General features: G+C 30.7%; 14 protein-coding genes across 32 annotated transcripts; 4 read left to right on the top strand and 10 right to left on the bottom strand.

Annotated features, from left to right (window-relative positions):
* The first annotated feature begins 17,895 nt into the window (after positions 1–17,895).
* On the top strand, positions 17,896–26,502 carry WAVE2 (SCAR family protein). Its single transcript, XM_068614047.2, has 9 exons — positions 17,896–18,637; positions 20,022–20,185; positions 21,395–21,518; positions 22,163–22,286; positions 22,412–22,476; positions 22,565–25,640; positions 25,728–25,841; positions 26,097–26,204; positions 26,295–26,502. The coding sequence occupies exons 1-9, from the start codon at positions 18,483–18,485 to the stop codon at positions 26,343–26,345; spliced, it is 3,981 nt and encodes a 1,326-aa protein (XP_068470148.1). The 5' UTR covers positions 17,896–18,482; the 3' UTR covers positions 26,346–26,502.
* Positions 26,503–32,086: 5,584 nt separating this feature from the next.
* On the bottom strand, positions 32,087–33,130 carry LOC137809495 (uncharacterized). The gene has a single exon (XM_068610603.2). It carries the CDS (start codon positions 33,128–33,130, stop codon positions 32,087–32,089), a length of 1,044 nt encoding a protein of 347 aa, XP_068466704.2.
* A 4,377-nt stretch (positions 33,131–37,507) lies between these two features.
* LOC137812124 (cyclic dof factor 4) lies at positions 37,508–39,474 on the top strand. The gene is made up of 2 exons (XM_068614028.1): positions 37,508–38,205; positions 39,072–39,474. Exons 1-2 carry the CDS (start codon positions 37,767–37,769, stop codon positions 39,182–39,184), a joined length of 552 nt encoding a protein of 183 aa, XP_068470129.1. The 5' UTR covers positions 37,508–37,766; the 3' UTR covers positions 39,185–39,474.
* Positions 39,475–42,444: 2,970 nt separating this feature from the next.
* LOC137809494 (uncharacterized) lies at positions 42,445–43,912 on the bottom strand. The gene is made up of 4 exons (XM_068610602.1): positions 43,631–43,912; positions 42,887–43,189; positions 42,585–42,812; positions 42,445–42,531 (listed from the first exon to the last, which is right to left on the bottom strand). Exons 1-4 carry the CDS (start codon positions 43,910–43,912, stop codon positions 42,445–42,447), a joined length of 900 nt encoding a protein of 299 aa, XP_068466703.1.
* Positions 43,913–49,026: 5,114 nt separating this feature from the next.
* LOC137812135 (14-3-3-like protein C) lies at positions 49,027–52,701 on the bottom strand. 3 transcript variants are annotated; one of them, XM_068614044.2, is made up of 7 exons: positions 52,289–52,701; positions 51,784–52,090; positions 51,615–51,702; positions 50,798–50,907; positions 50,528–50,676; positions 49,397–49,446; positions 49,027–49,320 (listed from the first exon to the last, which is right to left on the bottom strand). In XM_068614044.2, the coding sequence occupies exons 1-6, from the start codon at positions 52,359–52,361 to the stop codon at positions 49,397–49,399; spliced, it is 777 nt and encodes a 258-aa protein (XP_068470145.1). In that variant the 5' UTR covers positions 52,362–52,701; the 3' UTR covers positions 49,027–49,320. The 3 variants fall into 3 exon arrangements, with proteins under 3 accessions (XP_068470145.1, XP_068470147.1, XP_068470146.1); XM_068614046.2 differs by having other exon boundaries at positions 49,027–49,315; positions 52,289–52,683; XM_068614045.2 differs by having other exon boundaries at positions 49,027–49,312; positions 52,289–52,683.
* Positions 52,702–59,906: 7,205 nt separating this feature from the next.
* On the bottom strand, positions 59,907–72,239 carry LOC137812134 (Hydrolase-like protein family). 13 transcript variants are annotated; one of them, XR_016518762.1, is made up of 13 exons: positions 71,756–72,239; positions 68,344–68,485; positions 66,419–66,486; positions 65,638–65,708; positions 65,258–65,524; positions 63,175–63,338; positions 63,025–63,091; positions 62,817–62,934; positions 61,576–61,744; positions 61,391–61,488; positions 61,198–61,309; positions 60,410–60,447; positions 59,907–60,158 (listed from the first exon to the last, which is right to left on the bottom strand). XR_016518762.1 is itself a non-coding variant. In XM_068614041.1 (13 exons), the coding sequence occupies exons 1-11, from the start codon at positions 71,916–71,918 to the stop codon at positions 61,205–61,207; spliced, it is 1,356 nt and encodes a 451-aa protein (XP_068470142.1). In that variant the 5' UTR covers positions 71,919–72,239; the 3' UTR covers positions 59,907–60,158; positions 60,410–60,447; positions 61,198–61,204. The 13 variants fall into 13 exon arrangements, 5 of the variants coding, with proteins under 5 accessions (XP_068470142.1, XP_068470144.1, XP_090154980.1 ...); XR_016518763.1 differs by having other exon boundaries at positions 60,336–60,447; positions 62,882–62,934; XR_016518761.1 differs by having other exon boundaries at positions 62,882–62,934.
* Positions 72,240–73,707: 1,468 nt separating this feature from the next.
* On the bottom strand, positions 73,708–77,862 carry LOC137812133 (Mitochondrial substrate carrier family protein). Its single transcript, XM_068614040.1, has 6 exons — positions 77,478–77,862; positions 77,230–77,313; positions 76,901–76,962; positions 76,342–76,703; positions 74,241–74,455; positions 73,708–74,101 (listed from the first exon to the last, which is right to left on the bottom strand). The coding sequence occupies exons 1-6, from the start codon at positions 77,601–77,603 to the stop codon at positions 74,045–74,047; spliced, it is 906 nt and encodes a 301-aa protein (XP_068470141.1). The 5' UTR covers positions 77,604–77,862; the 3' UTR covers positions 73,708–74,044.
* A 4,458-nt stretch (positions 77,863–82,320) lies between these two features.
* On the bottom strand, positions 82,321–85,339 carry MRL7 (polyadenylate-binding protein 2-binding protein). The gene is made up of 5 exons (XM_068614039.1): positions 85,047–85,339; positions 84,013–84,880; positions 82,989–83,073; positions 82,659–82,770; positions 82,321–82,548 (listed from the first exon to the last, which is right to left on the bottom strand). The coding sequence occupies exons 2-5, from the start codon at positions 84,822–84,824 to the stop codon at positions 82,445–82,447; spliced, it is 1,113 nt and encodes a 370-aa protein (XP_068470140.1). The 5' UTR covers positions 84,825–84,880; positions 85,047–85,339; the 3' UTR covers positions 82,321–82,444.
* A 716-nt stretch (positions 85,340–86,055) lies between these two features.
* Positions 86,056–95,204, bottom strand: LOC137812130 (putative CoA ligase CCL12). The gene is made up of 14 exons (XM_068614038.1): positions 94,594–95,204; positions 94,395–94,524; positions 94,063–94,322; positions 93,559–93,760; positions 92,552–92,592; positions 90,439–90,573; positions 90,200–90,273; positions 89,897–90,117; positions 88,794–88,888; positions 88,502–88,718; positions 88,093–88,218; positions 87,544–87,642; positions 86,613–86,819; positions 86,056–86,486 (listed from the first exon to the last, which is right to left on the bottom strand). The coding sequence occupies exons 1-14, from the start codon at positions 94,884–94,886 to the stop codon at positions 86,373–86,375; spliced, it is 2,214 nt and encodes a 737-aa protein (XP_068470139.1). The 5' UTR covers positions 94,887–95,204; the 3' UTR covers positions 86,056–86,372.
* An 891-nt stretch (positions 95,205–96,095) lies between these two features.
* LOC137812123 (Pentatricopeptide repeat (PPR) superfamily protein) lies at positions 96,096–98,516 on the top strand. The gene has a single exon (XM_068614027.2). It carries the CDS (start codon positions 96,306–96,308, stop codon positions 98,157–98,159), a length of 1,854 nt encoding a protein of 617 aa, XP_068470128.1. The 5' UTR covers positions 96,096–96,305; the 3' UTR covers positions 98,160–98,516.
* An 8,559-nt stretch (positions 98,517–107,075) lies between these two features.
* Positions 107,076–108,417, bottom strand: LOC137812129 (bZIP transcription factor 44). Its single transcript, XM_068614037.2, has one exon. The coding sequence runs from the start codon at positions 107,785–107,787 to the stop codon at positions 107,308–107,310; it is 480 nt and encodes a 159-aa protein (XP_068470138.1). The 5' UTR covers positions 107,788–108,417; the 3' UTR covers positions 107,076–107,307.
* A 6,418-nt stretch (positions 108,418–114,835) lies between these two features.
* On the bottom strand, positions 114,836–118,326 carry MPK7 (MAP kinase 7). 5 transcript variants are annotated; one of them, XM_068614032.2, is made up of 4 exons: positions 118,043–118,326; positions 117,594–117,711; positions 116,676–117,101; positions 114,836–115,820 (listed from the first exon to the last, which is right to left on the bottom strand). In XM_068614032.2, the coding sequence occupies exons 3-4, from the start codon at positions 117,096–117,098 to the stop codon at positions 115,137–115,139; spliced, it is 1,107 nt and encodes a 368-aa protein (XP_068470133.1). In that variant the 5' UTR covers positions 117,099–117,101; positions 117,594–117,711; positions 118,043–118,326; the 3' UTR covers positions 114,836–115,136. The 5 variants fall into 5 exon arrangements, with proteins under 5 accessions (XP_068470133.1, XP_068470135.1, XP_068470134.1 ...); XM_068614034.2 differs by having other exon boundaries at positions 118,015–118,258; XM_068614033.2 differs by having other exon boundaries at positions 117,944–118,079.
* A 15,392-nt stretch (positions 118,327–133,718) lies between these two features.
* On the top strand, positions 133,719–136,246 carry LOC137812127 (tubulin alpha-5 chain). The gene is made up of 4 exons (XM_068614031.2): positions 133,719–134,114; positions 134,194–134,408; positions 134,491–135,199; positions 135,696–136,246. Exons 1-4 carry the CDS (start codon positions 134,002–134,004, stop codon positions 136,006–136,008), a joined length of 1,350 nt encoding a protein of 449 aa, XP_068470132.1. The 5' UTR covers positions 133,719–134,001; the 3' UTR covers positions 136,009–136,246.
* A 6,540-nt stretch (positions 136,247–142,786) lies between these two features.
* Positions 142,787–143,880, bottom strand: LOC137809773 (ethylene-responsive transcription factor ERN3). Its single transcript, XM_068610857.2, has one exon. It carries the CDS (start codon positions 143,875–143,877, stop codon positions 143,119–143,121), a length of 759 nt encoding a protein of 252 aa, XP_068466958.2. The 5' UTR covers positions 143,878–143,880; the 3' UTR covers positions 142,787–143,118.
* Positions 143,881–144,179: the final 299 nt, after the last annotated feature.

Genomic DNA, 144,179 nt, shown 5'->3' with positions numbered 1-144,179 from the left:
GAGTGAGTGAGTGAGGTAATGGATGATTCTTTTGTTAACTTCATGTTGCCTTCCAAACGTGGTCATATTCGTATGTTGGTTAGATTTCAGGTTCTTGTTGGAACTAGTTTCTCTTTGAATTTTATTGTTGCTATTGTTGAATCAGGAATAAAAATGTTCTATTTGGAGAATGTTCTCCAGACATAACATTTTTGTTCTTGATTCAACAATAGTAACAACAAAATTCATAGAGAAACTAGTTCCAACAACAACCTGAAATCTAACCAACATACTAATATGGCTACGTTTGGAGGGAAACATGAAATTAACAAAAGAATCACCTGTTACCATACTCACTCATTCCTTCATCATTGTACAAGCACAAGCCAACCACAACCCATACCTCTATCACCATCCTCGTCTTCCTCTTCGTGCCCCTTCTGCACCATCACGATGAGCTCGTCGTCGATGAACATCGTGCTCACGAGCTTCAGTTGCGTCGATTTTGGTAAACAGAACCTCCACATATCCAGTTTGAGCTGGTCGAGTGAGAGCTCCACCGAACTGCACTCCCTCAACACGATCTTCAACAATTTATTAAAATGAGAGTTATGATAGTTCAAAATAACACGTTTTGAAGGATAATTGTGATAGTTATTAAAATATTGTACTATACAAATACTTATGACAATTATTAATAATCGTCATATTAAAACCGTCACTTCATATCATACACAATTTTTTTTATTCAATATTCTCGAGTTAAAAACATCAACAATTTATTAAGACTCAACTACCAATTCATATTGAGCTTGTATAAAACTAAATTTCTTTCTTGTAAAACACATATTTAAAAGAGAGACAAAATTAACATTGTCCAAGTTTCAAATAGATATTTAGTTTTATAATGACTTTAATAATATTATATATATATATATATATATATAATAGTTAAATTCATAATGAATTTAAAGCAAATTTTAAGATTAACTATCAAATTTCTATTTAGTTTTAAGATATTAGATTTATTAACTTTGGAAATTCTTTACAAAATGAGTTAAAAATAAAAAATAATCAGGAATTAGTAATATATATGTGTACATTCAATAAGTTTAAAACAAGATAATTTTAAGAATACCTAGATTACAACAGGTAATGCAAACAATGAGAATCATAGAAATTTCAAGATTACAAAAATTATACATAGAGATACCAACATAGTAAAGTTTTTATTGGTTCATTCCATATAATAAGAAATACATACAGTTGTTTAGTCACATTATTCAAGTTCAATATTATTTTCAAATTTTACAAACATACAACTAAGTACCGAAAGAAAATTATACATAAAATCAAATCTTAAATCCTACCAGAATTGATTTCTCATCTTATTTTGTTTTAAAATGATAGGTGTATATCAAAACTAATGAGAGTTTAATGGCTTAAAAGTCATTTAATGAATTAAAGGAGAGTCTTAAAAATGAACTCAGAATTTTAATATATTAGAACTTCATTTAAATAGATTAAAAGTTTTAATCTATTAATATCACTAGTAAGTAGTATCAGTAGATTAATTCATCATTTTAATATATTAAAACGGAAAGATTCACACAAAATACTGACTAAGCTTTAATTATTTTAAAAAAAATTAAAGGAACGATTTATTTTATTAAAGAAAAATACCAAAATTATTTATGATTTTAATCCATAAGTTGTTAATATAATCTATTAAAATGTTTGTTGCAGTCTTTTTATACCATACCAGCCAAGAACATTTTAATATATTAAAAATATTGTTTAATCAATTAAAAAAACTGTTTATAAAAAAAATTGCAATGTGAGATCAAAATTAAGAGAAAACATATAATATGTAAAAATCTGTAAAATAATAAACAATAATGTATATTGTAAGGATTTTATAAATTATGATTCTCACATTTCATACATCATATCATATTATAATAGAGATAGGCAGTGTACCTTGATCCATGAAAGTTTCCATGTGTGTAGTTTTTTTAATCTGTTTTTCTCAATTTATTTCTTACCATTCTTGTTTTTGTCACACTCTTTCTTGATGACAATTTATCTCTTACAATTCTTGTTCTTGTCCCACTCTTTCTTGATGATCAACAAGTGAAAAACCTCATTTGCAAAAACAAAACCTGTTTCTATTCTTTTCCAATCTCATATAATATATAAAAATCAAAGTGTACAATAATAAATAATATTGTATATCATTATCGTGAGGATTTTATAAATTATGATTCTCACACATTTCATACATAAGATTATAATAGAGATAGACAACTTACCTTGATCCATGAAAATCATTATGTGACCAGATTCTTTAATCTTCTTTTCTCAATTTATTTATTATCATTCTTGTTCTTGTCACACTCTTTCTTGATGGTCAACAGTGAAAAACCTCATTTGCAAAGACAATACATGTTTCTATTCTTTCCCAATCTCTTATAATATGTAAAAATCAAAGTGTACAATAATAAACAATAATGTATATCATTATCGTAAGAATTTTATAAACTATGATTCTCACATTTCATGTATCAGATTATAATAGAGATAAATAGTTTACCTTGATCTATGAAAGTCGCTATGTGAACAGTTTCTTTAATCTCATTTTCTCAATTTATCTCTTACCATTATTGTTCTTGTCACCCTCTTTCTTGGTGTCCAACAAGTGAAAAACGTCATTTGCAAGGAACAGCATGAACATCAACAGAAAAAAAAAAAAAAGAGCATGTGTCAATACTATCATAAGTTCTTTGATTGAACTAACTAAAATAGTAAGAAATGACGAAATCAAATAGAAAACTGATTAGTAAATCAAATAGAAAATTTCTCATTATATCAAATGAAAAACTAAACCGTATATCAAATAGAAGATTGCTCCTTATATCAAATGGAAAATTGTTCCCTCGCTTATTCAAACTCTGGAAAATTGTGGTATGTCAAATGGAAATATGAAAAAAAAAAGGTTTGATGAATTTATAAAGCCTTCAGTTTAGTTTTAAATTTAAAAATTTAAAATTTTGAAAATTTAAAAATTTAAAAATTCAAAATTTCGAAATTTGAAGTGTTTAGAAAAGACTTTACGGTTTGAAATTTCGAAATTTTAAAATTTTTAAAATTAAAAAAACTTAAAATTTTTAAAATTTGATAATTTAAAGAAAAAGCTTTGCAGTTAGAAAATTTAAAATTTAAAATATTTGAAAATTTAAATTTTTTAAAAAAAAAATAAAAATATTAAAAAAATAGAAAATGACGCCATGTCCATAATAATGAAATAAAATCAAATATTAATATAAGAATAAGATAAGAAAAAAAAATGAAATTTAAAATTTTAAAATTTCGAATTTGAAAATTTCAAAATTTAAAATTTTGAAATTTGAAGTGTTTCGAAAAGACTTTAGGTTTAAAATTTTGATAATTTAAAAATCTTGAAAATTTAAAAATTTAAAAAATTTAGAAACTTTAAAAATATGAAAATTTACAAATTTAAAAATATTGAAGTGTTTCCGAAAGGTTTAGGTTTGAAAATTTGAAAAATTTAAAATTTAAAATTTAAAAATTTTGAATTTTTTTCTTTTAGAAAATTTAACAGTTATAAATTTTAAATAATAAAATATTTATTTCATTTAAGTTAAATTTGTCCTCTCTTCCTTCCTGCGACCTCTTATTTGTAAAAAGGCACTGTGGTTACCGGAAATCAGGATCTGGGAGTGTGCTACGGATTCATCAATCCAGAATTTAATCATTTTTTTCGGATAAGGGGTTATTGTGAAAACAAATTTTGCATAAATTATTGATTTTCGGATTGCTGAATTCGGAAGCCTAATTTTTTTAGGATTGATGGATCAGGAATTTTTTTTTTTTAATTATGGATTTCTGAATCTGGAATGCATATTTCTATTATAGATTGGTGGATCTAGAATGTTTTTTTTTTTAATGATGAATTTTTGAATGTGAAATGCATATTTTGAATTACGAATTGGTGGATACGAAATTTTACCGGAAGTGTCAATCCAAAAAAATTTCAGATTCCATAATCCAAATTGCAAAAAAAAAAAAATACAGTTCAAGTGTATTTTAAGATTTTTAAAAAATAATAGGGAAAATTTGATCTTTGCATAATATTATGGGGTGCGGGAAGAAACTGCCTAATTTTTTTCATTTTATTTCTTTGGTCCAACTCACAAGGCTATAAAAAGCCCACGTAAGAAAATTTCTACAGGGACAAAATGCTAACAAGAGCCTTATGGACCACGGGTAATCCATAAACAATTTTTTTTAAAGTAAAAAAAAAATTACACGAAAATGAAGAAAAACACATTTCCTTAAAAAGTATTTATATACATGACAAACATTTACTTAATCTAAAATCAAAAGTCATGTTAGTATGGACAGGGTTACGGGTCAGAATCATGTCAAGTCAATCAAGTTAGGTCCAAGTCAAATTGAATCGAGTTGAGTATAAATTAAGCTGATACAAGCCAAATTTAAGTTGGATCGAACCCAAGTCAGGTTAGATTCGTATTGGGCTGAGTTAGGTTAGTTCAATTTAGGTCGAGTCCGATTTGAGGCAATTCAGATCATGCTGAGACAGCCTCAACCCAAGTCGGGTCAAGTTGGGTGGACTCGTGTTAGACCAAGTCAAGTTGAGCTCAACTTAGATCAAGCTAAGTTGGATCAAGTTCAGGTCAAGTCGAGTCCAAATTAAGTTAGGTCAGGTTGGAACCATGTCAAGCTAGTTGGGTTGGACATAGGTCAAACTAAGTCTGGCTAAATCTAATTCAGGTTTACGTTAGGTTCCATTGGGTTAGACTCACCGTGTACTTAATTGAGATAGGTTTGAGTAAGACATCCCAAGTTAAACTCATGTTGGGTAATGTTAGGTCGAGCTTAGGTTAAGTCGACCCAATGCTTTATTTTTATCCTAGTTGATCCCGATTCGACATTAAGAGTATATTAATTTTTTTCCAATAAGCTCGGGTAAATAAATTTTTTTTAAGATAAGTAATTAAAAAATATTAAGAGAATAAATTAAATAAATTCAATTTACTTCAATTAATTTATTTTAATATTACTATTATTATTAAATTTAATAATAATTTTTTAAATTCTAATTTACATTTTTTTAAATGATTTTTTACATCAAATTATTTTATCAACTATTTTCTAAATATTTTTCAATCAAATCAATTATAATTATTTTTCAATCAAATTAATTATAATTTTTACACTCTTCTTTTAGACCTTTTTTCTTCTCGATTCTTCAAACAACCTCACTTTTTTATTATATATTTTTTTTTTCTTTTTCACTCATCCCCTTATCCAAAGAAAGTGATAAGCTTCCTATGTTTTGTTTGATAAAAATAAATAATACATTTTTTCCATGGTAATAAATGATAGTTAATTAAAAACTATAAAAAAAATAGTTTATTAACTTATAGCAGCTTTTAATAAATTGAATATTCAATTAAATGTAATACATATAAAAAATCATATAAATAGTGATATATTTAAAGTTATTTTATTTTATTGATAACAGCCTGTTTTAAATCATTATAACTTTTACTTAATTTTAATTCCTTTTGTTAAAGATAAAATGTTTTATTTAATAGTATAATATTAAATGATAAACAATAAAAAAAATATAATAATGAGAATAATAATTTATAATGCTTTGATGTGAAGATGAGAATGAGCATTTTAGAAGGAACTTTTTTACGCTATCGAAAATAAAAGTAAAAAAACTATAGTTAACTAGTAAAATTAGATTTTATCGAAAAACTTTATATGGTTAAAATAAATTTATATAAATTAATAAAATAAATTATTAGCTAACAAAAGTCTTCATTTTGATGTAGAAGAAACGAGCACTGAATCATTTCAGCATCAAATTCTCAAGTTACGAAGAAAACTTCCCTTTCTGCAGTCAATTTATTTTTTTAATGCATAATTTGCTCACGTGAACTCTAATGTCTGAGCAAAAAACTTGAGAAAATATTATGTATTCAATCATCCTATTAAAATTCCACGTAAAGAAGTCATGAAAATGATCATTAAAAAAAAGTGTGAAAAAGACATTGAAAATAATGTAAAATCATTTCACTATAAAGACAGAAGGGATAGAATTAAGAAGATGCTCTTGTGATCACACCCTCACACTGCCACTCATATATGAAAGTAAAAACCATCTTCACCAGATATTCATTTCTAAGACAATCTTACTATCTGAACTAAATTAACTTAATAAAAAACGTATTAATTTGGTTTGAATATATATATATATAGTATTTTTTAGAAAAAATTATGACTAAAAAATATACCAAATGTTGTAGCTGAAAAGAGTAAAAAAACATGTTTTATTATAAGTAGTTTATATATATATATATATATATATATATATATATTGCATAAAAGTGCATACATAATAATTAGTAGTATAAAAATTCAAGTCATTAACTTGTTTAAGTTTATTATATTTATAAGTTATATCTGAACCAATCATCCTTGATTTTGATTAGTTTAATTTTGCTTGAATTCAAAATCAAGTTAAGAAAATCTAACCAATTATATGTTAGCTGAAGTGAAATCTATTTAGAAATGCATATCAGTATATAAGCATCTTATTTCTTAGAAACAGACAACATCACTACATGGTATTAAAAATTAATTAGAGGTTTTGAATAAGCAACAAAAGATTTAAATACTGTCATAAGTTACCATATCTTCAATCATTAATAAATCCAACCAAGTTTTTCTTCTACGATATTGAACAATAATATCAATATTAATAAATAATTTTTAAAATTTAAAGATCTTAACATTCACCCATCCCTACAAAATACTCTTATCTTCAAGCCTGCAACAGCTTTATCTTAAATTTAAGTAAACATTCTCCTTTTTTTTCAAAAGTTCTCCAAAGAATTAATAAAAAGAATTATTTTTTGAAAATGAGTTGAGAGGTAGTGTTATTTCCTCATAGGCTAATACCATCTCTTGATTCCGCATTTGGGCTAGTCCAATACAACTATACAAGGCCCATTAAGCTATAAATCACATAACATCCCCATAGGACAGAACACCAAATCTCCAAAATTGATTTATGCTAACATATCATGCTAAACACTAAATGTTGGTGTTCCCACAGCTTTGTCAGATCATGTTCAAATATGTTGTCACCGCCAAGCAATAAAGCGAAAGTGAAGCAAAGCAATGGCTGAAAATAATGATGATGAAATTTTGATACAGTTTCATGTTGTAAAGCTCTAAAGAAGACAACCATTCCCTGCTACTACTACAGCTTATGTGGGTCGACTTAAGGATCTCAAAGTTCATCACAATTATGGAGCTTCTGACCAATCCATATATAAGCTAACATAATTGGATTCTGTGGGCTTGGTGATGTGGGAGCACCACTTTAGCCAAAGTAGTGTGACCAAAATAAATTACAGAAATTGAACAAAAAGTTATTGGAGATAGTGTTTGTCAACTTCTCAAGAGAATCAGGTCCAGACAAAATTCAAAAGCATATTATCACAATTCTGAGTGTGAGGTTGAGGTATGATAAGAGAGTGTGCTTATTAATTAGGGTTATGTTATATATGATTATGTTTTGGGGGTGTTGGTGGCTATGTTGCCCCCAATCTACTGCAATTAAGAAGAAAAACGTTTTACTGATGGAAGATCAAACACAATCATTTGTGGTATTCCAAAGATTCCAACCCTTGTCCTCATACCTACCACTTAGCAGGGACAGAGAGGTATCTGAAAAAGTTTGAATGTGACCTCTGAATCTAAGCTTCTCCAATTAATCAACATGGTATTAACACACTGTCACACACAATTGTTATTAGGTTGCTAATATTTTTATTTTAGCAGAAGCATGGAGTGGTTTGGTTTTAGGTACATTTTCCATGATTTGATGAATCCTAAATTATTGTAGGTTGTACTAGAAAACAGTAGCCTTTGGGTGAGGTAGAATTAGAATGATCTGATCCCAACCAAGGGATGAACATGTATAAGGGCTTTTGGGAATTAATGCAAGATGGCTCTTGGACCACTGCTGTCAGTTACTCTGCCATTTGCTAATCATTTTGGTTGGAGAAGAAATTGGGCCTACAAATACATGTCAGATATTGTAATATAAAGTCCCTTTCATTTTAAAATTCACTATAGAAAAATGTTACTTTTGAAAACCCACAATAAAATAAAATAAATGCCACTTTATAATTTTGATACAGTAGAATATAATTTCAAAATTGTTTGACCTTTTCGCATACGACTCAAGTTTCAACAAACAAACAAAAATTCTAGTTATAATCTTAGTGTATTTTTATGTATAATAACATTGAACTAATCAATTATATTTTAATAAATACTTAAATAAGTAGTTATTAAATAATTGTATAAATAAAGTTGATTATTAATATATCACTATCTAAAAGTGGAGTTTTAGTTAAATCCATTTAAATATAATATCAAATTTCATTTAGTGAAGGAAACTAGTTTCTTTATTCATAATAATATTAATATAATTTTTTTTTTCGTTTTACTTGACTGTATATATTCCATATATGTGTGAAACTTATTTGTGTGTTGCATAAAACTTTTACTTTCTAAAATAAATAATTGACACAACAAATATAGTATACTAAAGTAGATTAAAAAAGAACTGCATAGAAAAGGAGATATTATATTGAGTGTGACTTATCAATTTTATTTGATCAAGTTAAATTTTTTATAACATTTACTAACTCGTAATTTATAAATTGTATGCTAGTTCAACTATTAGTAAATTGTAGTTTTCTTTCTTTTCATTTTCCTCTTTAATATTTTAATGCTCTTCCATTTTTTTATTTTTTAATCATTTTCTCTTTTTTCTAACTAAATAAAAAGGTTCACCTAAAATAAACTTACGACTATGTAAGCTAAGTAAATTCATAGACCTTACATTTTATAAATTTGAACCTTAGCTCAATCAATAAACTACTTAACTCACTTTAATTGTTTAAATAATTAAATAATATTAAAAATATCAAGAACTTGATAAGAATCCTATTTGAACAAGACGTAAGATGATATCATAAACAAGTAAAAAAATATAATTATAATACTTTAACTAAAATAACAAAGAACAAAAAATTAACTACTTATATAAAAAGTTTAAAAGTAAAAACATCTTATACTTTTACCCATGGAATAATGTAATATCATCTTTATTTATCTGTTAACATATTAATATAATCAAATTATTAATATATTTATATTTTGAGAGGTAATTATTTTTTATGGAAGCATGACAAAAGAGATATATAAATAAAAATTTATATATATATATATATATTAATTTTCATATTATGCTTTCTTATTTTATTTTATATGATTATTTGTTTATTTATCTATAAATATTTTTTTTCTTAACACTACTAATTTATTTTAGTAGTGGTTGGAGAAAAATATTAATTAGGGATTAATATGAAGGGTGAGAGGAATGTAAAAAGTCACCACAATGAGTTCCTCTAGAATAATTCAATCTTTATGTGCAAAATGAATGTCAAGGTTGAGAGGTTGAGTGTTATTTATAAAAAAAAAACTAAATTATTAACTATATTTATGTTCCAAATGATCTCTGAAAAGATTATGGTAATAAGGGCGAAGAGTGGATTGAGGTAATTTAGTGATATTTTAAAAAAAAAATCATACACAAAAGTAAAATTAAAAAGTGAGATTAAATATAATGTAAATAATATCATATCAAAACAATATATAAATTATATTTTACAATTTCATCAATATAATTAATTTTATTTCATATTAAAAATATTTGAATTAATTTTATAGTAATCAATCGAAATAAATGAATTTTATCATAGTTAACAAAATAACATAAAAAATCTAAAATAATATTCACTTTTTAATCCCTATCAAGCATCCATCTATAATGGTTTTAAATTTTTATTTATAAATGACTTTATTATATTTATTTAATTTAAAAAAAATATTTCTATCATATTTATTTATTGAATAAAACAAATAATTAATATTATAATAAAAAATATATTTAAAAAATATAGATAAACTTAAACGTTATAACTAAAGATAAATTTAATATATAAATAAATAAAATAAATCAGTGTGTAATTAGAAATAAATTAAATAATATTAATTAATGAATTCTTAAATAAAAATAAATTAAATAATATAAATGAGTGTAATTAAAGATAAATTAAATAGACAGATAAATTAAATAATATAAATAAATAAAATGAACTTATATATAATTAAATTAAATAATTTAAATAAATAAAATAAATTATAAGATCTATTTTTCTTTCTCTTCCTTATCTCTCTTTCTTCTCCCTCTCTCTTTTCCATCTTCGGGTACAATTTCATCTTCCCCCATCTCACTAGTTCGTGTCTATATATATGAATTAATTAATGTCTATAATAATTACAAGTAAGATATTTGTAAACAGGTTTATCTCTTCCCAATGGATAATTATTCCATATAAATTTTGTTTGAGATGTGCGGTCTTGGTTTGGAAGAATGCACATGTAGTATAAGTCTCCGTATGGTTTATCGAGCCAATAATTTTTCTCGTAGTTAAGTCTTGCAAAACTCAACCATGTGAAAAAGGAACGATTCAACCATTTAGTGAACTTAATTATCTTACTAACGAATATGAGATTTTAATTATAAAAGTAACGCAAAGAGCATTTTTAAGAGTGATATTGTTATTGAATTTAATCGTACCCGTAGATGAGATGGTCGCAGTTGAGTCTATGGGCAGATTAACATTTGGAATAAATGATGACGATGAAGTGGGTGAAAAATTGTGAATCAGATGCAATGTTGGTTGCTCTGCTATTCCAAATCCATGGTTTCGTAGAAGTAGAATCAATAGACGAGTTATGACAAACAAATTTGCAGCATTTATAAATGCGCCACTTTTACCATTATCGTTGAGCGAGTAAACAACCTTTGTCAATTACTAAATTTGTTCGACAGTGAAACCTTGTAACAGGTTTTCATTGGACTCGTTACTTACTAGTGCCTTCTTTGCAAGATAAGATCTCTTATTTAGCGAATAAGAATACATAGAATGTCAGAGCACATCTTATATCATATAAGAATAATATATAAGAAAATGATATGTAAAAAATGGTAAAAAAAATGATAATGACAATCTACAAATTATTTATAGATAAAAGAATATTTAGATTATATCAACTAGAAATATAGTAAACTTATAATATATAATTAATGCTTATAAATCTCATTTTATTGTAAAATTTTATTTAAAAAAACACAAGTTTGATTGATATCATCCACCAATAATTGTTTCTGTCATTTAAAGAATAAAAAACAAACATTTAAGATAATGATAAATTGGTAATGATTCATATTTATCTACTTTTAAAAAAAGAGATTAGAAAAAGATAAAAAAATCACAATGAGAAAATATAGATTCATGTAACTATCATACCGATAAAACTTTCATATGTAGTGGGTTCTCTGCATGAGGAAATCATTCTTCTTGATCCAATAAGTATAAATATAAGATCCTTCCTACATACATTACCACAAGCATAAAGTTAACTACAAATTTAACATAGAAGAATAACAAACTCCTTAAAAAAAATGTTTCTAACTTCTACTAGTAATTATATATGTCTCGATAGTAGACAATCAGATCTCATGTCTTGGATGTATCATTGCTTTGCCACTAGTTATTCATAACATTTTTTTATTCATAGAAATTATTTCTGAATATCTCATACACATTAAATGCATGCCTATAAAATATCTTAAACAACTATTTTGTCTTTGAGTGTAATATGGTTGCTAATTACCTAATTAGACTTTGTGTTAGCATCACTTAGTGAGTTTATGCACTTTATTGTTGTTCAACTACTTAATTACCCAGAATGCATCAATTTGTGTATACTCTGGCTGAGTAGTTTTAATCATTTTTTATATTTAATTAATTTCAGATGGTGATGTGTCTCAAGGTGAAATTTGAAAGGACTAAATTCTATTTATTGTATATGATTATATTATCACTTAGCTAAGACCTGCACATAATGAAATATCACAGTTAAAAGTTGGATATTAATCACAGGTCACAATTGCCGATGAAATATAAGTGTGAATTTTTATTTTTTATATTAAATAAAAAAACTAAACTCTTTGTTTTAAAATTTTAAATTTAACATAATATGAAGTTTAAATTTAGCAGAAAATCTTGTTTCCTTTTTCGTTTAAATCTACCATATATTGGAAGCTAACCAAACTCTTATATAACTTTTGGTGGCTTATTAATTTTATCAGAGCATAATTATAAAATAAAAAAAATCTCTTTGGAAACTTCCACATTAATTTATTTAATAGATATCAAGGTGTAATTATTTTTTATTGGTGCGTGGGTATGTGGCTCACGTGGATATCATGTGAATCTGATATCTCTGTCTGCAATTTATTTAATCTATCTATCGTTTATTAGTTTATTTAATTTTAAAAAATATTTAACTTTTGACCTATTTGACTTCGAATCTTATTTGAAGACAGAAACTTACAAACAAAATAAAAAAATATGGAAATGTCGCCTTTATTTTAATAATGATTTATCATTTTCCTTTCGGAAGCCTTATAATTTTCAATTTTGATAAAATTCGATATTCCAAGAATTTGTGAGCTCGGGGTGTTCAAAATAGCAAAACTCATTAGGTTGAAGATAATCTAAAATCACTGTTTACAAATTATGCTGTGTCAAATTTGTTGAATTTAAAACACCAATCACTCGTGATTTTAGAATCAAAATAATATTATATTTTATAAACCCTTACTTTTCACATGGGTTATTAATTATTAATTCAAATAATACATGTCTTATTTTCTTTTTCTTTTAAAAGTAATATCTCATTTTGAATTCTTACGTTAAAAATGAAATTTCTATAAGTAGGAGTTCAATTTTAATTTAGTGTTGTTGAAATAGTTATACCTAATATTGCATGACAACTATCACACTTCATACATCAATAATCAATAGACTGATAACTCGAGTGTTTACGACCATTTATCCATAACAATTAATAGTAATTAGTTTTTTAAAACTATTTTACTTCTATATACTTTTTTATCTTCGTATTATTATTTCCATTAATCAAATTTTATTTTATTTTTCATGATATATAAGAAAAAAGAATCATAATAAAAAAATAATTTTATTATATAATTATAATAATTAATAAAAATGTAAAGGATTAAAATAACTATTTTTACATATTTTACTATATTGATAACTTTTAGTACAATATTTCTGATAGTTTCAATAAATTATTTACACTATATACAATTTACTTGATCTTCCCGTTTATTTTTCAGCATTTTATTTGTTATTTATTTTTTATAAAAAAAAATAAAAATAGTAAATGAAATAGGACCGGTTAAATATGTTTTTCATAACTGGACTGGACTATAACGTGAGATTGATAGTTTTTTTTCCTATTTCACACTTTAGACCTTTTAAATAATTGTAGTAAGAAAATGATTGAAATAACTAGTGTTTTTTGTACGTAACAAACAAATTTTCAATATTGTAATATTATAACATTCACATCAGCAACGAGTCAATATAAAATATTTTAACATAAAGAAAATTTGTTTGCCATTAAAAAAATTGACAATAACCAATTCCAATAATTTTTTTACTACAAATATCTAAGAGGTCTCAAATTTAAACTAGAGACGGAGAATAAAATAATTTAATGTGAAATTACAATACCAAAAACATCATTATTTTTAGATTGATTTTTCATCTCCCTTTTACTCTTTAATTCATTTTTTATCTTATTTTCAACTTTTTTTTATTCCTTTTCTGGTTCGATTAACAAAACTACCTTTCAAACAAACTTTACAAGCCTTTTGGACTTAAATTTTTTAATCATTTACATTATATTTGAATTTTGATTTATACTTTTTACATTTTGAAATCTTCTTACATTTTTGCATTTTACTATAATTGGTATTTTCTCTATCTTCTTTTCCAACTTTTTTAATGTTCATTGTGCATTTTTAAGAGTTCATTTAAACGTTTCCGTATTTTATAAATTACTTACCTTAACTAATGTACAGGTTTTTCTTTACATTTAATTATTTCACTTAAATTTTTGTCTTTAATTTTAAAATTGAATAATTCTCAAAGCATATTTTCAATTTCTAGAATTAGAAACGTTTATTTGTACTTTTGTTATCTATGTTTTTTATTATAATTTGTCACCTTATTTTTAACATGTTTTCCATTGTCAAACATTTGTACTGAAAATATTTTTTCTTTCTCATGTATAAATATTTAAAACAATGATACAAATTTTAAAAAAATAATGTGACAATTTTATATATATTTAAGTAAAATAAATAATATCTCTTTACTTTTTAAAAAAACTTTGCAAAATGATTACATATCACAATACATATCAATTTCAATTTGAGTTTCATATCCAATAGATGTACACTAAGATTAATTAATCAAATTAATGCTTGGAGAATAGGTATTTATACTTATTTTTATTTTTTTTTAAAAATTATAATAAATCGATTTTAAAATGTTAAGTAAAACTTAAAATTCACTTATTAATATGATATAAAAATAATTTATAACCTATCATAACTATATTTTATTATTTTTATTAAATTATTCACTATTGAATTTTTATTAAGTCACTTACAAATATATAGTTTATTTTAGATGGTATGGGAAGGTACTATTATTTTATTTTATTTTATTTAAGAATAATTATTTATTAGTTTTAGGAAGATTCATTTTATGATATTTTTAGGAAAAAAAATATGTTTAAAAATGATTTAGAAAATAAAAACAAACTTTTTCTTGATTTTCTTTGTTGTATAAGATTTTAAACATACTTAAACCAAGATAATATGTTATACTAATGAAAATATAACTAAATTGGGTAGAATGGGTTTTCTTTTAAATTTGTTCTAGACCTAATTATATTTACTATTTACAAGTTGACTAGTTTTAAAATGGACATATAAAAAAGGAAAGTAAGGCATTGAAGTTGCTATATGAATTGGTAAATATCATTCTGGTTTGGGATGCGCGAACTTTAAAGAAATGAGACAGCAGAATCATATTTCTTTCTATGTACTATATTCGAACAAAAATAAACAAGAAAGCAATGACACATTAATTAAAGAACAGAAAGAAAAGATAAAAGAAACCAAAAAAGGAAAAGAAATGAAAAATGGAAGTTCTCCAACTATGTACTCACTTAAATTATGACCATAATTAAATGGAGTAATTAGATAATTAATTGCATTGAGCAGTGAAGGACCCTTTAATTATGGCGAAAGATGCCTAAAGACAAGTTAACAACTTGGCTTTACTTCTCTAGCCTGCCCCACATTATTATATTTGCCTTCACTTACTTTTTTGGCACTCCAATAACTTGAACATCGATCTAATTTATGATAAATTAAGAAACTAATTAAAATATAAGTTATATCCTTTTGAATATTGTGAAACCTAACAGATTGAACGAGTAATTGTGTTATGGCACTCCATGTTCTGTGTTCATTGATTAGTGTGACGCAACACCCTCAACTTTCCACTATGCTAGAGTGCCGTTGTGGCACTTTTATTCAATAATGTTATTACAATATATTAAATTTTGAGTTTCCTGTCACATGTCGTAGAAAAAAAATATATGATATATGCTATATTATTTTTTTACTATTTTATTTCTTGTGGTTTTATACTTAGATTAAAAATCATATATTACAAGTATATGTTCAAATGATCTCATATATTCTTGATTTATTTTATGTAGTTTCTAAAAATATATCTTTTACTAATTAAATAATAGTTAATATTATTTTTTTCTCTAAGATGAAGATAAGTTCAAACAAAATACTATTTAATACCATCTTAAAATTTTGAAATATCAACTGATTGAAGTAATTTTCTTAAACGTACTGGACAAAAATTGCATTCAATTATGTGTTAAAATAGGTATTCCCTACTAGAATAGTCACTGTTCAATTTATTAAAGGATTACTTTTGTTATGTACTTATGAACGAACTATAAAAAGCTTAAAAATTGATAAAAAATGTTAAATTAAAAATTGAAAAGTTATTTAAGTTTTAGAGAAAATAATGTGTATATTATGAGTATTGCTATCTGATGCAATAATAGATGCATTATGAGGAGTTTCAACTGACCCCGTAAGTTGGTCTGCCTATATTGGTAGAACCTATATAGACAGAATCAGGAACACACAAACCAATAATACATAGTTTTCTCAAATTTTTAAGATTTTAATATTATTTTTTAGTTAAAATAACTAAATATTTTTTAAATTTATAAGAAATGTAAATTAGTAATTAAATTAATTATTTTATTTTATTTAAATAAAAAACAAATATTTTTTTAAAAAAATCAACAAAACTGAATTCGTACATAAATGGTACAACTTAAGTATTGTTATTTTTACATATACATTCCTTTACTCAAGGTATAAATTCAAAATTAATCATACACAATTAATGTATGTGTAATAAGAATTCAATTAAAATTATTTTTATTATGATAGAGTTTCCAGTAAATTGAATCTGAACCGAAATTATATTCATCTCATACTACTTATTCACATAAAATGGTTCTACTTGCACTCAACCTTTTCAATTTCATTATAACCTTTTGTTACTGATGTTCGTAATATATGCAACAAGTATGATATCCATGAAAAAAAAATCTAATTTTGGTATTAATCATAAGTTAGAATGAAATGGCATTTGGTGTTGGGTGAAGTGAAAGGCAATAAAGATTCTAGGTAACTGTTCCAAGTCAAACCTTTCACCAAACTCTTCTCCAAATTTCTTTGTCAACTCTTACGGACTCAGCGACAGAGACTGCTGGTCATATTTTACGCTTCAAGAATTTGGTGAAAATTTCCCTGTTTTTCTTGTTACTGTTAACTGCTTCACCAATCTTTCATTTTTGGAATGCATATTTTGACCACAATGTCCAATTAAAGCCACAAAAACTAACTCACACTATCACATACCAAAATATCTAGTGGATGACACTTTGGCTTAACAACTCCAGAAAGAAAGCAAAATCTCCCCTTATTATCTGCATTTATGATGTAATGCGAAGGACATAAGAATTTATTTGCTCCTTACTGTTATTAATGACAAATCACTTTCTTTCTGTCGCTTTCTTTTCCCTTCTATTACCCTCTCACTCTGTTTCTCCTTATTAGTATCAAATTAATTAGCAGACAAAGAAAAGATTAGGGAGGGTGCCATTACTTAGCAGCTGAAGTAAATGACTTCACCTGTTTTCGATTATTCATTGATGAATGGGGTATCTATGCTCTGTTCTACTTACTATTCTTAAAATCCATCAATTTCCCAATATAATTAAATTCAAACAAAATTATTAATACCATCTTTTGCTGACTAATCAAGTTTTAGCATTCTAGCTATACACATCCCACTACATAAAACAAACTTAGATCTTAGCATTAAATCTTGAACTAATTAAGGCTCTAGCATTCTAGCTATGCACACACATCGCACCACATAAAACAAATTTTAGATCTTAGCATTAAATCCTTGAAATTGAAACATCGGAAACCATTCCATCTAAATGGTCACCCCAAGCACCGTATTTTCACGTTCATAAACATCACTATCTTGCATTATCCACATACGTAGAGTTCTAGTAATTCTTACTATTATAAAAAAAAAAAAAATTGGTTTATTTTTTAATTTCACAAGCTTGTTTTTTTACGATAATTTTCAAAAGTTGACCCTGATAAAATTTCGAAAAACAAAATTGAACATGTTCGGATTCATGTCCAGCGTTAGGGTCCCTCTGTGTTTTACCATTTTGACCAACCAAGGAAAAGATTGTGGTACCCACGTCGAAGGTTCGGAGCCACACAAAGGCACAATTTTGTGACACTTCGCAGCCCCAAACCGGTCATTTCAACACACAACACTTTCCGGACACGTAAGGCATTTAAAGAAAGAGAGAGGGTGTTTTGGTAGTTTTGTTGTTCTCATATGTTTTCTCAGACAATGATTTCCGTTCAAGAATGGCTTGCAGAGTTGGCAATGTCCTTCTTCTCCCTTACCTCACCGATCCGTACACTTAGCCTGATTTTTCACTCTTTGTTTCTTCTCTTTGGCAGTTAAGCTGCTCCAATCCACACACCCACCTAATTTCTTTCTCTAAATTCTAATACCTCCTAAAAATTAAACAAATACTACTTCGACAATCTCTATTATTTTCTGGTTACTGGCTTCTCTCATAATTCGTTCATTTAATGCTTTCCGGCCCACGCGCACATTCATTGGTTTCAGCGGGAGAGTTATCAGGCAGAAGGGGGTAAATAAAAGAGGACAAAAAGTAACTTGTTTTGGGTTTTCACTGTTCCAGTGAGGAAGATGCCTCTGGTGAGGTTGCAGGTGAGGAATGAGTTCAGTTTGGGGCAGCCTGAGTTGTACAGAGAGACCAACAGAGAGGAACCTAAAGCTGTGTTGGATGGTGTGGCTGTGGCTGGTCTTGTTGGGATCTTGAGGCAACTTGGTGATCTTGCTGAGTATGTTTTCTTTCAATATCATCTTTTTTTTTTCTTTCTATCTGGGTTTGTTTAAATAAGTGAAATTTGCAATTTTTATGCTTATGCGAGTTGTTTGCGAAATGGGGTTGCTTAATTTCTGTAGTTCCGAACCTTCAATGGGGTAGAGGGTTGGGGGTTACTGAGAATGTTGGTTTTAGATGTAACAGAATAAGGTTGGATTTCGTTTAGGGAGAAAAGTACTTAGCCGTTGGAATTGAGGCCGGGATTTTTCGGTATTTGGGCCAAATTTCAACTGGTAAGGAGATAGAATACTATTTGAATTTTGTTTTCGGTTGAGCTTTGTGTAGAATCTTACAGGTTGTGTAGTGTGATACAGCTCGACCTTGGTTGCTTTCTGGATAATCGCTCAAACTCATTTCGCCTTTTAGAGTTTGGTGGTTCACGAGTTGCAATGGTTTCGTGGAATGAATTTGTCAAAAAATGCTTTCTTGCTTTTTCTTGTGAACTAACTCTTGATTCTTTCTTCCATTTCTTCTTGAGGTTTTCTCTTTTAACTAAACTTATAAACAGCTGTAGGTATAGTCCACAGTAGAAGGAATTCGAATGCCATTGTGAAAATTTTAGTTTTTTGGACCTTCATTACTGATATATACCACCTTCCTCCCCTGTCTTACTCCTTACTTATTTTGATCCGAGTTACAATCCAAAAAGCTTGTAGTTTGATTTAGGTTTCAATGAAATTGGACTATGGTTGTTCTAAAAGAGTTAGATTTTAAGTTGCCATATTTGTCTTAAGCTTGATGGCAAAGTTGGACAACAAAGCAATTTGATTATATTTTTATTTTATTGAAAGAGCCGAACAAATGTGGGATCTTGCGTGTTATTTCTCAAATCTTGTCCTTGCCGAACCCCAATTGGAGAAGTTTTTCATCTCTGGGATCTTGTGTGTTGTTTCTTCAAAAATTATCTTTGCTGAACCCCAGTTGGAGAAGTATTTTATCCGTTATAAGTAGCGCTGAAATAGCTTATTGTTAGTTTTGCTTGATGTAAAGCCTTACATATGATCTGCATTTGTTGTTTCGGAAAATATCCCTTATAATGTTGCATAATAAATCCTGAAAAGTTTTAATGTAAAAAAAAATGTTTATTTTGTTGGATTCAATTTAATCTCTCCAATGTCCACTGGGTACTTTCATCCCATTCTGCTATCGGATTGTGTTTTGTATGTGCTCCATTGTCTAGGGTAAATATAATTAAACAGTCACTGATAACTGTGACATTTACTCTATGCTTGTCAAAACCTTGTTCAATTCCTGTGTGATTTTAATTGAAGTAGTTCTAGTTTCCTTTTTTTTATTTGTATGATGTTCATATAAGTCATGAAACTTTTTGAAAAATGTAGTTTTGCAGCAGAGGTTTTTCATGGTCTGCAGGAGCAAGTAATGACAACAGCTTCCAGGAGTCATAGATTGATGGTTCGTGTTCAAAATATTGAAGCTTCATTACCTGCCTTGGAGAAGGCTGTATTGGCACAAACAAGTCACATACATTTAGCTTACACAGCTGGTATGGTTATTTTGGCTATGATCCCAAACTATGTGGTTACTGGAAATTCTGTTTTTTTTTATTCTGAATACGTTAATTTCATTTCTGAAAGTTATTGCTTTAGAAAATAGAGTTTTTGTATTTTGCCTAATGGGGTTTACCTTTACCAAATATATTTGAAAGATCTCTGAAAACCACAAAATATACTTTTTTTCCAAATTTTATAGAGGGCAGCATAATGGGAGTCAGGAGGCTATTCTATGATTTGAACCCGTGCCTTTCTAAAACATATCATAAAATAAATTTGGACAAAGAAAATGTGTTATGTTTTAAATTAATACAACCTAACTAATGTTGAAGAATGCAAATTACTACTGTTTTACAAGTTCTGATATAAGCATATCTATTGCCCGAGTTAATAAAAAATAGTAGCATTTGAGATGGTTATTCCCCATCTTAAATATTTGAGTATATAACAAGCTTCTTAGACTTGTTTCCTTGAATAGAATCTTTTGATACATCAAACATCACTAAAATTTAACTGACAGTCTGATATACTATAATTTGTATCAATGAAGTAATGTGAAGGGTTTTCATGGGTTTGTCTAGTATTGTACTGATCAGGCAGCTGAATCATATTGAAGTTAGGTTGCCTCATATGAATTTTCTTTCTATTTCTTTACATGGTTTGTGATATCCACTTTAATTGGGCTTTTGATCTTTCTTTAATAGTGAGCCACAGTTAAAATATAGATCTTTGTTAGTATGCAAACCCTTAATTTGATAGAAATCCTCTAAAACATTAAGAAAGCGGAAAATACCATGGTTGGTTGAGTATTCATGCCTTCAACATGTTCAACGAGTCATGTTATTGTGATTAAATGGAGGCTGATGATTTTGAATATGGTCATGATTTACTGTACATATAATGTAGATTATGTATGGTATATATTAATTTTGTGTGTGAATTTGATTTGGTTGGCGTGGAAGCTGATCTGCAAAAGATGCTAAAACTCAAACTTGCAACGAATATAATTTTTAAAGTAATGTTTATTTTAGATTATTTTTAACCTGATTGCAGTCAAGTGGCACTAAGCTAGATTTATGTACTTTTTTAGATAGCATATATCCATATATTTTATTTTAAATTGTGGAATACTACATTATTTATGACCATGGTTTCAATGTTCAAAGATTATGGTAGTCCTTAATGCAGAAGTTTCCTTTCAGGTTGTGAATGGCATCAACGCATAAAACCTGCCCAAAATCATTTCATTTACAATGACTTGCCTCATTTTATTATGGATTCATATGAAGAATGTCGTGAACCTCCGCGTGTACACTTGCTTGATAAGTATGCTAAATTTCCATCCCCCATTGTCTTTTTGTTTAGAGAATAGCAATATTAGTTAGGTACTGAAATAAAAATTTACAATCTTGCTCAAATTTGGACTTCAAATTCTAAATAGTGGTGCGTAGTGGCCAGCCCTAAAATTGCTGTAGTGGAATAACAGCTATTTTGAATTTTTTACATTGTTTATATAATATATATATATTATACATATAAAGGCTAAAATATGATAAAAATTACTCAATTAATGACATTCATAATTAACTATTAAACTTCATATCGTAGGTGTCTTAAAACATACAAGTAAATACCAACCACAGTCAAATAGAAATTTCCTAGATAAGAATCATAATCAACATCATCTAAATCCAAGTCTTTACAATTTTCACTACTATTACAGTTGTAGATTTCATTTTTGGAATTACACTCCCAAAACTATGAGCAAGATTAGTTGATAATTCATCTTAGACTAATTTCCGAGGTCTAGATGATAAAAAAAAATACAGTCTTGTTCAAATTTGGACAGGTACCGTGCCTGTCCTATTTCCCATCTCTGTCCGGTTTTGAAAGAGTTTAGTTATGCCAACTAATCTTGCTTAAATCAAGTGTCCTGTACTGGCTAACGAAACATTCCATGTGTCAATCAGATTTGATACTGGTGGCCCTGGATCTTGTTTCAGGAGATATTCAGATCCAACCTTCTTTAAAAGAATATCTGCTGATTCAGATGAATCTTACACTGAGAAAGCAAGGAAATCTCATAAAAGCAAGGTACTATAATGATCCTAGCCTTTCAGTGAGAAGATTATTGTTAACCCAGCTTCTTTCCTGTCATATGCATTCATTGATTTCTTTGCAAACAATTTCTTGGTACTTATTCAAAAAATGTTGGACAGAAGAAAAGGTCACGAAGGAATGGAGAAATTTTGAGGGGTGAACAGAGGCATAGCAGTAGTGGCAGGTATTATATATTTACATCTACATGTCTATTGCATAGTTAATGGTTATTCATTCAAAATCAACACTTACATATTGTATTGACTACCTAGAATGCAATCTGTTTCTTCTGCTATCAATGGGCGCACTTCTTCCTCACAAACAGCCTCCACCATAGATATGAGAACAAAGTCAGATCTGGAACATTATTCAAATTCTTTTGATTCAAAGTCTGGTGCTGGCTACATTGAATGTGTTTTCCATCCAAGTAATTCTGTGCGATCTGATGAGCCAGATTATAAAGAACCTTCCTCTAGTAGGTTGACCCAGAAAACTGATACTCTGCCATCAGTATCTTCTCATATAAATGAGAGTATTTCACATGATTTGTTGGAAAAACGAGTTGCCTCAGTTTCATCTGGTGTTACTTGGGATGAAAAGGAAGAGTTAGTGGAATCTAAAAGTCAAGCCTGTGATAGAGATAAAACTCCAGAGAGGCTTGTGGAAAAGCATGACTCAGATATGAATGTGGATGAGGATGTTACCATGACAAACATTGACGACAATCATATCCTATTTAATGAAGAAAACAACCCGAAACTAGTCTCCAACAGGGTTCAAACTGATGATATTGATAGTGAACCTGATAATTACGAGGATGCTCTCAACACCATTGAATCAGAATCTGAAAATGATATTGATTATATAACAAAACGAGAGGTTCAACAATTCACTTCACATGTCACTCATGGAAATACCGAAGCTCCTAATTTACTGGACAATAATCTATCTGATGTCATTTCCCCGACTGAATGTACTGTTCCAATAAATGAAGAAACAGCCAAGGATCTAGCGGAATCACTGAAAAAAAATAATGTTCTCGATTTGGTATCTGTAAGTCCATTAGATTTCCTTGATAGTGAAAACTTAACAAGAGATGCTGCTTCTGTAAACAAGGAAGCTTTCAGGGATTTGCCCGAGTCACCGCAAGATACTCCTCCTACATCAGAGCCACATGCGTCTAATTTAGGACTTGTTAGTCAATCAGATGTTTCCTATAGTGAAGAAATGACGAGAGATCCAGTTTGCTTCAACAAAGAAACGTTTGGGAACTTGCCTGATTCATTGCAAGAAATCCTTCCTCTCACATCAAATTCACATGCATCTGATTTGGAACTTTGGAGTCCATCAGATGATCTTTATAGTGACGAAATTACTAGAGACACTGTTTGCTTCAACAAAGAAACGTTCAGAAATTTCCCCGACTCATTGCAAGAAATTACTCCTCTCACATCTGAGCCACATGAATCTAATTTGGGATCTGGGAGTCCATCAGATTTTCCTTCCAGTGAAGAAACGACCAGAGACACAGTTTCCCTATACAAAGAAATGTCCAGTAATTTACCTGACTCTATGGAAGAAGTTCCTCCTTGCACATCAGGCCCACATGCATCTGATTTGTCATCTGTTAGTCCATCAGATGTTTCTGTTAGCGAAGAAATAGCCAACACTATAGCTGATTCACATCCTTCTAAGACTACTGCATGTGAACAGGTTCCTCACACACATGCAAATTCTGTTTTGGATCACTCAGAATGCGCTAATACCTATATTGGTTCTACTACTGTTAATGATGCTGTGTCAGCACCAATTGAAACCAATGTATCATTTTTTGGTTCTAATAGCACTACTTTACCAGATGAGGAAGCAGGTAAGATCAGCACCAATATCTACAAATATGAAGAGACACGTAAAGAGTCTTTGGCTGATAACTCAGTTAGGTTCTGGACCAATGGTGGATTATTAGGACTTGAGCCATCAAAACCTCCTGATTTCAACAAGTCAAATTCTACAAGTCAAGGGCCATTGAGCACAAAAGGTGAAACAGATGGAGCTTCAGGTCATAATGCAATGCAAAAGAGGGATGGTTATAAAGAGGAACAGGTACGGGAATCAACGTCAGAAGAGGTTGCAGAACAGATTCTAAAGGGGCCAACTTCTAGATTCATAACATCAGGCCATGATGATGACCAAGCTTGTACCTCTGAAAAAACCAATGGCAATTCTCTGCTGAGTAACGGGGTTGGTCAGACAGAAAGGAACAGTTTAGGGGAAATCAGAGTAATTACTCCTGGAAGTGGTCTTCCAACGGCCCCTGACACAAAGAACAGCACTGAACCCGACCAGGGAAATGGTGAAAACTCATCACGAGTGTTTGGACTTAGTCGTAGATTATTAATAAATAGTTTTCAACGGAAAGTTTCATTTGATGAAAAATCTGAGCATTATAATTCTCTGAAACAAGTTCTATTGGAACAGAGTGAACAAAATGGCATTGTAGGACAGTCATTTCCGGAGACAACCACTTTCAAAGAGAAAGTTGGTTCTGGATATCCTATAAAGTCACTTCCTCCTTCGCCTCCACTTGAACATATGAAAATATCTTTCCATCCTATCATTGGACTAGAGACCTCCAAACTAAAACTTAAATTTCCTGATGGCAGTAATCGTCATGAAAGCGTGAAGGATATATTTCCTTCTTTCCAGTTAGTCCCTGAATCTTCCATTCCTCTGCTGGATGGTTCAGTTTCTCATTCTGATGACGATGACACTTTCTGTAGATCATCTCCGTACATATCCGATGATTGTCGAAGCCCTCGCTCTGACTATAACTCTGATCAGTGGGAATCTGATGAAACTCCTGGAAGCAGTGACCATGGGGTACATGATTCTCCTAGCAGAAAGTCATCAACTGAATCTGTGTCCAATGTTGATACCAATGTTAAAAGTGGAAATGGTACATGTACTACTATTGGTGTGGAACGTTCTTTATCCAGGCCTTTACTTGATTTTCCAAGTTATGATAATGTAAATCCTACACTTGAGAAAGAAAGTAAAAAGCATTCCAAATTCAATAATGTTGTTATGCCACATGGGCATGCAGAGCCTACACCACCTCCACCACCACCTCCACTTCCTCCAATGCAATGGTGGGTCTCAAAACCAGAGTTGGATACGACAGATGAGACATTGCATTGTATATCTGAAGATGCTGAACTTGTTAATGATCACAGTCTTCCAGATTCTCCTGTCTTCCAGCAACCTAGGTTCACCAAGGTTGAGCAAATGCAAATTTATCACGATGGTCATGAGTCTTATGACAACATTATACATAAGTTGAAGAACAAGGTAACATTTGGTCTTACCTTTTTCTTGAACATTTTATTTATTCAACCAAGATGATGTTGCAATCTAACAATGTATTCATGCATTCAGCGATTCCTGCAGCCGGATCAGCAGAAGTTGAAGGGTCAGAAAGAAGCAAACCAGTTGAAAATGGGAAAGGAGACAGATGAAAGAGAAGATTTCCTATATCAAATCAGGACAAAAGTATGTAGTCATGTTATAATCTCAACTGTTTAATAGTAAAAATAAGCCTTTTGTTCATCCACACAGATATAAGTGTCATCAAGTTTGTCCTTCACTATAAATACATCAATGGTCATTAAATCTTTGAATTTTTCACATCAATTTAGTCCTCCAAATGACAAAAATTGACTCTGGAGTCTATATCATGTCATGCAAATTTATCTGTAAACAAAGTAATAATGTTTATTGTGGTTAACTTTTGCATTATTGGTTCAGGCCTTCAACCTGAGGCCCACAGTAACAGGAAAGTCAAATGATGCCACTGGTCCCACTGCCAACGTCAAAGTTACAGCAATTTTAGAGAAGGCAAATGCAATTCGTCAGGTATTTGTCACTACACTCTTGTTATCTATTACTGATTTCCCCTACTGTGATTGGTTCTGCATTTTATATCTAATCAGTATCCACCTTCAGGTTGTTGCAAGTGATGATGGTGAAGATGATGATAACTGGAGTGATACATGATATTTTTTTTTTCTTTTTTCTTTTTGTTTCATACATGAGCAGCCCTTAATGTTTTTTTAGCCTCCTGAAGTGAAGTTGCATGAGGCTTTGTTGTATGTACGCATGTGTGAATAATCTTGTTTATCTGTTATTAATTTTAGTGCAGTTTCCTTTATTACGTATGATGAATTTGTGTCCTCATTAAGTTTTACTTTTGAATCTTTGGGCTGTGAAATCATAATCCAGGTGGGTGTTCATACAAAGATCCTGAAAAATAAATGGTAATTCCAATTACTCAACTTTATTTCAAATTGTTCTTTGAACCGAAGATAGGTCATGTTCTTGAACAAATTTTTTGTTAGTGCTACTAATCTTGAAAATGTCAAGGTAGCTTTAGTGCTTACATTTTTCTATCATGGTGTTAATACCTATTATTTATCGCTGGAAACAATGATAAATTCCACTGGAGATCATGAAGGTGCATAAGTTGTGTATTCTATTTCTGATATACTTTATTTCATACTTAAATGGTATTACTAGAATTTGAATCTTGAACCACGTTAGTTCATATTAATCATCATATTCTTCTAGTAATTATTTAATGTTTTTAAGTAATACTTAGAAACTAATTTTAGATTTAAGGTGTAGAAATTATGGAATTGAAGCTTCATATTGTATTAATGATTCAACTGTTTATTTATCTTCTCTTTTTGTTGCCAGTTAATTGTTGTGAATTTTGACCAATGAATTGGAACCATTTAATTGGGGATTGCATATAATTTAATTTATTTTTATGCAATGCATATAAATTAGTGTTGTATAACATCGTTTTCTAAAACACTATTTTTATTTGTATGTCACTTTCAAATTACTTCTCTAATGAATTTTGAGTAAGTAATTCAGAAGTTCATAATTTATTTATAGTTTGAGAAACGAGTTGTAGGTGAATCATGATTGTTGTTAATTGATTATTGATGGATTGTACTATGTTCTCATTAATCAATAAAATTATTCTAAGAAAGGAAGTGAGTTAGGAATAAATAAGATAAATTTATCAATCGCATTATGAGTTTATTTTAAAATAAAAAATTTCATCCACTTCTCATCTTTAATATTCACCCTTATATTATCCTCATTTTTATTTATTTCAGCCCATATTTACAAGTAAACTAAAACACTACCCAAACTCCTAAAACATTTCCACTAACTACACCCCTTCCCTTTTAAACCCTTCTACCATTATATACAAAATATAAGATAATACATATATACAAATTAAATTACACGGTTTTTTTTTTATCAGCAAAATTAAATTACACGTACAATGGATAACACATAAAAAAATATTAATCCTTGCACTCTTGATCCTTAGATGCCATCATAAATTAATTATTTCAAATACTTATCTGTATGATGAAAATAAATAAATAAATTTTTAGATTGATAAAAACTCTTATAATCTTTGGACATAGTGTTTCTTTGAAAATCAAGATATAAGCAAATTAATTGAAATTTAATAAGTTAACTAATTAACTTAAAAGTGGTTAACAAAATTAGTTATTGCTCCAAAAGTAGGAAAAAAAACTATAAAATAAATTATTTGTATAATGTATTATCGATTTTGGAGTTTAATAACTCTATTTTATTCTTATTTTTTTAAAATATATAAATTATTTTTACTTCTGACTTGTAAGTGATTTGAGATTTTTTTAGTGGGTGAATATATACCTTTTTAAATAATGATTATTTTTTATGATCTAGTTAATTTTAAATAACTATCATATTAAATAATTTATATAGATAATAGGTTATGTACTATCTATTTTTGAGTTTAGTAATTATATTTTAGTTTTTTAAAAAAAAAGATGTTTAGGTCAATTAAGAGAAAATAGAATATATATATATATATATATATATATATATATATATATTATTTTTAAGTGATGTGTGACTCTTTTTAGTGAATATATATTTTTTAAATAATGATTATTTTATGATCTAGAAATTTTAAATGACTTTTCATATAAAAAACGATATTATTGTCATTTTTATTTATGGAGATGAAATACTCTTATAACTAGTAAACTCTTATGGCTTAGCCGACCATATGGAGAGTAATTTTTATAAGAATCTATTTTTAGGTTAATTTTATGGCAAATGTTAAGGGTGGGTCTTCTTGTAGTGAAAAAAATATCTAAAATAATTAGGATTTGATTTTCATAATATAACTAAAGATTAGGTGAATTCTCCTTTCACCTCTATACTTTCTCTATGCATCTTTATATAAATGGTGAAAAATCAGTTTTATTTTTTTCAAAAAATTTAAATAACCCTAAATGAAATATCATTAAAAAATCAGTAAATAATAACTAAATTTAGAAACTAAAAATAATTAGTCACTATATTAACTAAATTATATAGTAATTTAGAGACTAAAAAATTATTCTATGGTTTCTATTACTAATAAAAATTTATAAAATAATTTCTAAATTTGTATTTAAATTAGTTACCTAAGTTTTAGTGACTAATAATTTAGATTATAAATTAGTCTCTATAAGACTAATACAAATTAATTTAGAATATAAAGTAGTAAGTAATAGAAATATTTAGTATATTTTATAATGAATAGAGAATGACTTTTATAAAAGCCTTACAACCACCGAAACCGAAATCTACGTAACAGATAACTAAGAAATAGGCACTACTATTAAAATATAAAATATCCACAACAGATTTATTTAACTCCTAAAAACTAGCTTGACTTATTCTTCAGACTTTGCCAAATATCCAACATAATTCCTCCCCTTAAACTGATACGTTAAGAGCATCAGTTTAACTTTCCATCCTTCGAACTCCAAGCAAATTCCTGAGCTTCACAAACTGATCCAACTTGATAGGCTTAGTCATGATGTCTGCAATTTGATCATTTGTTCCAACAAAAACCAGCTTCATGATTTCTTCATTACACAAGTCTCGCAAGTAGTGATACCTGACATCAATGTGTTTTGTCCTCCGATGCATGACTGGATTTTTAGATAACTTAATCGCCGAGCTATTGTCGCACATGATGTATATACATTCACCATTTATAGCTCCTAGCTCCTGCAACATCCCTTTTAGCCAAACACAGTGACATGCAGAGGAACTTGCTGCAACATATTCAGCTTCGGTTGAGGAGAGAGTGACTATGTCTTGCTTTCGAGAACTCCAGCTAACTGCAGCCCCATTCAGCAAGAAAACATATCCAGAAGTGCTCTTCCTGTCATCTACATCTCGAGCATAGTCACTATCTGTGTATCCCAACAAATTCATTTTTGACAATCTCCCATAGAACACTCCAAAATCATGTGTTCCTTTTACGTATCTTAATACTCTTTTGGCAATCAACATATGTTCTTCCTTAGGGTCAGACATAAAACGTGAAATCAAACACACTACAAACATCAAATCAGGTCTTGTTACCGTAAGATACATTAGACAACCAACAAATTGCTTGTAAAGCGTTGCATCAACTCTTTTAATCCCCTCCTTTGAAACAGTAGTTCCTGGAACAATTGGATTTTTGACAGAGTTACAGTCCCCCATATTAAAACGCTCCAACACCTCCTTTGCATACTTCTTTTGACATATGTGTATCCCAGCTTCACTTTGATGAACTTCCACTCCAAGGAAAAACTTCATTTTTCCCATGTCCGTCATTTCGAATTCCTTCTGCATTGAGGACTTGAATTCTGCGCACAATATTTTGTTACTTCCAGTAAAAATCAAGTCATCGACATAGAGACTTACCACCAATAAATTGTTTTCTGTTTTCTTGAAGAAAAGGGTGTGATCATAGTCACTTTTCTTGAACCCTTCCTTCGTAAAGTAACTCTTAATTCTGCTGAACCATGCTCTTGGCGCCTGTTTTAAGCCATAGAGGGCCTTTTTTAAACGATAGACTTTGTCTTCCTCCCCTACTTTAAGATATCCTTCAGGCTGATCAACATAGACTTCCTCTTTCAATTCACCGTATAGAAAAGCACTTTTCTTTTGACGTCTAGTTGATAAACACACCAACCTCGTTGGGCAACTACTGCAAGAATACTCCTAATTGCATCCCATCTGGCCACTGGTGCAAAAACTTCTGTATAATCCACCCCTGTTGTTTGAGAGTAACCTTTTGCCACTAAACGTGCTTTGCATTTTTCGATATTTCCTTCTTCATTCAACTTTGTTTTGTATATCCATTTGACGCCGATTGTCTTTGCTCCTATTGGCAATTCTGTGAGCTCCCAAGTGTTGTTTCTTTCAATGGACTGAATCTCCAACTTCATTGCTTCATTCCACTTTTCTTCCTTTGCCGCTTCAGAGAAGTTTATCGGATCATCATTGCATATGAAAAAAGCAAAGTTTGCCCAATTATCATCTTCTTCTTCTCTGCTTACAAAATCTTGCATCCATCCAGGTGGCTTTCTTGCTCTTTTTGATTGTTTTTCATGTTCACGCATAGGATTTGTTGATGTAGTGATCTCTTCAGTTTCTTCTCTCGGAGCATGTACTATAGAATTTTCAGGTCCTTCTTCCTCATATTCATCCTCAGTTTGTTCTTCTTCGAGAACTCCATCATCATCTTCCCATGTGAATATGTTTTGCTCTGGTGTACTCAATGTCCAGTCCCACTGCGCTTCTTCTTCGAAAATAACATCTCTGCTTATTGTGATTTTCTTCGTGATTGGATCATACAATCGATAAGCCTTGGACTCCTCACTAACTCCAAGCATGATACATCTATGACTTCGATCATCAAGCTTGATTCTCTTTTGTATCGGAACATGAACATGAGCAACTGAACCGAAAACTCTGAAATAGTCAACCTTTGGCTTGATTCCTGTCCATCTCTCTTCAGGCACCTTGTCTTTTATTGCCTTTGTAAAACTTCGATTTAAGACATGAACTGTCCATCTAACTGCTTCTGGCCATAGAAATCTTGGCATTTCTTTCTCGGAGAGCAAGCAACGCACCATGTTCATGATAGTGCGGTTTCTCCTCTCTGCTACTCCGTTTTGTTGAGGAGTATATGATGTTGTCAATTGTCGTTTTATGCCATGCTCTCTGCAAAATTTGTTGAATTTGTCTGAGGTGAATTCGCCTCCTCTGTCTGTCCTCAGACCACGAATGACAGTCTTAGCTTCTTTTTCAAGAGAAATTTTGAACGCTTTCAAACGTTTCTGCTTTTTCTGCAAGAAAATGAATCCATGTTTTACGAGAAAAATCATCAACAAGCACGAACAAATACCTTTTTCCACTATGAGACGTTGGGGTGATTGGACCACATAGATCCGCATGAATTAGTTCTAGCTTCTCTGTTGCTCTCCACTTGCTCTTCTTTGGGAATTTTTCTCGTTGTTGTTTTCCCATATTGCATATTGTGCACACCTTAACATCCTCCTTCAAGCTAGGTAACCCTTTCACCATTCCTTTCTTTGCCATAATTTGAATGGACTTATTATTTAAATGTCCAAACCTCCTGTGCCAAAGAGATCCCACGTCTTCTTCTTCCACCTTGAGACATTTCACAGATGTTGGTTTCTTCTTAGCGTAAACCAAAAACATCCGATTCATCGTCATTTGAGTCTCCATGATCAACCCTCTCTTACAATGATATATCTTGCACACATTATTCTTGATCATAATGGTCAGATTCTTCTCTTGAAGTTGTCCAATGCTCAGCAAGTTGTTCGTCAGATTCGGGACATAATAAACATCAGTCAAAACAAGTATTATCCCCTCCACTTCAAATCTGATGTTTCCTTTTCCTTGACCCACCATCTTAGAGTTGTTTCCCAACCGAACAGATGCTTGAAACCTTCATCTAGATCAACAAACCAAGATTTTCCCCCCGTCATATGGTTTGAGCATCCGGAGTCCAAAAACCATATGCCACTTTCTTTGAGATTGCTCACATCGACATGCGCCATTAGTAAGCATTCTTCTTCTTCGTCAAACTCAGCATAGTTGACGTTTTTTTCCTCACTAGTGCACTCGAACTGATAGTGACCTTGTTTTCCACATCGAAAACATTGAATGGCTGCTCTGTTTACAAAGGATCTGCCTCTACCTCTGTAGCTGCTTCTTCCGCGTCCTCGTCCTCGTCCTCTTCGAGCGTTCCTTGACACATTTTCCACTTGCAGAACGTGCTCTTCACTCCTTCTCTCAACCACCTTGCTCTCATGTATTTGTAGTGATGCTTGTAACTCGTCAACAGTAAGGCTATCAATGTCCTTTGATTCTTCGATGGAGCAAACCACAAAGTTGAAGTTGTCTGTGAGACTTCTTAAAATCTTTTCAACAATCTTGACATCGTCTAATTCTTCTCCACTATTTCTCATGTCGTTGACGATCTCTATGACTCTTGAAAAATATCCCGTTATTCGTTCTCCAGCCCTCATCTCCAAGGTTTCGAAAGTTTTCCTTAGCCTTTGTAGTTGTGCGCGTTTCACTCTAGCATTACCTTGGTGCTTGATTTTCATGGACTCCCATAGTTGTTTGGCTGTCTCCTTCCTGGTGATAGTTTTCAACATGGTTTTGTCAATTGATTGAAACAGGTAGTTTTTGGCTTTGAGATCCTTGAGAATAGCTTCTTTAAGCGCCTTTTTCTGAGTCGGAGTAGGTGATTCGATTTTTCTCAGATCATCAAATCCTGGTTCAATGATGCTCCAATACTCCTTGGATCGAAGAAGGTTCTCCATGAGCAAACTCCAGTGGTCATAATCTCCATCGAATTTTGGTATGACAGGTGCGGTGAAACTGGTAGTGTCTGCCATTTTTCAGTACTGTGTTTTTCCTCTCAAACACTCTTGTAATGTGTAGCTCTGATACCAGATAATAGAAATATTTAGTATATTTTATAATGAATAGAGAATGGCTTTTATAAAAGCCTTACAACCACCGAAACCGAAATCTACGTAACAGATAACTAAGAAATAGGCACTACTATTAAAATATAAAATATCTGCAACAGATTTATTTAACTCCTAAAAACTAGCTTGACTTATTCTTCAGACTTTGCCAAATATCCAACAGTAAGTAGCTAAAATTTTGGTAGTTAATGGTTAGATACTAATTTAGAAACCATTTTATAAATTTTTATTAATAATAGAAACTACTTTAGATACCAATAACTTCTTTTAAGTTTATACCATGGTTTCTAATTTAATCAAATAGTAACTAATTATTTTGGTTTCTAAAATTAATTTCTATTTAATAATTTTTTTGTAGTGTATAATCTCACATTTTTAAATAACCTCATATACACCCTTATATCTCCCTCCCAACTGCAACACTTTTATTTATGTTTTATAGAGTAGTTTCATCATTTGACCATGGGTAAGAGTTGACAAGAATATTCATTGCATTTGACATTTTAAAAAAAATCTGATTTTGTACTCCATTTTTGCACATACTTGTTTTTGTTTTGTGACTTTTAAAAAAAAGCAAACAAAAATACAACCATCATCACTAAAAACATTACAAAATTTACTTTAACCACCGACATTTATCCACTATCACAAACAACCACTCTTACTTGAAAATGAAGAAAAAAAATACCATATTCTCTATTATAAATATTGTTAAAATTAAAAAAATATATAGAGGTGCATGGTGAATGCATTGGAGTTACTACAAGAATTTGCCAAACATTATAAAGAATGAAACCAAAAACTTGCTTGCTGGTTATGTGCATCTTCAACAAGTTGATATTGAAAAACTAGATAATTGCCAAAGCTTGGACATATAATATTAGTGAATCTAATATTTTATTAATAGCTCAATTTTATTTCATTTTACTTTTTCTTGCGTAAAGGAAGAAGGAAAGTGGAAAAGAAAAAGTAGCAATGACTAAGGAGTTCGAATTCTGTGGCCAGATTAGATAAACAACATTAATCTTTTTCCTTATTTTAATAAAAATCTATGACTATGATATTTGCTCCGATATAACTTTATACGTACTCATTGACTTTAAAACAATTCCTAGCAAAAAGTGTGTCCTTTATCGATAAAGAAACCTAATTGATGCTTCCTAATCTTCATTATAAAACAGAGTAATGAGTTGGAAATGGGATCACTTTCCAAATAAATAATATCAAAACCCCTTTCTTGAAAAAAAAGGCATATAAAAGTATCTTATACAGAAAACGTTGTTGGCGTACTAAAAGGAACCCGACCCACAATATTTGATCAAATTAACGTTTATAAGAATATTTTTAAATTACTTACACACTGTTCGTATGTAAAAAAATATTAAAAAATATTTTATGAGATTTTTCTCTTATTAAAAAATTATTTCATTTTTTTTATTGAGAAAGCATTTTTTTTAAAATAAAAAGGTTTTTTGGAAAAATCTATTGGTACCTAAAAAGTTGGCTTTTTTTGAAAAGTGCTACCAAATGGCATTAGAGGGTGTAACTTTAACAACCAATATATCCAAATAGAGATAAAAAAATCGCACGATATATATTAAAATATGATTGGTGAACCATCTACGATAGTTCTACTACGATCCTTTTAAAGACACAAAAAGTGAAGTCTAGATCATTCCAACTCACGTGTACTCTGCTTTTGTAAGACCACCTCAACGAAAATCATATAAAAGAGATTATCATTACTAATAATTTTAAATTATTAACAATTTTTTATTTTTGAATAATGTTTTGTATTTGATGATTATTGAAATACTTTATCAAGATAAAAATAAAAATTTAATAAACTTGAATTACCTTATCTAAATAAAATATTTGAAAAATAAAATTAAAATGAGATCAATTCAAATTCAATATATTCAAGTGTCTTGTGAAATTTCATATTCAGAGAGAGTGTTATAATGTTTGTATTTGAAAAGGAGTAATTTCTAGAGGATAATTCAATGTAAAAATTTGAGTTTTTCTTATGCTCTCTCCACTCTTACATGTATGTTTTCTCTCTTAAAACTTTCTTATTAGGTTGACTTTTATTTTTGACTCAACCACGATCAGAATAACTTAACCTAAACTTTGACATCATTGTAGGATATTGTCAATTCAACATTTTTTTTAATTGTGTTGGTTTTTAGACAGAAATCAATCATAATTTTGTTGTTGTTAGTGTAGGACAATGTCATTTCAATTTGACGTTAGTTATGATTTTCTTAATTAACATTAACAATTTTTTATTGATATTAAACATAATTTTTTTCTTAGTTAGTTAGGTTTTACTTTTAGTTGATTCTAGTCATGATTGCTTTTAGTCATGAGCTAGATTGTTTACATTTGATATTTATTGAGTTTTGTTTACTTGATGTTTGCAAATATTTTTTTTCATCCGCATCTGCAGTTTTTTTTTTCTCAAAGTTTTTTGGTTATAATTTTTTTCTAATGTTGATTGGAAAAACTTTCGGTCGTTTTCAGTAAGATTGTTTTTGACAATGCTAGTAGGAAATTGTTTTAACCTATATCGATTCAAAATTTGAAAAAAAAAAAACTATCAACAATATAAAAAAATAAGCTTAAGTGATGTCAGTTAAAATAGTTGTCGCCAATAAGGAAAAAAATTTAGTTAAAATTGATCAAAAAAATTGGCTAAAAACCTTATCAACATATAAAAAAATTCTTATCAAATGAACTAAAATAATTATTAGATCAATATATATTAGTAAAATGTAATCTGAAGTTAAGTTAATTGTTTACACTTATAGGTAAATTACATTGAAGAAGACTTTAGTTTTGTGTAAGAATAGATATTATGACATTTTAATTCTTTGAATAATGGCTTATTATTAAGTAATAAAATATTAAAAATTGGGTAAATTTAATCTTTTAAGGGACTAATTTGATCATTAATTTTTTTAAAAGATTAATTTCATGGTCCACTAAAAGAGTCAAACTTAAAAGTATCTCTAAATAAGTTTGTTTTATTTATTTTTTCTTAAATTTAATTCTGCTGCATATACTCAATTTGACTTTATTACCATTTGTTTTTAGTTGGGAGATTAAAAAATAATAATTTTGAATCATTAAATATAATTAAGATATACATTAAGTTCATTAAGAAGTAATTTGAATCATTAATATTAAAATATGTGAGAGAGTAAATGATGATGCAATTTATTTATTGGTGGTTTCTCTGTTTGTTTTCTTTGATATAGCGACTGTTTTGGTTGTTGAGTTTTACGGAGTTACACATGTAATGTTTCTTGGATGCTTTGTAATAGGTGGAACAATTGTCTTAACTACTATGGAAAAATCAAGTTTAGGGAGTTTCTCACATTTTCGTGAAAGGGATGCATGTGCTGATAAACTTGCTAACTTAGGCTTTATTTATAAAGAGTACTTTTATTGGTATAATAGACTTCCGTCTAGTATTTTCTTAAAGTTCTTTATTAATAGATATAAATTACATATATACCGTTTTTTTTAATATATGAGTTTTGATCTAATCTTTCCATATTTTTTTTAATAATACTTTTTCATGTGTGCGACCGATGATTGTTGTTGGTTGAGATATCAGCCTAATTGAGATGTCAAATTTCATAATAATACCTAAAATAAAAGCGTGTATAAAAAAAATAATGCAATTTACATTTGTGTTGTGTATGGCTCACACCACGATCATCGCAATGGATAGCAACAACCCATCAATAACTTAGCTAAACAATTACCGAATCATACTCTAGATCATAATCCATTAATTAATTATTCACTATCATCACATAGCAAACATCCTTATTCTCCAAACTTCAATGCCAAGTTTTCATAGATCAATGCATTTAGACGTCTCAAACAAAATTAATTAATACAAAATATTCCTTTGTTTCTCCTTCTCAATTCTTTTAAAGAAACTAACACGGAATACACATCTTTTTTTGGCTAATAAAATATTTTTAGCTGGCTTTACATTTGAAAATAGAACATAAGTATATAATTTAAATACAAGAAGATACTTCCTCTCTCTCTCTCCCTCCTCATACATAATAAATTTTGATGACTTTTTTATAATTATTTTGCTTTTCTTTACATCCACTTATTGTATAAAATAAGTCCCTTTTACACTTTGTAAGAGATCTACCTGGATTGGGCCAGCAGTGTATGTATAGATTTTAGCAGTGCATGGTGATGACGTAGACTACTGATGTGTACAAAAGTTCATCCATACCTTTTCTAATTTCTACTCTTCCAAACCCTTTTAACTTTTCTTCTTTTTCTCTTTTCTTTTAGCAACGCACTTTATATTCCACCTACGTTTTGGCGTTTTTCACATGAACTTTCCCCCAAAGACTCACGCTTTATCATTCTACTAACCATGATGCCCTTTTTAGCTTTATTCCTCTCTGCATATATAAAAACACCTTCACATTTTTCCTCCTCAATCCCAACCTAAACCTTCTTCACTAAGAATAATCCCTCTCTTTCTCTCTCTCCCTCTAAAATGGCCCAAGTAGAGAGTGGGCAAGCCAGTGAAGGGATTAAGCTGTTTGGAACAACGATTACCTTGCATGGTAGAGAAAGAAGAGAAGATAATAAAGTGAGTGAAGATGAGACAGAAAAGAGAGCAGAGAGGATCATACCGTGTCCAAGATGCAAGAGCATGGAAACCAAGTTTTGCTACTTCAACAACTACAACGTTAATCAGCCTAGGCATTTCTGCAAGGGCTGCCAGAGGTACTGGACTGCCGGCGGAGCCCTTCGCAACGTACCAATAGGGGCAGGCCGCCGAAAGGCCAAACCGCCGTCCCATGACCCTACAGCTTTTCTGGACGCATCCACGGTTCAACAACAATTTGCTTTGGAAGAATGGGATGTTGCCACCATCACTCACGGCGATTTCCGGCACTTTTTTCCGTCGAAAAGGCGGAGGATAAACTCAGGTGGTCAACGTCAACCTTGTTAAACTATCTTCTTCCATTGTTTTTCTTTTTCTCCTCTTTGGTATTACACAGACCTTTCTTTTGGAGGCATTCTAGTTCAACTTTGCTTGTAAAACTTCCGTATATATCACTTTGATTATATAAGTATTCCTCTTTGCTGTTTCTCTGTAAAAACACAAAATGTAAAAGGTAACGATTGTAACTTACACATACTGTATTTTTAAATTATTGAAAAACCCAAAAAAAAATAAAAAAAATATTACATGCATGTATCTCTTATATCCTATTCATGTCTCAAAAGAAACAGAGTCTAAAAGACATAATCCTTTAATATATTCATCTCACTCACACATCTAAAGCGATTTCAAAAGAAAAATATGTGAAAGAGTTTGTTTATTTACTTAAAAAAACCTTAAATATGAACGGTTCTCATTTTCCAGATCCCAAGTAAAGTGGTCGTGATTCAATTGTTTGATTTCTTTGTGGGAAAAACATTTTTTTAGTTAATATCACTGACATTACATATGTATGTGTATATGTCTTATTATTACTGAGGTAACCATAATTTAAGCATAACTCATCTTATCATCTTTTTATTCTTTTTATGTTGAGATTATAAACTTTTATGTAAAATTATATATCTATAAGTGTTCGATAATGACATTGGAATATATTTAAATAGTTCTAATATCTTATTAACAGTGAAATTTAGATTTAATTTAATTTTATAAAAATAATTTATAAAATAGGATTTACATATATTTATTAAAGTCTCCTAATCTCTAATTAGAATCTTCAACACTTATTGTATATTATACATATGTGAAATGGAAGAAAAAATCTTATAGAATATATTGTTACTGCAGCTGAGCATGAAAGTCAAAACGAGTTTGTTATGAGCCACGAAATCATAGAACATCCGAATGAGATAGAAACGAAGGAGGCTTTAAAAGGCAGTGACAATGTAAAGCTTATCTGATTAAGAAGTTTGAATGCTCGAAAAAAGACACAGCAAAAGAACAAATAGTGTTGTAATTATTGGAGACGTGAACGGTTCAGATAATCTCTCACATGGCTACATTTTCTAGAATTCTTACAAAATCTATATAGAATTAATTGAAGTACATTAATTTGTTTGGTTTGACGTGCGATCCGCAAAAAGCTAGAGATTAATTGATTGATGTAAAGTGAACGCGGAGGAAATGGTCAATGATAAAGAAAGAGAGAAGTTTATAAAAGAAAATAGTAAAAATTGAGAGCAAATTGCACTTAAATTATTATTTATTTCCTCTCTGCTTTGAAAATTAAGGAATGTGTCCGTCTTTGTTCACAACTTGGCTTTAGATGCCGGCCAAAACGTTCACTCCACGGTATCTATATAACAAAATAAATTCATGTTAAAATAAAGACTAATATTTCTTCTTGTTTTATAACGGTCTGGTCAAATTCTTCATTATTGTTATGATAATAATGATTATAAGTAGATAATCGGATAGGATTTGTAGGCGTATGTACTTAATATGGTGTGCAATTAGTCCAATAAGATTATTACAATAATATGTAATTTACTGTTGCTAAATCCTGAAAGACTAGTCTAATTAATGATTTAGTTTTCTTGTTTATCAATTAAATTTAAGTGAGGTTTGTCATTTATTTATATACTATACTATTAAATGTCGTCGGATAACTAATTCATAAAATGAAATTTGTATCCACTTATATATTATGAAACCACAATTTTTTTAAAACTTCTTTTTTCCTTTTCTCTTTCTTCTTTATAAGATTTTGGTCTCCTATCTCATTACTTTGACGATTGGAGTCCGCCATTAGACTTTTAGTAGCAAAGACTACAAGATTGTCTAATTAGAATCTCTGATAGAGTAAGTTCATTTTTGTTTTTCTCTTTGAGTCAAATTTTGAACTTGTTAGGTTTGTCTCAATCTAGGTTTTGCATGTGACTCATTTAGCTTCAGAGTTAGTCTCTATTAGCTCAGATTCCTAGTGATATAGTTAGATTTTTTATCAGGACTCTAGGGTGCAGGTTAAACTACCTTGAGTTTTTGGTATGTTTGGAGTTCTTACTGAACATCTGCTCAAGTTCATGTAAGAGAAACTAGTTTTAAATTTCCAATAGAACCCTAGGCTAGAAGATTTGGATGTGGGGGTGACGTGGTCATCAGTCTCAAATTTTCTTGTAGAATTTCTTGTTTTTGAGTATATAATAATTTGATTGAGATTGAAATGTGAAATTGTAGATATGGTAAATGTTGTAGAATGTATAAGAGTTTGGAATTGAACGAGTTAATGAATGTATCTGAATAGTTTGTTGAATCAATTCAAATGTAATATTTAATGAGAATTGGTTGTTTGATTTTAGATGATTTTAGTTTAGAGAGCATATATATATATATATATATATATATGTATATATATATATATGTATATATATATATATATATATGTATATGTATAGATTGACATAATAGCTCAATGAGAATGCTTGAATAATTATGAGTAAAAACTATCATTTTAATGTGTAGATTTATAAAAATATGAGTTGAATGTAATTTTGGTAGAAAAACCAGAAATATAAGAGGTTTATACAGATTTTTCTGCATATCTCGCTCAGGCGAGATAATTTTCGCCAAAGCTAGAATAAAATGAAAATGAGAAGCTCTCGGGTCCGTTTTCGTCTAAGCTAGAAGAAATCTCACTCAGACGAGGCGTGTGATGAAATTCTAGGTTCTCTGTGGTTCAATCTCGCTCAAATAAGAGAATTTTTGCTTGGATAAGACTTTCATTCAAACTAGATTTAAAAAAAAACTGAATTTTATCCTTATTTTTAAAAGGTTGGTTTATCCTTATTTTTAAAAGGTTTTTAAAACTGAAAACTTGTAAGTCCTATTGTAACCATATTCTTCACATTTATTTCATGATATAATTTAATAGGATATTGAGTATTTTTAATTGAATACCTATTAATTTTTCACTGTTTAATTTTATTAAACAGGTGACAAGACTATTATCTTATCTTGTTATTTTTACTGACCTGGTTAAATGTAAAAATTTGTGATTGATTAATGTAGAATAATATCATGCATAGTGTAAAATGATAAATGAATTTTACTCTTTACATTGATTACATTGATTGTAATATTATTTTTATAGTCTCATATGAGAAGTATAATTTCTTTTAATATTCAATAAATCAAAAAATTTAATAAAAACTTAATTAAAAATACTTAAATTTACGAACAACTTAAAACTTAATTAAGCCTTAAAGAACCTAACCCTATATAAATATGCAGACTCTTTAGCATGTAATTAAGACTCTTAAGCATGCCTAACATGGTGGATACTTGTATATATTAATTAGTATATACATATTTTAAGTTGACTCAATATATAATACGAAAAATTAGCTCTCTCTCCCTCCTTTTATTGTGCCATGGCCAGTGACATTGATGGGAGACAAATCTAAGCATGCATATCAATTGAACATGCTTAGAGTTTTATGCTTTTAAGAGACAGAATGGATGATAATCAAATGAAGAAGCCGATTTTTTTGAAATATGGTGCTGTGGCCCATCTTTACATCAGGTTTTTGTACCCTAAATCAAGATCTCTCTACTCATCAACAGTGTAATAATGTCGGCCTGTGATAAGTTCATTTTCATTTGAAAAGATGTAACATGATTTAAATGAATGGAGCATAGAAATTCACTTGATGTTTCATGCACACAAATGACTTATTCAACTTTTTTTAATTTTAAAAATAATGATGTGAAAAACACATCAGTTACATCAGTTTCTGAAATCTTATATTTATATGGAATTGAAGGTTTAATAGGAACTAGTTTGATGTAAAAAATTTAAAATTTCAATTTTGAGCATAGTTTATTGTTGATTTTGATAATGGATTATTTCATGACAAATTTTGTTTGGTACAAGTTACCATTTTGGATTTTGTTCTAGTAAAGAAAAGAGGGATATTTCTCAATCAGAGTATGTAGTTGAGGTATGTTAAACTTTGAGATGGTTACCGGATTATACCCTTCAAGCTTCATGAATTGACTCTAAGGAAATGATGGGGCTCCACCTACAGAAGATACTCTGACGTTCAAGTTAGTAAGAGCATTTTTTTTTTATCAGCAATAAAAAATAAATAAATAGGGACCACTTCAGGGGTGGTTCAATCCTTATACAGAAAAACAAGACATCAAACACCTAAAAACGCGTTTACCAACCCAACACACCGGCACCCAAACCAACTCTAACCAGAATCAATGAAACAGCCTCATACAAGCCAAAAGATTTAGAACCCAACTAGAATAAGGGAAATAAACAAAATTAGACTTTGCAACAAACCAAGACCACACCTTTACTTGCATCGAAGCAAACACTTCAGACACATCTATCACACCTCTATTGAAGATGATCGAGTTCCTATGTTTCCAAATTTCGCTCACTATACCAACCCAAATTGCACTCCAGACATCATTAACAGACTCAGAAGCCTGACTCATCCTGAACTGTGAAAAGTTTGTCAAAGGGTCCTTGTGGAACACGAACGATACACCAAGCCACTCGAAGCACAAACACCAAACCTGCAAACAAAAAACAAGTGACAAGACGACTCTTCCTCCTCCCCACACAGACAACACAAAGAATTTTCAATTACCACTCCACGCCTTGCCAAATTAACCCTAGAGGCAACCCTATTCTCCAACACCCTCCAAGCAGTGATCAAAGCCGAAGGCAAGGCTTTACACCTCCACAACTTACTGTACACCGAAGAAGACTGCCCACCTTGAACCCTCCTTAAGTGAACATATGCTGAGTTTACAGCATAAGTTAGACACCCCCCAACCTTCCAAACCCAAACGTCCTCCTCTCCCACAAACGGCTTCACCTCTTGTAAATTCTGAACCAGCTGTTCCAACAAAGCCTTCTCCCAGTCAAAAAAAGATCTTCGCCAGTCTAACTGCCAAACCCAAACATCATTAAGCACTACAAGAAAATCATGAAATAGAAACCAATTTTTAGAGACCAAAATAATTAGTTACAATAGGAACTAAAATAGAAATCATTTTAGAAACTAAAAGAAAAATTGGTTTCTAAATTAGTTTATATTATTTTCTATTATTGTTAAATAGTTTCTAAATTGGTATCTAATTAGCAACCAAGGTTTTAACTACCAAATATTTAGTTTCTAAATTTGGTATCTAAAACCTTGGTTGCTAATTAGATACAAATTTAGAAACTATTTAACAATAATAGAAACTAATTTAGAAACCAATTTTTTGTTTAGTTTCTAAAATGGTCTCTAATTTAGTTACTATTGCAACTAATTATTTTAGTCTCTAAAAATTGGTTTCTATTTCATGATTTTCTTGTAGTGAAGCCAATGTCCAAGCTCAGCCACCTTTGCCTCTTTGGCCGAACTTAGAGAGTATAATCTCGGAAAAACTCTCTTCAAAGCACCACAACTCAACAAACTATCCTCCCAGAAAGAGATATCTTTACCGTTACCCACTTTCCACTTAAACCCATCTTCAAAACTTCTTCCCCAACCCTCTGAATCCCAAACCTGCTTCAAATCTTTCCACCAGAGGGAGCCCCTACTAACCTTACCACCCTCTCTTAAACTTCTCCACCCACCGTATTTAGAAACAAGAATCTCTTTCCACAACCCTCCTTTATCCATTCCCAGTCTCCAAATCCACTTTCCTAACAATGCCAAGTTAAAATTCCTAATCTCAACGATTCCAAGACCACCAACGTCTCGAGGCTCGCACACCTTGTCCCAAGAAGCCTAAGCAATTTTCCTTCCTTCGGAGCCCCATCCCCAAAGAAAATTCCTTTGTATACGAACTAACTTGTCCACCACCACAGAGGGCATTTTAAACAAAGACATAAAGAAAAGCGGGATAGAGGAGAGAACAGACTTGATCAAACAAATCATCCCTGCCATTGACAAGCACCTGCCTTTCCACCTAGACAATTTACTCTGCACTTTCTCTACCACCCCATTCCAACAAGCACCACGCTTATGACACCCACCTACCGGTAGTCTCAAGTACACAAAGGGAGTTGTCATCACATTACAATTAAGCATAACCGCGAACCGCTGGATCGAACTTTGATCCAACCCTATCCCGCCCAACCTGCTTTTTAAAAAATTCACCTTAAGCCCAGAAGCAAGTTCAAAACACAGCAAGATCGCCTTGATATTAAAGATACTTTTAGAATTAGCTTCACAAAAGAATAAAGTATCATCAACATATTGCAACATGTTCACCTTCACTCTATCTCTCCCAACTTCTAGACTATCAATCAAATTCTTCTCTTCTGCCATCCTAGAGACTCCAGCCAACCCTTCTGCAACTAAAAGAAAGAGAAACGGAGCTAGCGGATCGCCTTGGCGTAGTCCCCTCCTAGGGATAAACTCCCTAGTTGGACTACCGTTAACAAGCACAGAAACTGAAGCGGATTCTAAGCAACACTTTATCCACCGGATCCATAAATCGCAGAAACCCAACCTTTTTAGCATATAATAAATAAAATCCCAGCTTACCGAGTCGTACGCCTTCTCATAGTCAACTTTGAAGAACACACAAGTCTTCCTTTTTCTTTTATATTCTTCCAGCACCTCATTAGTTACTAGTACACTGTCCAACAGACCCCTACCTTCAATAAAAGCCAACTGTCTCATATCAACAACTTTACTAATTACCTTTTTCAAACGTAGAGACAACGCTTTTGAGATAATTTTATACAAACAACCAACTAACGAAATAGGTCTGAACTCACCGAGTTGTATAGGATTTTCTACTTTCGGGACAAGACAAAGGAAAGAGGCATTTGAGCCTCTAGGCCAATGACTTTTTTCCGCAAAATCCTTCACAACTGACACCACATCCAACTTTATAAAATCCCAACAAAACTTTAAGAAACCAAAATTAAATCCATCAGGACTAGAACTTTTTGAACTTTCACAATTCCAAACCGCAACCCTTATTTCTTCCTCAGAGAAGTCACGAACCAACATCTCGTTATCAGCTTCCGAGATAGAATTGAACCTTACATTATCCAACCTAACCGCACAAGTTTCGTTCCTGGCAAACCTATCTTCAAAATAATCCCTGACCTTTTCTTTGATCACAACCTTATCCTCGCACCACCTTCCATCAACAAACAATCCATGGAGCTCGTTCCTTGTCCTTCTCCACTTTACTGACGAGTGAAAAAGCTTTGTATTAAGATCCCCCTGTTTCAACCACTTTTGTCTTGCTTTTTGAAAGATGACCACCTCTTGCTTAAACATAACTGTAGTAAGTTCAGCAAGGAGCAACCTTCTCTCCTCCCTTTCAGACTCTTCTAACCCCCTATCATCATCCAGTGTATCTAACTCATTAATCCTTTTTTGTAACTCTTCACTAGCAAAATTAACGTCCCCGAAAACTTCTTTGTTCCTAACTTTTAGGTCAGCTTTAAGCTTTTTCAATTTTTCTTTGAAGATATAAATTCCAAACTAGTGTATAGAGTGAGTATAGTGTAAGATATGAGTTGAAAGTACTCTCGATGTGTTGTGTTTTATGGTGTTATGTGAGTTTTTTTCTTTCCCTTATTTAAGGTACTACTCTCTCCCCTTCTCCTTGTACATGGTCTTATTATTGGCTTAATTCAATAATAAATGTTGTCTCCTATTTAAGGCTGATTATCCTTTATTATTGGCTTAATTCATTAATGTCTTTAAATATGAATATCGGTAAGTGATTTGTTTATACGCAATATCGGACTCGACCCATAACACTACAACCCTATAATCTCAGGCACAAGTTGATGACGCTAAACTAAGTTTAACCTAACGATCTCCAACCGAGCCACCTATCTCTCAATTGGGCTTGATCGATGACACTACAAATTTATTTAAACTCTTCAGTTTTGTGAAAGGCATTTACTAGTGTTGTTTGATTTGGTTTTGGTATGTTTGATATCCGAATTTGGGAATTGAATATTTTGTATTTAATATATTGAGTGTTTTAAATATAATTAAATTAAAAAATATAACTTAAGTAGTATAAGAAGGACAAATTGTTTATATTGATATTTGGCTTAATTAGAATGAAATGATTGATTTACGTTGTTAATAACTTAATTTTCTTATAGAGAAAAGTTTTGTTAACACTATAAACAGTAAATAACATATATTTGACATTTTTTATAATAATATAATAATATTTTTAAATTATAAAATAAAATAAATAAAATAAAATATTAATTTATGAAAGTATTAAGTGTATCTTTGACTTTGATAATATTTGAACTCTAAGACCTGAGAACAAAAAGTGTTGTTGATACTCTTTAGAATGGAAAAAAGAATTTAACACCCAAATAAAGTAAAATAAATATACTTGACAAATTATTATAATAATATTTTAAATTAAAAAATAAATTAAATTTTATTAAAATATTAGTTTATTGAAGTGTCAAGTGTACGTGGATATTGTTTGCATTAACCTTTTAGAATTTATGTTTTAGGTAGATAGGAATTACAACTATTGTTTGTAGTGTTAATATATCATTAACCTTTTAGAATTTATGTTTTAGGTAAATAGGAATTACAACTGTCACGCATAACTCTTTTTTGAGGAATTTTTATCACTTTAACTGCCTAGGTTTAAACACTAAACAAAATCTAATATGAAAAACAATGTGGGTTGCACTGATGAGAAAAATTTGAGATCACATAAATAAAGTTACATTTAGAAATGCAATTTTTGATGAGGATGAAATTTCCTGTCTAACACAAATGAAAGGATGGATATGAATTACATATCTAAATAAGATAGCTACTTTTTCTTATCAAGTTGGTGCTTGTGTTAAAAACATGCTTACAAATGTTATAACATCTATTCACCTATATATAAACCTGGTTCAAAGACTCACTATTTCAATTTGGACTTCTAATAAGTTCTCAAATCAATAATGTTCCAAGTTCCTCAATTTAATAAAGCTCATTGTTCATGATATAATTTAATCAAAATCAGCATGTACATAATCTGTCATAGTTCTGAACAATGAGAGGTAGTGTTGATTTTTTGAATTACAAAAGCAACGGAATCACACTGCTAGCCATTACTCCATATTGGACAGGAAAAGTGATAGTTGACTGGTGGATAGAAAAGCTGCAGAGGATAGGAATAGTGATCAGAATTAAAGTCGTCATCATTGACAATCACATAGACTACATGTTCAAAAGTACTGACAAAAAACAAGAAAATATATTAAAGGCAATGTTTTATGGGTTGAAAGTAGCTTGATTTTTAGCAAAAATTAACCTATAGTGGTCTGTGAAAGCAACAAAAGAAGGAGTCGTGTTACTGCATGACACAGAAAATAAATAAGCGCATAAAACAATTTTTAGCTGCTGCGAAGTGAATTACTTGCCCTGGCTAATTGAATCATGTAGTAATTAAACCAATGGCATTAAAAGATTTGACTGATAATATCAAAGGTGCTGATTAGAAAACGATATGAAGGCAAAGCCAAACGGAGCTTTCTAATGCTTGTAAATGGGTTTGGATACTCCAAGTTCCGTATTATTAATATATTATTTTTTTCGATAAAAAAATTATTAAGAAATATTCAAATTAGTAATCATATAATTAATTTAATTTATTATTAATAAATTATTAAATGTCGAAGTCTCTAATTAATTTTAGTTCAAAACTGTGTAAATTTAAAATAAAAATGTGGATAACATGTTAGGCTAATTGAAATTCATTGTATGTAAAAGATGGATATAATTCTTAACAATGAGGTGATGACAACATGAAACCTAAAAAAAAGTTGATTAAGATAGAGGGAAAAGTCATGTTCATATAATTTTGCGTTCTTAAATTTTCTTTCAAAATTAAAAAATAAGTTCCTTTGATAATGATGCACGTTGCTCACTTGGTTATTAAGATTTTATTATTATTAATTCTGATTTTGTTACCTTTAATTATTTTACTGTTATATTGCATTAATGTGATTTTGTTATCTAAAGTTATTTTACCGTTATATTGCATTAATGGTCAGTTTACAAACCTGTTAATATTCCAATTTTATAACTTTCAGTAATTGTAATTTTATTATATATATAATTGAATAAATAAAAAATAATAAGATCAGTTTTACAATTATGTTCAATAAATTTTTACAACCTTTTGTCTTTTATTTTTTTTAATTAGTTCCTCTTCTAATGATGATGTCCTGATTTATAATTTTGATGGAGTTAATGAAAATAGACCAACTCGTTTTTTTAAGAACCCATTCTTCTTTAAAAGACTAGAAGACCAATTATGTTGAGTTGAGGAATTAAAATCATTTTATACGGATTTATCTAATGTTAACATAAAACAGTTCAATAACAGTGCATCTCTTTCATTCACAAAGCAGAAATAGCTATGATGAAGAATGTCTTTCCACAAGGACTAAAAAGTGTCCATAGAGCATTACAATACGAATTATTGACATTTGAAATACACTTTATTCTTTATAATTTGGTTTACAAAATGACTCTTTTAACTTTTTTACTTTCAGTTTTACCTACAGTATGCCTTCAGTATTATTGTGAATTTACAGGGTGAGCATGATATTAAGCCTCCTATAAAAAATAGAAAAAAGGTTAAGTTAGTAAAAATATTTGTTGAGATGGCCTATTCAATCACAGTCACATTGCTATGGTAGTGGGAAATGGTGAAACTCCGGTCAAACACCTAGAAATTTCTGAAGGAAATCAGTCCATAATTCAATTTTCTTGTGGAGCAATGATTAGCGTAATTTTAAATGTATTATGTAAACAGATAAAAGAATGCAAGATAGCATCCTCTTAGAAAGATGAAGTCAACAAAATGAAGCAATTCACTAAATTGCAGCGAAACACCATGCAAATAAACTCGTCTCCAGTAACAGAAAGCACACACATAGAATAAAAGGATCACAAAGCCCTACGGTGATTTTCTAGAGACCAACTCCATGTTCTATTACAACATCCTAAAGGTAAACTATCGGGACAGAGACTAGCCTTCTCGTATGCACATCAATTCCTAGCCAATACCTGCTTCACTTCATTGCAAAATGTAACTTTGTTAAGGTAAAAGGTAAAACTCAATACCATCTGCTGAGTGGGTAGATAACCTACCTATGCCTCTTCACCACCCGTAGCTCGGGCAGAATCCACCTTTTGTTCTTCTGTTAAAAAATGACAATATTTAATTAACTAGGGAATCATAGATACTGGAGTTGGGTTGGCAGGATCACAGAACAAATAAAGAAAAACAGCTATAAAATAAAATGAGAAGGAATAGCAAAGTTTGAAACAACAGCAAATAAGTATGGTTGACAGTAAATCAACATCAAATATGATAACCAATAGAAGGAATAAATTAGTTTAAACGAAGAATTGAAAAACAAAACAACAAGACTGGGGAAAACATCACCTAACGTAAAATTAAGTTGTCTTTTGGTAGAAGGAATTTAGTAGATTAAGATCACATGAAATATGAAGTTACACATTTGTAAAAGCTTTTCAATAAGGTCAACATTTTAAAATTTGTTGCTTGAATAAAGCAATTTAACAGTAATATCTTGATAAGATTTCCCAAATCTTCCCTAGTTAATTTTCAACTTAGAGTGTTACAGTGCGAGGTACAGGCTTTTCTTCTATACTCCCGAGTTTAGGTTTAGTGTTGACTTTTCTTGGAACAAATCAAGACCCAATTCTGTACAGGTTATTACCATCTCCTGCTTTCAATCTTGTTTGGAGACAACAAAGTAAGAATCAATATCTACTCAGCTGAACAATGTAGTGCATTAATAATAACAGCCATAGAAACCCACCAGAAACTTGTGTCATAAGTTTCTCTCCAAATAAGCATAACATCACATAAAGGTAAGTCACAATGACCACAAACAAATAACCATATCAACCATAAATCATGACAGTATCTACTATACCTGAAATGGACTTTCTATATCATATAAAAATAAAATTGGACAAGTCACACTGACACTCAAGGTTTCAAGAAATTATTAAATCCAATAATACCCCTCCCTCTTTTGACATTACTTTGTCCTCCCTTATCTGTGTACCTACATAATAATGGTAAGGGTGTGTGGTTTTACAAGTCATAAATAAACAGTGTAAGTGAAATTTTGTTAAATCACGGAGAATGTGTAATTTACACTAAAAAAAATCATCTATTTAATTGACATTGCAGACAAAGTCCATCTAACAAAGTGATAGAGAACATTGATTTCCATTAATCACTACCTCCGTCTTCAGGGATGTCAGAAGTCCACAAGGTGAGGTTGTCCCTCAGAAGCTGCATAATTAGGGTGCTGTCTTTGTAAGACTCCTCGCTCAGAGTATCCAACTCAGAGATTGCTTCATCAAATGCCTGCTTAGCAAGGTGACAAGCCCTGAAATATAAGAGTGCAGTGTTAAATTTGTTAAATAGACCCACTTAGACACATAGTATACGAACAAAGAGGGGAATCAATAAACAATAATACTTTCCGGACAATAAAATAAAATTAGTACCTTTCAGGAGAGTTCAAAATTTCATAATAGAAGACAGAGAAGTTCAAAGCCAGACCCAATCGGATAGGATGTGTAGGTGGTAACTCAGCCTCCGCAGTAGTGGAAGCTGTCTGAAATTATGAATTGTTCAGACCAACATGAAAAGGTGGAAAAATACTTTTGGTAACTTAGCAGCCAAATTCATATCAGTAATGCCTACATCTAAATAAATGTCACAGTGCCACACTGCTAAAACTGATAAAAAGTCATGAGACAGATACTTGGTATAATGATATTATGCCTGAAAAATAAGAAATAACCTACTGTATTCCCACTCCCTCAGTTAATTTTTCCCTCATTAACATGTATGCTACAACCTTGATGATAAAGAACCATTAGAATAACTACTTCAATATTCACATGGCCAATGATTATGGCTAATAAACCATCGACAAGTGAAGATAACATCAACATAACAACCATATTAACATTAGTGCCGACAGTATTCCAATCATATGATATATATTACAATAATAAATGGTTGACTAGACAATTACCTTCAGGAATTTTTTAAAATGGCCAATAGTGTTTGCACTTTAGTCAATGACTAATTAGCTTCATCAGATTAGCACAAAGAAAAACCAATAAGCAAGACTTGCAAGTTAATAATAAAGGAATGCAAAAAACATATACGTTTTTCTTCTCTGGCCCTGGTTACTGGAGACATGCTAAGAAGCAAAGCACCAACAACATACATCATGAATCACCAGGCATCAAACATCAAGAGATTTTAAAATTTTAACCACAACAGATGCAAGAGGTCCAAATAGAAGCATACCTGATACGCTTTCATGGAATGATCAGCAGCCTCTTTTCGCTCATCACCGGACTTGAACTCCGCTAGATACCGGTAATAGTCCCCCTTCCTGCAACCAACAACAGAGACATCAACACACAGGAAACTCTAAATCCACAGTGAGAGACAAAAATGACTACTCAGCACTCACATTTTGTAGAAAAAGACACTAGGTTCACCAGTAGTGCTAGAGGGGATAAGGTGCTCATCAATAACAGTCATGATATCACTGCAGATATTGGACAACTCAGACTCCACCTTCTGCCTATACTCCTTTATCCGCTTCACACTCACATCGTTCCCTTTGGCCTCTTCCTTCTGCTCAATCGACGAAAGAATCCTCCACGAAGCCCTACGAGCACCCACCACGTTCTTGTACCCAACCGAAAGAAGGTTCCGCTCCTCAACCGTCAGTTCCACGTTTAGCTTCGCCACATTCTTCATTGCATCCACCATTTCTACCATACCAAACACTCTAAATCTCAGAAGTCGTCTCCACGAAATTCAAATTCAAATTTAAAACCACAAAAAGTTATTTCTAAACTAAACATTTAGGTCGGCACAGTGGTACTCTCAAATCTCAACGCAGAAAAATCAGAAGAAGAAAAAAACCGAGAGAGTATAAGAAACTCAGATAATGGATTACTACAAAGCACCTTCATAGCGTTCGGCTTGTTCGGCGAGCTTGGCAACGTAGACGAAGTTATCGCGTTCCTTGGTGGAGGCCATGGAGGATCTGCAACTTTCTCTCTCCTCTCACTTTCTCGCTCTAGAAATTTGTGTGTGTTGTGTTGTGAGTGTTTGCAAGTTGATGAGCGAAGGGTTTAGTTGTGGAGGGACAGGGCACGACGGCACGGGTTGATCGTGGGGGATGGAGAATCCCCACGCGTACCGAGGAGAGTGTTTGTCACGCGTTTGTGTTTAGGGGAAGGAGGAGGAGGCAGTGATGGTGACGGGAGAGGGAGGCGCGTGGGACTGAGAGGGAGGCAAATTGATTGGCGTTTGGTGGGCATTGAAATTTCAAATTCACTTTTTTTGTCTTTTTGAAAATGAGGGGTTTTTTGTTCACACGGAAACATTAAAAATTATACTATTTTTTTTTGTATGGTAGAATTTTTCATTGTGCTCCATTTCATCATTCTTGACCCTTCGATATAATTTAAAATAATTTAACATCAAAGATGGATTCATTGATTAATTTCAACTGTACACTCGGTTATATAGTTAATTCACATTTTGATACAATGTCTGTACTGAAATAAATTCTAAAATACATATTTTTATTTGGATTATATATTTTAGAATATTAAAATTTAATTTTTAACGTTTTAAAATGTAAAATTTACAAGATTACTGTATTGCATTGCATATTCCGGAACTGATATTTATAATTAATAATTTATTTTCAGAAAAGATAAAATTAAAATTTCAAATTATGGAAGGGTATCATGTAACTGCTATGGTACCTCTATCATATATTTGAATGAATTAATATGATATTGATTAAGAATGTGTTTGTATCCAACGATGGATTTTAATAGAACGAAGAAAGACGAATAAAACACACAAATCAATGAATAAAAAATAATAAAATACAAAAATCGAGATAAAATTGTCTTTAACATTCTTTTTTCGACGATTTGCGAAGATTGTTATTAAATATATATATTATAATAAATATATATTCTATAATTATTATATTAAATATATATTATATTTTTTATATTATTAATCTATTTATATTATAATAAAATAAGTATAATTAATTATATAAAATAAGATAAATAATAATTATTATTATTAAAATATTAATAAATATATAAAATGATATATAATAAAAAAAATAAAAAATTTATGAAATAATAAAAATAATTAAAAAATTATAAATAATAATTAATAATGATAAAAATAAATAAAAGTAAAATTAAAATTAATTTATAATATATATTTTGTAATTATTAAAAATTTACATAATATCATTAAAAATTTAAAATTTTCCTTAATTTTATTTTTATCAAATATTTAATAATATTATTAATAAAAAAAATATTTAATAATAATAATAATAAATATAAATATAGTTATTTATATAAAAATATTATTATTAATTATAAAAATAAATATATAAATTAATTATTTATTATTTATATATTTTTAAGATAAAGGTAAATTTATAAATTTACATTTTACACCTTTTAAAATAATTAAAAATTTACACACAACCATCACATCATTCACAAAATTCAAAAACTTTCATCACAAATCTACTATAACATATCTCAATCCAAACAACCTCACTTTCCTCTTAAATCACTTCAAATCCACTCCCTCAAATCCCCTCCCCAATCCAAACACACCCTAAAATATGGTTCTACTTTGAGTTACATTATTTGAGTATTTTTTGTTCAACCAACCCCATATTCAATTTGATTCCATCAATGACGAGTTGGTCTATCAAGTCTAAAAAACTTAAATATCATTTTAAGCTGTTAAAACCATCAATAATTGTAGTAAATAAATATAATATATATAGACAGAGAGAGATGGTAATCAAAAGAATATTACGTGAATTCAATAGATTATTAAGTTTACCGTTTGCTGATAAAAAAAAGTTTATCAATTTAATTTAAGAACTGAAAATCTAAACTAAATTCTTTTAAATCAAAACTCATTTAACACAAACAATTTTGATAAAAAAAAAATCAAATCAGTACAAGTTGGGTAAGTTTGAATTCATAACATGCTAAAATGAACTTGACTTCGATCAAATAAGTTAAAAAATATGTTAGACCAAAATATTCTAACCTAAATTAAATCAAGTTATTTTTTTAACTCATTTACCTCACAATTTAAATAAGTCTAACTGAGTGTTTAAGTGAGTTCAAGCTATTTATAAAATAACTATTATTATTTTAAAATAAAAATATTAATAAAGTTTTTTATTATTATTATTGTTATTATATATATATATATATATATATATATATATCAAATCACTGCACATAAAATTAAAATTTCATCAACATAAAATTAAAATTTCATCAACATATATGCAATCAAATACATGCACTAATTTAAATCAGTGTCACACTCATACATATTTATTAAGCTCGACAAATATCAACTGTTTGCATTATCATGACATCATACACATAGTTTGGATGATGACGACCCAAAAAGAGCATAATTATCCGGTAAATAAAATTTCTTGTTATCTATTGTTATTTTAGCATAATTATTTATTTTAATATTTTAAGTGTCTTATGTCATTTCAATAAATACAAAATGTAATTAGGAGAATCACCAAAATCCTACCGCGCATGATTGACTATGGACATGTGTCAGAAGACACTCCAACATGAGACATAATCCAAAGTGATTTCCAATTAACCTATGGTGTTACAAATGAGGTGATCGTTTATATCAAACATTTAGGTGTTGTATGCGACATACCACACAAACATAATTATTAGATAATTTTCATATATACTTAAATTTTACATTTTAAAATTAGAAAATATATTGTAGGATAATTTATAATTATTAATATATTATATATTTTCATTGTTTATGTTAAAGGTGTTATTCACTTACTCAATATTAAAAAATTATACTAATTTTATTTTGTATTAAGTGGCTTATAAAGAATAAAAAAAATTAATAAATTAATAAATGTTGTAATGTGAAATACAAAATTTAAAATATATAATTAGCATTCCAATACATATAAGGGTGCAGTTTCAAATTATGGGGTGCAGGATACCTTCTATTAGGCCCTCCTCACTTGTTTAACACATTTACCCCTAATTCATAAATAACACTTATACAATTATATCCACAATAAAGGGTATTTAACACAATTGATTAACACACAATCTATAAGTTGTTACAAACTTCATGATCAATTTTATAGATGAAAACAATTCTTAAACTAGATATCTTAATATAATTTTGGTTGATTTTAGATAAAATTTAACTCGAATGATTTAATGATAAATTTATTTTCCAGTTAAAACCATTCTAACCCAAATTGAACTCGATTAAGCAACACATAAACTTTTAGCTCAATTTGAGTTATTCCAGTTAAAAAAACAAAAACATGTCATAAGTATGATTTTTTTTTTACTCAGGTAATACTTTATATTTTTAAACATGCAAACCTAATTTAACTCATAAATATGACACTTATATTATTATTAATATTATTATTATCATTATATTTATAACTTTTTTAGAAAAATTGAAAACAAATTTTAACCTTTGTGAGTTGCAAATCTAATCCAAATAAATTTATAATTAATCAGATTAATTCAATTTGAATTTGATAAAAAAAATTGCACAAATCCAACCATATTGAAGTATTTTGATTTATATAATAATTAGTGAGGTCAAATCTAACTCGAACGATGTGTGTACACTCGTATGATGGGTCTATGGTGATTTGGCTTTGTTAGGCGAAAGCACTATTGATTTGAAGAACCATAATTTCATGTTAGATTTTCCTTTTTGCTTTTCAATTTGTTTTGTTATATCGTACTTTTAAAATTAATTAGTCATCTAATTAATATTTAATGAAGATGATAAAGTAATTCTAAAATGTTGATAGTAGTATGGAACTAAAATATTGTCACAAAGTTGACATAAGTCCCAAGATTTTATTGTTCAAATTTTGGTTTCTACAGTTTTCAAATTACAGGATTTGATGAGTTTTTGTACCCAATATTATTTCCAAAAAATTTCAAGTATTGTTTAAAAAATAAATAAAAACAGTTGAATGGTTAATTAGTGCATTAAATTTAATAATCAACCAATCAATTTAATATACTAATTAAATTTAAAGTGGTTTAAAAAAATAGTATAATTTGTGTATAACAATGACAAACCTATATAATGTGATAGATCATTTCAAATCTTTTTACTAAAAAAGTAAAAACTTAAATGAAAAAATTAATAAGATTCCTTTTTTACTTGACAAAAAAGATAATATCCGTTTTATAATAATTTAAATTAACATTATTTTTCTTAGTTATTTATTCATTGTGGAGACAAACATCCTTATCATGGACCACTTTTAAATAGTGTTAGATGTATTTATGTTAGGAGGAAAAAAAATCTAAATTTCTAAATCCAAATGCGTAATTATTTAAATTCATATTGTTTTCAATCTATTTAACTAGATTTATATCAAATTCAAATTTATATTTTTGTATTTTAAGTTTAATCCATTTAAATGGATATAAATTAGATATTGGTTAAGCCGAGTAAATCTGGGTCCAGGTTGAGCAAAGTCAGCCTAAGTCCATGTCGAGTCGAGTCATCCTGGGCCAAAGTCAAGCCGATTCGGTCCAGACCAAAGTCGAGCCGAGTCGGTCTATGCCAAACTTAAGAAGGGTCGGTCCAGGCAAAAGTCAAGCAAAGTCGGTTAAGGCCAAAGTCCAACAAAGTAAATCCTGCCCCAAGTGGAGTTGTGTGGGCAAAAGTCCAGTCGAGTCAGCACCGAACCCATGTCATGCCAAGTAGACTCGGGCCCATGTCGAGTCGAGTCGGCCCGGTTCGATGCAAGCCGAGACGACCTAGTTCGATGCGAGTCGAGTCGCCCCGGGCCGATATCAAGCCAAGTCGGCCCGGGCTGATGTCGAGTCGAGTCGACCCGGGCTGATGTCGAGTCGAGTCGACCCGGGCTGATGTCGAGTCGAGTCGACCCGGACCGATGATGAGTCAAGTTGGCCTAGGCCGATATCGAGCCGAGCCGAGTCAACCCGGGCCCATGTCGAGTTGAGTCGGCCCGTGCCCATATCAAGTTGAGTCGGTTCATGCCCATGTCGATTCGAGTTGGTTTTGGTCGTTGTCGAGCCAAGTTGATCCTGGTCGATGTCAAGCCAAGTCAATCCGGATCGAGTTCGAACCGAGTCAAATTGGAGCGATGTCGAGCCGAGTCGGCCTGAGCCTAGGTCGACCCGATTCGACCTAGGTATAGATCTAGTCGAGTGGGTCTAGGTATAGATTTAGTCGAGTCGATCCAAGTCCAAGTCGAGTTGACTTAGACTCAAGTTTAGTCAGATTAGCCTGTGTAGAAATTGAAATGAATTTAATCTAATTTACAAAGTGAATTTAATAATAAATTTTAAAAAATCTAAATAAATTTAATATAGTTAAAATGGAAATCCAATCCATTTGTTAAGATCCGGATTGGATGTAGATTGAATTTTAAATAATAGAATCCTATTACCATCCTAATTCTCTTACATTTTTCAAAGAATATTTTTTCATTTTTTTCCAAAATCAAAATATTTAACTTTTTTCCAAAACCCTTATGAGACAACACTTGTGTGATGTGAGTTAAAACTTGGAAGTTAGTAGTGTTTACATTTCTCTCATATATATATATATATATATATATATATATATATATATTGAAAACTAATATATTATTTATCTTTCTTACATTACTATTATTATTATTTATATAAGGATTGATATCATCTTAAAATTTGTAAACAAGATAGTATTTTTTTCAAAGAAAGACAGATAAAAAGAAATTTTAAATAGCAACTACAAATCTACAATTATCATATTTAACACAAAGACTTGCACATCTAAATTATTAAGTACATATAATATAAATTTGTTGCTTGATCTCGTGTATAAATGACAAATTTTGGTAAAAAAAATATTGAATGAAGAAGAAATTGAGTGATCATATTTAGGAAACATGTGAACACATTTTATTATTACAAAATAATTTTTCTCTTTATTTTTTTACTTTTTGAACTTGTAATTTATAGAATTTAGATTCACGTAAGTGTAGGTGTAATTAGTAATGTTTAGAATACTCTTTCTTAAGGTGTCCAATAACAAGGTAAGGAGTGAAAGAAGTGCAAAAAGAATAAAATATCATGTAAAACCTAAATAGGAAAGTCAAAACTTGGTCAAGGAGGATCAATTTTGACGAGGAAAGAATGTTCAAGAGTGAGATGACAAACAATGAGAAACACTTCCCATTTTCAGCCAACCTTCATGATTTGATTTTTTTTTTTTTTAAATTTTGAGTTTTGAAATCTCCCTCCCTTTTTTATTTGAAATTTTCAACCTAGGTTTAATGTGACCTAAAAGCTACATTTACATGTCATAAGGAATGAATTACAATATCAATTAGGTTAGGAAAATTCGGATGACGATGTTATAAATAGTCATCCTCACCCATTGTAAATCACCTTCGAAGATATATGCAAATTTAAGTTTATGACTGGCTACTTATTTTGGATCTTATCTTTAACTTTTAAGAGACAAATATCAATTCTATCTTGGCTTATCATGATAAGATGAAGTCACATCCATCTATTGGTGTTGAGAAGATTAAATGTCGTATGTATTTTCTTCAATGGTGTGATTGATATATTGCAATATGTGCATAACATTTGTACCTTATTGTTTGATTGATCTCTACATCTTCTTTGAAAAGACTTACCTCTATCTTGCGTTGTATATTTGTTGGAGTTAACAACAAAAATAGTAGAATCAATAGTTAAATTATTGGGTTGAGACCTTTCTTATCGATTTCTATTTTTTTCTTGAAAATAATTATCTTTCCCTTGCTTTGTATACTTGTTGTAGTTGACAATGAGGCCATTACAACTCCCCTACATTATCAATACAAATTATACTTTGAAAAATATAAGGAGAATACGTGTAGGTGATCCAAGAAACAATCATATTGTTACAATGCTCTCAAAAATCATATAAATAATTGTTTTTTACACGTTGAAGAATGTTGTCATTGATAAATTTATTTTATTATTGGAAGAGAGAGCATATTTTCATGCTCCAATTGTAATAATTGTGGACAATGATCAATATGTAAAGTTAGAGAATGATGAAAGGTGAAAAAAAAAAATTAATCTAATACATACTGGTACTAGAAAGGGTGTGTATTTTCTTCAATATTCGTCACATAAAAATGATACAAAACTTTATATAGAAAAAAGAAAGGAAAACTTAACAAACTATACTATGTAACAGAGCAACTAATTCTGTTTTGTCAATACCTTCTTCAAGTGGCGTACTTCTTCCATCTTCATAGGTCTTCTTCATCCTTGTTCTTGTTTTGTTTCAATTCTAGTTCACTTTCGTTTGTGTTTTTGCCAATACTATTCTATTTCCTTTCTTTTCTTATGTTTTAACGCGTGATTCAATTTGTTCTTAATGTTGTCTTAGTCTTCTTAAACTCCTTGTTAATTAATTCGAGCTTTTAATGTTGTCTATGGACACTTTAAGTAAAGTCATAATAAGATTGAATTTATTTGTGATATTTTCTTTTGCTTAATATGCTTATAAATTCTTAAATACAGCTTGATCCTTGTTAAGAAGTGTTTATTTATGAACTTCTGCACTTAATAAAGACACATTTTTTTAATCATGCAAAATACAATTAGGGATTGTGGAGACTTTGAAGTAACTTTATTGTGCTGCAACTTAGACAAGGTCCGAACTAGCACCAGTAGGCCAGGCAACAAGAACATGAAACATCTGCTAATAACAAAAAGAAAAATAAAAAATGTTAGATACTATCCAAATTTGAAAGCATTTTCAAGAATGAAACGGGCAAATATTAAGCATTGTGATTTCTATTATTAATTTATTATCATTCTCCGCACAGGAACACGTCTCTAGTTGAGAGTGATTCCCAATATACCAAGCACGCACCAGAATAAAGAGACTACAGATTGTTATTACTTCCCCAAAGTCATTTGATCAACCAAAACAACCTTCATTTTTACCTTCCTTTTGTCTCGAACAATGTATCAGAAAGTTGAGACTGCAATAGAAAAACTGGGTGTTAGTTTCTGTCAAGTACACTATTATTGTTTTAAACAAGAAGATACCACATAATCCTGCGTGTACTTGGAAACCCTTATTCCACCCATAGTATTTTTGAACCAAAAAGCTATTTCTATAAAAATCTATTCCCTCTCATCCATTCCACCTTCTAACCAAAAAGCTGTTTTAATATAAAGCCGAGATTTTAACTTATTCCACTCAGCACATTTTTGTTGAACTAAAAAAGCAATTTCAATAAAAATCTCTTCCCTCACCCCATCCAACCAAATTTTTTTTTAATATAAAGCGGAGATTTTAAGTTAAAGTTGGCATTCAGAGACAATTACAACACCCCCAAGTTAAGTGCAAGACACACAGCTTAAGAGCCATGTCAATGTCAAGTGTAAGTTGTAACATATAACAAGGACAAAACAATTCGCGTAGATCATTTCCCAATATGTAGAAACTCAAATTGTCAATTGTGTACTCTTCTTACAAATGCCAATAATAGTTCTTGCTATGCCAGGCATGTTACACACAAACCACAAACCATATTGTTTTCATTGGTATGATAATTTATCATTCTATTAAGTTGCATTATCGCTGTTAAGTAAGAACTACTATATGTTTATATGAAATATGCAAGTAATAAAATATTGTAATTCTATTAATGACTAACTACTATAGTAAGAATTTTTCTCAGCTAGTATTGTGAAGTTAGACGTCCCAGAAAAATGAAATTACATACTCTCTAGTCACAAGCTAGCAGACAATACTGATGATGCTTCTTGCTGTTTTAAGCTGTCAGCCACATGAGCAATTACTCCTACACCAGCATTGTGAAGCCATTCGTTTTTCACCTGAAATCAGACAACCACTCGTGTTAGAAACTCTGTATTAATGATACCACCATCATCCGACATATTAAATGGATGAAGTACATGAATGTTGTTATGAGCAAAGAACGGCCAGAATGCTGTGTGAAAGCTGACATCAACTTTTTTCCATCCCAACAGTTGTAATCCCCGAATCATCTCATCTGTTAACAAGATTAGTGGCTTTAGCGGAACATCCATACTGAAGATAATTGATACATCTTCAGTTATTTTGGGGAAAAAGTGTTCACCTTCTACAATTTCGTGATATTCCACAGTACTATGTGTACTGGGAGCATTTTGTGCGGCCTCCTTTGCTTTGACTGCTTTCGGAGAAAATTTAGGGCCATCAGAAGGAACTGGGGAACAATATTCCACATCAACTACGTGTTTGTATCCATCTAAAGATTGGCGCGAAGGCTGCCAACACAATAGAAAATGTTAGTACCGTAGAAAGATATTCACATTCTTTCACAATTCAAGATTTCCCTTTTCATATATTAAACAATTACTCCTTCAACTTTTTAAAATAGAACCCACACACAAAAAAAAAAAAGGATTACAACATTTTCCCCTACCCAACATCTATAGTTCCTTTTCCACATTTGCAACACGGAAGCTAACACTAAACTCGGATGCCAGAATTAACACCACTTGCAACATTTTAGCTTGCAGTATATCGATCAATTTTATTTTATGTTATTCATTTCAAATATAGACAATCAATAATACCAGTATGGCATCAATTAACTAATACAGATCAAATAAGAACCAGTGCTATATCCCCATTTCTGAACACATGCTTTCATCTTTTGCTGACAGGCTGTGACTCTGCAGTGACAGGGAACTCCAATTGGAATTTCTAATTAAGAAATTATGAAGGGGCAGTAGAAATTAGGCCACTAACGAACTGAGTTAATACTGTGTAAATTATATAAACACCCTGATGATTGAAAATGTGAAGAACTGAAGATAGTCAAACGAGTGAAGTTCTTCGAGTGGAGTACGGTAGTAAGTGAATGTTTTTCAAAGAACTACAAAATTAAAAAAGTCAATTTTGATGGGATACTTAACTCTGGAGTCAAATTTTACGTAGTTATTTATTTTTCCGCAATGGCCCACTTAAACATTGATGATCATGATGAATCTAATACATTATTATTATTCTTAACTGTTGTTGTTATTATTATTATTGGGAGGAGAGGGGAATGGAAGTTTGATGCTCTAACAGTTCTAGTACACAAAGTAGTCAAATAATAATAATAATAATATATTTTATACTTCTATTATTTTCATTACTTATTTATTGCAAGTGTAGAATTTAAATTACTACTTACATTTAAGTGATAAATCTAATAGTTAAGACGGGAAAATAGATTACAAATGCCAGACATAAACACATAAAGGATGTTAAGTATAATTCTAAGCATCCAACAAGATTGATTATAATTTAGTCGTAATCTAAGTATAAATTATTAATCTTTAAACTTACATATGTTACGAGATCAATAACCAACAAAATATGACCACCCAAATGGGTAAATCATCAATATTCACCTTACTGAGCTGAGTTTCCCTCCTTATAGAGGAAGTGCGCCACCCAACCATATCTATATAAAGTTGAAGAAATTACCACAATTGAGGAGAAATGAACCATGAGTTATTGATATGCCTAGATGGTTGTAAAACAGAAAACATACTGAGAGGATACGATCGTATGAAACATTAGCATAAATGATGCGACATCTAAATGCTCCAAGTGCAGACCTACATTAATATTAAATCTAGTATTAGATTACTTAATTGAAAAAGGGGAATATAAACTAGTACAAATATATTCCTTTACTTACAGAAACTTTCCATCATCACAATCAGAAGCCATTCTCAATAGAAGAGGTGGTTTGTCAGGTTTACCATCAGTTAGGAACAACTGGCTACCTGTTTTACCAACAAAAAAAGGAGCTATGGGAGCAGCTAGCTTTTCTAGGATTGGGACACCCAACAGAAATGGAAGCTGAAAAATATGCACAGTAAACAGTCAAAAACTCTTATGGCCTGAAAATTTGACTTGCATCTACAAGAGATATATAAACAGGTTTGGGAGAAGGATGGTTTAGATATTCAATTCATTCAGTTTCATCCATTTGACTTACAATTCCGTTTATTAGCATTATTTTCTAATAATCGTTTTCATGACTGGAATATATAAGTTTCTCTAGTAAAATTGAAATTTTATTAGGGCCTGTTCATGGATAATGGAAATCTTATTCTAGTGTTCTCTCCATCAGAACTTCTATCAAAAGAAAAGCTATTCACTCTCTCCTCTCTCCACTCTTTCTATTAAAACATTTCTTCAAAGGCTGCATCCCTTTATAAAAATTAAAACAAAATCCAAAATGTTTATATAGAATTTTTACAGTACTCAAATGAATAGAAAATGGTACTGCAGCAAAATGGGTAGTTTAATTTAATTCGACCTTCAAAATACAAAAGACAATACATAATATTCAAACATACAAATTAAAATATCCTTGAGTACTTTGGTGAGAATAGGTCCCTGCCAAAACATTAGTTAACTTGTATGGTTGAGTTAAACCTATATTCAAATTCTAAAACAATAAAAAAATTCATCTTAACAATTGTTGTGGACCTATCAACCTGTTTCTAATCCTGCAACTTTGACGTTCAAATGCTCACTCTTTGTTGTTAAAGGTGTGTGTTGGAAATAGTACATTAACTAGTGATATTTATCTATACAAGTGGAAGGAAACTCAAACCTCATGAAATGACTTTCAGGGTTGAATTAGGTCCAACCCCAAATTGGAAAATTCTACGAGTGAGAAAGCCACTCACTATTGTCCATTCACCATGTTCTATCACCAATTGCATCTTGCTATGTGTTTGGCATCAAGGAAACTACATTTTCTTCCTATCCACAAGCAATAGAAGTAAAAGCTTGGGTTTTTCCTTGTAAGGGTATCATTAAATTGCGCATCTTAGTTGACTACAGTTACAATTAATGCATCAAGGCCAGTTGAAAAAATTGGATTCTTATAAATCTTCCCATTAGTTGACTTTTTTCTTTTGCTTATCTATGTGTACCATACCACGGTTGTTCCGTGCTTGATTTGCATTCAACAACATGGGATAATTGCTTTGATGGGTGAAAAGGTGAAAGGTGTCTGATCTTGTCTTTTCCCATACACAGTTTGACCTAGTTTGTCCCCAATGTACTTTGGCCTCATGGGAATCTCAATGAATCATCCTTGATCCCATAATAGTTCTAAAGATTCAGCTTTCAGCTTGACAGTCCTACATACTTGCCCTGGTCCTGTGAGTTTGTCCCACTCAATCTATCCTCAACTTTTGTCAAAATTTGGCCCTAGCTTTTTTCTCAATCACAATCTGATGGGGAAGCCATAACAATGGAACAAAAGAAAGGCATTTATTTTTATCAAGCCGAAAGCTTATAAGCTTTAGCTTGAGGAAGAGTGTTAGAATATTTGAAAATATCCAATTATATATTATCATAACTTACATTATTTTCTAAGATTAGCTTACCCATTTCCTCGTTATCTTTTAAATATTAGTTAACAACATACTTCCTTATCTCATCATGATTTGTTCACCGAATTAGCTAGGATTATGATTAGTATAAATAAGAGTTAGTACTTAAAGTTTTATGGACATATCAAACACATCAGTACATTGTAATATGAATATCTTAGTTAATACTTAATATCAATTCAGTGTTTCATTCTCTTTTATCTTCCTCCCTCTATCATTAAACTCATAATTTCAACACAGGGAACAAGAAGACAATTTTAAGTTTTAAAAAAGTAAAACAAGTCTGATATATGGATGTTTCAAATAGAAGACAAAATATACCAAAAAGAAAACACATCACAAAAAATTATATTGTCCTGAACAAACCTGATTCTTTCCTCTTACACCAAGATGTGGAGTTGCTAAAGTTATAAAATTGATTGGCTCCAACCCAGCAATTAACCCTCCTTTGGAAAAGTTTGTTTCCTGGAAATATTCTGTCATGTTGTTTGCTAGATCACCAGGTTGGTCTCTACTATAGGTATCAGGTGAATAAAGAACAGCAATTGCATATCTAGCAAACAAGCCTCCCAAAGAATGGGATAGAAAGGAAATTCTTTTCAGGCTCTTCGTCTTTTTAACAACTTGCAAAACCTGTTTTATGATAGGCAATAATCTTTCAACATGAAATTATTCAAGAGAAAACAAAGCTATCTGAACTTAAATTTTGTGTCCAAACTTCTAAGTTTGCATATCTCGGGGCTTACTTCATCAGCTAATCGCTTTCCAGCTCCACCAATCCCAGTAAATGTCTTAGTGTAAGTATTTGATGAACTAACTGCAAACAACAAATAATTGGTATGAATTGTTCCTAAGCAAATAAATAAATAATATATATATATATATATATATATATATATAGACACACACATGTGTGTGTGACTGTGTGTACTATTATAATCGGACAAATAGTTTTAAATCCATGGATAGAAAATATCCACATGTAAAAAAGTCATTATTAAGCATTAAGAGCTTACTTTCCAAATTATACAAATAGTATTTTTTTTCCAGCATTAGCTAGACAAAGGTGGAAAGAACAGTCTAGTGTGTGAGTTTAATTTGCAAGTTTACTCAAACTTGTAAAGTATATATCATTTTTGAGTTGGCTAAGGTATCTAAGTTGCCTCCAACATATATCATTAAAAAATTTCACAATTGTTCTCATGTTTTGATCAATTTCATTTCTGTGCATGACACATAGACTGTCTATCATATTCAAAATGAAAATATGAGATATTTGAGTAATTTCTTGATCAAACATTCCAAAAGTCACATTGAATTTAAAGAGACTAGGAACACTCTGGTTCAATGATCAAACATTACGTAATGGGAGAAAGAAAAAGCTCTTCTAAAGTAAACTTGTATGTAAAATACACACATAAGGGTGTATCCGCCATTGATTTTATTTCAACTGCATGACAATTTATGGGAATAGAGGAGCACAATGCAAAATAACGTAGAGAACCAAAGTTAAAAAGATGCACAGACCATAAATTAAATAGTTTTTTCCAAGGCGCCTTTTCAACTCTGCTTCTGCATAAGTCCAGTCCCCTGTGCTATATCAATAAAAAAACATGAGTACAACTTTGTATAAGACCAAACAATTGAGCAACATTCAAATGACCAATAAAAAGAAAGTGTTCATTGGCCCAAATTTTGTAGTGAAACTTATCAATGGGATTAACTAAATCCCTGAGTTATTTCTTCCTTGTTGTTTTCCTATAATTTATCTACAATATTTACTGTTGAAATATGAGTGTAAATATTGCACATTTACTCTACAATAAATATAGATTGATTGGATAATAAATAGATTGGAGATTTATTCCTTTATTAGAATTTTGTTTTTCCCTTAAATACCAATGTATTGTTTCTTTTTTATATCAAGAAAAATAATTTCATAATTATTGCTTAGTTCCTACACATTTTTTCATATGGTATCAGAGCTATTCAGAGTGTATCATAGTTAAGTTCATTGGGACTTTTGTGCCACCACTATCGGGCTCCGATTGAACCACCTACAAATATCTAATTCGACGTGAGGGGTAGTGTTAAAGATATTACATCGACTATAAATAAATCCAATTTATAATATAAGTCGAAACAAATCTCATCTTACAAGCCGATTTTGTGAGGATAGTTAAACTTTAACTCACTTTCTAATATCAAGTTCATTGGGGCTATCATGTCACTACTTTTGGGCTCTTGTTGAACTACCCACAAATATCTAATTCCGCGAAAGGGATGTATGTTGAAAATCTCACATCGACTAGGAATAAAGCCAAATTATAATATATAAACGGGGTGCAAACCTTACCTTATAAGTCGGTTTTGTGAGAATGAGTTAGGCTTAAACTCACTTTCTAATATGGTATTAGAGCTTTAGGTTTTTCCTAGAGCCTGGTCTCTCTTTTTAACACTTAAAGAACCTTCAGCTTATCCTTTTCCATATCATCAATTGGTTGGCAACCTCAATTATTTGAGTGTTACTTGTCATGATCTTGCTTGTTCAACAAGTTAGTAGATTTATGCAATCACTGACTGTGTTTGTTCATTTGGTTGTTGTTTGGTGAATAATTAGGTACTTACAAGGTATAGTCAAGGTCTTTACTTCCCTCATGCATCTCCCGTTCAATTGATTCCTTACAATGATGCCAACTAGGCTAATTGAATAATCACTGTTTAGATTTTGGTTGGTCTATATTTCTTGGGCATGCTCCTATTACTAAGAAGAGTAAGAAAGAACCTTGAGTTTCTAAATCCTCTCCTGAGTCTGAATATTAGACTATGTCTTCTACTTGTTCTGAAATTGTCTGGCTTCGTGGATTATTCGGAGAACTTGGTTTTGCTCAACATGAGGGCACACTCCTCATCATGCTAACAATACTAGTATTATCCAACTTCCTGCCGATCTCGTGTTTTATGGATGTAGCAAGGAAAATTAAGGTTGATTGTCCCTATGATGTCTTTACTAAGAAGCCCTTGTTTTCTGGTTGGCATTGATGCTTCAATCCACTAGCATCAATTTGAAGGGGATGCCAATAGACCTAAATTCCTTGTTTATTACTTCCTTATTGATTCCCCTATAATTTCTCTATAATATTTATTAGCAGAGATTTGCCCAAATTTGCACAGCTGATTACTTGATATTTTATTACAAACTTGATTAGCTGTAAATTATAAATAGACATTTAAATTTAATCAGATTTATATAATTGACATGAAATCTGGAAAAGTACTGATGAATCATAAACGGGATGAAAACAATAATCCTTTCCTACTAGTAATTAATTGTAAAAGCATTAAGCACATTAACTTCACATTCATATATCCAGACAAGCTTCAGTCATATTTTAACACAAATAATTTGAACAAGTTTATATATATTATCACAATCTAAATATATCATATACCTAGCCAAGATACCATGGACAAGAACAAGGAGGTGATCAGGGTCATTCTTCAAATTCCCTATGCTAGAAATAGAATTACCATGAGTGACGGTACTCATAGCATGAGCATTAAGGCTTTGGTGCCTCTGTCCAATATTTATACCTGCAAAAGTTCATCTATCAGCCTTAATATACATTAAGCTATATTGCACCAACATTAGTACTGTCAGTAGGGTTATTGATCTTAGTGTTTATAGGCTTACATCAGTATTAGTACTTGCACCTAATCATTAGTAATACGAGTATTAGGTTGTAGTCCTTTATCACATCTATCAAACTTATTCATCTAGTAAACAAGTATGCACAACCAACTTTCTCTCTTTTTTCTCCTTCCTAGATAAACCCTACAATTCCAACAACGGCCTTTTACATAATAAAGAACAAAACTAAAGAGTGAAAAAGAAAGAGGACAGAGAACGCAAGCCAAGAAAATAATTGTAAAAAACGATGCCCCATGCACAAGGTTTTCACCACATTCTAATCTTTAATGAATGAGGTATTAAAACCTTTTCACACAAAAATTGTGTTTATTTTCTTTGATGACATTTTCATTTTTAGCATCAAAAAGAAGAGAATTTGCAACACTTAAGGGTAGTTCTAGATGTTCCCAACATGATCTGAGAGTAAATAAGAAGAAATGCATTTTTGGGCAGCCAAGTTTGGAATACCTGGGACACATTAACTCTGTGGAAGGTGTTGCAGATGACCCAAAGAAATTGGAAGCTATGTTGTTGTGGCCAGTACCGAAAAACATAAAAGGATTGAGAGGATTCCTAGGCTTTACTGGGTATTACAGTCGCTTTGTGAAAGATTATGGTAAGCTAGCCAAACCCCTCAATTTGTTGCTAAAGAAGAATGTTTTTCATTAGGATGATGCAGCAGAAAGAGCTTTTGAACAATTAAAAACGACCATCTCAACTTTACCTATTTTGGCTGTTCCAGATTTCAGAAAGCCTTTTGTGTTAGAGCTGTTGCTTTGTCATGTCCTTCCTTCCTTTGCTGCTTTATCAATGGAAAAACCCGAAGAATGGCATGATTGGAAGAAGGAAATTTAGAGGGACCCTCAGTTATACAAAAAATTTCAAAAAGTTTTGTGTGGAACAACAGTCCATCCAAATTATGGTCCTTACAAGATGCTAGCAAAGATTGGAGTTGTGAAGTATCAGTTGGATTGCCACTTTATTCTAAGATTCATCCAGTTTTTCATGTGGCTCTTTCAAAGAAGGTTATACATCTTACATTAAAGTCTCAACCCCTGCCGGGAGGACTAACAGAAGGTCTTGAGTTGAATTTGTTTCTGGAAGCCATGTTGGACTGCATAATCAATGAGGGAGGCCAGCAAGAGATTCTGGTCAAATGGAAGCAGCTATCAAAATTTGAAAGCAGCTGGGAGGAAGTTTCTGTAATTGCTGAAGATTTTCCACAATTCCACCTTGAGCACAGGATGACCCTTGATGGGTCGGGTATTGTTAGGACACGACCTCCTATTACGAAGGTCTATGAAAGAAGAAATAAGGAAGAAAGAAATACAACTAACTGATTTAATTCAAGTAGTTCATAAATCTGTTAGTGGTTATATATAGTTGTTGTGTTGGGAAGCCGTGTATATATATATGTATGTATGTGCGTTTTCGGATCTTGGAGGGGGGAGGGTGTACACAGAAAAAAAAAGAGTACTGTAGTGGGAGGTTCCTGGACCCTCGAAGTGCTAGTATCTGTAAACTCTTGTACATTGCAAGTTCTATACAGAATTCTTATTTTTTCTATTTGAGATTTCCTTCCATTTAGAGTTTTCTGATCCAAATTCTACAAGTCTCAAACAGGTCTACTTCTCAAACTTTACCTATACCAAACCAAAGGCTATAATCGGATGATGTGGGGATGGATTTTATCACAAGACAAACCTAGTTGTTTTGGACAGACTGTCCAAGTGAAACATCCCTTTTCATTCAAAGGGTGGCTTAGTTGTTCATTTCCATTGAGTGCCAAGCTCCATGGTACGAGATGGGGATCCAACATTTTAAGCAAGTTCTGATCTGAATTTTTTTTGCCTAAATGGAGGGTACTGCTCTTCAAATGATCTAAACACATCACCCTAAAACAGAAGTGCAAACTGAAGAATTACATAAGGTATTAGAGACTTGTGCTATTTTGCTAGTGAGTAGCAAAAGCAGTAGGAAGATTCGTTGCATTGGTTGAGTACCGGTATAATATCAACTCTCAAAGTGCTGCAAGTTGCATTTAATTTGAACTGGTCTATGGCAGAAAATCACCCACACTATCTACCTAGGGAATGCTTGGTTGAATGGAGCTAATGAACTTCAAGACAAAGAGATATAGGAACATAGAGTTGATTGCATACGTCTAGTTTAGCAGGGTTTTAAGTTTGTATAGGTTTTTTTATCAATAAGCATACGTAACTCAAGGGGTATTAATGGTCTTTATCACCAAGATTTTCACACACTTGTGTTTGGTTTCAGTGAAAAATCTCTACTTTGGTATTAGCATGGGTATTCTTACCCGTGGTTACTTCTGTCTCAGAGTCCTATAGGATTAACAAAGAAAGATTCTAAGAGAATTTCAATCCTAATCATCAAGACGATGAATGGCTTTCTGTCTATTTCTCTTTCTCTGTAACTTTCAATTCTTACTTAAATTTCTAACGGTTAGTAGAACTTGATAAACAACAAAAACATTCAATGCAATGCAAGACTACCAACAAGCCAGCTGTCAAGTACTAAAATATAAAATCAGTAGAAAATAAACTGATCTTCTAATCACTTCACAATTTCCCATTGATCCACTGGTAGAAAAGTACGCAAGATCAAGCAATCAAGGAAGGTGAACCATCTGTTGGGCCAGTACCAGGCCCACCCCACATTCTAGCCCAATTGTACAAACCTGGGCCAATATATGACTACCTTAATTTTACACTCCTTTTTCTTTCCAGTGAGTGGAAGGGTGGACCCCATTCTTCTCATAAAGTACAACTTTACTTTTAGTTTATATAATTTTTAAAGCTCACTTAATTCTATTTTAATGATAAGATTTTATAAGAATTAAATTTTAGTAATTTTATTAAAATTTGAATTTTTTATAACTTAAAAAATATATAATTAAATATTTGTTTCATTCTAAAACCATAGTAGTGCCTTTAAAATCTAGATCTTAAATTTAAAGCTTCACCGAGGCTCCAGAACTAGAGATACTCAAATATGATAATGAAAAATCCAAAATGACGAAGGCTGGATGTATAATTGGCCTATGAGACGAAACAAAAGCTCTTAATTGTTGGAACAGTAAGAAAAGCGCAATGAAATGGGTGCTAGAAAATAAAATTTGGGGATAGGGATTGAGAAGTGATGAAAATTACCAGAAGAGAGAGAGAAATTAGAATTGGAAGCGGAGGAGGAAGAGGAGGAGGACGACGACGACGACGAAGCTACGGGGGCTTGTTGCGAAGAAGATTTGTTGTTGCGATTGCAAATTCTGGGCGAGTAGGCACAGCGCGCGTGAATCATGGAAGGCGTTGCCATATGTATAATTTTGAGAGGGAGAGAGAGAAGGTAAATCCAATCCTAATTTCGAGGCACAAGTGTCGTGCTGTTATTCTCTTCTCCACCAAATCACAACGCTGCCCATACCATGATTCTCTCTGTATCTGAAGGTTCTGTTTGGGAGAATGAACGATAAATTGGTGAATGGGAACAAGCGAATTGTGAATTGTTATCGATGAAAACGACAAAAGAAGGGTATAAACGACACGAAACGCAAAGCAATGGACGCAAACAGCGAAGCTTCACCATACACCGTTTTTGGCGGCCTCTATTTTTTTTCTTCACCAACTAAACAATGATAATAATTGATTGAAAACTCATATATTTTTATACAATTATATTATAATTTTAATATTATTATTTTAATATTTTTAATATTATTTAATTTCAAATTTATTTTTTATTATATATATATATTTATTTTTCAATTCATCCCATCAAAAATTATATACAATTTTATTTCATAGATTCATGAAAGTATCATTTTCCAAACAAGAAATTAAGGACACAAAATAACATATAGTGTTTCTCACTGTTATTCTTTCCTAAACAGCTAGATTATATATATTGCATTAATGGAAATTCAAATAATATATACATACAAGTATAATATTTTACATATAATATATTTCTCCACTGTCTCACCACTTTTATTATTTATGTTATATCTATTAACTCGTGTTTTAAATTTAGCAACGCTAAAAAATTATTTCCATTTTATGTTTTCCTTAACACTATTAGATTGGATTAACAGATTCAACAGGTAAATTTAGAATAATCAATGCAAAGAATAAGTAGTGAAAACTTTCAAATTACAACTTTCAGACTTGCATTTAACGTCACTTTGATCAAAGGCAAAATTAAGACAATCAATTGAAACAACCAAAAGGAATTTTCCTTGCTATATACATTTTTAATTTTTATGTTAATTATATTTTAAAATTAAAAAACATAGAAATAAGTTATCTAAATAGTAAAAATAGTTATACACATATTTAAATAGCGTAACACATTCCAACTATCTCACATATTTCAATTGCATAGTACGGAATGTATCATTCCCAGTTTTATTAAAATATTTAACCTTATAAGCAATTAATTTCATAATAAAAACCAGCGAGTGTGAAGCAAATATAAAAAAAACACTAACGAAAAAAGTGGAGTGATTTTCTATCAAAACTGTTTTCATGCAATAACCTGAAAATACTTAATAAAAATAGAATTATTTTCATGAAACATGATGGTGTATTTCCCCAATGCATATAAATGAAACGAAAATGTTGATAAATAACGTGTAACTGCAAAAATAACCAAAATAATTATGTTAAAATATTAAGATAACACCAATGCAGAAAAAAGAAACAGGTGTAACATGTACAAAATAGGAAATACCAATTAAAAGGATTTAACTCCTAAATGAAGAGATACACTTAAAAATAAAGGTAACGTTAACCATCAATTAAAACATCAACCGTTAAAAGAGTTGACTAATGAATTTAACCTTTAAAAAAAAGATAAAAGAAAATAAGGACATTTAAAATTTAAAAAAATCTCATAATAAATAAATTCAATAATTTGGTCTTCACCAAAATCCATCTTATAAAGAAACTGTCGATTGTTATACTTTCACTATAACTCCCAATGCATTTTCAAATTTGGGTTTAATTTTTTTTTAAATAAGAAAGCTATTTATTGATTCCTTAAGCAGTAGTTATGGAAAGCAATACAGCAACAAAATAAAAATAATAATGGGAAAATCTGCAACAAATTACGAAAAATGTGGTTGAAAAAAATACTTCCACCTGTGGAATGAAATTACAAAACTTTGTTGAAAGAGTGTCTGAGATAGAGTGCTTATTCTAGTTTAAGATATTCCCACAAGTTTCTCAATGCTAAAAATGGAATTATACTATTCTGCTCCAGCCGCATCCAATTCTATATCACTAATACAATGTTTTCGTATGCAAATTCCCCGCTTCAGTCGCATGATTAAAACTTAAAAAAATGATCAGCTCCATTGGTGTTTAGCTGCCAAAAAGGGCTACAACACAGCCAACAAATTATTCAATGCTCAAAGCTTGAATTCAAATCAAAATGCATGAGAACTACAACCCGTAGCCTTTCTGATATTTCTGAATCTGGTTCAGGAAGATCCATGTCATCTGCATAACCAATTAATACAATCATATATCACAGCCATAAACTCATAAAACTTATTGAACCCTTTGAATGAAACATTTAATTCAAATACATAACAAATAAACCATAGTAAACGTGACATGAGACAGGAGAGAATATTACCATGACATGAGGAGCAATCCTAATACAATAGACAGGGAATCCAGTGTAAAATTTGAAGGGTCCTCCAGCTTTGAGGGTTTTTGCAGCACAATCAAGAGAGCCGGTGTATGGATATTTTCCATCAGCATCAGGTTGCATCTTCTGAATCTGGGTCTTGACATAGTCAAATGGTAAACTGCAAGCTGCTGCAAAAAATCCAGAAACGGAACTTGCACCTACAGAAGAACAAATGTTAGTTGGCAACAGTGAGAATAAAATCTTTGGCAGTTATTTTAACCTATGTTTCACTGTCCTACAACCAAGAGTCCTAAATTTGTATCAAAATTACAAATTGAATGCAAAAAGAAGAAACAAGAAGCAAAATATCAGCTTCAGCATTGTGCAAGGGCGGCAACAGAAATGCAAGTGCCAGAATATTTGAATATGCAATCCCCCCTTTCCCAAGTATAAACATAAGAAATCATGGACACAAAGTAATGTGTATAATAAGGTGTGGATAAAGAACCAGACTCAATGTTCAAACTGACAACATCACTGTTCAGTTGAGGATCATATTTAAATACATGCAAGTTGCAACATGAATCCGCCTTAATGCATTAAAACAGGATGATACACCTCTAACCCATATAAGAAGGAAATATGGACTGAAAATGAATGAGCAAATAAGAGTGGAAGGACCAATTCAAGAAGTTGGAGAGAAGGCAAAAGAGGATTCTGATATACAGAGGACTGCTAGGAGGAAGTGATAGAAAGAGGGAAATATTGAGAATCGGTATGAGTAGGAGCAAAAGGATGGGGAAGGATCTAGGGATGAGGGTAATCTGAGAAAATTTAGGAGGGTCTGGTTAGTGGGAGAGCCCGCTGTCTAGAACCCCATCATTATTTAGTTTCTGTTTTAATTCACATCTTGTATTTCCTGTCTTCTTTCTGCTATTTCAGAATACTGGTGTTGATCTTCTTAGGATAAGAGCTACTGTCCAGTATCTATTATTACTATTAGTATTATTGTTATTATAAAGTTTTAGTCCTTAAGATAAATCACAGTTACTGCTCGTTTCTTTTACCTACCACTTTCCTTAATAGATAAATTTAAAACATAATTATTTTGAAGAGATACTCTTTGAAGTAATAAATGATTATGTATATTATTTACATTGTCTAATTAAGGATGATTTAATCTAGACATAAACTAATTAAGGATGAGATGCTAAACAAACATTTATGATTCATATTAGACCCTTCTCGGTGTTTGGGTAAATTATAGTCATCAACTAGAAGTGTTTGCCCAGATGAACATTGACGCATTAAACCTTAAATCATGTCATAAATAGTGTTTAGTTTCAAAAGGGCGAATTACTTTGGTAACAACATACAGATATGTAGCAATTGTTCTCTTTTTTTATTTAGCCTGAATAGCACAAACTTTACAAAAACATGCACTGATATTGTCTTCTAAAGCATACTAGAAGTTGACAATAAAAAACCGAGAAGAGATGTCAACAAATTCAGTTCCTAAATAATAGAAACTGAACTAGGAAACATTATGGGCTTGTTATGAAAATTGTTTCAAAAACAAGTATTTAAGAAAATTCAGAAACAGCTGGGAAATGTTTTCTCGTCCTCTTTGTTATCTTCAAGTGGGTGCTCGGGAGACAAACTTCCAGAAGATAGAAACGTGCTCGAGACACTTGCTTTTAAATGTGCTCCAAGGGGATAGACAAAATTTAGATAGCAAAAAAACTGCTCTGGTAAACATTAGTCAAGCCCCCGCCAACTATTGTATCTATTGGGAATTTTTAGGCTTATAGCGAATCAATAATAATAGTAGATTTGGAGGACAACTGTACTATATTGTAAGGTTTGACTAAATCGTTTTGTAAAGGGGTCAACGAGAGAAAGACATAGACTTATGAAACATTAACAGAAAATATTAAACAATCTGCAACGGAAATAATTTGGACAAAATCTTTAGGAAGGTGTAATTTGACCTTACTATCATGTTTTACACAAGATTATTTGCCTCATACATTATATCACGAGATATAAAGCTAAAGCCAAAAAAATCAAATAAAATTTCATGACAATAGTAAAATGGTTTTACCTAGCACAGTAGCAGCTTCACCAAGACCAACAGAATCTCTGAAGAATTCAACACTTTGATCATAGGATGCAAGCATCCCCATGTTCAATGCCATGGCTCTTACAACAGTGGGCCCAGCACCTTTCCAGAGCGCCAAAATCCCTTCATCAGCACTAATTCGATAGAGTGCCTGGAAAGCATTTGTGTAGTTACGGCGCTGAGCAGCCGGTAAAGTTGCATCAGCTTGCATCCGAATGAGTGCCAAATCTGCTGGACTACCAACAGTTGCTCCGATAGCACCAGCCGTCAGCCCACATAGAGCTTTCTGATACAGTGGCAGGGGCTTCCCATCATTAGCCTCAATTGCTTTACTTGTCAAGATTCTAAAAATTATTAAAACCATTAAGTCAGACTCAAAGTATTTCCTTGGAAACCACAAAAGATTACATATATTTAAGCAATTAAAGCTATCATTGCATAAACAATGCACGAAATAGAAGAAAACCTTAAAAACAAAAACTAAAAATATTTTTTTTTTCATTAAGATCTGAGAGTCACAAACATAGTCACATCGACTCACTTAAACGATCCAAGACGAGCAGTGGTGTACGTAGCCTGTCTGAGTAATCCAGCAGATAGACCCTACATACAGTGATTCGTTTTAGACACAATTAGATATCATATGCAAAATCCACTTCCACAACCAGATCTATTACAGGTAAACAAGAAAAGTGAAAGAAACACAACAAACAACATTTGGCCATACTACAACCAACAAGACAAGCATACCACATTGGAATCATCACCCAAACCCAAAGCCGAAATCACCAATCGAGTAAATATCCATAATTTGATAGGATGAAAAAAATCCATCGACAACAAGAAGAACATGGGAACAAAATAAAAAACCTTATAAAAGGCAGCAACACCCTCATTCTTGAGCATGGTGGAAGTGACCTGCGCAGCCGATCCTTGCCCAAGTTGAATCCTCACCTACACCACCAAATCCATCAAACCAATCAAAACCCGTAACACATAAACAGGGATCGTACAAAAAGGCCACAGATCTGAATCCAACAACAAGAATCAGAGACACCCAGAAGACCATTCCGAGGAATCAAGTGCAAAAGGGCAGAAAGGTGAAAACTTGACGTCACCTTGATCATATCGATGGGCTGAATGACGCAGGTGGCGAGCATGCCAGCAGTTCCGCCATTGACGAAAGGCTTGATGGTAGTCCAGACGCCAGAAACAGCAGGCTTGGGCTTCTTCTCGTCTCCCATTGCTGTTGAGAAAAAAGGGGTTCAGCGAAGAAGAAGAAAAGGGAGAACGAGAAAGAAGTGCGAGAGTGGTGCTCTAAGAGCTGAATGGTTAGGTATGGAGCGTGTCCAAGAGAGAGAAACTCCACTGTTGAGTAGGGCACTTATTTATATATTGCAATTTGCAAACTTCGTTTTGGTATTTTTCCGCAACAAATGAGAGAACAACGTTTTGATAAAAATAATGTGGTATTCGTTTCTTTTTTTCTTACATTGTTAATACGTTATTAACCTTCCACTTCCCTGTAATTTACGAAACTAGTTTCCCATCAATGAAATCGATGTTCTTTATTTGTTTTTTTTTTTATGAAAACAAAATACATGCATAAAAATGTAAAGTTTTTTACCCTGTTATTTAAAATTATATATTAAAATATGAATTAGGTTTTGTATCAGTATATATAAGGAGAGATGAGACTGAGGCAATGGCAATGGACAAAGAGATGAGAGTAACATAAGAGACAAAAGTAACCCGAAAAGAAAGAAAAGAGAAGAACTTAATTAAACAATGGTTTTAAAAATAATCCCCTTTTTAACTTAATTAATATACCAACAATTATTTTTATAACTATCCTTTGATGATTTTGTGAATGGTTCCCTTAATTTAATACAATTTATTAAGTTTTCAAAAATATGCAAAAATTAGTCTTTAAAATACATGATTATACTTTTTTTTGTCCTTAAAAAATATAAGTGTCATTAAAAAATTATCCATGTCTTATTTTCAAGTAAATTCATTAATCACATGTCACAATTAAAAACTGCAAATTATTTTTCAAAAAACTATAAAATAATTATGTCTTTTGAAGTTTTGAATGACTAATTTTTTCATATTTATTTTAAAAGACTACACAAATAATTTTGTTGATTTTTCTACTAAGCATGCTAATGGGTGATTAAAAAATACTTATTTTTTTACGACTAATCTCTAGTTATTATTTCTCAAAAGACTGAAAAGGATATTTAACCGTAATAAATACTGTTGACTTATACATTTAAGTGTAAACCATGCATGTCACTGTTTATAAGCCTAACTTTGACATTATAAAAGAGAAAAAAATATAGGCATAGCTTAATTTAAAGTCTATATTCAAACATTTTAACCATAAGAATGAAAGAGAATCAAATTTCTATTTGACAATTAATATACTAATATTTTAGTTATATATATAATTAAATTATTAGTGCATATAATTAAAACAAGGTTATTAAGTGATAATTTATTTGACAAAGAATGTTAAAATACAATTGTTAACGTGTCATGTTACATATTTTTTCCACAATAACTAATTCATAATACCAAAATTTGCATACTAATAATAAACAAATAAATTTATATAAAAAAAACATAATAAATTGAATTTGATACTAGGTAATATAAATACACATTTATATAGAGTATGATTCCTAGTGTTGAGTTTTGGTTGTATAATATAAAAAAATACAAATGCATAAAAAAATGCAAATTTTTTGTGATGAGTATGGAAGTATTTAATATAATAGAAAGGAAAAGGAAGAGTTTGAGCACAATTGCTTCCATTCATGTCTCAAAGTTTATGAATCCTTTTAAGGTTAATTTTGATATATAGATATGATTATTTATTCAACATGATACTTTAACACAACTTATATTAATTTCACCTGTAAACAAATTATCATTTTATTATAATATAATATTTTATTTTAAAAATTTGTTTAAAATAATTATTTTACTGTATTAAACAAACTTTTTTCTTATCTATAACACTCTTTGTTAGTTTTCCATAATAGAAAATAGAAAAGTACAGATGTTCTAAGCAGTCAGAAAGTGTAAAAATCGAAAAAAATAAATACAAAATCGAGATAAAATCAATGCTGAATTTCCTTTTTAACTTGCTCACTTTCCTTTCTAACTTGTGAAGAAATACGCGAAAAAAGGGTATATAATTAGTTGTACAAATGATATAATTTGATTATGTGTAACTGAAGCTTTATATTTTATTAATAATTATAGTTTGTAAACATATCATTAAAAGAAATATTAAAATAATAAATGAATAAAATTATTAACTTAAATTTTAATATAAAATAAAATAATCTATTTTATACATTATTATTTTAAATATATAAAAATTTTATAATAATTTTGTGTTTAATTTATATTTTATATTAATTTATATTTATATTTTCAAAAAATTACACTACATTTTTTAAAATTTATTTTATAAATATATTAATATATGTACTTATTCGTCATAAAGTCGAGAATGCCTACACCTCAAGACGGTCAATATTCTACAACTAAGTTTTAATTATCATCAATGACAATCATGAGTAAAACAGTTAATTTAACGAGCATTTATCTATTTATGAATCATGATGATGATCATGAAGGTTAGCTTAAAAACTATTATCCATAGGATCTATAAATACAAACTTTATGAGAATAAATCTTATCTTATTTCATACGTTTCTGCAAAAGTTACGTCTCGTAACAAAAAAACAATATAAAACACATTTCTTTAATTATATTGATAATACTATAAATTTTTTATTCAAATTCATTCACTTAGTCTTAATAGGAAACATTCTTTCTCCTTCTTTTTCTCTTTCACTCACCCAAATTTAAACAAAAGCTTAATCTTATTCAAGCATTAGTTGCCCAATAGTTGATAATGTTGTCTACATGTTGAGTTTATAGTTATTTAAAAGTAAAAAAAAAATAGGTTGTTGTTCTATTATGTTTCAAGTGTTTATATATCATCTTGTTACTAAAGTTTTGAAAGTAGGTAACAAATGGTGTGGGACTAAGGTGCATGAATTTGAACATAAGATTGATCCTCATATGCATAACTCAATTCAAAATTCACAATCTACCGATTTTACTTTTTAAGTGTGAGACAATAGGCTTTTAAGATTTTTTTTACCATAATTTTTATCCTATTATTTTTGCAAATTACCCTTGTTATAACACACATCTTATTAAGAACGTCACATGCTTGTTTATAGTTTTAGACATTACTATGTATAATGATGACACTGATGAATAGAAAAAATAATTGCATGAAGATGGACATGTGATGGTGTCAACCAACAAACCAACGAGATAACACCCAACAACAAAGATATTAAATTGAACCCTCTACACCAAAAATGTGTTATATTTTCCTTTTTCTTCTTTTATATTTTTATATCTTTTCTTTTTTACTTTTTTATCTTAGATTTTGTTTTCATATAATCTAAATGGCTCCTATTTTACAAGTGAATCTTTAAGGATAATGATCTATCACCTCTTTGGAAAATATATAACTTATATTATTGTTATTTATACTACTTCAGCGAATTGTGTCATAATTATGGTGGTTTCTTTGGAATACTGCAAAGAAATGAGGATTAGGAAGAGGGAAAAAGTGAGGAAGGAGATGTCCCTCCATACTCCACGGGGAATTATAATATATTCTAACAATATAATAATTTATGTTAAAAAAATAAAATATAAAAGAAATATGATTAAAAGTGGTTGTATTTTCTTAAAGATTAGAAGAGTAAAATGAGGTATAAAAGAAGGGTATTATAGAGAATTGAGAATCGAGATTTGGGGAATCTATTATGCAATGTTGGTGGTCCACAAAAGGATGTGTGATTCCATGAAAGGTGCCAACTTGTGGAAATGGTTGTTGCTGGCGTGGATATAAAATTTGTGGAAACTCTTCCTTAGGATTTGTCCTTCAATCAACATTATCACATCCAACTTTTGTCTACTTCACACTCCTTTGTGTTTTAATGTGAAAACTTGCTCTTTAATTAAGGACAAAAAAGACGTTACCATGTTACAACTTTTTATTCATTTGTTTAAGATTTAAATAAAGAGAGTAAAAGCTATCTTATTCAAAAGACCATTGAGATTCAATCTTCGTGTTTGGATCTACAGGGACGGGTATTGCAACTTGTAAACCGCACTTCACAGTTAACGAGGATGGCATGGCAGCATAACAATACTTTTTTACGTTTTGAATTTATATTTTTTAATGCCCATACTAATAATATTATTAACTAATTTAAAGCGAAAATTTAAGAATATTAAAAATATCACATTGTTTTCCAATTTTAACTTACTGTCTAAGACTAGCTTTTAACGAAAATTGGCGTAAAAGAAGGAGAATAATTTTATATGTTTCTTTAAAAAACTGCTTAGAATAGAATCCAAACAAACGAGGCACTCCTTGTTTGGTTGCCTTTAAAGTGTGGAAGCCAGAGGATCAACACACAAAAGGAATACGAATGATTATGACCATTGAGTGGGGTTGGGCTAGAGTTCAACATTCTTTGTGAATAGCCATAAAAACCTTTCAAAGAATTATGACCAACATATTATTCTTTCATTTTTCCAGCATGTACTTTAATATATGCATACATATAATTTGTTAGAAAAAATAGCACTAAAATTATTCATCCCTATCTCGCAAGGGTAGCAAAATACTTGATACTGTAAGAAGTGTCAACAAAAGTGAAATCTGAAAGAGTTACACACACAACAAAGCCCTAGAAAAAATCCTAAGTGTGTTTGGATGGAGAATTTTAAAAGGGTAATTCATTTTTTTAAGAGGGTTTGAAATCCTTTGTGAGAAAGGCAATTTGAACTCCATAGCTACTGCGTAGAAGATTAAACGATGAGTATGCATGCTTATTGTTCTGCATAAGATTTCTAAATTTGGTTGTGCCTGATTGATTTAAGCTTCTATATGTTTGTACACACAAAGACAGTTGCTGCAAATTTTGTTTGCTTCCTTACAAAGACACAATCTTCAGGTTGACATTCATGAAGATTAAAGACGAAAATTCAAGGCCTTATCATCTATCCACGAAGGCTTCTTTGCATTGTAATAGAAAAATGCAATCATCTGAACCAGCTCATCCGCAGTTCTGAGTTCTGCAAAGGGACAAGTAACAGTGCATCATTGAAAAAGAACCTTGATACCAACCAAACAAAACTCTGGTTTACACAAAAAAAAGAGTGAAGAGAGAGATCAATGGTGTCACCTTTCTCCCTGTACACAACCCTGTCACCCCGTAAAAATAAAATTTGAGGACATTCTTTAACTTTCAGAGCGTAAGCCAAATCTCTCTCGATATTGATATCTATCTTAACAGCCTATAAAAAGGAAATTCAGTATGTTCTATGGTATTAGAAAATTGTGAGGTTATCACTTGTAACATTTGTACAGTGATGAATGGCAGAAAATATAATTATATAAATCAAACAAGTAGAAGGAAGACTTTAATTGATTAAAAGTAGCATCATTATTTTTCATTTTAGGCATGCATAAATAGATGAAAATGAAGTTTTAACGCAAAAGGAAAACACCATACCCGAGGAGGCAACCGATTTTTCGCTTTCCAGTATACCTTTACTGCTTTCTCCAGCTCTTTCAAGTTTTTCCAGTTATCAGTTGCCCTGTGGATTAACAAAATCAAATGCTAATCCGAAGGTTGCATTTTCATATATTGAAATTTTAAGATACAAAAGGAAATATTTGATTGAAATAATTGTAACAAAAATTCTTTTCTAATAAATGTAGTTATGCATTCCCACACTCATGCGCGTTATCACGAGCTTCTAAATAAACGACAATTATCTCATGTGAAGAAATATCATGTTAAAAGAAGTAGGTATAGCAAACCATTTCCAGAGAAAAAAATCCTTTCAAAGAAGAAATTTCCATCCAGACAAGATAACCAAAATTATAAACTAAGAATGGATACATCCAGTTTCTCCCTTCTGAAAGAAAGTTCATTTTTACTTTCACACTTGCAGACGACGAGAAAGAAATCAAATGGCATGGTGAGAAGTTTTCTTTGGCCCCAATTCTAAAGCATATGGGAAAAAAAGTATCCAAAGTTAACAAACAAGCAAGTTGCTCCATCCCATATTTCTACACGCCGTCTTTTTTAAGAAAATATTATTTTGACAACTACAGAGTAAAAGACACCTAGAGTCCACATTTTAGCAAAAATTTACTTATTTTTCCCGTTGTAATCTAGTGCAGGATTGTCAAAGTATCAACACTTCTCTTTTTATATTGGAAATATAGGCGCTGAGCTCTAGTAGGTCTGTAAGTACTTACAAAGAAGTTAGAGAAGGATCCTAACTCACGCAAGAAGTTTGGTTCATTTTATTTTCTTGGCATGTGATGTGAGTGCTAGTTGAGAGGTTTTAACCATTTCATTAAGTATTATCAGATGTTCCATCGCTCTCTATTAGGAATTAGGAATCCAAATGTGAGTCTAACTCACGCTTGCCTAACATTTACCAGTAATTAATAATACTATTATTCTTTACTTCAGCAAATCCATGCATAGCCGCCAAAAGGAAACGCAGAACAGTGAAAATTACCTGTTATAACGTTCAAAGACAAGGACAATTAAAGGGCTGGGATGGAAAGCAAAACTCTCCCACTCCAAACAGTTAATCTCCTGCACCCAGTTATCATCAATCTCCCCTTCCCAGTCAATTTGACACCCATCCTCTCCCACCACATTCTTGATTGGATGATTCTCAAAATACTCAGAAGCTCTTACTCCCCAACCAACATCTGCATCCAATGGCCAGCTTTTACTTTCTTCCTCAATCACCATCTTCTTTCCTGTACCTTCACCACCATCTTCCTCTTTCTCATCATTATCATCGTCATTATCACCACTCTCAGTTTCAGAATTATCAACATCCCTCTCCTTCATTATATTCTCATAATTCTCCAAAGCATCATTGTTTTGTTGCTGAATCGTGGCAAATGTGTGCTCGAGCGTATCACGCACAATATCTTCCACCGCCACAGCTTCACTTCGGCGACCACGCCTTGGCTTCCTTGGAATCGTTGTGGGGAATGTCTCTGCAGAATTTTTAACATCATTGTTGGATGCCACATCTTTAGGATGGTCACTTCTGCTTCTTGCTTTAGGCCTTGCTCTTTGATTCGAACCAGCTTTAGGTTCGGGCTCAGACTCGGGTTTTGGATGAGACTTTGTAGAACCAGAGCATGAAATAGACTTTACAATGCAGCGGCTAGAGACAGGGGCGTAATGAGAAAAACTGTGAGTACATTCCAACATAGGATTCTTAATACTAAGTGATGATAATGGATGCAAAGTGGCATCACAAAAGGGTGAAAAGCGTCTAGGTGAGACAACACTTTGGATAAACACCATTTTCGTGACTTGACAACGTTGTCAATGAAAATACATCTTGAATGAAGAGTCTTTCCCTGTTCAGCAGAGTGGCACACAGGAGAAGAGTGTCAGAATCATTGCGGAGAAAATAAACAGAGTAACATTAAATTCAAAGAAATGGTTGAATTATTTTATCAAACAGTTGGTGCTCAAGAGTCAAAACACACATGATAACCCAAAATTAAGCCAACCAAGCCTTACTCTGTTTTGGGGTTCCAAACGCGGGAAAATAATTAAATTAAAGCTTAGAAATTGTGAGCAAGGGATATCCACTGTAATGAGGAAAGCTAGCTTTTTTCTCCTCCTCACTCAGTCACTTCCCGTAAACTTTTGTATATGAATGCAGAAAATGAGGAAAAGGCCCAAAAGCTACACATCAAGTTGTTTGGAACAGAGTGAATATAAATGTAAGAATATAATTGATAAAACGATAAATTAATGTTATTTTAAATTGTAAAAACGATAAAAAAAATAAAACATTTTCTTACAAATCTGACAATTAAAAAATAACTAAGATAGTATAAATTATTAATCTGAATTTTTGTGTTGCAAAATCATATATCAAAATTATATGTTTAAGTAATTTCAACATTTAAGTTTCAATAGATAATATGACTGGCACATTCAATTTCTCTTGTGATATTATTAATTGTAAACCAGATTTAGACAATTTTAATATTAAAATTTCTTTCAATAGTAATTGTTGTTAGTAATATTCTATGTATTTTGTTTAAAAATAATAAACTATTTTGATATTATTCAATATTTCATAGAATATTAATATACTTTTTTAATATTTCTCTCAATTCTTTAGATCTCAATAGAAAAAAAAAATCAATCCGATTTTGTAAATTTAAAGTAGATTCAATTCCAAATTATAAAAATAGATATTGTAGTTACAAAAAATCTTTAATATCTTTATCTATTCTAATTACATAGTTTGTCACTGACATAGTTATCTTTGGCATTGTTGTATTGTAGATGACTTGAGTAAGTGATATGACATCCAAATGTTTGCTTCTAAATCAGTTTCCTTTTGTTTTTTTGCTAAAAAAATCAATACACGTACTCTATTTTACTCCAACAAGGAAAAATAATTGCTTCAAAAGTCTCTTTAAAGTGCAACTTTGTAGTTAACCTCTTTCTTCAATTGTTTGATCAAAACTGTATCCTTTAAAAGCATGCATCTAAGAATGGTGGAAAAGTCATGTATCTTAATGAGAAGGACTTTATTGTATCATATAAAGGTGAATTGTGTACACAGCATTGAATGGTTGTAATTCTACTACCAGATTTACTTATTGAATGGTTGTATGAAATATCTATATTCATACACCTTTTATATTTTCACCAACCACTGGTACTTATTTTCTTATCTACGATATATTAAAGTGATTTCTTCATGCTTCCATGTCCGAGGACTGTCTATCATGTCGATCCATCACTCAAATAATCCTTCACTTACTTTTCCACATGAAGAGGACTGAATGTTGGTGTTTGCTCTGGCCTTCTGAGAAAATCGTTTCACTAAAGTCTGCTCTGAACTGATAGTTCATGCTTCATTTGATCCCTCAGTACTCTCCTCAGGATCTTGTTGGAAGATGTTCGAGGAAACTCTGGCACAATTTTAACTAGAGTTACCTGTAATGTAATGAAAAAGTCCATGTATGCTAAATCAGTTAACATTATGACCCCAATTCAGGCCATTTTTTCAGATTAATAAACCACAATCAGTTCACAATTGTTTGTACCAACCGAGGGTCATACCTTAAACAAAGGGTTAAGGTTGCTTTGAATAGCTTTAGTGAATTTCATCTTCAGAGTTTCTGCACTGGAATTGTATCCTTTCTTTAAAACAACAAATACAACAAGTTGTTCTGGGCCTCTATTTATAGTTGCTACACCTACTGCAGCTGTCTCCAAAATGCATTCATCAGCCCCATCACAGACACGCTCAATTTCTACAGAACTTGTCTGCATGTCAGAAACATAAATTTCAAAGTTGAAAGAACAGTGAGTCCAAGAATAACAAAGAACAAGAATCATGTAAGTTTATGTTAGGAATCTACGTCTGATTCTGAATCATGCATTGAGTATGAATGAGAAAGTTGTGAAAAATACAAGAAAGAAGACCCATAAACCCATTGGCTTAAGGTTTTGAGTTGGAGGTGCTGTGAATCCCTTATATATTGATTTGACTCATGTTTCATTGTTGCTAAATCTTCCTTGGTGAATCTCCTCTCGAAAGACCCAATAGCGGTATCACCCGTAGTTTGTCTTTGTGACCAGTTTGAATGAGTACAATAGAAGGTGAAGTGAAGGTCCCAAATGGCTAACTACTATGGGCGACCAATTAAACTTTCTTTTCTTTACAGAATGTTTGTAGTTTCTTAGCTGGAATGGGTTATTGAGCTGGATGGAGTGTAGTACATTATCAAGGGTAATAGAGTTATGGTTTATCATTTTGTGTTTCTTTATATTGTTCTTTTGCACCCTTTCGCAAATGGAAAGTTTATCAGATATCACACATCAAGGAATGGAAATTCTTTTTTTTTTCCTACACTCTTCCAATTTTTCTTTGGTCATAAGAGATGCATTCTTCTATTGCTTCCCTGGTTGATAGCTTTGACGACTATCAGATCAGAATCTTTGAAATTGCTGATTAATTTCTTATTCAGCTTTTTCCATGTAAGCGTACCTTTATTCCACCAAGATTCATGGTGTCATCAGCCCTCCCTTGTACAACAATAAATCCATCAACTGTTCTCCTGATTATATCTCCATGTCTCCTAAGAACCTGTTAATAAATTTACAACCATATATCCATCAATACCATAATAGAACAAGATTAGTTAAAATTACAAATATAGTTTATTCTATCATTATGTAGTTCACAAAGAAGGGATTTTTAGAAAATATTTAATGGGGGTCTTACAGATCTACAATATTTTTGGATGTCAAAAGATTTCAATGGGTATTGATGGCATTTGACAACCAACTATAAAACATCCGAAGTTCAGAATGCAAGATATTTCTATATTTTCACTCTTCACTAGTTTTTATTTTCGGTGTAATTTGTTAAGTGTGCGAGAAGACAAGTGCTTGTGAAACAAGGTCATTTATATGCAACCACAAAATACTTCCAGATCAAAGGAGAGATGGTATCCTTCACACATGAAAGAATTAATATTTGAAGATAGTTGTATTAGTGTGAAAATCATTCTGAGCATATTAATTGAAGGTCTACCTTTCCTTTATAAACGGGCATTCCCTTAAAGTAAACCTTCTCGTGATCAGCATTAAGAATTCTGTCAGATGCTCCCAGAGAGAGAGGAAATAAGCCCACTTCCCCAACACAAGGAACATCATCTGGCTGTCATATTAATCAAAGAGGTCAAATATTAGAAAACCAAAAATATAATTCATCTAAGCCATAGATAGGTTTGTTATTATGTTTGGACATCTGCTAGTGAAAATGCAAACAGCCTAATTCAGAAGAATATGGAATTTCAAAAGAATTGGAGAAGATACAATAGGTAGATCCAGTGTGCCGACGACAAAGTTTCACCCAAATATGGGCACAACGTAATGGTGTCAGGGTGGCAGCATAAGTAAAAATCATGACCAAAGAACTTAAACTATCCAGTAAATCTTACATAAGGAACTCCATTTTCGTCAAAAATGACAAAACCAGTTGTCATTGATGCTGTGCTAAATGCTCCAAAAGCTTGAGGTTGCAGGGGACTTCCTGCAATATAGCTAGATGCAAGCTCAGTGCCTCCACACAATTCAATAATCGGCCTGTAATAAGCTTTTGAAGAAAGCCATAGATCATCATCAACATTTGATGTTTCACCAGTGGAACAAAATGTTCTGCATAAAACCATAGTTCAGTTCATTTTTCTTAGTAAAACTTTGATTATTTAGACTACTGATGAGAGGTATCACTTTATCTTTGTCCAATCCAAGCCCTCCATACACTTTGTATTCTTCCATGTTTTTACTAAGCTTGGAACTGTTCCCAAAATGGTAACACCTGCATCCTGGACGATTGTAGTTCAATAAATAAGGTTGTTCTTTGATGTAATGTATCAAATTCTATTGATGCAGAATACAATACAGAATCTACTTTTGCAATTATGATGACACTTTCATTTTCATTGCTGTACTGTACTAATATTTTACTTAACCCATGTCCTGATATTAGCCAACTACTTTTTTGGCTGAGCTAAATTCTAACAGTGAGAATCTTTCCTTCTGAAAAAAAGTATTTTCCTTTCTTTACTTAATCAGTATAGATTTCACCTAGCCCTCATTCAGATCCATTTGTTAGTTAATTCAAGGAAAAAGATATTCTAGTAATATAGGTTGCTTCCCTCTTCTACCTTGACACACAGGGTGGAATCATGAGGAAAAATGACAACTTCATTAATGTTCTGTGACCTCAAGGTGAAACTAATTTTCCTGGACTATGCTTTAAAGTTAAAGAAACAAGAGCTTTCCATGGGAAGTACTTTTCCGTTGATCCCATATATAAAACATAGAGTTAATTTTCCTAAGGTGCATATCCCAAAACCATACAAGCTAATGTGAGGGTTTGCATCAGAATATTCCTGTGTAAGCATATAACACTACGGCGTACATACATATGTAAAGATATAAAATATTGCATTACAAATATTTGGGGTACTCATCAATTCGTATCAAAGCTCCTTGTCGGTGTCTTAGGTAAGGTGCTATGATGGGAACTTGGGTATTATGAGACAAAGCAAGCTTGAAAGAATCAGAATATTTTTTCCCTTGTTACATCAGCAACTTGCAATTGCGATATCTTTTCATGGAGAATTGATAATGTAGAAACTGTTATCAACAATGTCTGTGGAGATAACACAAACTTACAAGTGTTTCCCACTTCCTTCTGTTCTTATTACCAATCAGCATTTATAATATAGTTTACGGTCACAACCTTTAAGGTTATTAAAAAAATAATTACTTATAAAAAATGTAAAATTAAATTATATAAGATGAAAGATTTGATTTGGGGGATTTACCTGAACAAATTTTCCAAAATTACGACCTTGAGGAGCCCCATGGTACAAAGCCAAAGTTGCACCAAGTAGAAAACATTGATACAATACTGTTGGTCCCATCACCCATCCTAAATTTGTAGGCCAGCAATAGACATCTCCAGCTTGAACATCAATGGCAGCCCATCCATCAGCAGCACTTCGTATTGGTGCAAGTTGAGTCCAAGCAATAGCTTTTGGATCCCCTGACGAAAGTCAAAATATAACCACAAAATCAGTATAACGTTAGTAGTCTCTATCTGATACATTCTACGGGAGGATCTTTACCCGTGGTTCCAGAAGAGAATAGTATATTAGTAACAGAATCAACTGATTGATAGCTTGGAAAATAATAATCTGACCTGCCAAGAGTTAAATGTTAAGGTTAGACAAAGCACATGAAAAAAAAATGCATCTTCTCCATCTCTCTTTCTCACTCTCCTTTACAAGTCATAATTTTAGTTAAAAGAATGACCATTTGTTTAGATTCTGACATTGTTTAATGAACACATTGAAGTTTGGATTACCAGGATTTCTGAGTCTGATTTGCGGAAGAGATAAAACTTTTCCATGATAAGTCTTGTTCTCTTAATTGAACTCCTACATCATCACCCAGCACAGGTAGCACAATAACTTTACATGCAGCTGCCTCAATGACCCGACTGCATGAGGAAATATCAGAATGAGGTTTCCAGTGGTTTATGTGCTTAAAGAACTGCCATAAATCTATTTAACAGACATTCAAACTTGAGCACTGCCTACAAAGTAGGACAGCAAAGTAAAATGAGAAGGATCATTATCAGTATAAGTTAGGAAATCACCATGTAGAATACAAACTTTGCCCAAAGAGCAGCAGTAGTACATTCATTTCCAAACATTTCTGAACATCTACTGAGGAAAGCATATATTCTTAAAATGTTGGTCGTTAAAATTCTATTCTATATGTTAATACGAACTAAGTGAAGGGAGACTTGGCTTCTACCTTTGGTTCATTTAACTCAAGTGTGCTAACTAATTTTGTTACTGATAATGAAGTGTTTTAGATATAATTTAGAGATTTAAACTGGCAACAGGAACAACAACTATCAGAGAAAATGTTTGTATATTGAACTAATTCAAGAAGGATTCGGGAGATATCAGATGGAATACTACACATTCATCAAGGAGGAAAGAGTAAAGTATTTATGAGATAGAATCTTGAGTTAACATCTGAATTGGTGATGTGAAGAAGAATTATTAGAACTGAGATTATTTTTCATTTTCTATTTATAACTGAAAAATAAATTCATTGGCGAAACCATTCATTTCTGATGCTACTTGTGCCTATTACATATACCCAAAAATAAGTGAAGAAATGAGAAAAAGAAAACAGGGTTCTAAAAACATGTATAGTTACCAATTTACTGAGTTATGCAAGTATGCAATAATTGGAGTGATCTAGCAACCACTGTAGTCATGTCTGCTGTTATTCATATTATTGCTGAAATATGGACTAGTAGAAATAGTATCGAAAGCATGAAATTATCCTATCATCATGTGAAGAACAAATCTTTTGCTGCTCTGAATCTCAGGGTAGTATCTGCACAGGTAATGTGTTCTCAACTATAAAACAATTTAAGCTTTTGAAATCATTCACTATTGCTTGCAAACCAAGGAAAGAACGCAAGATTATTCAAGTTAACTGGTTTCCCTCGGATCATGATTGGATTAAATGTTATTTGGATGGAACATACATGAAGCATCCAAGTACTTCAGCTTGTGGAAGAATAATAAAGAACTTCTTAGCAGAGAATATGGGATTTTTCTCTATATCTCTTCAGGTTAGCTAGGCATTTGAGGCAAAGGTTATGGAGATTATTCATGCTAAGATTGCTAATCAGAAATCTTAGAGAATCATATGGTTGGAAAGTGATTCTACATTGGTGGTCACAGCTTTTTTCTTAACACAATCTGTTGTTCCCGTGGAGATTGAGGAATAGATGGAGGAATAGAATGGAGATTTTAAAACATATATATTTTCGTTTATCACATGTTTTTAGAGAAGAAAATAGATGTGTTGATAGCCTAACTCCCTTCATTTCATATGATTTTTGCAAAGATAAATGTTGGCTTCCACAGTTTAGATTTTGGTAGTGGATTAGGTCTGACCCCCTCCCCATTTTTGTATTATATATGTATATGTATATGTATGTACGTGTGTGTGTAATTGGCTCCTGTGTTCTAATTCCAAGATTTTTGTGATCTAAAACAAACAAAAAATATCATTGGTTACTGTCTTCTAGATGCTCAAACACAGACTTCACCTTGACATCATTAGGATCATGGCATTGAATTTGAACTCAAACAATGGAAAAAAAAGAGTATTGAAACATTAATCAAAAGATGCATATACAGATGATTATTGAATAACGTAACTACAACAAATGTTAAGTTTCCAGTTGTTTTGAAAGTCAAGTATTTCAGGAAATAACCTTGACTTGTGCATTTCACTTAGAAGGCTAAGTATAATCTGAACAGAAAAATTAAAATTAGACACAGGCATAAGAAGAGAACACTTGGCTAATTTAAAATATAATTTCTATATTTAGAAGTTGAACTGATAAAAATGCATCTATGGGTATAATGACAACATGTATTTACCTGTACAAAGGGAATTTCCTGCCACCTCTGGCTATGAAATCCTGAGAACAAAATAAAGTTGAGTAAACAATCTGAATATGTTACAAATAATGGGAATTCAACCAGAGATTGCAGAAAATGAAATAAGAAACACAATATTACAGTAAATAGGCTAGAACTTTAAGGGACTAGCCTCCTCCAAGTCCCACTCTTTCCACTGAACTCTATCCTTCTTTTAACAGACTTCACACCTTCCTCGATGCTCACTCTGCCTCTCCACTTTGCCAGTTGCCTAGCAGTAACAGATTACCAAAAATCCCCCAGGCATATACCCTTTTCCCTCACTTATATTGCTCATATCAATCGTTAATCCATTACCTTTACCTTTAATTTCTCATCGTTCACATAGGCAGTAGTAATAGATATCTATCAAAAGTTGACTTTATGAGTGCTTGTATCCTATCCAATTCCTATAAATTCAAAGCTTCTAATATATGCAATTTATAAGCCATCAATTTGTTTGGTATATGGGAACTTCAGCAATTTATTATTCAATAACAGCTTTTTTCTTTCTCGATTTATAATAAAAAAAATGTAATACTGGTCAAATAACAGTAACTCAACAAAAACTTCAAAATAAGATTTTAACAACACAAGATGCATGTTTCTAAAGATAATATTTACGTTCAGTTCCACCCATTAACAAATTTCGTTTGAAAATTTGAAGCCTCAAGAAATGCCTAATATAGAAGGTTAAGCTTCCAAGGGAACTCGTAAGGACAGCATCTATTGTCTAAGATAAAGATTTGGTAATGTTAGCATTGGTTCACACATACTAATTTACACAAATTGGAAATAAATATAGAAGGCCAAGCTTCCAAGGGGACTCTAACATATAATTTGGTAATGTTACCATTGCTTAACACATTCTAATTTGCACAAATTGGTAAGTGAGAAAGAATAGAGACAATTCCAAATATTGAATACTCTCATTTTAATCAACAGAAGCTTTATAATTGAAACATTACCTGTGTGAAGACACCTTTTGCTTTGGAAACACGAAGGCGAGTTGCAATCTCTTTTGGGGCAAAACTATCAGCTATTGAGACTACAGCGCATCCTGCAAGGACAATGGCTAAATAGATTATTACGGCATTGGCTGTCATTTGCATGTCAATTGCGATTGCATCTCCCTTTGAGAATGTGGCATCTATTGCTTTAGCTACCATCCTGCAAATAATATGGCAAAGACATGCAAAAAAAAGGTATTACTTTGATTCTAAATCCTAAAAGGAGAAGAAGCAAAGACAAAAAGAAAAGTGAGATACAAGTAGAAAAAGAGTGGAAACAAAGACTACCAAATTCACACACATTTACAATCCTGATCATAATTACAAACTTAAATGTACTGATGCAACTGAAAAATAGCTCTTCAAAAGACTGAACTAAAAAAAAAAGTCAAGAGATCAGACTCCCTACATTGAATAGCACAACTTTGGTCGAAAAGCAAGAGTGAGAGTTAAAAGCCCTACATTACTTGTTGTCGGAGTTGTTTAAGCGTGATACGATTAACCTCGGAATCATCAAAACCTTCATCTCTCCAAACGATGGCTAAACTGTCATCTGGTTTGTAGGGATGTGAACTGGGTTGCACACAGCAATCAGCAATGTTGAGGACAGAACCGGGAAGCCAGGTCCCTCCATGTCTAGAAGGGTCAGAAGTATCCAAAATGCACTTGGGAGGTTCAACAAAGGTGATAGAAAGTTCCTTGAGAAGAAGGGACCAGTAGAGCTGCATTGACAATAAGAATTAACGAAGAAAGAAAGAAAAGAAGAGATGTTAAAGAGGCATTGGGTTGCTTGCCTGAGGGTGTTGAACAGAAAAGTTGTGAAAGAGGGGATAACTGGTAATAGGGTCTTTGTAGGAAGATCCTAAAAGCTGAGGGGCATGAGTTTCCATGAAACGGCCAAGGTTGGTGCGTTTGGAGTGGTCCCTGAAAGGAGGAAGAGAAGTGAGTGGAGATTGTAGTAGTGAAAAGTGTGAAAAGCAGAGAAAGACTTACAGAGAAGGGAACCAATAGAGTGGAAGAGAAGCATGATGAGTGTGGAAGGCAGAGTGATAAACAGAGTGGAAGAGAAGGTGATGCAAGGAGTGTGGAAAGGATGGTTTGAGGAGTTTGAGAGAGACAAGGTGGCGCCATATGAGTGAAGGGTGGTTGTCGGAGTCGGAGTCGGAGTGGGAGGGATAGTGAGAGAGAATATCCCTCAAAACGCCGTAGAGTTCATTGGCTTGTGCTAGTGTCAACCCTGCATTCACCAAGTCTTCCACTTCCAATTCCCTCACGCTCTTCACCATCGCTTTCTCTCCTCTTTCAACACTCCAACTTCGATCATGCACTATCTTCACACCACCCAACACTTCCAACTCACTATTATCAAAGAAAAACAAAGTATGTTCACAAGCTTTACTACTATCGACCACCTTCACACGATCTCGCTCCCAAAGCTTTTCTTTTTCAGGTGATTAGTGATTGGTGGTGATGGATGGTTATGTTGGTTAGGAGAAAAATCAAAATTGAGACGAGGCAACAACTTTACCTGACCACGTGCTCCGTTTATTACACCTACCAACACATCGATTTAATGGATAGGATAGGAGTACTCTCTATCAAGTGTCAATTAAATTGATTCACTCAATATATATTAAAAAAATTAAAATTTATGCTCTATATTTAATTTAATCTAAGTTGTTGTGCAATTCTCCTCCATAAATCTTAGTTTGAAATTTTTTATTTCAAAACATACAATCTTAGTAAAATAAGAGAAAGAAGAATTTACTTTTAAATTTGTATATTGATTTATATGCGGACTACATCAAATTTTAATTGAGTTTTATTATTATTGTTGCAAATTACAATCTGAGCATTCTTTCATATCATAATTATTCTTGACTAATTCATCGAGTATTATTTGTAATATATTTACTTCTGACTAATCTCTCAAGTATTACTTAGAACGATTGGCCAAAACAAATGTTTGTCTTAAATGTGATATGAAATATCTTAAGGGTTTGCTCACTAGAGAGGATATTGTTTTATGATGTATGCGAGGTTTAAGCACTATTTTGTTAATGAACACAAACAATATTCTTACAAAAGCTTAAAAAAAAATCAAAAGTATTTTACAAATAGTACTTCTCTTTTTTACTTTTTTTTTCTTCCGTGAAATATGTCTTTATATTAACGTTGAAGAAAATATTAATTAAAATTCTTTTAGACCACTGAGTAACTTGAAATCATTTGAAAGTTTTCGTTTTGTCTAATCATCTTCATTGTTGATGATGCATTAAAGGTGTTTCATGCATTAAATGTTCTTCTCTTCTTAAAACAACATCTCTAACTATAATTAGTAGTACTTATTTGTCTTTATTTAAAGTGATTTTATTTGAAATTGTGTAAGCATATAATTATATAGGTCATGTAGTTCTTTCTAGAATATACAATGCACACCTAGGTAGTTGTTAAAACATAAAAAGATCTTTGATGTTGATTATACCAGTACAGATCATAATATATGAAACTATTGTGTTGAGCTCACCGTTTATAATGTTGTGAGTTCACATGCACATGTATTTCTAATAACTGAATTGAAAGAAAAAAAAATTGATTGAAAGTGTAAGCAATTTATGTGTAAAACTAATAGAGGCATTGGTAGATTGAGTTATCTAGAAAGGCAAAAAGAGAAGGAAAAGAGAGTAGGTTGTAGGCAGTGAGGAATGGCATTACAAAGGGGTTTGGAGTCAGAAGTGGTGAGAATTGTGGAGTGTTGCAGGACTCTGAATCAGGCCAAACAAGTCCACGCCCACATCTACCGGAACAACCTCGAACAATGTTCCTACGTAATCACCAAGCTCTTACGCTTCGTCACGTCGCTCACCCAGGTGCCCCTCCACTCCTACCCTCGTCTTCTCTTCGCACAGGTCCACAACCCAAACCCCTTTCTCTGGACCGCTTTCATTCGCGCCTACGCCCTCCGAGGACCCCTCTCCCAAGCCCTTCGCCTCTTCTGCTCCATGCGCAAACGACGCATCTCTCCCGTCTCGTTTACCTTCTCCGCTCTCTTTTCCGCTTCTGGCGCTGCCCGCGACACTCTTTTGGGGGCGCAGCTCCACGCCCAGACACTCTTGCTTGGTGGGTTCGATTCTGATATCTACGTCAACAACGCCATGATTGATATGTACGTCAAATGTGGGTTTATGCGTTGCGCGCGCAAGGTTTTCGATGAAATGCCTGAACGGGATGTTGTCTCTTGGACCGAGCTGATTGTTGCTTACGCGAGGAGGGGCGATATGAAGGCGGCGCAGGACCTGTTTGATGGGTTGCATGTGAAGGATATGGTTGCTTGGACTGCGATGGTTACTGGGTATGCCCAGAATGCCATGCCGAAGGATGCGGTGGAGGTTTTCCGGCGGTTGTTAGATGAGGGTGTCGAGATTGATGAGGTTACCTTGGTTGGTGTTATATCTGCTTGTGCTCAATTGGGTGCGTCTGTTTATGCTAAGTGGATAAGGGACATTGCTGAGAGTTCTGGATTTGGGCCTGGAAGTAGTGTTCTTGTCGGGTCAGCCTTGATAGACATGTACTCAAAATGTGGTAATGTGGAGGAGGCATATAATGTATTTAAAGGAATGAGGGAGAGAAATGTGTTTTCTTACAGTTCTATGATTGTGGGGTTTGCTATACATGGCCGAGTTCATGCAGCAATTAAGTTGTTTTATGACATGTTGGAGACTGAGGTGAAACCAAACCATGTTACTTTTGTAGGGGTGCTTACTGCGTGCACTCATGCAGGCTTGGTAGACCTGGGGCAGCAGCTCTTTGCTACCATGGAAAAGTGTTATGGTGTTGCTCCAACCGCAGAACTTTATGCTTGCATGGCGGATCTTCTTGGTCGAGCTGGATACTTGGAAAAGGTAATACGGCTTGTTGAGACAATGCCTATGAAGCCTGATGGAGCTGTGTGGGGGGCGCTTCTTGGAGCATCATACGTCCATGGGAATCCTGATGTTGCAGAAATTGCTTCGAAGCATTTATTTGAGCTTGAACCTGATAACTTGGGGAATTATTTGTTGCTTTCTAATACCTACGCATCAGTTGGAAGATGGGATGATGTTTCTAGGGTCAGGAAATGCATCAGAGAGAAAAATTTAAAAAAAGATCCAGGGTGGAGCTGGGTTGAAGCAAAAAATGGAATGATTCACAAGTTCGCTGCCGGTGACTTGAAACATCCACAAATTAATGAGATAAAGAAGGAATTAAATGAACTTTTGGAACGGCTGAAGGGGATTGGATATATACCAAACCTAAGTTCGGTGCTTTATGATGTTAACGATGATGAAAAAAAGCTGTTACTAATGGCTCATAGCGAAAAGCTAGCTTTGGCATTTGGATTGCTGAGTACTGATGCTGGTTCCACCATAAAAATTATGAAGAACCTTAGGATATGTAAGGATTGTCATATTGTAATGTGTGGAGCATCAAGACTTACTGGAAGAAAAATTGTTGTGAGGGACAACACGAGATTCCACCACTTTCTTAATGGGGCCTGCTCTTGTAGAAATTTTTGGTGACAGAGGCTAGTGCCATATGCGGGTGAATACTGAAGCATCGGTGTTGGAAGAATAACGTAGTGACCTTTTCTCATTTTTGGTAAAATAGAGGCGTGTATAGAGTTGTTTTGTGCTTGCCTAGACTTAACTATTATAGAAGGATATTGAAAGTTTAGATAAATTGCTCACCTGTTCATTTAACAGGTTGTTCAATTTATCATTGAGGAGTGTTAAAAATGTAGAGGGAATTCAAGATAGTTAGTACACAAATTTTTGCCCTCGGTAATGCAAAAGTTTGTACAGATACATGATCGTTCTGTGGCAACATCAAGTGTTGTTACGTAAAGAGGAGACTTTTATGGCAGATGAATTGTTCTACATTGATCATGCCTGAAATTTGATATTGGCAATGGTTAGTAGTAGAAAGCAAGGAACGAGACACTGAAGAAACAAACTAAGGCCAGTCCTTATAACTTTTGGTCTTTAATTTTATCTCGTCTATTGAAAGATCTATCTCCAATAAGTTTGGAAGAGGTATAGCAGGCTACTACAGAATACCTAGAAAGATGGTTATTTACATCATGAGTTGTCATTATGGATTGCTCTCTAGTGAGAATTGATTTATGTTTCTTACCAATTAATCATTATTTTTTTAAAAGAAAATGCCCTTCTAAGTGTTACACTAATAATTTTTAAGATAGATCTCTTGATGTGCAGAAATATCTAGCTGCTTCAGAATTTATAGCAAACTTGATATTTTTCCTGTGCTCTTGACATCTTAGCTGGCACCAAGTTCAAGGTGTTGCAAATAAATGGACTTCCAATTACACGCTAATTCATCAAAATCATGTTAGAAGAATTAACATGTGTCTGTCTGTGTGTCGTTTTGTTCTTGACTCATGCTTCTTAGCACCCTGTCCTGCTAAACTCAACAAATGGAGCTGGGCCCAAGAGGATTACTACTCGACCATCAGATGGGATGAATACACTCACTCGGCTGATAGATTTTTTAGAATGTGTTCAGGTGCCATTTGGTGAAGGATTTTATCATTCCTTTATGATACTCCTTTCTGTTACAATTGTGTTGTGTGTAAGAACAACACTAGAAAGATACCATTATGCGATGAATGATGACATGATGATTGTTCCCATTCTTCCTTTTACCTAATTTTCTGTGGAAATAAATTCTGAACTTGAATTAAATATTATTTTCAATTTATGGACTGTTTAAAATAATAAAATATAAAATCTAACCTTAATCTTATATTACTTTTAAAATAATAAAATAATCCAATATACTTCGCAATCTTTATCACCCAAAAAGGTACATTACAAAAATGGCTTCAAATTTTAAAAGTATTCTCATAGGAAAAGTCCTTTCAGTGATAGGAGTTTTTTCTTCATTTTTCCATTTTACTAAAAGCTTTTGCATACAGGATTATTTGTGTTGGTTGAAATCCAAGACAAACAAGTCATAAAACTTTCGCAATTGTGGGATTCCTTTCTGCTCTTTCTTTTATAATTTTTTGCTAATTAAAAAGTGTGATCGAATTTTGTGAAAAATATTGGATTTATAACTCAGTTTTTGTTTGTAGTAATAAAATTATTTATTTATTTATTTTTATCTAAGTCAGGTACGAACACTCAAATTTAGTTGGACAAATTATTAAAATTATCCAGTAACTTATGCAGGTACAATTTTTTTTCTTTTATTATAATAACAATGGTAATATTTGATTTCTAGCAAGCACACGAAACTTTGCTTTCTTAATTTCCTTGTTTTTTATTATTTCAAAAGAAATATAATATTTTAAATTCCATGTTTTTAATTGAATTTCAATATATTTTTACATAAACTAAAATAAAAAATTGTATTTAACTTTTTGTTTTAATAAAGCATCTTTCATTAACCTTTCACCACCATTGTAATTGCTTGAATGATTTGAAAACACCCTTTGGTAGTTGGTGGAAGTGAAGAGAAATACACTATACCCACTAACAAGGAATGTCTAACTTTAATTTCACTGTGCAATTTAGATTATTTAGATTGTAGAAAGTTAAACTTTACATGTTTTATGCATGCTAATTAATCTTAAACATAATAGTAGGTGATAATTGAGTTACATATTGTTTTTATTTTAATTTAACTTATACCTCTTAAGAATAAAAAAAATATTTATCTTATGAAGAAGGTACCCCTTGTCCCCTTACCAAAAGGAAAGACACCCTTTCCCCTCCTCCAAAAGGAACTACAACTTTAATTGCTTATCATCTTCGACTACATTACATTTATTAGAGGATGGATAAAGAGAGTTATTCTTATTTTTAAATAATAGTGACTAGTTTGTTTATAGACTTTATTAATAACTGACTTTTAAATTTAACTTAATTTTATAAAAATATTGTGTACTTATTTATATATTACAGATTTAAATTTATTTAAATATTATAAAATATTTTTATATTGATGTAGGATTTTTAATTCAGTTATATAAAACAAAAATAAGTACAGAACATTGTTGATTTTTTAAGGAATTTTTTTATGCATTGTTTGCTTCAATAAGAAAGTAGAGAAAAAAAAGGGGACACGTAAAATTTATCTTTGTTTACAGCTCTGATCTTGAAATTTGCAATGAAAACAAGATGAAAGACACTTAAAACTTATGAATCTCAAATTATCACACATATACTAAAATATTTTCTTTTCAAAAACACTTAGGTAACTATTTACATCATTCTATGTTTTTATTTTTTATTAATCGAATTATTTACAAAATTTTTTTTTTTTTTTTTTTTTGAAATTCAAACAACTTCCCTCCTTTACTCCATTTCTATTTATTTTCTCTAGGATTAGCTGTGTGCTTCTATAACAACTCGTGTTTTATCAACATTAGTTTTTGAGAAAAAAAAATTATCATTTATCTTTAAAAATATCCTCAAAGTTGATAAAATAAGTAATATTTTGAATGAATTGATTCAATCATATCAAACATTTATTTACTTTTTAATTCATAAACACTTGTCAACATCTTACGGCTCTTTTGAGAAAGTGTGTGTCATTGAACTTGACATCTTGTCTGGGAAGGACGCATGATATAATGGTTAACTTTAATGTAGATTTCTTTAAGATTAAAATTTATGGTTTTTCTTTTGACTACCAAACAAAATCATGATTCAAACTGATTATTGATTATTTAAGTTTTAAAAAAATCGTTTCAATGGAATAATGTTTTAGAGTTATTTTTATAATACATTAAAAATTTATTAAGTAAAAATTAATTTTAATTTTAAAAATAATTAATTAATTATTGTTAAATACTATTTTAAAAATTAAAAAATATATTAATATTTAAATTAATTTTTATTATTAATAAAATTTCTAAATTAATTTATAAATTAGTAATTATCAAAACTTTAGCTATCAACTAATTTATATTTTAATTTTAATAATTAAATTTTAATATTTAATATTTAATTAAATACCAATTAAGTAATTAGATACTAATTTATAAATTATTTTATATAATAATAATTTTTTAGTTTATAAAATAATATTTAATTTAATTATATAGTAATTAATTATTTTTTATCTTTAAAAATGTTTTTATTTAATAATTTTTTTTAGTAGTGAAATATTTTTTTATTTTTGAAAAATATAAACTATTTTTAGTATTTCCTTTTATACATTAACTATGTAAAAATTAAGTTTCAATAAAAAACTATCGGAAGTACTATTAATATAGTGAAGGGATTGTGAAAGTCTTTGCTACTACAAATTTCATAAACATATATCTGAGTTTTAGAAAATTAAAAATATATATATGTGAGTTCATATGACTCATAATTTGTCTGAAATGCTTACACTGTCTTCAACTCATCAACTCTTATTTTAAATTTCTCCATTTGTTTTGTCCAACAATGAAAATCCAAACAAATGAAGCCATGCACAACCAATAATGCGAATATTAAATTTTAATGCACAACTAAACTTTTATATTTTAGAAAATGGTATAATAATGCATGATTGTTAAGACTTTATCTTAGAGTTCTCGTTTCTTTTATGAGTGAATCGATTAGAATTAATTATGACTTTCCCCACCCAAAACCACTAAAGTTTGAAAACAGAAAAGCTTTTTATGTTTCATAATATACATTTTTATAAGTTTACCAGAAAAGAGTAAATGGTTCATGTCCTCATCTTTACACTCTTCTTCAATCTAATTTGACATGTTTAATAAATATGTGTTTATATGGATAAGTTATTAAATGTTTAAAATTAACTCTTATTGTTTTTTTTATAACTGTATATCGGTTGTATATTTGATTTGGTCAATGCTTCATTTGATAAATAAGGGAAGTAGTAAAGAGTTGACTAACAAAATTAAGAAAAATGAAACAGAAATTTGTTTAGATAAAAAAATAAAAACATATGTGTATTATAATATTATTTTATTGTATATTTATTATTTATCTATTCTTAATATTGTTTAATTTTTTTATTATTAAAAATTAAGATTTTAAAAAAATTCACAAATCACGAGTTCTCCTAAATTTGTAAGACTAAGATTATAAAAAACGTGCAATATAAAAATGATTAATTTGACTATCGTTTTTTTCTATTTTTCTTTGCTATCATGTTTTCTTCAAAGGAAAAATATTAGTTTTTTTTTCTTGTTTCGTAGGCATTTTCATCTCGTCCAAATCGAGAGTAAAATTTTGTTTTATTACTTAAGTATAAGTAATTCTATAAATATGCTTGTTTAGTATTTAAGAGAAATTATGAGATGATTTATATATAACATCTTTAATTATTTTTCGTAAATTATAAACTTTGAATATATATTACGTATGTTTTGGTTGAAATGATAGAATATGGGATCTTTATTCTTTCTAGAACCTGTTAAGGTATACGTGATAATCATACTTAATCGGTTATCTAACTTTGTTGTCAATGTTGTATTTAATACCTATTACATGTTTGTTGAAATCACAATGAATAATATTCATATTCTTTTGCTGATCTAGTGTCTCTTCCCTCTCCTCTCTCTCTTCTTTACATAGTATATAGAGCTCATATTTTTTTTTTTAGGTTTTTATTATCAAGGGATTTTTTTTTTCTTTTTATCATATGCACATATCGTCCCAATTAGACACAACTCTGTCATGTCATACTGAAGTCGTGTCAACTTGGCACGACTTCTAACACGTCATAATTTTTTTTTAATTTTATTATTTATATATTGGGTAGTAAGTTATGTAATGTTAAAAATTAATTTGATACATAATTTTCTAAGAGTGTTAGTTTTAAGAAACAAAAAATTGGATAATCGTGTATGGATCATGTTTAAATTGAATGAATAAATACATAGATAAAGAAAATGAATGTTCTAAGAGTGTTATGAATAAATACATAGATAAAGAAAATGAACATTCTCCTTCGGGTACTTTTTCCACTCCACCAAATATATTTGGAACTTTGGCATTCACCCCTCTTTCTGCATATAATCCAACATCATTCGTGCACTATCGACCCACAATGCCCTCACCAGCATCTCATAATGAAGCCAATAACAACGATGATGAACATGTCGTTGATGATCCTCTTCCACGAAGACCTCGACGACAAATATGAAGACCACATTGTGGCACGTCTTCCCATAAATAATTTACTTTTAGTTCAACTTTATATTTTTATTTTATATCGTGTAATGAATCTCACTAATTTGTTTAATTCTAATTAATTATTTCTCATCATTACGTGTTTTGTAAAATCATTACTTCTCAAGCTATTTATTTTGCAAATTCACAACAATAATTCTCTATTTATTTTCCAAATACAATAAATTTTCATTTATCTATTTATTTCCAAATTCAATATCAATTTTCTTCATTTTTAATTAATCAAATAATCAAGTTATTGTATTACATTACCATCAAACATGATCCATACACAATTATCCAATTTTTTGTTCCTTAAAACTAACACTCTTAGATAATTTTGTATCAAATTAATTTTTAACATTACATAACTTACTACCCCAATATATAAACAATAAAATTTAAAAAAAAATTATGATGTGGCAGCAGAAGTCATGCTAAGTTGACACGACTTCAGTATGACATGACAGAGTCGTGTCTAATTGGGACGATTTGTGCATATGAAGTCGTGCTGAATTGGCATGACTTGCCTAAATTTATAATTTTTTTTAAACGGACCCCATTTTGGTAAAAAGCAAAAAAAATAACCCCATCATGATCAAAAACCTTTTTTTTTTCCACAATGTCTTTTTCCTTTTCTCCTTCTTTTGCCTCTGCCTCTACCCAAACCATTTCCTCTTCATAACCTTCCACATATAGACAAGTTATGACTCATCCTCTTTGGCTTCATGCAATGCAAGCTGAGTATGACGTGCTTTTGCATAACAATACCTGGTCTTTAACCTTTCTACCATCTGGAGCAAATCTCGTTGGATGCAAGTGGGTCTTCAAACGGAAGATGACTCTCTTGAGAGATACAAGACATGTTTAGTAGCTAAAGGTTTTCATCAAAGGGAAAGCGAAGATTTTATAGAGATTTTTAGCCCTATTATCAAACCAACTACCATCCCTATTGTGCTTACCATTACGCTATCTTCCCGCTGGCCTATACACCAAATAGATATTAACAATGATTTTCTTCATGGTGATCTGGATTCTCCTATATATATACAACAACCTCTAGATTTTATTAACTCAAATCCCTCTCTTATATGTCGTCTAAACAAATCTATCTATGGTCTTAAGCAGACTCCTTGGTCATGGTTTCAAAAACCTTCCAACAGTCTTTCTTAAATGGGGTTTTCTTTTTCTAAAAGTGATCACTCTTTGTTTACACGTTTCAATGCAACTGAAACTCTTTTTATCTTGATTTATGTTGATGATATTTTAGTCATCGGTAGCTCACAACTTTTAGTGCAGAGTTTTATTAAAGACTTAAGCACTAATTTTGCTCTTAAGGATCTCAAACCCCTACATTATTTTTTAGGAGTTGAGGTCACTTGGCTTAACGATAATCATTCATCTATCTCGGACCAAATATATTCAAGATCTTCTTCGGCGTACCAACATGGTCACCTCCAAGCCACAACCCACTCCCATGATTTCTTCTGTGCGTCTTATTGTTGATGATTCATACTCTATAGATGATCCTACTCTCTATCACTCTATCGTTGGGGCTCTACAATATGTTACCCTCAGGTCTGAACTTTCCTTCTCCGTCAACAAGGTCTGTCAATACATGCACAAACAACAGTTGACACATTGGAAGGTTGTTAAGAGAATTCTTCATTATTTGGCTAGCACTGCAACTCATGGTCTTCGTCTTTACTCTTCTCCAAATTACTCTATTGTTGGTTTCAACGACTCTGATTGGGCTAGTGACTTGGATGATCGAAAGTCAACTACAGGTTATTGCATCTTTGTTGGATGAAATCTTGTTTCATGGGCTTATAAGAAACAAAAAGTTGTTTCTCAAAGGTAGTACGAAAACATAATACGAGTGTTGTCACTGCTCTTGCTGACATTATTTGGATCACTTCTTTGCTACAAGAGCTTCACATTTCCTCTTCCACACCACTGATTCACTCAGACAATATGAAAGCGGTTCAACTTCTTGACAATCCCATAATACATTCACGTTCAAAACACTTCCAACTTGATTTACACTTTGTTCAGAACTATGTACACGATAAACATCTCACTATTCTTCACTTACCAGCTCAATTTCAATTAGCAGACATTTTAACCAAACTCATCTCTTACACTTCTTTTCAAACCTTTAAACATAAACTTAGGGTGCTTGAATCGTCTCCCTTAAATTTAAGAAAGACTGTTAAGGGAATGCGTGATACCCATATTGAGTCGGTTATCTAATTTTATCTTTATATTATATATAATATCTATTATCTATTTATTGAAATTATAATGAATAATATTCACTTTTTTTTTTCTGGTTCCTTTTCTCTCTCTCCTCCTCTTCTTTAAAGAACCAAATTTTTTAATAGTTTCAAGAGAAGGAATATTCCATATATTCCACTTTTCATTTTTCTAGGATGATGAACTATCTAATTATATATGTTCCCCAAATATTTTGTTCAACAATGAAATCATGCACAACCAATAATGCAAGTATTATATTCCTAAGCACAAATTAACTCTTGGATTTTGGGAAATGGTTCAATCATGATATCATATATATTAAACAAAGTGTATCCTTTTCTAAGTTAAAAACATCAACTATCCACCCACTTTAAACTTTTGTTAACCTCATCTCTCTTACATGCTCATCATTTCACAATAATATTATTAAACACAATCTGTCAACATCCAAGTTAATGCGAACCCCTTCATCTTGTTCTTTTAAATTCCTTAATTTGTATGCTCCAAAAAAAAACACTTTCTTAATTATTTTGATAATCTCAAATTTATAAACGAACTTAGCTTCTCATGAAAACGTTATTAGTCAAATGAAGTGCTTATTTTCGAGATAGCTACCAATAAAATGCGGCACCATCTTATCAGGCTATAATAAATAACACACTACAAAAGAAAGGTATATTTTTGTAAGAATTACACTTCAAGAGATATCATAACTAAATACCTTTAACATTCACACTAACCTTTTAATATTTTTTATTAGATTTTTTTTTTAATTTATTTTTAGATTGAAAATTTCTTTCATATTATATATATACAAAAATTTATATTAGTTTAAATTTATTTACATAAATCATAGTTGATGTAAATACATCTTTTAAAATATGTTAACATGTAAATTATTGGATTCTTTTTTATTGCTGTTTAACCCATTAATCAAACAATTTTTTTCATGAACATGACAGAAACATATTATAAAGTTGGGCATTTGATTAATGAGAGGAAATTACTGAAAATCACGTGTACATGGAAATTAAAAGGTCCATTTTTTTAGTTTTTGGAGAAGAAAAAGAAAACCCCGCTTGAATTACAAACAACCTTAAAGAACATAAACTGAGAAAACAATGGAAGATTACAGGAAAAAGAAAAAGAAAAAGAAAGAGGAGAAATTAACATGAGAGACAAGCAAAGACGACAATGTGGTGTTACAATGGATGAACTCCACGAAGGATTCACCTTTGAGAAAATTGAGCAATCAATACATCATCAAGATGTCATTGTCAGCGGAAGCCATGATTGGTTGATTGAGGGGCATTCCATTCCAAGCATCCATGAAGCCACAATCATTGAACATCTGAGTCTCCTGTGCCTCATCCCACACCAAGTAGTTCGTGGAGTTTATGAAACTGATGATTTCGTTCAGAGAGTTCAATCTGTTGCTGAGTTCAGCCATCTGCGCCCTCAGAATCGCGTTCTCTGCTTCCACTTTCAGGTACACCTGCGTCGTCATGCCTATGTTCCTGTTCATCTCGTTGTTCTCCTTTTTCAGCTCATCCAATTGGCCACTCAAACCTTCCAGGTGCTGCTGTTTCCTCATCCTCGATCTGCGTGCCGATTCCCTGTTCGACTGCATTCTCTTCCTCTTCCTCTGATCCACCATGCCTCGGTCTCCCTCGGACCCTGAGTTTTGAAGAGAACTGGATCCGGATGAACAGGCTCCGCCGGGAGAAGCCATGCGTGCTATTTGTGCAATAATTGATTGATAAATCTAATTTTCTAGCTAGGTTTAATGATTGAATGTTATGTATTGATCCAACGGGAAAATAAAAACACGGGTACTATGTTGTTGTGTGGAAAGAAATATGTTATTATTTTTGAACGAGTAAGAGGTTGATTTAGTTCATGAGAAAACGTAGAACCAGTGGAGGAAAACAACTGAGAAAGATTGAACCAAGTGTGTCCTGCGTCTTAGAGAAGAGTTTATGGTGAAGCCAGAGAGGAGAATCTCGCTGATTACTGGAGAAGACATTGGCGTTGTCTCTCAATCATTCATCATAACATCTGTAGGGAGTATGAACAGATTAACAACAATCGAAATCAGTCTGTGCAAGAGAGACGAATTAGGTTTTGGGAGGAACAAGAACAAGATTTGTGGTTGATGATGTGTGTGGTTGAGATAATTATAGAGGGGAGAAAAATCTAGAGGTTGGAAAAGGGTGTGAAAGACTGAAGTTTTCAATTCTAGAGGCAACAAAGAAGATGATGATAAGAAGGAATATGAAGATGAAGAAGAAGGGATTGGATAGATTTTGACCAGTTTTGAGGAGGAGGATAAGAAGAGAAGAAGAGGAAGAGGTTTTGAAGAGATTGAGGGGCTGAATTTATAGAAAATAATTACCCATTGTAATAATGAAAGAGAATAAAAAAAAAAAAGCAGAAATTTTTGACAATGGCTTTTTGTTTTTTGGAGTGTACTGCAGAATTAAAAAGTCAGAAATAAAAGAAGGTAAAAAACAGGGAAAGGGGGAAAGTACTGGGAAAAGGTCACTCAGGGCCACCATGGTCACTGCTTCTGTTCATGTGCACGCGCAGATTTATTTTATGTTTGTTTACACTTTAATTTCTATTCACAGTCTAAAGATATTTTTGTAAAACTTTTTCAAAACAAGTACATCATAATCTACTGAATTTATATTTGTAAGTTGCCATTTTGCAAGTGGTAACTGCAATGTAGATGATGGACCACCTATTTCAAATATTTATTTATCAATGGATGGTGGGGGTGGAATCTTAGGTCATCAATGAATGGTAGTTGCACTTCTTTACTTTAATAAAAAATCTACATTTTTTTTTCTTGGTGCTCCTCCTCTCTGTTACTATTATTATATGTCTATGGTGTTTGAGTGAGCTGCAATTGACCTCTTACTGTAAACTCAAACTATTATACACAAATTTCAGTTTCTGATTATTGTTTATTCCATGACCCAAGCATTTGGAGTTTCTGTAAAATTTATATAAACAGTTCAAGTACATAAAAAGGAATCAAATAATGAGTTAGATGAAACTAGCACATTGTTTTAGAGTATTTGACGGTGCAGTATTATATAGTATAGATATGTGGCTTGCAGATGGTTTGGGCTTAAATCTATCTGTCACTAGTTGTATTATAATTATATCCACCAAAACAAAGATGTCTTGAAAACACAGCATTGGTATTATAAGATTAATTTAATTAAGCAGACCAAAACCAGATTAATTATTGTTTGCGTTTGATTTGAGGTATATACACTAGAAAAATAATTTAAAATCAATTATTGTCACATGATGTAGCAGAGGTAGTGGAGTATTTAATTTACCGAAGGTGATCGATGCTTTTTTCAACATCCAGCTTTTGACCACTGAAAAACATTTATATTTCATTTACTTATTCTACTGTAAGCACATGGTTCCAGTTATGAGTTGTTGGAAAAGAAATAAAAAGGTTTCGACCAAAATCCAGTGGGTGGCCATGCCAACCCAACTATTTCTTACAACTTTTCTTAAGAGGGGGTTTACACTACGTTTTCCAATGAATCAATAATATACATATATACACATTCCAGCTATTACTTGATGCAGCTAAGACAAAGAAAGATCATGCAAGATTCAGGGTCATTTTACGTGTAAAATTTGTACGAAATCACATATGGAATGCATTTTCTCCAAATTGTGAAGTTGGGCGTACTTCGTGCCAATATGACACCGTCAATTTCTTATACATCAAGACATCAAGTATAAAGTCGTGTTAAAATAACACAATATTTTAAGATGAAGTTGTGTTTGATACATTAAGATAAAGTCGTCTTAAAAAATATAATCTTTTACACATCAAATAAAATTGTATTGGCACAAGGTGAAATTGTATAAAAAAGATATGTTCTTATTAGGAGATGAGATCTAAAGAACTATTGAATGACTTCGTCTTCTTTTGGGTAGGTTGCTAGAGCTCCACTGTGATCTTTTTCGTCACGCTACTTCTTCGTGTCTCGGTCTCTCATTCTCAGGTGAATGCCGAATGGAAGTACCTGCAGAAGATACTCCGACGCTCAAGTCAGTAAAAAGAGGATTCGACACTCGGAGGTGTACAGTGATAATGATGTACCTTATTCTTAGAATATGCGTTATTTATATTATTTTAATGGACTTACCTTATTAGGTCGGACTAGTGGAGTGAATCACACTTAGAAGTGTATTACCTAGTTCTTAATGACAGTTTAGTTTTACTGACTTTAATTTGCGCGTTAATGATTTTAGTATGTCGATCGGCCTGCACGTCCGTACAAGACTCGATTAGCTATAATATTTAACCGATTGATACATAACCGTCCACGATATATTTTTTACATATTAAAATTAAATTTGTGTTAAAATGACACCAATTTTTGATACATCAAAATAAAATTGTGTAAAAAATATATCACGTTGAAACAAGTTATTAAGAAAAGTCTCAACTTTGTAATTTCCATAAAATACATCCCATTTTAGTGATTTCCTAAAAAGTTTGCAAGATTGAAATGGAGAGCCATTTGTGAGCTAAATTCTGAGTGTTTGTCTCTCTACGTTGCTAGAACATCCAAATGTCTCTGAGTATGAATGCAGAAAACAACCTTTTTCTTAACCTACTTGAGTAGGGTCACTGATTTTTCATCTTTATGTATTGTTTCTGGGAAGGTTCAAGTTAACATACACATTCATGCATGTAACAACTATAAGCATAAACCTTATCACTTAAGTCAATGACATCACCATACCCAATATTGAATGTGACTCCTTCTGCTTCAGAAAAATGTACAAATGCTTTCCACGTGGGAGAGAATATATATATAAATTTTAGTCTTCTCCAAGGAAAAACTAAAATGGCTGCTATTTCGTTTTTACTTTGACTAACTCATCTTCATTGTTTCAGTTATCTACAAAATGTTATAATTTTATTAACAAAAATTAGATGGCTGCTGCTTTAGTTCCTCTTTTTTGACCAAATGATATTTATTTTATGTTAGTTATTATGATAAGAACTAAGTATAGTTCTTATAAATTACTTCTTAGTAAAAATCGTGATAGTTATTTATTTATCTATTTATTCAAAAATCACGAGTTATTACAACTAAAATAATATTAAATATCTGTTTGATTTAAAGTTGGATGGAATCATACGTAATCAGAATTTACTATATATACCCATTAGTTTTAAATAATCACTCTTCTACATTACAACTACGTATGCATATTGCGAAAATAATTTCTTCATATATGTAAAACAAACATGCCTTTCATCTAACTATTATATAATGTTTGCATAATTAACAACTTAACATGTCACTAGAATCGATGAACTTTATAATGATTTTGTAAATAGGCAATAATAATATTAATTAGTGGTCAATCATTTTTTATTTAACTCCAGGAACTCTCTTGATTAATACTTAATTTTAGCTTTTATCAGTTAAAAATTTGTTGACAAGCGAATATATTTAGTAGTTTGTAGTTTTTCTTGTAATGTTTTCTCAGACGTTGTTTTAAAAGTGTTTTTTTAAACTACCTTCTAATTCTAGATTATGTATTATTTTATTTATCGTTAAAACATTTATTAAAAAATGTATTTCCTTTGTTTTACATAAGCTAGGATTTTATTTTCTCTTATATGATTTATTTTAATAATTAATATTATACTATTTTAAAATAATACTTCAAGATATTTTAATTATTATATTAATCAAAATATACAATATGCTATCTACTTAAGTATTTGTCCTTACAAACAAATTAAATTTTCTAATTTATAGTCATATTGCTATTTTACATTTATAAGTTTAGTAAATATTTTTATCAAATACTTATAATTCAATAAACTAACTTAAAACATTTCCAACTTGTGGTTAAATTTTTAGTTTTCAATTGGTTTTTTAGTTGTTGACTATGTACATATCATGTGGTTCTTTTTGTTTAATATATGTAAATTTATATGTTTACACTAGGAAATCATGAAGTAGAAACCAATTTTTAGATATCAAAATAATTAGTTGCAATAGTAACTAAATTAGAAACCATTTTAGAAACTAAAACAAAAATTGATTTCTAAATTATTTTTTTTATTGTTAAATAGTTTTTAAATTGACACCTAATTAGTAACCAAAGTCTTAGAGACTAAATTTAGAAACTAAAAATTGGTTTATATTTAATGATTTTCTTGTAGTGTTGTAACGTCTTCATTTTGTAACTATTTACTCAATCAAACACCTTTAACATTAGATATTAAAAAAAAAACAAATAATATCTAAAATATGATGATTAATCTTAATTTAATCATAAGAGTTGGATAAAATGAAATCCATGAAAACTTTATTTAAGTGAATGAAGTTTTAGATGGTTCCTTAAAAGAAAGTAGAATCTTAAAAAATGTGAGCAGACCCAGAGGTAGCTCCACCCTATGAATGGCATCCTCATTGTGTTACTTTAAGTAGTCAGCAGTGTGCTGTATCTGAGTATTGGGGTGCAACTCACTTCTCCTTTTTCACTCACTGCTTTTCTGCTCCACTCCTCAAAGCAACTACCAACTGCTTCTGCATATTCATCATATCACACACTCAAAAACTATACACATTCTCTCCCATATTCCATACAAAATACAATAATCTCACTATAACAACAACATTAACTATACAGAACAAAACTAACAGTACCAATATGTCCAAATAAAGTGTTATAATGTGCATATAAATAAATATTCATTAACTCAACTTTATATCATCTTAATATTTGAATGAGTTAGCTTAGTCTACACGTAACCTGCAACAAGAATGTTATTTATTTTGTTTTTTGAACTAGGAAACCTATGTAACCTTTTTTTAATAGAATTAAAAGATGAAGATTTTAAACTTTTGTTAATTTATTATAAATACATACTCTTTAATAGAAAATATATCTTAAAATATGAGTAATATCATCTAGAGTTAAGTTGGGACAAAGTTATGGCCCTAAAATCGCTCGCATAGCTTGTATCTTAAATTATAACTTAAATTATATTGCAAAACTCAGCATGTTATACGTGATTCCCCATACTTGCAAAAATATAATTAATTTTCTTTCAATATACTTCAAATGCACTTTAAGTGTTTGTTAAATTAAACTAAAATCAAATAAAAAACTTAAAATTTAAATACAAAGTGCATTAAGCATTGAATTACAAAATAAAATATAAAATAGTTTCAAAACATGACATAACAACATCACATTTAAGTCAAACAAATTGAAAAATAACAACATTTTGGCCGATAAAAACTCAAAGAAAAGTGAGAAAACCTAAGTTTGTGTGACTTCAGTCAAGGACTAAGACAATTAGAAAAGTGTTTTCGGTGTCAAAATCGAAGTTGTAGAACACATGTTGGAGAGTGAGTTGGATCTTCAAATCCAATATGGACACAAAAAAACCTCTTTCGATAAGTGGAAATTGTGGTGCCAATGGAATGTGAAAGTTATATGCGAATCAAAGTGGAATAAAGACTATTGTTGTTGAATTTTGTTGGTGAAAATAACCCTAACAAAATGAAATTGAAAATCCCATTCTGTTTTCTTAAAATTGTTTTGTCTAGAAAAATATTCACACAAATGCATTCTCGAATTGCAAGGTAAAGCCCCAGAAATATTCCCCCACTTATAAGATATTTGCCAAATATTATAGGCGATAGAACATGGGAAAATAACACGTTATGCAGATTCATGCAACTGTTTGCAGAAAGAGAAAACAAAAATCTCTGGTGTTTGGATAATTTCCCTTTTGCAATGTTTTGTTGTTGGATCTGATTAAGCATAAAGTGTAGATATTATTTTCCCACTCAAACAATTCCCTGCTCCATGTTAAACCCCATGTCCAGTTGTCACCTACTCACCATCTCTAATTTCTAATCTGAGACCAAGAACAACCTATTGTATGTTGTCTTTAAATTATGTCCCCAAGCCAGTATGAGACCAAAACACAGTCTTCTCCTCATTCCCTACCTTTCTATGCACCATGTTTTCAAACCATTTCCCATGGCTTGTTACTTCACCCGTTTTTCTAAGATCCCTCCACCAAATTGAGTTCTTTTTATCTCATTTTACTACCATGAGCTACTATAAAGACTTCCAACGTATATTAGCATTTTTAAGAGGGAAAGGCTGCTAATTTCACTTTTTCTTCTAGATTTATACTAATGTTGAGTATGAATTTATTTTTCTTTGATAAAAGGTTGTGATTTGATATTCATTCACACATCAGAAGAGAATACAAATGGTATTCCCATCTCAGTTCATCAAGACACTCTCTAATGGTTATCAACTCAGTAACCAAATTAATGGTTAATATGATAGCAACACTTCCTAGAAAAGGTAGGTATCCACATCTGAGGTCTTTACTTATTTAACAAACTTTATACTGCTTCTACTTCAAAATATTATTACAGATCAAATAAAATTCATGAAAATATTTGATTCATTTTGTTTTATAACTTTCATTTTGATGTAGAAGTCATATATGACTCTCTTTTTCAATATATTTCAAGAAGGGAATAACTGAGGGTATGAATAAGCTCTCATATTAAAAGATCTCGTTGAATGAGTACTTAATTATTACATCTTATTAACTCACTGAAAATTCTTAATCCCGAGAATGAAAACCATGCAGTGGTCCACATTCAAGTTAGAGAGAATTGCCGTGTTATTTACGGAAAGCATCATCCCATAACCATGGATACATTCGAAAGCACAAATTACTTAACTCTTTTCTGTTAAATTTACGAAAACAACTGATGAACAACATAGTTCAAAAGGGGTTTAGCCGAAACACCAAAACGGTATGCATGGCTATATACAAGTTAAGTCATTACGAGACGCCATTATCCTTGTGGAGACGCCAATTAAAAAAGTAGCAAAGCAATGTCATGCAAAGTACAAAATTTGGCAGTTATAAGTCCTTTAAGATTACAGTTTGTCTGGGTGAAAAAAAAAACAGAACTACTACTAGAGACAGGTAACAAGGCTAGAAAAGAAAGCCTTGGAAGGATTAACAATCTATGCATTGGCAGAAACAGCTTCAGGGTGATAATGTAGCATCTCATTCCACATCATTTCCCTAATCATCTGTTCTCCCCAGTGTTCATCTATGTCAAGACTGATGGGAACCTGAGCAGGAGGGTTGCACCTTGGATCATATAGGCCAGACATATAAGGGTGTTGGAGTGCTTCTAAGACAGTAATTCTCTTGGTTGGATCAAATACAAGCATCTTTTGCAACAAGTCTATGGCTAATGGATCTGCTTGTGGATACAGCTGAGAGAAGTGTCTCCCCCTTGTATAGGGCAGTGATTTGATAAACCTCCTGGCTTTTGCGTTATCAATAAACTCAATATGAGATTCATGCTGGCTTCCAAGAACACTAATAATTAGTTTCAGTTGGTTGAGACACTCAGTGCCAGGGAAGATTGGCTTTCTACCAAGAATCTCAGCAAAGATGCACCCTACTGACCAGACATCAATAGAGGTCCCGTAGTTGTCACAGCATAGCAAGAGCTCCGGTGCGCGATACCAACGAGTGACAACATATTCTGTCATAAACTGACCATCAACTCCATTAGTTCGTGCAAGCCCAAAGTCACATATCTTCAAATCACAATTGGCATTTATGAGCAGATTCCCAGGCTTCAAATCCCGGTGAAGAATATTTGCTGAATGAAGGTATTTAAGACCTCGAAGAAGCTGAAGTAAGAGTTCATGGTCAGTATCAATCACAAGAATAGTTAAAATGTGCAAAGATTATAAATTCACAGAGAATCCGTTAACTGTTTCTAATTGTCAATGCTGCTAAACATTCTACAGCAGAACTCGTGAAAAAAAAATGTGCAGAAGATGGGTTACAAGTATAATCAATAATGGGTTCTTTTCTTAAGAAGCTTAATCATTCAATCAAACAATGTTAAGGTCACATCAATTTCCCAATTCGGGCCAATGACTTTCACGATAGGACACGATCGAACATAGAAGACACAAAAAAAAGGTAGAGAGCCATAACCACGTTCATCAATTACTAAAGAAAAGGACATACCAATAAAATATCGATGATCTAATCATCTAACTTAACAAAATTACTTGGTGGGATTAAAATGCCATGCTAATATCTAGCCAGAAGAAGAAAATTACAGAAACCCCCCTTTCTTACCTGAAAAATTATGGCATTGAAACACTAAATTCTTTGCCTCAGGCAACCTTCATTCAAACTAGGAAATGTAAAGCCACAACTCAAATTGTCCCAACTCCTCTAAAACAACCTCATGATATTGTATAAGAATGCACGAAAGAGGATATTTAATAGTTAATTCACTTATGTTGTATGTTAATAACTGAAAACGGGGAATTCACTTCGATGCATGACAATGTCAATTAAACACTGAAAGAGTGCATTTTGAAATTATACTTCAAACCCCAACCAAATCTCCTTCAAATGAATAATTCACGCATTTCTGCAAATCCAAAAAGAATTGACAACCACAGGTTTAGAAAGTAGAAGGAAGAGCTGAAGGAATGGAAAAAACACCATGAGAAACTGGTTAGTACCTGAAACAAGAAATATTTGCAATGATCATTGGAAAGTGGCTGCGAGGACTTAATAATTTGGTGAAGATCGGTATCCATGAGTTCGTAGACCAAGTACACATCCTTAAAACTTGTCCTCTGGATTGGCATCATAACATCTTTCAAAGCAATGACATTCTCATGCCGAATATGTCTGAGCAGCTTCAGTTCCCTTAAAGTTCTCAGAGCATCAATAGAATTCTCAAATATATTACCAATCTTCTTAATTGCAACTCTCTCATTGGTCTCCCTGTTGATGGAAGAGCACACCACGCCATATGCTCCTCGGCCAATAGGCTTGATTGGAACGTACTTCGTATCAATCTCAAACAATGTTTGCCATATTGTATAATAATGCTTTCCCTTTGGCTTAATTCTGTTCGGAGGTTCAACTAGAGTTGCCATTCCCTGCAAATTAACAACAGTACAATATATTCTCAGCAAGTAAACACACACAGGAGACTAGTAATAAACTCACAATTATAACAGTAAATTCATTATTATAGCCATGAATCACGCATTACTAACTGTGACAAGCAATCAACAGTCTGTTAAAGCTGGTATCAAACAAATATCAGAAAGACAATGCATTTATATATCCACTGGTATTGTTGCAGGATAAAGGTGAATCATTGGATACTTTTTTATGCCATGTTAGAGAAGGTTCGAATCAATTCTTACTTGTTATTTCTACATCTGGGTTTTGATCTTTTGATGTCACCTTGTCTCTTTTTAGAACCTATTCTCTCCTGGCCCATCTTTTTGGACATCTTTTTTGTTAAAAGAAAAATACCAAAGATTCAATTTTATCTTTCCTCTTCCCTGATCTCAACCCACCCACCCCAATAACAAAGAAAACAGATCAATTGATTCCAAAAAGAGTGAGAAAAGCGCTCATACCACAAAATTCAGCTTTCATCCCAGCACCTCCCCTTTCCTTGCAGCTCTGACTCCCTGGCACCAAAAGCGAATCCAAGGATGAAGAATACCTCAATTGATGCAGCTTGAAGAAAACGTTCTGTGCCAAAATCAAATTTTCACAGTTGAGCCACAATTTAATACAGTTGATTGGATTCACGAAGTGGGTTTCATATGATTTCAAATCTTATCATATAAACAATAATACATGTCTCAATTTTATCGGGATCAGGCTAGAGACGAAGAAAAGGAGGCCATAGCCATAGCCATAGTCATCATCATATAATAAATAAATAAAACGTATCCATATCATATAATAATAATATAGTTACCTAAGCATAAAGACACGAAATAAAAATACAATGTAAATATATAAAAGGAGGGTTTGATTGAATTTAGTTACGGTATGAATGAGGGAGAAGAAAATTAACATTTTAGCAGATCCTGTGAGTCACATGAGTGAGGAGGAGGAACCCAAAGCACACGGCACTGGTTTTCTTTGGTGGTGTTATTACTGTTTGGGTTTGCTTTAGCCGCAAGAGAGAATGCAAAATATGAGAACGTGTCTTGCTTTTTCTTTTTCTTTCTCTTTCTCTTTCTCTTTTCCACGCTAACGTTAACATTCACAAATTTGGTTGGGGGCGTTTGGTATTAATTTTGACTCAGGCACAAACAACTTGGCAACTTTCCTTATCCTACGTCTACAACTGCAAGTACTTTAGCAACTGAGGTGATGTAATAATATTCAATGCAATTCTACCTACATTACTCCTCATTCATTTTTTCCCTCTTTTTTTTCTTCCTTCCGATTCTACCTACTTCTTTTTCAAACACTTCTAATAACAATATATCATTTCATAATCACTTTTATACAAAATTCACACTTTCTTGTTTCAAACCGATTTCTTTCCTATTTAAATATTCTTTTTAAAACAAGATAGTATCTTTGACGGGGTCAAATTAAAGGAAATCAAGCAACAACAATTAATTCTTTATGTGAATTTTATACATTTCTTTAAAGAATATCTACAAAATAAATATACCAATAAATTACCAGAATTTATTAAAGTAATTCTTTATAAAAGTACCAAGAACATAAGAATTAGTACTCCAAAGGGGTTTAAAAATAAAATAAAAAATATCTCCAATATCCAAATCAAATATCAGACAATAAACAAAATCTTACAAACTATGAAAAAGCAAGACCTTGAATAAAAGAGCGTGATTTACAAGCCTTCTTACCTAGAATTTTAAAATAGTATATCCAATGAGTTGAGTCAATATATGTAACAGTGAACACTTCCAATTCAAAATCTTTTGACTATGTTTGGATTGGGAATAAGATTTAAGGAAGTGGATTTAGAGCGATTTGAGAGGAAATTGAGGTTGTTTGGATGGGGTATGTTAGAATAGATTTGTGAGGATAATTTAATGAAGTTGGTAAGTGATGTGATGATTGTGAAAGATTTTTTAATTTTTTTAAAATGTAAGTTTACAAATTTGATCAATATAATAATTTTTTAAAAAAATTATAAAAGAATTTAGAAATATATATTAGAATTAAAATAAATTAAAATTAAATATTAATAAAAATATGTATTAATAATTAAAATTAAAATTAAAATTAATATTTTTTTATTATAATATGAAAATTAATATTAATTTGTTATATAATATGAAACTATAAATGTTATATATATATATATATATATATTAAAATATAATTTGTATATATAATCAGTATATAATTTATTAATTTTTATAAAAAAATAATATATTGTATTTTGAAGACAAAACTTTAAAGATGATAGTTGTATTTACTTTTTTTATTTTTACTTAAATTTTATTTTAGTGTTATATGGGTAAAATCTTCTTTCACTTTAACTTTAGCTCACTTAAGTAGACCTTGAAGTTTTTTCAACTCATTCATTGAACGAATTAATAAAAAAAAATCTTATTTTAAAAATGGGTTAAAATCGATCCACATACAAAGGATCAAATTAATAAGTTTCTTTGTGAGATTACGTTAATTTAAGCTGTATGTCAAAAGTTAGCAACGAAATTGATGAAATTGTTTTTCAATATCATTTTGGCATAATATTTTGATGATACCTTTAATTTTAAGAGTGAATTTGACAAAATATTTAATGCTAAAATTCAAGGACAAATTTATCAATAACTTTCATGGAAACATATTAAATGATTTTTATCTTTTATGATGCTATAATATTGTAATTATTTTATAAGGATTTTATTGTATCTTACCATGAGAATATTATCTTATCTTATCTCATCATTAACAAATTTATCTTTTGTTAGGACTTTCAATATTTCAAAATTAATTACGATTTTTCTCTGTTACTTGATTTTTATTAGTAAGAACCCATGACCCTATGTTTATTTTTTTATAGATATTGGTTTCTCTTACATCCTTTCTTTTTTCTTGTTTTTTAGTGAAAGTTTCATGGATGGGCTACACATTTTAGATCAATCCATTGGTTTAAGGATTTTCTTTAGAGATCTTTGAGTTTTGGTTTTAATCTGTATTTCATTCTATTCATTTACTTTTTTCCCTCTATAAATATTTCTTTCCTTTTTAAATATTTTTAATGAACCTTTCTTGGAATGGGCATCAACACCTAAGTTAGAGTTTACATTCTTAATTAACATGTTAAATGTACGGTTTTAGATACTTTATTTCAAGGAATTGTACCTCAAGATCCACCTTAGATAGAATTTAAAAAAAAAAATCATATTTCACTCACACATTATTATTCTAATCTAACCTTTATTTTATTTTATTTAAAAATAATAATTTACTAAAAAAGTATGTTTTATTTTAATCATCTAAAAAAGTTAATATTAAAAATAAGAGTGGATTTAGTTTTAAGTAAAGTTTTACATTTAAAATTTCTTAATAAAAAATAATACAAAGAAGATATTTCATTAAAATATTTTGTAACAAAACTTTGATAAGATACTCTCATACATTGACATATATATAAAGGGAAAATATATGCAAAATGAAAATTTAATTATTTTTTTATCTTAATTGAATGAATTAAAACACGAACGAAATTTTAATTTTCCAACAGCAGAAGTATGTTTTTTTATAATAATGAAATTTTAATTTTAAAAAATAGTTTTCTTATACAGGCTAGCTCGCGTATCCACATGTTACCTTTTATGCAAGACGAGTCATTGAAATGAGTTTGTAGTCCTCACACAGGACGAGCTAACTCAAACCACATTTTACAGACCACAGGGCGAGTCATCCCACATTGTCACCCATCTCGCCATTCTCTTTTTTTTTTTTCTCTCTTACTCTTCCTCATTCTCTTTCTCTTTTTTTTTTAAATTCTCTTTCTTTTGTTAATAATCATTTTGAACTATTTGTGCAAATAACAGAAGTTCATAATTACTCTTAAGATTTTTTATTTATCAATTTTATTTTATTTCAAATATTTGTTTGAATATTTTATTTTAAATATTTAAATTTTTAGTGGCTTTCTTGTTTGAGTTGAAAACTTTTTTTTAGAGCAATAAATTACGTAAAGAAATTTATTTATGTTTTTTATAAAATCTTAATATATCTTGATTTATATGAAAAACTATATATTTTTTTAAACAAATTGACTAATAGAAAATTGTTTAAAATGTTTTGAATATGATAGTTTTGTAAATATAATAACTAGATTATACATATTAAAGTGTAGAATTTTGAATATGATTTAGATAAGTAATTTTCTATAGTTTGAGTTTGAAGTGAATATATATATATTGAATGATTAAGGATAAATTGAGATTAAATGATGATATTTGGACTGTTTAAACTTGATTTTTTTTATATTTCCACTCAAACTAATAATTTTCACTTAAGTAAAACTAGAAAATAAACTTAGTCTTTACTTTCAGCAATATTTTTACTCAAATTAAGAAATTTTCACTCAAATAAAAAAAATAGAGTTGAAATTTAATCCAAAACGGTAATATTGTTACAGTTTTATCAAATCTAAAAATTAATTTAGTATCAATCTACTAATAAAAACATATATATAATTGTAAATTTTTGGACATTAGAATTAACAACTTGAATCTGAAAAGTTCAGAAATGATTTTGCACATTTGAATAAAAAAAAATTAACATCTAAAACTTAAATTTAATATTTGAATTAAAATATCTGCATTTGATATACAGAAGAATGTACGTATGCAGTGAGTGGTCGTAGTGACGAAGAAGGAGGAGTACACATTGTGCACATGTATAAGAATCTGGGCACGTGGGTGCCAACTACCAAGTGCCAATTAAGAATTATGCCATTTAATATTCTTCTCTCATCACTCATAAATATCTCTCTCTCAACCTTAATAATATGCCTCCCAACATTGCATTTTCATTTTTTATCTTTTCATTCAAAAATTACAAAATTTCTGTTCTCTGTATTATAAATTTTCACATTTTCTCCTTTTTTTTCAAATTAATAAATTCAGTACATTTTATCTATTTAAAACAATAGTCAATTCTTACATATATAAATTTAGTTATTATCTTCGTCATCATTAAACAATATTATAGCTAATATTGTTATAACTTTTTTAACTAATAACGTATTCACTAATCACTAGAAATATTTATTATATTATTATAATTTATTTATAACTATCACCGTTATTATCATTACTAATTAATTATTATTGTTAGCAGTATTATTACATCTATATTTTGACGTCAGTGCTACTAATTAATACTCATTACAAACATCATTACTACTAGTAACTTCATTAACAATTCAACCATTGCCATTATTAACTACTCTAATATTTTCGCAACCTAATTTGGAATAAAAGTTTGTTTTAAAATTTTGAAGCAAAAACCAAAAAAAAAAACATCTCACCATCTTTAATAAAAAAAATTGAAAAATAACTTTATTATTGTTAATTAAGAAAATTCTAAGCAATGCTGAAACAACAACCTCGATTTATGTTAGAAAAAAAATATCTAGTTCATCTTAACTGAAAAATTATTCCAAAAAAAACAAATTTGTATTTGACATCAATCAGAAAACACTCGATGGATGTTAACAAATTTTTTAACTAATATTGATTGAGAAATAATGTAAGATTACTTGTTAATATCATCCCAATATAATATTGAGTTATTTACATTCACATTGACCAATTTTTGACATTTCAATTTAAATAAACTAAAGATATTCCAACCAAAATCAAACCGGTAACACATTTATTAAGTTGATGAGAGAATATGAAAAGAAAAACTGTAGAGGTGAAAGAAGAGGAAGTATAAAAAAATTTAAATTCTGACTTTTTATTTGGAATTTGAAATTGTTTATGTAAATGTTCAAATTACTCTTATAAATTTATATATTTTCATTTTCTTTTAAAGTTTTCAACCAAAACAATATATTTTATTATAGAACATTTTATATTTTCTATAAAAATAAATTACTCTCTAATTTGTTTCTATATAAACACACTATTGGAAAATATGATAATAATTCGAATATGTTAAAAATGTATACTTATTTTATTTAATTAAATCGAGACATTTATCCAAAATTCATTATCCATGTGAAAGAAGGTAATTCGTGCCTCTATATATTTTAACTCTCTCTATATATATATTAAATTTCACTTTTAATTTTTTCATCAAACCTTATTTTTAAGATTATGATAAAATTACGTTATTGATTTTGCTTTATACTTGTTGAAGATTATGGTCTCTTAAATTATACATCTTCAACTTCACTTTAATAAAGTAGTGCACCACCTCCAAGTTTTTATTACATTACTTCAAACTATTGATCAAATACTCCAATATATCCTTGGTTCCATATAGAAAGTATTGTGTGACAACTTAATTAACATAACAACTTTATCAAATTTAATAATTTTTATTAGAATTTATGTCATTATGTTTTGTTTTATCCATTGTTTTATAAATACTAATGTATATTCTATATTTTCTAGTGATATGATTATATAAGTTAGATAAAATTCTTACATTGTAAATTAATTTTGTGAGATTGAATTAAATTTAAAATTTATTTATTAACATGGTGTAAGAGTTTATTAATGTACAACTCAGTGAAGTTTGTTGAGTTTATTATATCACTCACTATCGGACCCCCTCTATTCCAATGTTCGATATGGTGAACACGAGTGAGCGTGTTTAAGATTTCATATCAATTAAAAATATGATCAAATAATAATATAAAAGTGAGTGTAAATATTTTCTTATTAAGTTAGTGTTGTGGTAAAGTTAAGTTATGTTTGAAATTCACTTATCAATGACATTTCTTACCGAGATTAATTAAGCTATTATACTCCCTCTATTATCACACTTTATATCCTCAACATAAAAAAAAAGTGTATTAAAATTTTATTTTCCTTTTTGTAAAGTAATTATATAAAGAAAAAAAAAGGTGATTTGATGAGTTTGAATACGTGATTTTGATAATAAAAATAGGCGTAAATCATAACTTTTCAATAAAGAACAAAGACGTTTAAGAAGAGTTAGACATAATGAATTCTTAATAATGTTCTTAAATAATTGTTGTTAATTACTAATGATAATTTTTTATAAAATTACTGGTCAATTATGAAACTTAAAACATCATAAACTTTTTTGAGACATTAACCTACATAATACATAATTGATTATATAAGATGCAAATCATGTTAATAATATTAATGTATAAAGCAAGCAAAGAAAAGAGGATAATGTTTTAATTAATAAATCAATTGTCTAATCTTAGTCAAATATAAGCTGAAGCAACAAATTATTAATACTAAAAAGAAACCATAAATCTTAAACTCTTAAACTCTAAAAATCCTAAAGTCCTAAAACCTTAAATGTTTAAATAATGACATAAATAACATTTTTTGACAATATATACAAAATTATCATATATTTTCACTTCATTCAATTACAAACTTACAATATTTTCAGTCACTCCTTCTCTCTTTTTATCTTGTTTCTTTCTTTTTCATTTAATTCAAATAACTTAATATTTTTAATTATAATTCTTTAACTTTACATTATGATTCTCTTTTTTTTTCTCACTTTTCATCATCCATCCAAACAAAGGTAAACTAACGTGTATTATGCAGTTTAATTTACATCAAAATAAATGTCTAATATAATGCATGTGTAAGATAGACTTAATTTTTTTTAAAATACTTTGAAAAATATTTTCAAATAATAACTAATAAAATATTATTTAATTATAAAATAAAACAATTTCTTATACAATCATTTATAAATTAAAAGAATATTAAAATTATTTTATCTTTTATATCAAATTAATTGTTCGTTTTGTTATAAAGATACAATAATTTGAGTCAATCAAGTGAGTCATGCAAGCTACTTAATGTCTCAAAATAATAATATGTGGGATGAATTGGATATTTCAACTCCCCAACTCTCATTAGTCTATACTGGATAATATTACAATTATATGTTAAAATAAATATTTTAATCCAACATTTCATCGATTCCAATATTTACAGATAAAACTTTATGTTCTCCTTTTATATTTTTCATTGTATATTTTTTTTATCTTTAAATATTTATATTTTAGCAAAATATTTACAGTAAAGTTTCATTTTTTTTAATATTCAAATTTACGAAAGACTATATCAATTTTCTTTATTTTTTGTTTCACTTGTACTTGTATAAGTATAAGGTAACATATAACTACATCAAACTACTCCAACTTTTTTTTACAAACCAAATACCAATATAACAAGCTAAAATGAGATTTATGGATATGCACCTAACTCAAAATATTAAGTACTAAGACCTTCTTCAACCTCTCTTTCTCTATCTATTGCTTAAGCTTTTGAGTAAAAGTTTAACACATACTTTCATAAATAATTAATAAGAAAAAATGGATACTAAAAATAAATATTTCCGTGTTTGTAACACTCATACATAAACCCTCCAATGTTAAAACAAAACTTGTTCTCCCTCAAAATGTATTTCAACAATTTTATCATGCAAGGTTTTTATTTATTTCAACATGGATTAAGGTTTTGTGGAACTATCATTACAGTACTCATTCGTGCAGCATATGGCCCCAAACATTACAAAAACAATTTGACCTCTTTTGAAGCAAGATTCAACTACCAATTCATGCATGCAACAAAACATCATATCTTAGGAAAATTTCCCATCAACAACATCACCAACCCAGCAAGAAATATACATTTTTTTAATTATTGTAAATGCAACATAAGAACAGAGTGAGATAAAACAAAAAAATTAAGGAACAAAATTTAAAAACATCATCAAATAATTTAAGCCCTTGGGATAGGGATCCCCAAATTTTTTAAATGAAATACCTAATTAATACTGTTCATTGATAATATAACTACCCAAACCTTCTTAATTGTGTGTCATTACTTGTGAGTTAATTAATATTGAATAATATTTATTTGAAGATATAGGATACTTTAAAATCATTTTAGTGGATGTGACCATTTTAAATATTAATATTTATTTAGGAGTGGAATGGAAAAATAAATACGTACACCATGAGAATATATAATGTTATAAATAATTCTCCTGAAATTGTTTTATTTAACAAATAAAGCTATAGATGTAACTAAAATAAACTTATAAGGGATTTTAGAATATTACTTCAATCATATAAATTCTCAAATCCATGATCAACCCCTTTAACCTATTATTATTCATGCCTCGCACAAGTTTTCTAAGACTAACTTTAATTTTATTTCATGGTGAAAATATATGCGTAAGATGTATATGTCTATATTTTTTTACGATTTTAAAAATAATAAATATAATTAAGCAATCGATATAACTACTATTACAATAAAAACTATTTACATATACAAAATAACATTAAAATAAAATAGTTATAAAATTAATTTATTCTTTGTTAATTATTATAATGATTTAATAACAACTTATTATTTTTATCAAGAAAACTAAAAAGTTCATTGTTATCGTACAAAAGAGACTGAGAGAACTTTCATCTGTTGAACAATTCACTCATTTGCTTTGGTTGTCGGTATACGTTTCTATTTCTACTTCACGAACTTGTTCGGCTTAGTCTCTCTTCCTCGGTTCTTGTTCCTCTGCTTCAGTCAAATTTTTCCTTCTTTGTAGGTTATAGGTCGGGAGAAAACTTTCAAAAAGGTGCTCTAACGCTCAAATAAGTACTCAATTTTTTATGCTCGATGCAATAAATGTGTAATAATGACGTACATTTTTTTCGAAAGTTGTTACTATTTATATGTTTATAATGAATCCGTAACTGTTGGGTTAGATTAACGTTTAAATCATGTTTAAGGGTCTATTATCTAAATTTCTCGTAGGATTTGGACTCGTTAATCTTTTATTAATCTTAATACATTTTAAACATATCGATTAACCTGAACCGGATACCGAGACTTTTAGGTTTCATTTGATTCCAACTAGTAAATTCATCATCAAATATAAAAAATAAAAATGTACACAAAATCAATTAAAAAAATCAATAATTTTTGCCCATCACAAATAGATTTTTAAATTTGTTATATTTTACAAAACTGGGTAATGATACACAGGGTCAGGTAAAAAAGTCTACACGACCACAAAACATCATATAAAAAAAAGTCTTAGAATCAAAATGCCATAAAAATCTCATGGATTAGGATGTTAACCCATATATTTTTAAGTAAAAAGTATTCTTTAACAATTGATAGTTTAAAAAATATATATATTAACTTAAAGAAAAACAGCTATTTAATGAAGAGTTTTAATTTTATTCAATTTTTATAAATGCGGGTTCGAGAGTCCCGTTCTTACCCATCTTGTATTTCACATGTATAAAAATATATTGATAATAGCGATCTTGTATAACACTTGTGAGTTAATATATCTAATCCATCACACATAGCTATAGGCTTGAATTTGTGGGTCAAGCTGTATAATTTGTTTTTAAGAAAATTAACAATTTCTTTTGTAATTTCTATTTTTTTTAGTATCTTATAAAAACAATATTTTACTGCAGGTAGAATAATTAAAAAAATAAAATTAATTTATCATTTATTACAAGTAAAAATAAAAGCTTATTATGAAACAAATATTAAAATAAACCATAAAATAAAATATAAAATTGGTAATGTAAGAATGTTAAAAAAAAGAAAGAATAAAGGTGCAAAGTCGCCCCCCACCACGTTTCTTTTTCTTCTTTCTTTTCTCCCTCTCCATATTCTCTTATCTCCTTATCTTTTACTATACTCTTTCAATTTTTATCTATTTTAGAATCTGATCGGACCACGTTCTAACCGTTGACGAATTAATGAACATTTTTATCAATCAGATTTTCAAATAGAGTAAGTTCAATTTTACTCTAAAGATCATTTGTTCTTTATTTTTCCTTAGGATTTAGTCATCAATCTTGGCGTGGCCAGTTGAGAAGTTTAATCCTCTCAACTTATTCTACTATATACTGAATTTTTGTTTAGTTTGAATAATTTGCATTAGGTTCGTAAATCTTGAAGCTTATATAGACGGTGAGGAATAAAATTATAGAAGTTGTTTGGAAAACAAACAATTAAGGTAAGAGAAACTAAATTTAATTTTTAATAGCATCATAGGATATAATATTTGAATGCAAAGGGGATGTGGTTCCAATATTCAATTTCTCTTGCAGACATGTTCTATATATATATATATATTGTGTTGTTTGTTTGTATATTATTTAAACTCGTGAAAAATATTAGATTTTAATGGTTTAGTATTTAAGTGTTGTTGTTTAATGTTAAATAGGATTCTAAATATATTGGATTGCGTTTTGAATGATATTCTATGATGAAAATAGTATGGGATAGAATTCATACATTTTGGATAATGTATCGACTGATGTTTGTTTGTGTATTAAGTATTGATACCTATGTGGTAACAGAAATCTTTGAGTTTCACTGATGATCTAAATCACATAGACTAAGATATCAAGGGGTAAGAACATGATGGGAGAGTTCATGCACACCGTGACATATGAGATGCATGACTTGAGTTGTATTGAACTTACCTTTATCATTTTTGTTGGATTCGCTAGTAATCTTTAGATTAGGTGTTAGTATATGGTAAGACTTACTTAATACGGGTCTTCCAGAAGACGTTGTTTGTTGAATATTTTTTGGATGTGTAGATTCATGTGATGTTTTATGTTGTGTTTGAACAGCGATGATTGTACTATGTACACGAGCAGATGGGCATACAGGTGCAGGAGACTTAAAAGTTTTAGAGTTTTATTTTGAACTATGAATATGTAAATATTTGTATTTCTATAAATCATAATCTTATAATAGAAATATTTTGAAAAAAGTTTGTATAGAAATATGTAAAACGTGTATCTAGATAATTAGATATATTTCCGGGGTGTTATAGGTAATTATAAACATTTAATATTAATCATAATGAATAAAGATATTTAATTACATTTAACAACAAATAATTATAGGCGACAATAAAAAATTAATATAGATAACGGGATGAGGTGGAGTTTTGCAAGCTAATGGGACACAAATAATTTACTTTGCAATCTTATTCCTAATTCAACATAACTAATTCAAAATAACTAGGTTATAACTCAAAAATAAAATAAAATAAAAACTACATATAGAAAAAGGAGAAAAATGTAATTATAATGGTTGTTTAGAGAAAAAAATCCACTTTAACTCTAAAAAAACTTTGGAGATGAAGTTTTTTCCACTAATTCATTGAGTGAATAAAAACAATTATTCTAAAAGTGAGTTAAGATTAATTAGAGAATTGTAATTATAAATTATATATAATAAACATTTATATTGGTTTAAAATTAATTCTAATAATTAAAACCACAAAGTGTATATTTTTGACCACTCAATCCATGGTATGTTTTGTAAAAAAGAAAAAAAAATTTATCAAAAATTCATTATACTTTTAACTTTGTATGAGTGAACTACAATACTGCTAATGCACTGACTGATGAAAAAAAATTCGTAAAAAACATGTAGTGTAAAAAAACACAACTTTTTAAAAATCTTTATATTTTCTTTTAGCCATTGAATTGTTTCTTATCTATAAATGAAAGAAAAAATCTAATGATTTGTTTTAAAACATCAAATCATGTTTAGTTTTTTAAAGTATTAAAATAACAAAAAAAAAACTTATGAAAAGCATAATATCCCTGATTAAAAATTTGAAATTATTTTTATTGAATTATTGAATATTTATTTTTAAAATAACCGAGCATAATTGCCGGTCCCTTTCTTATTATGGATTAGATTTAAGTGATTTGATGTAAATATTGAATCACAAAAATAAGTTGAAAAAAAAAGAGCATTGTACTGTATTGAGTTAATTTTGATTATTTATAAAAATGAATTAGTGAAATAATGAATTGATAATAAGAGAAAATATAAGATATTAGTAGAAGAGAAGTGAAGAATGTGGTGTGTTGTTGTTTTGTTTGGTTGTCTGGTAATAATTGTGGGTAGTGGGTGACAGCACATGGCCGTCCTGCTCCACCACTCCAACCTCCTTTCTTAAATCATCTCACCATCCAAATCCATCCATCTAATATAAGGACAAATTTCTCATATTTTATTCCCTTTTTTTTTTTTTTTTATCAACAAACTTAATTACCACATTCTTCCTATTTTTACTTCTTTAAGCACATTATTTTTTTTATCTATCTATGCTATAAACTTTCTTAATTATCATTATTTCCCTTTTCAAACTTTACATAATACTACTTATCATAACTTAACTACGTTTTCAATTTCTGTAAATGCAACTTAGTTTTCATCCTTCATATTTTATTACTTTTTTTTCTATTCTTATCATCAATTATAATTAGGTTAACTCTAAATATAATAATTAAGACGATAAAAACATTTTATATCAAAATAATTGCATTATTTATAATTAAAATTTTGACTAAGCAATGTATTTGTTATTTTTATAAATACTATAATTATATATAGTTTATTTCTAGATTTTATTCTATTGTCATTAGTGATTTTTATTGTTTTTAATAATTAATTTCATTTTTCAAGAAAATGACTATTTAATGTATATCAAAGAATAATTCTGTCTTTAAAACTTAATTACCTTTTTTACTTTATTGAATTTGATCTATATAGGTGTTTGTTATTTTATACCTAAAAAGTAATTATTAACGAAGTATATTTAATACACTTTAAAAAGATGTTTTGACTATTTTTAAATTAATTAAATATTATAATAATTATTTTTAAATTACTGTTTGTTATAATAAAAAAGTTATATTACAGTCAATATAGCTTGTAATTGTAGTATCAAAAGTAATATATAAAAATAAATTATAGTATTTTTTTAAAATATAGTGTTTAAAGCATGTTATTGAATAAAAAGAGTATTATTAAAAATAACAAAAACCTCTATTGATAATATATTTAAAATTAAGAATGATATATATGCAATTATATTTTTCAAAAGAAAACAATAAATACATGAATTAATTTTATGACTAAAAAATAGTTTTCTTAAACTAAAATAGTTTTCTTGTCTTATTTAACATTTATTTATTTATTTCAGTATTGAATTTATTATAGCCAGTGACAAAGAATAAAAACAACACTACAAAATTGTTAGATATTTGAAATAACAATTTTTTTATACATGTTTGATTCTCTTCACAGAAAATTGTATTCAAATCACCTTTAATCAATTTTCTTACATTTTTATGTTTACTTACTCAAATAAATATTTATTTAGTTTTACTTTTTTGTCTTTATTCACTCCAACAATCTTTGATCTAAATTTACTTTCTTTTCACTTCATAATATATATGAAGTGAATTTCATTATATCATTAATTATTTGCTTTTACTTTGTATAATTTAATTAACTTCTCTCTCTAAATGACATAAAGAATTTGCTAAAGGAGTACAACAAGTGACTAATAGCTTTTGTGACAAACAATATATTTAAATAACAAATAGCTTAATTAATGACTAATTTGATTAATGATCAATTTAAGTATAATTATTCGGTTACATAGTTCCGTGTACTTTTGTCTAATTAACTTATATTTTGTCTAAGTTTTTGGATCTTCTCAAAATATCACTGAAGATGATTTTCAATTCAAACTTCTGTTTTATTAGTCTTTGAGCCATTTCAATCTTGCTATAAGAGTAATTTTTGACTTTTGTGCGTTTTTTATTACAGTCAATCAACATTAATAGAAAATAATGTTTTATTTCTCTTTTGTTTTTTACGTTTTTTTTTTTTCAAAAACATAGTAAGTAAATATCGTTGAAATTATAACGTAATTGGATGTGAAAGATTAGAAGAGAGAAGGTATTTTACACATTTTGGTTATTTTACCCCTTTTATAAGCGAATAATTTGATTATTTCGGATTTTCTTTCAACCATTTTCATTTACAGTTCAACTTATGTAATTTAATTATATTTTTGGAATAAATCTTATACAAGTGTCTTATTATGTCATTTTTGGTGTTATTGTTATCAATAACATATTAAAATGATCATGTTGCAACTCTCTTAACTCCTCAGTAAAAGAGAAATTTCTTTGTAATTAAACCCTACAATTCTTTTTAGTTACAAGTATTATGGTAACGTTTCTCATAATTTCAATTTTTTTCCTGGGTTGATTTATTTTTCATTGAATGCAATATTATCTGTCTAGATGGTTATGTAGTCAATTCTCTTAACGTCTGAATATTATTGAAGATAAAAAAAAAATCTTCTTGAAGGAAAAATACTATTGAAGGCTGTCTTATGAAAACTATTCATAAACAAAGTTTTGGTTTATAGTATCTAACAATGACATTTATACACAATATATTGTTCAATTTGCTTTTTATACGAAAATTATGCTAATTGAAACTGAAATATAAATTTAATATGAAATGAAACGTATAACTATGATTCAATTTTCAAGTCAAATAAAGATAAAAACATCTTATAATATATGTAGACTTAAAATTAATTTAATAATTTAATTTATGTTATTTTCAAAATATAGATTAACATAAAGTTAAAAATTTTGCATAAAATTTAAGAAGACAATTGTATTCAATTATTTTTAATCCATTGAATAGAAAGAGACAAATATTAGAGAATGTGAGTAAACAAAGTAGATTGGAAGGGAATTTTGCGAGGCTACAAGTGTGAAGAAGAAGAAAATATGTAGTATCATGTTAATTTATACGGCCTGCAAAATTATGTTAAAAAAATGGCAACATTGTTTTTTATCATGTAAACTATTTTTAAACACTCTTAATCAACATGCTTAAATAAGTACACCATAATAAATAAATGTATCTTTAGAATAAAATTTGCCTAACAACAATCATTCTTGATAAGTCATCTCTTAAGAATGACAAATAAACCTATAATAGAATATCAATATTAAAATAAATAATATTTAACTTTTTTTAAATAAGTATGATTTAATATTTTATTTTAACATTTTAGCTATTATAATTTTTATTATTCTTTAACATTGAAAAAAAATTATTTTTATACTGAATTCATGATAAATATTTAGAAACCTAAATTTTATGCCTATCAAATATCGAAAATCGAGAATGAACATGTATATGAATTTAAATTTTAGAAACAAATAAATATATAATCAAATTAGCACACCTATCTTGATTTCACCCTACTTTTTTAATAACTACAATAAAATGACATAACATAACTTATCAACAAGTTAATATAAATTTAAATGGCCAAATAGTTATATATATATATAATTTAAAATTACTTCACAAGTTAACTATAATAAAAATAATAATTTAATTTATGTTATTTGCAGCCGGCTTAATACGTAGTAAAAAGTTTAAACGAACATAAGTTAAATAACGAAGATATTTTTTTTCGTGATTAATAAACTCTTTTTTTTACATGTCTTTATCGGACACAGAAGTTAGATGATAGAAAAAAATGTATATCCATGAAGAATTTTAATTTTATTTTGTTTTGGTTATTTTATTATGAATAAGGTTTTTAGTTTAATGTTACGAGTAATAAAAGCGGAATGAAACGAAAATAATTTAGAAAAGTATTTAGTTTAATAGTTGAATAAAAAAAGATAAATTTAAAAATTAGATGTGTGTATGAGATGCGGAAAGGATGGGATGTGAGGGGAGTGGGGTCTGATAGGCTGGCGCCAAACGGAGAGTGAAGAGGCACGGATTCTAAACGTTTATCAAATCCCATTTTGAAGGGTTATATTTGTAAACAGAGACACTCTCACTCTCAAAGCCTTCTCAAATCCCTAACCCTCTTTCTCCTCTTTCTTCCCTTCCCCCTTCTTCTTCTCTGCAACCCAAAACCCCCTCTTCCATTTCCATCCCAAACATGAGAGAAATCATCAGCATTCACATCGGTCAGGCCGGGATCCAGGTCGGAAACTCCTGCTGGGAACTCTACTGTCTCGAACATGGCATTCAGCCCGACGGCATGATGCCAAGGTTTTTCTTCTCTCTCTTTATCTCTCTTTCTCTCTCCATTTCACGCATTCTAACAACTTTTCCCTTCTTTCCATCGCAGTGACTCCTCCTTCGGAGTCGCGCACGACGCCTTCAACACTTTCTTCAGCGAAACCGGATCTGGCAAGCATGTACCCCGCGCCGTCTTTGTCGATCTTGAACCCACTGTCATCGACGAAGTCCGATGCGGTGCATACCGCCAACTTTTCCACCCTGAGCAACTCATATCCGGCAAGGAAGACGCCGCCAACAACTTCGCCAGAGGCCACTACACCGGTATCCATCGTTCTCTCTCCCTCACTGTTTGTCACACTCTCACTCACTTAATTTAACCTAATTTTTGATTTCCCCCTTTCAGTTGGCAAAGAGATCGTAGATCTGTGCCTCGACCGTGTCCGCAAGCTCGCTGACAACTGCACTGGCCTCCAGGGCTTCCTCGTCTTCAATGCCGTCGGTGGAGGCACCGGGTCTGGCCTTGGATCGCTCTTGTTGGAGCGTCTCTCCGTGGATTACGGCAAAAAGTCCAAACTAGGGTTCACCATTTACCCTTCCCCTCAGGTTTCAACCGCCGTTGTTGAACCCTACAACAGCGTTCTCTCCACCCACTCCCTCCTGGAGCACACCGACGTGGCTGTCCTGTTGGACAATGAAGCCATCTACGACATATGCAGGAGATCCCTTGACATCGAGAGACCCACCTACACCAACTTGAACCGCCTCATCTCCCAGATCATTTCTTCCCTGACAACCTCCCTCAGGTTCGATGGCGCCATCAATGTCGATATCACTGAGTTCCAGACCAACCTTGTTCCTTACCCTCGCATCCATTTCATGCTCTCGTCCTATGCTCCGGTTATCTCTGCTGCCAAGGCCTACCATGAGCAATTGTCCGTGCCCGAGATCACCAATGCCGTGTTTGAGCCTGCCAGCATGATGGCTAAGTGTGATCCCAGACACGGGAAGTACATGGCTTGCTGCTTGATGTACCGTGGTGATGTTGTCCCCAAGGATGTCAATGCTGCTGTTGCCACCATCAAGACTAAGAGGACTGTTCAGTTTGTTGATTGGTATAATTTCTTTCAATCTAGTCATTTATTTACTCAACAATGTTGTTCACTGGATGCGTTTTCGAAAAACTGCCTGGATTTTGATATAAATCACGTTTTTATACCTGATCTGAGGAAATCCACATTAGCGATGTGAAACCAGACACTTTAAATTTATGTTTGCTTTCGCATCGAGTGATCTGAAATCATATTGAGATCCCAATTAACGTAAATGCAGGTAAAATGTTCACATGTTTTGTCCGGTTAAGTTTTACAGTAATGTACTGATTCTGGATACAAAATTGGTTTTAAATTTAAGCAACCTCAGGCGACTTTTACTTTGGATCAGTGGTTTTTAAAATGATGTTTGGATTATTCAGCTACTTGCATTTAGAATAAATATACTGAAACATATATCATTTTACTTCAAACCATGTTTGCCTGATCAATTTTCCAAATGTCCATCTAAGTATACATTAAATTGGTATATGAAGTTTAATGTATGTTGTTGTGATAGGTGTCCTACTGGATTCAAGTGTGGTATCAACTACCAACCTCCTTCTGTTGTGCCTGGCGGTGACCTTGCTAAGGTGCAGCGTGCTGTATGCATGATTAGCAACAACACTGCAGTTGCTGAGGTGTTTTCTCGCATTGATCACAAGTTTGATCTGATGTACGCCAAGAGGGCCTTTGTTCACTGGTACGTCGGTGAGGGTATGGAGGAAGGAGAGTTCTCCGAGGCTCGTGAGGATCTAGCTGCTCTTGAGAAGGACTATGAAGAGGTTGGTGCTGAAGGAGCAGAAGATGAGGAGGAACCTGAGGATTATTGATAATTTAAAGGTGTTATGACTGTAATTGTTTCGAGTAAAAGGGTATATGCTTCGTTACATTGCCCTGCACCCGTACTGTTCGTTCTTTTTGTTTTTATTCCTGTGTGATATAGTCCATTCAAACTGTGAAGTGATCGATCGTCTTTACGCTTCTATTTGGTGATTTAGGATTCTGTTGTTTGAGACATCAATCATGTATTCAGAATTGGCCATGTCAAAATTTGATTTCTTATGTTTATGCTCGCTATTTTTACCTTATTCCCGTAGTGATTACCTTAATAATCATGTACGGGAAATCATGACTAAATTGCATTTTTCTGTTCGCTTGTTTAAGTTTTTAATATTCAGTGTTTTGTTTGGATTAATTTTGGTGTAAGTGCCAAAACTTCTCGGGACGCGCGAATCAAATAGCTGCGAGCATGTCATGGAAAAATGATATTCCTAAAACCTGTATGAATACGGATACTTGAGAATTGAGATCAGGAGTTCCTATTGTGGCATTTAGGAAACCAGTGTTCTGAATGAACTTTATTCGCCTGAATTGGGATGTACGAAATGGCTTTTGGTCTGACCTAAAGAGGGATCAATGCTTGAGAATGAACCTGGCTTTATAATGGTACTTATATCTCAACAGATTTAGAGTTATTATTTTATTTTTTAATCAGATTTAGAGCCTTCTTCCCATGATTTGTTTACTTAAATTTTGTATTTAAATATTTTTAAGTTTAACTGTTTTTTAATTTCTGTAAAATAATTGACTTTTACCTTTTTTAAGTAGTAATTTAGCTGATAAAAAAAAAGTAGTAATTTAGTTTAAATTAATGAGTTGCGATAAAATACATTTTGTTGATTTCATTCATTAAGCTAAAATTATTATTTTTATCCTTATTATTACGTAGTAGTTGTTAATTATATGTTTACGAAATGTAAATAGTATCGAGACATGTTAATATTATTATAGTAATAGAAATGATTTATTTTGAAAAGTGAAAGTTAAAAGAGAGAAAAGAAGTTGTGAAAGAAAGAAATGGGTTTGAATGGGCAGCAATTATTGAAATATTTTTGAATGAGTGGAGCATTGTGAATGGTGGTTAAAGTGGTGGGTCCTTGGCGCCCGAGGGAGGTGGGGATATGTTTAAGTCCACCCAACTCTCAATTTCAAACTTCTTTTTCATTCACTCACCTCATCATAATCCCTCCTCAATCCCACGCATTCATAATCTTAACGGTAAGAAATTTAAAAGCATGATACAAATTCTTAAATTCAAATTGTAGAAAAATGAACTTCCATTATACATTATTCGCTCGTGATATGTGTAACCTCGTATATTGTATTTTTCACTGTTCCAAAAATATATGATATTGTCTACTCTAATCTTTTTTTAAAGGGTTCATATATCCACTTATTTTTTAAGACTGAAATTATTTTATTAATAGTTTTTTATTTACAAAAAAAAAGACTTTTTATCCATATGTGCAAGTGTTTTAAAAAAAATGAGACTTATTAGTATAATTATGAAAAACTATAATTGACCATAAACTAAAATATATTAAATGGTTAAGTGAAGACATTTTATATTTAGTTTATTCAAGAATAAATGCAGTATTATTCTTCTATTTACTATACTGTGGTGAAAATATATCTTAGTATATTTGAGAATTAGTATAATATAATACTACATTAACTAAGGATGCAAAAGCATTCTACCTAGATAAATTTATCATGTTCATAAAACGGAAAATAGATCATTAAAGAAATTATAATTTGTATTTATTTAGAATTTTGAATAATTTAGAAATTTATGTATTTTAATTTTTTTTTAAATATGACATTAAATAATTTAGATTTTTATTTATTTAGGATTTTAAATAATTTAATAATTTTAATTATTTCAGATTTTTGTTTAAATAGAACATTAAATAATTTAGGATTTTTATTTAAGATTTTGAATAATTTATGATTTTTATTTATAGATTTTTATTTAAATAAAACATTAAATAATATAGATTTGTAGCTAGGATTTTGAATAATGTAGAAATTTTATTTATTTCATATTTTTATTTAAGAAAAATATTAAATTATTTAGGATTTGTATTTATTTAAGATTTTTAGTAATTTAGAAATTTTATTTATGTGAAATATATGTGTCAAAAGTTGTAATTTTTTTTTACATAAAATTAATTTGTTTATACATAAAACAATTTAATTATATTTCATTTTAATTTAATTTTAACTACAAAGATATATTTGTAATCTTACATCTTTATTTATTTTAAAAAACTATTTTATCAATTACACCTATCACAAATTTAGAGACTTTTATATACTCTTTCTTCATTCTCGTCATATAATTAAAACATTAATTTATTTGTTTGTCATATGTGTATTTATTTTTGTTCATGATGTTAACATATCACCACCCTTTCCTTAATCAAAACAATCCAACTTTTCCCTCATTTTCACCTTAAATTCATTTCTTCAAATCCAAATAAATTTAAAGGTAGGTCTAGGTCTCACTTCTCACTTGTATTTAGTTTTTATCAACTTATATTGAAATATGTAAATGTAAATGACATTATTGAATATCGAGTCTAACCTAAGTAATTTAAGAGACTTGTGTTTGATTTCTTTTTAACATAAGTCTAAAGGTGTTCAATTTTTAAAAGATTGTTATTAATAATTAAGATTGATTTACATAAGATACTAAAGTATTTTCGTCTTTGAACTTTAAATCTAGGGTTTGTCTACTCTCTCCAATCATTTAAACAATGGGATTCATCAACAAATGACAAAATTTAATTATTCATTTATCTGTTTTCATATATTTAGCAAAAAGTTAAATAAAGATTTTTCCGTTCTTAAAGAAAAGTGGACGTGAGATAGAATGAATGATAAGATATGTGATAAGAGTTACACATGATAACGGGTCATAATTATGACCCGTTAAATTAACCAATGAATCATCATTAATAAGAGTGGAAAGAGGGAAAGAGAGAGAGGAAAAGAAAGTAAACAAATCAAATTATTTAAATACACAGAAATTGAATGGAAATAAGTGAAAAATGTATAGATGATATGATATGATTGATTCAAGCGAAGAAAATAATTAGATGTTTAATTTAATTATTTATAAATATCTTTAGATTTGTTTTATTAAGATTAAATTTTAAATAATTAAATTAAATATGTATGTTTATATATATATATATAATGAATTAGAGAAAAAAATTGTAAATTTGAATGAAAGTAATATTATAACTTAATTTTCAAAATTCGTATGAAAGGAATATTACAACTTAATTTTAGAAATATGTTTTGCTAAAAAGAATTGAATATATGTTTATGAAAAATTATAAAATTTGATATGTTAGCAATAAAATTTTATTAATGACAAAAAATATTAAGGTTCACTACAATAATTTCAACATAATTTTTGTTTAAGATCGACATAATTGATTATGATTAAAGATATAATCGGACTTCCCTTGTAAAAATATAATTCCTGACCATTTTTCTTATGGCAGACCATCTTTACTAGCTTCTAAATCGATTATGTCCAAAGGTCCATTCTTTATGGGCTGATTCATAAGATGGGCTTCTCCTAGGTCCATTATTCTCTTTCTTTCGCACCCTTTATATTGAAAGACTCTTTCTTCCTGCACCTGCATACCTTCTTCTCTCACCTCCATAAATTTCTAAATTTCCAAAAATGCCCCTCTATAATATTCCGGATTATGTAATCTGGAAGTCATTTTTCAAATTTGTAATTAGCTTCCGGATTACATAATTCGGAAGCCTTTTTTCCAATGCATGATTACTTTTCGGATTACATAATCCGAAAGTCTTATTTAGCTTCTGGATTATGTAGTCCGGAAGTCTTTTTTAAATGAGTTTCTGGATTACATAATCCGGAAGCTATTCTATGGGGTGACACAAGAAGGATAAAAATATATTTTCATGTTGTGTATGGAGGTGGCAGAAGAAGATATGGAGGTGCAGGAAGAAACAGTCATATTGAAATCTACAAATTCAATTGTAAACAGTAACTCACCTCACCACTCTCCGCTCTATTTTCTCATTCCACAGTAAATTAGTAAATCCACCGTGTAACATAGTGGAAGGGTTGGATAACATAAAAAGTAAGTACTCGGTTAAATTTTTAGAAAAACGGTGAAAAGAGAAAAAAGAAGAAGAGGAAAACAATTTAGTAAAAAAAGTTGTTTGAATTGACGAAAAGTAAGTGAAAATCAGTATAAATTTTTTACATGATTTAATTGATACAATATAATAATTTTTATTTTGTAAAAAATTAATGTGTAAACTAAAATTTAAAAGGTAATTTAATGAAAAAATTAGTTTTCAAAAATATAAATTAAATTTTAAATAAAAATAAAAATTATAGTATTAAATTATTATTAATAAAAATATATTTAAAATTAATATTAAAATAAATTAAAAAAATAAGTATAAACTAGAATTAAAATAAATCAAATTATATAATTAAAATAAAATAAATATTAAAGTATTAAAATTTAAATTAATTAATTTATTATATTTAAAATATGATTGTTAATAAAATATTACTAATACTTTACTATGTTGAAAAGAATTATTATTTATATATTAATGATGAGATATCAAAATTTGATGATCCTAATTTGCAGGACTCCTTATCCAAACTACGTGTATAAGTTTATGTATCTCCTTGTTTCTATTCATTCTCTCGATAACCTGATGATTTGCTCATCATAAGGTTAGATGTCTCTCTCTCGAGGATTTGTAGTTTTTTTTAAGGTTTTACAATATAGAATGTTTATTAAGCTCCCTTAGTCTAAGATCTTTATTACCGCGAAATTGTCAACCTCCACTGTTATGACCATCAGGTTGATAACCTTGAAGTTGACATTCATGAATGTGATTGGAGACAATCTTCTTTAGGGAGGAGAGGTCAGAACATTGACTGATTGTACTATTGTCACTTCCTAGCTTAAGTGGAGACCCTTCCTTCGGAAAATCCATCAATGATGGTGTTAATCACCACTCAAAGTGGTGCTTCTTGATTTTATTCTCTTTTAGATTTAGATCTTTGTGTCGGCCTTTGCCGGTCATTCTCATCTCAGCATGGCTAATCCCAATAGTCCTGTCTGTCATAGTAAACTCTTCTTTCTAGAGAACAAGATAATGTATGATATCCTTACTCATTGACAAACAGGTGGACTTCCTGAATTAGATTTTCAAATCTTGTCTTTCAAGGCCAGACATTCATCGATAGCATGGCCGAAGTCATGATGGTATCTGCACTGCTCGAGAGTGTTAGCTTTTGGTAGTGTTGATATTTTCCAACGTCAAAATGAGTTTGACATTTAGAGCTTCCTCGAGAATATGACCTCGATTTGTATTGAGAAATGTATACTATGAGAACCTTGGCACTCAGTGTTTTATAAGTTTCAAGGTTGGGTGGGGTCTATTGGGTTTATATACCTCTCTTATTTTTTCACGTGTCATTTATGCCATGACCTTACTTTTGAAATCTCGTAGTTCTTCAAATTGCATAATTTTGCAGCTCTTTTGATGTGGCTCGTCTAGATTTACTGTTGGTTTTCTACATAAGCTCTATGTGAAAGTCTTGGTCTTAAAGTTGTGACCATATGATGCAAAGCTACCTTGAGATTGAGGTTTCCGATGTTTAAGGATACCTTTCCATGAACAAGGACAACGATTCTTTTTTTCTTGTCAGATACTCACAAGTGTGATGGATGTTAGGAGGTGTGGATGACTTGTCATGATTTGTGTTCCGAATTTGGCTACCAATATGTCATAGCAATCGATCAACAACGGGGGAATCCGGGTGAGCCAACTAAAGGCTCCCCCTTTTAGGGATGTGGGAGTTACACGGCATATGAGGAAATCATCTATGGTGTACAAACTTATCTTAGTTAAATCAACATTTATGTTTTCGTTTGGGTAAGTGATTTTGTCATTTCAATCTATTGTTAGACCCTTCCAGTTGGATGGGAGCTTAACATCTATTATGCCATCAGCAAAGGGGTGTCGTCAGGTTCCCTTACCGTGACTAAGGTATGGATTGAGGTATTAGTCTATTACTCAACTGGCCTAGTTAAAACTGTCGCTCCCCCCATCACATAGGTCTCTTTGTTATACTTGTCTTTAGGACTATGGAATGCATGAGTCCCCTCTCTTATTTTATCTTCATAGACTTGTTCTCTTGTCTTAACATGATTGTCGCTCTTGCATTATTATTTTTAATTTGGTCAGTTCTCTCTGTAGTTCAATTAGTTAAGCCATCTGGCATGCTTCGATCATTCCGTTGTCGACTGATTTCTGCCTATCGTTTGACATGTTCCTTGTTGCTATCATAAGATCTTTTCGACGTCCTTGTTGGTTACACGGTGGACGCCAATTGTTCTTACAAGTACTGAGTATGTCTCCTCCTTCTGCACAATTGAGTAGTCTCCGAAATTTCTTTGTCCAGGGTATGATGAATAACATCTTGCGTCCGAGAAAGATATACCTACAAAAGATACTCTAATGCTCAAGTTAGTTTAGAATAGTTAAGAAAAAAAAAGTTATTCAATATAACCTTACATATCCCAACTTCAACCTATTTATAGAATTGGATGGAATGGACCATTTTTTGGATAAATCTATATTAATACGGACATAGTCCTTAATCTTGGATTAATCAAGATGTATAGTCGATTTATCACGATTAATTTGGTTTAAGGTTATTACTCAATGTTAACTTCATATACTTGCTTTAAATTTCCAATAGATCCTCGGTTATATTAATGTTGTGAATAAGTCTGAGGCGACATCAATCATACACAGTACAATCATACACAGTACAGGTTAACTTGGAAGAGCTGAAAAGCATTGTTACATCGAAGTTACATTCTGGACAGAGTAAAACTTGCTTGTACCATGATACCATAAATCCTCTCACTGATTCCTATAAACACTTGGTGAAGCAGAGGTGAAACTTGAAATTTTGTGCTCTTGATTTATCCTCTAGGGAAAATGACATGTATACAGGGTAATATTATGAGTATGCAGCTACAAAGCATGCCATTTCAGAACTCTCTTCCTCATCAAGTGAAGCAGAAAAAGTGAGAGAGAGGATAATTGACATCATACTCATACTTATATTCATATGTATCTTCCAAATGGTGGTACTCATTGGTGGCATACACCGAGTCTGATAACTGCCCTTCTAAATTGAAACCATCTTTTGATAATGGTAATTCGTTAATCCTTTGTTGGGCTAAAGGCCAAGAGAAATGAAGCTGCGATGCATTTTGTGTGATACCCATGGCACAATCGATCATATTCATATCTAGTCCATACAAGTTATTAGAGACTTGGTTCTGAACCACAAACAAAGACTGAGCTTGACCACTAGAAGCAGAGGTTTGTTCCATGACCATGATGTTATTGGGAGCAGTTGCACCTTGAAAAGTTGGAGTTATAGCAGAGGGATGGTTTTGAAGTTGAGTTTGATTTGACATGGCTTTACGATGAAGGAGATTTGTAAGTTTTAGAGATATAGGAGAATTTGTAGAAATGGTAGTAGAGCTTTGAGTAGAGAAATTGGTGCGAGTGTTTGAACCTCTAAGGAGACAAGCAGCTTCATCATAAGCTCGAGCAGCTTCCTCAGCAGTTTGATAAGTACCAAGCCACATCCTAATCTTCTTTGAAGTGTCTTTGATCTCTGCTGCCCATTTCCCTGAAGCCCTTTGTCTCACCCCAACAAACTTCCTCTTGTTCTTCATCTTCACTTTCTCACACAATCTCTCATCCTTCGCCCTTTGCTTTTGATCTTCCACACCCATTAATGCAAGTGCAATCATGTTAGACATAACATAAAGATATATATAGGTTCAAAAGTTTTCATTGAGTTGCTTTGGAGTAGTGGAAAGCTCGTATTTTGTTTCTTGTTGGGCTTGTATTTGGCTTGTAGCTGTAGTAGTGCTTCTCCTCACTCGTGCCTCAATTCCATCACCCTGCTTCGATTGGTCAACGAAATTCAGACAAAGCCTAATTCGTGATGTCCACTTACATAAAATGTGGTAAATTTTAATGTTCATTCTATGCATTTTTCTACAAGGCACGGGGTATGTATGTGGCTTATTTTATACAAAAAATAATTGTA

This window comes from Phaseolus vulgaris, chromosome 2 (genome assembly GCF_051622355.1).
Source record: "Phaseolus vulgaris cultivar YP4 chromosome 2, ASM5162235v1, whole genome shotgun sequence".
Taxonomy (NCBI): Eukaryota; Viridiplantae; Streptophyta; class Magnoliopsida; order Fabales; family Fabaceae; genus Phaseolus; species Phaseolus vulgaris.
This window is presented reverse-complemented; position numbering and strand designations above follow the sequence as displayed.

What these genes read in the sequence shown, in the direction of transcription:
- WAVE2 (XM_068614047.2), top strand. Translation starts at nt 18,483, where the DNA reads ATGCCTCTGGTGAGGTTGCAGGTGAGGAATGAGTTCAGTTTGGGGCAG. An exon ending in CAACTTGGTGATCTTGCTGA is followed by an intron (nt 18,638 to 20,021) that starts GTATGTTTTCTT and finishes TGAAAAATGTAG; the next exon opens with TTTTGCAGCAGAGGTTTTTC. An exon ending in GGAAATCTCATAAAAGCAAG is followed by an intron (nt 22,287 to 22,411) that starts GTACTATAATGA and finishes AATGTTGGACAG; the next exon opens with AAGAAAAGGTCACGAAGGAA.
- LOC137809495 (XM_068610603.2), bottom strand. Translation starts at nt 33,130, where the DNA reads ATGGCAGACACTACCAGTTTCACCGCACCTGTCATACCAAAATTCGAT.
- LOC137812124 (XM_068614028.1), top strand. Translation starts at nt 37,767, where the DNA reads ATGGCCCAAGTAGAGAGTGGGCAAGCCAGTGAAGGGATTAAGCTGTTT. An exon ending in AAGGCGGAGGATAAACTCAG is followed by an intron (nt 38,206 to 39,071) that starts GTGGTCAACGTC and finishes TTGTTACTGCAG; the next exon opens with CTGAGCATGAAAGTCAAAAC.
- LOC137809494 (XM_068610602.1), bottom strand. Translation starts at nt 43,912, where the DNA reads ATGGATAAAGGAGGGTTGTGGAAAGAGATTCTTGTTTCTAAATACGGT. An exon ending in ATTTGGCAAGGCGTGGAGTG is followed by an intron (nt 42,813 to 42,886) that starts GTAATTGAAAAT and finishes TTTTGTTTGCAG; the next exon opens with GTTTGGTGTTTGTGCTTCGA. An exon ending in TTGCTTCGATGCAAGTAAAG is followed by an intron (nt 42,532 to 42,584) that starts GTGTGGTCTTGG and finishes CCCTTATTCTAG; the next exon opens with TTGGGTTCTAAATCTTTTGG.
- LOC137812135 (XM_068614044.2), bottom strand. Translation starts at nt 52,361, where the DNA reads ATGGCCTCCACCAAGGAACGCGATAACTTCGTCTACGTTGCCAAGCTC. An exon ending in ACAAGCCGAACGCTATGAAG is followed by an intron (nt 52,091 to 52,288) that starts GTGCTTTGTAGT and finishes TTGGTATGGTAG; the next exon opens with AAATGGTGGATGCAATGAAG. An exon ending in ATTTTGAACTCTCCTGAAAG is followed by an intron (nt 50,677 to 50,797) that starts GTACTAATTTTA and finishes CTTATATTTCAG; the next exon opens with GGCTTGTCACCTTGCTAAGC.
- LOC137812134 (XM_068614041.1), bottom strand. Translation starts at nt 71,918, where the DNA reads ATGGCAACGCCTTCCATGATTCACGCGCGCTGTGCCTACTCGCCCAGA. An exon ending in GTGTAAGAGGAAAGAATCAG is followed by an intron (nt 63,339 to 65,257) that starts GTTTGTTCAGGA and finishes CATATTTTTCAG; the next exon opens with CTTCCATTTCTGTTGGGTGT. An exon ending in GGGAAACTCAGCTCAGTAAG is followed by an intron (nt 61,745 to 62,881) that starts GTGAATATTGAT and finishes TTGTGTTGGCAG; the next exon opens with CCTTCGCGCCAATCTTTAGA.
- LOC137812133 (XM_068614040.1), bottom strand. Translation starts at nt 77,603, where the DNA reads ATGGGAGACGAGAAGAAGCCCAAGCCTGCTGTTTCTGGCGTCTGGACT. An exon ending in GCTCGTCTTGGATCGTTTAA is followed by an intron (nt 76,704 to 76,900) that starts GTGAGTCGATGT and finishes AATAATTTTTAG; the next exon opens with AATCTTGACAAGTAAAGCAA. An exon ending in TGAAGCTGCTACTGTGCTAG is followed by an intron (nt 74,456 to 76,341) that starts GTAAAACCATTT and finishes GTTCTTCTGTAG; the next exon opens with GTGCAAGTTCCGTTTCTGGA.
- MRL7 (XM_068614039.1), bottom strand. Translation starts at nt 84,824, where the DNA reads ATGGTGTTTATCCAAAGTGTTGTCTCACCTAGACGCTTTTCACCCTTT. An exon ending in GTCTTTGAACGTTATAACAG is followed by an intron (nt 83,074 to 84,012) that starts GTAATTTTCACT and finishes GTTAATCCACAG; the next exon opens with GGCAACTGATAACTGGAAAA. An exon ending in AAAATCGGTTGCCTCCTCGG is followed by an intron (nt 82,771 to 82,988) that starts GTATGGTGTTTT and finishes TCCTTTTTATAG; the next exon opens with GCTGTTAAGATAGATATCAA.
- LOC137812130 (XM_068614038.1), bottom strand. Translation starts at nt 94,886, where the DNA reads ATGGTGAAGAGCGTGAGGGAATTGGAAGTGGAAGACTTGGTGAATGCA. An exon ending in CTCTATTGGTTCCCTTCTCT is followed by an intron (nt 94,525 to 94,593) that starts GTAAGTCTTTCT and finishes TCCTCCTTTCAG; the next exon opens with GGACCACTCCAAACGCACCA. An exon ending in ATTCTCTTCTGGAACCACGG is followed by an intron (nt 90,118 to 90,199) that starts GTAAAGATCCTC and finishes GACTTTCGTCAG; the next exon opens with GGGATCCAAAAGCTATTGCT.
- LOC137812123 (XM_068614027.2), top strand. Translation starts at nt 96,306, where the DNA reads ATGGCATTACAAAGGGGTTTGGAGTCAGAAGTGGTGAGAATTGTGGAG.
- LOC137812129 (XM_068614037.2), bottom strand. Translation starts at nt 107,787, where the DNA reads ATGGCTTCTCCCGGCGGAGCCTGTTCATCCGGATCCAGTTCTCTTCAA.
- MPK7 (XM_090298853.1), bottom strand. Translation starts at nt 117,463, where the DNA reads ATGTCCAAAAAGATGGGCCAGGAGAGAATAGGTTCTAAAAAGAGACAA. An exon ending in CCCAGATGTAGAAATAACAA is followed by an intron (nt 117,130 to 117,374) that starts GTAAGAATTGAT and finishes TTACTTGCTGAG; the next exon opens with AATATATTGTACTGTTGTTA. An exon ending in GCAAATATTTCTTGTTTCAG is followed by an intron (nt 115,821 to 116,675) that starts GTACTAACCAGT and finishes CTCTTACTTCAG; the next exon opens with CTTCTTCGAGGTCTTAAATA.
- LOC137812127 (XM_068614031.2), top strand. Translation starts at nt 134,002, where the DNA reads ATGAGAGAAATCATCAGCATTCACATCGGTCAGGCCGGGATCCAGGTC. An exon ending in CCCGACGGCATGATGCCAAG is followed by an intron (nt 134,115 to 134,193) that starts GTTTTTCTTCTC and finishes TTTCCATCGCAG; the next exon opens with TGACTCCTCCTTCGGAGTCG. An exon ending in ACTGTTCAGTTTGTTGATTG is followed by an intron (nt 135,200 to 135,695) that starts GTATAATTTCTT and finishes TTGTTGTGATAG; the next exon opens with GTGTCCTACTGGATTCAAGT.
- LOC137809773 (XM_068610857.2), bottom strand. Translation starts at nt 143,877, where the DNA reads ATGATTGCACTTGCATTAATGGGTGTGGAAGATCAAAAGCAAAGGGCG.